The sequence below is a fragment of the Lolium perenne genome, chromosome 2 (genome assembly GCF_019359855.2).
Source record: "Lolium perenne isolate Kyuss_39 chromosome 2, Kyuss_2.0, whole genome shotgun sequence".
Classification (NCBI taxonomy): Eukaryota; Viridiplantae; Streptophyta; class Magnoliopsida; order Poales; family Poaceae; genus Lolium; species Lolium perenne.
The window spans coordinates 81,706,442-81,850,620 of record NC_067245.2 but is presented as its reverse complement, the minus strand read 5'-3'; positions in this window follow the sequence as shown (position 1 = coordinate 81,850,620).

Below are 144,179 nucleotides of genomic sequence, written 5' to 3'. Positions count from 1 at the left end.
TCCGGGCGCGAAGGCGGCGAATTGTAGCGTCCTTCTTGGCACGCTGCTGGCGAAGGCTCTTGCGGTCGTTGTTGAGTAGCTTGATCGCCTCACCCTGCTCGGTGATGTGAGCATGGGTCTGGTTCGCGTAAGCGCGAGAGGCGTCGAGGTCCCTCTGAGTCTGGTAGAGCATGAAGTCCAGGTGCTCAGCATGGTGCCTCAACTCCGGGTGCAGCTGCAGCTCCATGGGCACTCCCGCGGCATCACGCCTCACAAGGTGGGCGTAGTGAGAGGCGAGGATGCTCACCACGTTCTGTCCACAGAGGCGTGCAAGTGCCTCCTGTAGGCCACGTGCGAGTCCGTCGAGCCAGTTGCTCTCGCGGAAAGAGAAGAGGATCCTCTCCGAGGTGGGAGGCTCCATCTTGCCCCTCAAGTCGGCAGTGATCACCCACTGCAACTCTCCTCCGGGCGTGTGAACCCCGTGAAACTCGGGGTGTGGGCGCCCAAGGAAGTCAGAGAGGGCGTTGAGGTCGTGCTCGAAGATCAAGCTTCCTCCGTTCCCAAGCTGGTAAAACTTGGTGTTGATGGCTTCATTCAGCGCCATCTGAAAGAGAATTGGATGAGTAAGTTAGAGAGTGCAAAGTGTGGCAAAATTTTAAGTTGATTCAAATAAGATAGACCTGATTCATCATATTTTGGCAAAGTCTCAAAGACAAGAGCGTAGTAAATTTTCACAAATAGTTTCTTTCATTTGATTTCAAGTTAAGATTTTCAGAACGCCCATTCTAACTAAGGTCTTCTAAGGTCAAACAATGGCTCTGATACCAACTTGTCAACACCCGGATTTTTAAGTCCGAATGCCTATTATGTCATACATCGCAATCCCAGGAATATTGTTGTTGCGAGGCATAATAGTTAAGTATCACAATCATCATTCATTACAAACCATAAGTCTTACAATTTTGGAATCACATGATCCATATTACACGAATAGTTGATCTATTGATCAACGAACAAACACAAGTTCATAGTTCAACATAGCGGAAGCGTAAGATACAAGGACTCTCTAGTCCACAGGCCAACGCTTGACGTCGAAAGGCGCTTAGTTGTCGTAGGCGTCCTGCTGGTCATCTCCTTGGTCATCTTCATACTCTGGCCATTTGAATAGCCAGGGACAAAGCCGTGAGTACATTGAGTACTCGCAAACTAATACTAATGTAAGTGCTAGACATTCTAGTATGGTTTGCTAAGCTCTAGTTTATTTGCATAAAGCTAGTTTTAGTTCACAAAGTTTTGAGAAAAGCTTATTCAAGTGCTAACTAACTCAAGTGGGAACATTAGTGTCATTCCCACTATTCAAGTGGTGATTTCAATTCAATCCACCACAAGTCATTTCACCATCATCCTTTTCAACATCATTTTCAAAGATATGACATCGGAAACTGTATGGCCTTTCCAACCGTCCGTAACCGTGGACGCGGCTATTCGAATAGGTTTACACTCTGCAGAGGTTGCACACTTGTGCCACAACATTTGATTGCATCCGTCGGGATTTCCCCGAATCATCGTAACACAGTACGCGGATCATCAACCATAACCTTTCACTTACGAATCCTAGTATGAGCACCTCTCCCCATGAGCTTGGCCTCCCAGTGAAGACAGACAGTCAGCCTGGGAACTGCACAGGGCTTGGGCCGGACATTCACCTCATTTCGCATCATATCATATCGTTTCTTTTGTTGTAGAGGCAGCTTTCGGCATAACCCCGATGACGCTTGTTTAGAGGGAACCCATACTAAGACGCATAAACTTCCAGTTAAGCCCTACCCATAATCAGGTATTGTGGGGGTACTTAAGAATTGGAAAGGTATCGCATTCAAACCAACATCATTGTTTTATCAAAAATCACCATCTTCTCTTGTTCATATTCACCTTCAAAAATCATTCAATGGAATGCATCTTCATTCCAAGGTTTCAAAAATCCTCAAATTCACATTGTTCCCATCTAGAGTAGTCAAGTTTTAATTCATTAGCAATAGCTCTAATTCATGAGGGGTGCTAACTTGCTTTGCTTGGGGAAGACTAACTCACTACTCTAGTAATCAACTGGTACTTGGACCCAAAGTTAACTATCAAAGTAACTCATTTAGAAAACAAGTAAAAACTTGTAAAGTAAAAACTTGGGATGGGTGCATATAAGAAAAGGTAAGAAACATGGTGCCTTGCCCCAAGGGGCTTTGCACTTTGCAAGAATATTAGCTTGCCTTAGTAGTTCTCAAACTGTTCCTCCTCCTCCTCTTGGTAGCAACCTTCTTCTTCGGCGTACTCTCCGGTGCTACCGTCTAAATTTGAATACGAGTATAATTACTCACTAATTCAATGGCTATTCCACACATCACATAGAACACACAAACTACTCTATGCACACAAGTAAATAAACTAGGGTGCATGGGTTGTGGGGTTTGAATAGAATTCACTTCTTTGTATTCCATATGTAAATGATAGTTTCCATAGGGTTCTTGAGAAATAATTTCCTCTCATTGAAATCTTCTTAAGATTTAATTTCTCCAACAATCATGCATGAACTCATCTTGACCTAAGTCAAATGTTCATCATCATCATTTGGGAAAATGATTTAAATGAGGTGGATCACCTCATACCATTTAAATAACACTACCTTTGATTTAAATCTCAAGTAATTCATATAAGAGAGTTTGGAACCAGGGGTCCAAGCATCCCATGAATCCATGTGAGACAAGTTTAAATGAAGTGTAAGACTTCACACAATTTAACTTTAATAGTTTTGGACAATATCAACTAGTTACACTAGTCAAAATATCCATTCATTAAACCATGGCATGATCATGCAAAGTGACCACACCATTTTATTGCATAAACAATTAGTGTAAGTCAAATGTGAGCTATTAGAGTTGGAATTAACTTAATATCTATTTTGGTTGATTTTTAAGAATTATTTGAATAGGGAAAAGTCCCTGTCTTGTTATTTTTGTCACATTAATCCTACAAGGAATCTGGCCATGGGGCCAGTGGCATGTTGTAGAGAATTTCAGTGGCTTTCTAACAACATAAAATTCACTAAATTTGGTTTAGCCAATTTGAAATGGTTGAATTTCAAAGTTTGGGCAGTATGGAAATTCATTTGAATTAATTAAACTCGGTTTGAATTAAAAAGGCCGGCGGGAAACCAACTGGGCCGAAACTGTTTGAAAAAGGAAGAAACGGCCCAGCAACGCATCCAGTGCGCGCGGGCCTGCTGACAGGGTGGGGGCCACCCGTCAGTCTCTCTTAAAACCCGAAACGGTAAGTTTCAACGTGGGACGTAGGATTAGATCGGGATCGGACGGTGCTGGTGCGTCGTCTTCTCCGGCGAGAGGCAGAGAGGTTGGTGGCGAGGGTAGGGGGTCGGAGAGCTCACCGTGGCTCCAGCTAGGGTTGGCAGTGTGCGCGGTGAAGGTGTGGACGACGGCGAGTCGACTGGTACCGGCGGCAACTCCTGGATCGGCTTCAATCGGCGGCGAGCTTCCGCGGCGTCCGTCGGCAGTGAGGTGGCGATTGGGTGGCTACGGCGGTGAATGTTGATGGTGGAGTGGCTCAGGCGGTCGAGTGAGAAGAGGGGAGTGTGCTGGTGTGCTCAATTCGACGAATGGAGCTCTCCTTTTATAGGCGAGCGAGTGACCGTGAGGGCTGCGGCGAGGTCGACATGCTCGCGGTGATTTCGGCGAGCGGTTGGGCTAGGCGAGGGTGCTGTCGGGTTCTCCTCTTCCAGGCGAAGCTAGGGGTGGTGTTGGCTTGGTCGGGCGACGTCTGGTTTGGTCGCATTTCTTCCACGACGGCCGCGGCGCGTACGGGAACAATTCGTCGTCTCCGGCGCCGGCGGTCATGGGTTGGCTTGGCGAGCGTGTCTGGCGCGGCTGAGGTGTCATGGCGGTGTGCTTGGTGAAGAAAGGGGGTCCAGGGCGTGAGCGAGGTGGCTGCGCGGCGCGTGGCCAGTGCGCGTCCATGGCGCGCATGGTCGCGACACGAGCGGCATCCAGGGCAGGTTTGGGCGCGCGTCGTCCGGGTGTTGTCGAGCTCCTCCTCGACCAGGGCGGTGCTAGGCGGCACTAGGGAGGTGCGGTGGCGATCAATGGCACGGTGGCCAGGGCAGAGAGAGAAGGGAGAGAGGTGGAGGTGGTCGGGCTCGGGACATGGCCGGCATGGCCATGCCCTAGTTGCTCTCCTCCTCTCCTTAGCCTTACTATACACCAATTAGGGTTTAAGGGGACCAGGGAACCAAATGGGGTAGGTTAGGGTAGATGGGGTTGAGTAGATTCACTATTTGCAAATAGTGCAAATAGTGCCATATTTGGAAAATGGCAAATTTGTCCAAATTTGAATTAATTCAAATGGTGAAAGTTTTTGAAAAGTGAGTGTTGGTATTAGTTGTAAATGACCAGAGGTGATTTGAGGTGGTGGCGGAAAAAGTAGAATTCAAGAATTGCAAAAATTGACAAGTGTGAGATTGTTGATGATGTTAAAAAGTTAAGACTTTGGATGAGCATAGCTAATGATCAAAAATGAATTTGGCAGGGTGATCTTCATCAAAGTTGTTCACCTTGATGTTGACTTTGAAATGGTGCAAAGAGTTAGCAAGAATTGGTTTGGGAAAAGTGAATTGCAGGGGCTCAAAGTGGTGATCAGACTATAATTGTCAAAAATGACCATTATCATATGTGAGTGGGAATTGTGTTTGAATTTTATTTGAATTGTGAAACCTTGGTTCCAAAAGTTGTAATAAGTGTTTAATAACATTATTCAACTAATGGTGAAGACCAAATAGGTCTAGGGTCAAAATTTATAAAAATGCCATAGGGCATATGTTAGGGTTTTTAGGGTTTTTCAAATTATGGAATTTCTTCCTCTTTGTTTTATTTGGTTGGTGATCTTTATATGATCACACTAGGGTTTTAGAGTATTGCAAATACAAGTAAAAGCAATCATCATGGCATATCACTCAAATGCACAAGTCCTATGCATGGTACTATATGCAAATAGAAAAGTTTTTGTTGGTTTGAAATTTTGCTTTCTGGAATTCTCTAACTTTCTTTTTATTGAAATTTGGGGTGTTACAGAAGTACAATGCAAAATTAAATAAAAAAATAAAATAGAGCTAAACCCCGGCTTCAGCCACAGCCTCAGCCACGGTCCTGGCGGTGGTGGCGGCACCCCCTCTGTCAAACGACGAGGGGAGGAGAGGGTTTCCGTGACGGCGTTCCATGGGAGGTGATGAAGCGCCGGTGGAGGAAGCCGGGCGGCACGACTGCTTAGTCAGGGCCTGAGGCTCTTCGTCAGTAGCCATGGAGGATTTGGTGGAGCGGTGGCGGCCGACGCCCCCGATGACGGTACGGCGGTGGTACGCATGATCCGCGTCGCTGCCCTCTTCCCTGGTGATCCGGCAGGAGAGACTGACGGCGTGGGGCTGCTGGTCTTGCTTTGTTTTTTGTGGCAATCCTCGGGTTTTTCGCAAGCGAAGATGAAGATCTTCCGGAGGTCAGTTTGCCTTGATCTGATTGGAGAGATGAGTTCCAGAAAGCTCCGCCGGTGAGTGTAACAATGCATATTTTGCCTGGAGTTTGCTGGATCGGATGGTATTCGGTCGCGCGCACCCATGTTTTAATTTCGATCGTTTGGTTCCGGAGGGAGCGGCGTGAAGCTTTATTTTGTGTTTACATAAGGTGACTTTTTGGTCCATGGTGAAGTCAGAAGAAGGAATATCATGAAAGCCGGATTGGTGGACTGGCTAAAGGAGGTTCGAGTCTCCGTGATGCTGAGGGATTTGCTTGGCGTTCCGGACTCCGCAGCAGTGGTATGCATGTGGGGGCGACATCACAGGTGAAGTTTAGAGTCTTACCTCTCAGGGTGAAAACCCAAGTTCTGGCCTTAACTGGTTGTGCCTGGCAATGACCTTGTTGGGGGCAATGTTTTTTAGAGTGGGGACTATCTTCAGGGTAAAAACTTAAGACCTTTGGTCGGGCAACTATGGTGCTAGTGCACCGTTCTCTTCTTGGAGGCGTCACTTTTGGAGAGTCTGTATTTCAGGTGTTGTCACGGTGGTGGTTGTATTGCTGTTGTTTTGTCTGAAATGCTATAGAGAAAAGGGACTTTTATTTCTTAGTTTTCTTTACTATTTTTTGGCAGTGTGCATCCGGTCTGCCACTAGGTCAGGGCGTTGTTGCAGAGGCTAAGTATAATTAGTATCTTTTGATATTAATATTTATTTATTTTTAAAAAATACGAGTAGGAAATAAAAAAATAGCTGTCAACACACATGCATGTTCCGTCATGCTTCCGTCAATGGATATTCACTAATGCCTCTTGGCAGAAGTATATGTTCACGGATTTTGGTATGCCGATGGTCACACTCGGCATGTACATAGTTATGCCTACGGGTATGCCCATTGCAACGATAAATGGACCTCGGCATATAATTTGCCGTCGTCAACTTGCCGATTTCGTGTACTGTGCTCGGTCGGTCGGCAATCCATCGGACAGCTAGCTAGTTCGTGTAGGGTCGTGCGTGCAGCCGTGCACCCTAGTATGGATCACGCCGTACGTGCCGTCGCTTGCGTCTGCTGGGAAGCGAAATGTGGAAGCTAGAATCGCAGGGCTTGCAGCGCCGTGATATAGGAGTCAATGGAAGCCCGCGAGCTAGCTGAGGAGCGGCGCGCGGCCGGATCACGGCACCGAGACCCCGAGATGGTGGGGTGGTGCGATCGCCCCTTTCTGCTACTACCGCTTGCAAGAGCAGGGACAAACACGGGTCACCATCCTATACCCAGCTAGTACATCATGCGTGATCGAGCTCGATCGGCAAATTGCAAATTGCAGTTTCTTTTAAGGGGTTGCAAATTCGTTTGGTCAGCGGCAGCAAGACCATATGCACCACCCCAAACTGGCTTGAATACTAAGCTGGTCCAGTACTAGCTAGCTAGCTTGGTCCATGCACGTAGATGCCTACTCCTTGTGCGCACCGGGGTGGCATCAGCCTTCCCGATCCACATCTTCGTCTGGGGTCGCACTAGTGTGGCCGATCATACCTGGATCCGCTACACATTGATCCATATCTTTGAGTTCAACCATTGTCAACTTCGCGCAGGGACTTGCCCTGCCTTTGTTTGGATCAACATCGCGCCTACTACCTTCTTGGAAGCTCCAAGTTCTGTAGCTGGCACCCATCCTCATCAACCTCTTCGTCCTCGGACTCTGATTCATAACCGCGCTGGTAAGCGAGCCAGTGTTCATTTCGTCATGTTCGCAAGGTGCTATATATGTCACCAACCTCATTCTCATGAGTCATGAAGATTGAAGAGAACACCCTCGAATTCATCACCCTCCATGTCTAGCCATGAACGTCCAAGTCGGGGCATCATACATCTCACTCTAAACCAGGCTCGCTGAAAGCTTAGCGCATTGTGGTGTCATACACATCGACCCTATGAGTGCCAGGTGGTGCATTTCGAATCGGAATCATAGACGTACACTGGTTCAAGTAAATTTGCGACCGGTCACTAACAATCTCAGAGCGGTGTTTACGACACATCATCGTACCTTCCTTCCAGTCGAACTTCATCACTTGTTCTTCGCAACAACCTTATCAGAGCTAGGACTAGGTACAAACACCATGACCGGTGGTGTATGCCAAAACTTTTTAAATATTGGGAAAACACACTTAAGATGTGAATTTCTTGGGTGGAATCACTCAAGAAAACTATACATTGTTATCCGCGAAGACGACTTCAAGCCCGAGAAGGAGGGGTGGTAGAGCCACCTGACAAGGTATTAACTTGTCAATGCCTACGGATTGTAGACTAGGGTTTAGTTGGATGTAGAGGGCAAGTAGATCTCGAAGGTTTCAGTCAAAAAGTACTCGACGAATATAAAACTAGGGTTGTGTTGACAGTAAATTCGATCCTTTCTTTGTCCCTCGACTCCCCCTTATATAGGAGGTGGAGCCGAGGGTTTCATGATACACAAGTTTACAGAGTCCGGGAGGGTTTCTGACCCATCCCGCAAGATTACAAGTATCGTTTCCTAATACAACTCTAGATTTTCTTAATAACATCTTGGGCTTCCGAATCTTCTTATTCTTCGGGTCGTGGGCCTTTAGTAAACCCCGGGTACCATCTTCGGCAGGCCCATTGGGGATGCCTATGTCAGTAGCCCCCGAGATTTTGCTTGAATCGCAGAGTCATGGAAAATCTCCAACTTTAATCATTCAACATATCTGCTGAATTCATCACATATCTTTAGATACACAATTCTATATTATACAGGGATAATGGTAGTTGGGGCTAGTTCATCTGACGGATCAGGTACTAGTTAACTGCTCTAGTGGCAACCCGCAAAAACCTACTTCAAGATCACGTCCCTGGACATGATCTCGGGATACTGGTGTAAACTTCGACAGGCGCCGCTTAAGGTCTTACCATTCTGTCAAGTCCCAGTCATATTTTATCGGGTACCGAACGCGTCCGTTAGGATTTTTCTTCGTATCTGTTGATACGGAAAAAAAGTAGCAAACCGACGTCAGAGACGGCGCTACGCCGCACAGAACGGATCTGGGGTCTTACATTCGCAATGTTTTGCGGCATTCAGAGATTATTCGCTACTTTGGCGCTCTGAGAATATATTATCGAGTGCTTTTTCGGCTGCTGGAATAGCACATTTTATCGAGTCAATGTATGACTTATTTTGCCTTCCCGATGGGAGTATATGTAGAGTTATTTGTATAACTCGAAATATGCTCACTTCTTCTTTTTTCTTCTTTCTTTCTTTCTCTCTTTTTCTTCATAATTTCATCGGGCACGCGAACAGCGTTCCCGATGGGAGTAGCCCCCGAGGCTACAGCCAAGGACTTGTGCTTGGTTGTAAGCTCAACACTTTATTGCCTCATGTCAATATATTTTCATTCTTTCCGAATTTTTATATTTATCGGGTGCGCGACCAGCGCTCCCGATGGGAGTAGCCCCCGAGGCTATGAGCAAATGCTTGCATTTGGTCATAGGCTCTCGACATTTCTATTTTGTCATACTCGAATTTTTCTTTTTTTTTCAAAGTAGCCCCCGAGCATTTGGGCAAAAACTTGTATTTATTCAAAAGCTCTCGAAACAATCTTCTGCTGCCGCCATTCTTACAAACCTTCGTATCCGTGATTTTCTCTTGCCACAGTGACATCATTGCTGACGATAGCCACGATCACTATATCAGGAAAACGCGAGATTTCTCTCTCTGTCTTGTGGGCCCAAATTTCGTACCAGTTTAACACGTCGCGCAAGTGGGGGACACACGTCCTCCGCTTTTCCTAGCGCACGTACTGTAGCTGCTGTACTTTCTTGTCTATATGAAATTACGTTTTACCCCTTGTCCACGTGTACACCATCTGTCCCGCAATCTTTCGATCCAACGGCGCGACGGTTCACCGCACCTCTATATAAAGGTATCGTCTTCCTCCTCTAATCCTTTCGCTCACGCCGCACCTCTGCTTCTCCGCTGCAAGATCCTCCATTGCTCTCCTTGCTTCAAGCGCTCAGCCATACTCACACCCTTCGCCACCAAGCTCATTGATGCCGCCTCGCATCCGTTTGACTAGGCACAGCACTCCGGAGTCGAAGATGGCCGCCGAAGATCTGGAGTGGGAGAGATCCAAGATCTCCAATCAAGATATGAACCTGCTGAAGAAGCTGGGGTTCACCAAGAAGGAGAACACGCTGCGCTTCCCTTCCGAAGAAAGCTACCCATCACCTCCAATGGAGTATCGGGTCAGTTTTGTTGACCATCTCATCCGCGGTCTTTCTCCCCCCATCCACGAGTTTCTTCGTGGTCTTCTTTTTGTTTATGGGCTTCAGCTACATCAGCTGACGCCCAATTCCATTCTCCACGTGTCGATTTTTATCACACTGTCTGAGTGCTTCCTCGGAGTCCATCCTAATTGGGCTTTGTGGAAGCGCATTTTCTGCATCCGCCGTAATGGCGCCCACGGCGTCGCCTATAACATCGGCGGCGTCGTTATCTGTGTTCGTCCTGACGTCGAATACTTAGACGTCAAATTCCCTGATTCTGTCCAAGGGTGGCGCAAGAGATAGCTCTATATACATGAAGAAAGCTCTGATTCAGTGGAGTACAACATTGCTCCCTTTGATGGAAAAACCAAGATTCTTCGCCGCCGATCCTGGGATGCTGAAGCTACCGAAGAAGAGAAATCGGCAACAGAGGCGCTGATGACTCGCATCCGTGAGCTCCAGAACACCCGCGGCAAGGAATTGTCGGGTATCCAGATCACAGCGTACTTCCTTAGGATTAGAGTGCAGCCTCTGGAAGCTCGCAAAAATCCCCTCTGGATGTATGCTGGCGATGAAGATGTCGAGAGAATTTCCAAGGACCTTCCTGTGAAGGACTTGGAGAAACCGATCCGAAGGATGTCAAAGCTTAGGAAGAAGGACAGAATTCCTACTTCTTGCCGCGTTGCGCCATATAGTGGCGCCAATCCCCTTCCCGAGGTAATTTTTCCTTTTGGTTGCTATATTGTCTCCTCGCGTTTTATTATTTGTTGACTACTATCTTGCTGGCTTTTTTGCATAACTTCCCCTTGTTTTTTTATCGACACTCTTTCTTTTTCTCAGAACCATCCCTCTCTCACTTCTCTTCCTCCTCTTCCTGAGGGTGGAGAAGTTGAAGACCGTACCGTTGTCGATGATGACAACCAAGGCACCTCGCGCCCTGACAGTGAAGTCGCGGGTTCTCATAGATCCGCGGCTTCTTCTGAAAAAGATGCTGAGTCTGAAGCCACTGCTTCGACACATTCCCTTCCTCCTGCTTCTCCAAAGAACAAGAGGAAAAGGAATGAAATCAAAGATTCCGGCACCTCCAAAGCCGAAGAAGCTGATCCTTCAGATGGGAAGGCAACTTTCAATCCATACACCGATGTCCTCGTCAGCTCGTAAGTTACTCCCTACTCCTTTTTTTTTGCTCCTTTGACGTTCTTTATCTTTTTTGCTTCTTATACTGTCGCCATTTTTATTGTAGTGGTGATGAGGAAGAAGAACAACCTATTAACGCGGCTGCTCGAACGAGTACGTCGCGTACTTTAGTTGTGTCTGAAGCTCAGCATGATGGGGATGAAACTTCGCCTCCTCAGCAAAACGTCGAGCATTCGACTCCACCTGCAAGCCCCCGTGCCCCTTCACCAAACAGGGCAAGGGTCGAGCCATCCAAGGAACCTATCCCGTTCCCTGGTAGCTCTTCGACACCTTCATTAGATGACGTAAGTGTTTCAGTCTTCTCTTTTTTGTTCATGTTCCGAGCCTATCAGTGCTTTCATCTCTCCTTTGTTTCTTGCGATATGTTATCGAACTTAGACTGGCTATATTGACTTCTCTTTCTTTTGGTCCTCTCTTCAGCCTTTAATGAAGGAATTTATCCGTCTTGGTACCCAATTCGTTGGGTATCGTGATCATACCAAGAATCTGTAAGGTACTTTTGTTATCCTCCTCCTTTGTTGCGTGTACTCCACTACTTTTGTCATAATATTTGACTGTCGCTTATTTTGCCAGGAGATCTTGCGGAAGCCAATAAGCGTGCTGACGCTCTTGCTACCAAGTTAGAGCAGAGCGAAAAGGCCCGTAAGAAAGCTGAAGCCGATGCTGCCGCTGTCGAAGATCTTCGGAAAAGACTTCATGACGCGGAAAACTCTTTGAGCAAGAATATAGAACATCAATCTGCTCGAGAAACAGAAATCCTCACTCGCCTGGAGTCGCAGAGTCGACGTTTTGTGAGTAAGTGCTTTGATCCATGCTGTTTTTCTCGGGTTACTTCATATTTTCCGAGCATGTTATTTACGAGCTACCCTTTGTTTGTCTTCAGGGAGAACTCATCAAGACTATGAAGTGGATGGTCCTGAAGGCGACGAGCTTCTCGACGCGCTGACTCTTCTTGAAATTCATGGGGATGAAGCACGCGAAGGCCTTGCTGACGCTGAGGCAGGTCTGTCGAAGCTTTTCCCCTACTTCTTCCCGAAGAAAGAGGAGCCCAACACTTTCGTTGCTCTTGCCAAAACCTTCAACGTGCCGGAAGATCTTGGGCTCAAACTTCGCCAAGAGGGCCTGAAGATTGGCGTTGAGGGCACCATCGCGCTGATTGCTAATAGCCAGCAAAACGTCGACTGGACCAAGGTTGGCGACATAGGGGAGATGGAAACGAAGAAATGGCAATCTTTAATTAGAACTGCCAAGCCTCCCTCAAAGCCAATCCTTTCCTTCCTTGGTGTTAAACCAACTCCTGCTCCAAGCGCATCCAAGCCGGAGGTCAAGTAGACCACCCTGTCTTCTCTTTTAGTTTTTACTGTCTTTTGACGCTGTCGCCCTAGTAGTTTTGGCGACATGTACTTCAATAGTCCATTAGGGACCCTTCTTTTGTAATAGCAATGTACATACTTTGTAAATCAATGAAAATCTATCTTTGCTTGATGATTGATGTCGAGCCTTTCTTTCAGTTGATTTTTGACAACTATTCTGCAACTCCTCGTCCTTCTGATGTGTTACCTACGTCGTCCCGTTTGAATAAGGCACCTGTTGCTATCGAACGTATTGAAGATTCATCGAGTAAAAATTCGGCAGAAGACTTGGAAGAACTTCGCCAACAGCTCCAGTCTGTGAAGAAACAATCACTGATGATAATGGAACAGTCTCGAAAATCATCCGAGAGAGAGAAAATTGCGCTTCAACAGGCTCAAGATGCCATAGCTGCCAAGGAAGCCGCTGTTTCTGAAGCTGAAAAAGCGACCACTCGAGAAAATTTTATGCTTGATTTGATGAATGAAGCCAGTGAAGATATGTCAGGTATGCGTTTGCAAACCAGGACTCCTTTTGTTTTCCCGCTATTTCTTTTTTGAAACTCTTGTGCTGTCGCCAAATAGGTTCCTTTCTCGACGCTGCTGCGAAGATGAAAGGGTAAACACGAGGACAAATCTCCTTGTTAACCTATCTCTTGACCATGGTTCTCTTTTCTGGGCCACTCCAGAACGTACCCGACAGATTGTCAGGTTTCAAGACCGCGTCTGTCAGGTTCGCGACTTCCTTGATTTCTGTACCAGGACCTTGTCCTTGGTTTACAAGACAATGTTTCCTCGGAACGAGGCACCCGACACTCTTCTTGGTTTGATGGAAAAATTTCGGGATGCTCCTCGTATCCATAACTTTGTGCGAGCTCAATTGTCCGCGGGAGCAAGATTCGCCATGATTATGATACAGATCTCCTACCGAAAATTAGACCTGACGACAATTGTCTCCAAGTGCCTGGCCAAGCAGTCGAAACGAAAAAGGAACATCGACAAGATCAATGATATTGTAACTCCTGTAGCTGAAGAAATGATGGACGAACTTCTTCGGATGGATTCTGAATTCTTTATCAAAGGGAGCTATGCTGATCATACGACAACTGCTGCAAATAACAAAGGGCTATCCATAGATAGTATATTAGGCAGGAATTAATATTTCTTCTTGTAGCTTGTCGATCCTTCTCAGGAATTGCATCTTGTACGTTGTAAACATATTCTATATTGTAAAGCCACCAAATTTGTTTATTTTTCTTCATCAAGCCCCCGAGTGACTCGGTGGTGGATCTCTTTATTGTGTATGCGAGGTTTTAACCAAAGCCACTAAACTATATTGAATATACTGTATTTGCGGGTATGAGCCCCCGAGTGTTTTTTTGCTGATTGCTATTTTGTCTCTTCGTTTATTTCACGAGGTGTTTTCCACCAAGGCGAAATATTTGTCAGTAATATATGTTGTAATTTTTGGACATAAACCTCCGATCCTGTCAAAAAAGGATATATATCTCGACTATCTTTATTATATTGCAGCACCGCGAGCCCGCCTCATTAAAAACCTTTCCCGGCCCCACTCGGTGCCCCGAAAAAGGAAAAGAGTGCGTCTGAAAACTCGCGGGCGTTTTAGTACATTGTATTTTTACAAGGAGGACTATATTTCGATTCTAGGCGTAGAAACGCCTTAGCTGCGCCACGTTCCAGGGGTTTTTCTCGGGATTCCCTGTCTTCTTGTCCTTTATCCTGTATGCTCCTCCTTCGATTACTTTTGTGACAATGTAAGGGCCAAGCCATGGCGACTCGAGTTTTTCAGTACTATTTTGATTGAGTCGCAGAACTAAGTCTCCGACCTGGAAGGATCTTGGTCGCAAACGTCGACTATGGTAATTTTTCATGTCCTGCTGGTACTTAGTGACCCGCGACAGTACTTCGTCTCTAGCTTCGTCCAATGCATCGACATCGTCTTCCAATGCTTTCCTAGAAGCTTCTTCATCATACTCAGTGAATCTTGGAGAATCATGCTCTATCTCTATTGGCAGTACTGCCTCAGCTCCATGGACTAGAAAAAACGGAGTTTCCTATGTCGCCGTGTTCGGTGTTGTTTGGATACTCCACAACACACTTGGCAGCTCCTCTGGCCAAGTATATCGAGCTTTTTCTAGTGGTCCTAGCAAGCGCTTCTTGATACCATTGCAGATTATACCATTGGCTCTCTCGACTTGGCCGTTTGTTTGCGGATGCGCAACTGACGCAAAGTGCAATTTGATGCCCACTTCTGCACAGTACTCCTTGAATTCCTTGGATGTGAAGTTACTTCCATTGTCCGTGACGATGCTATGAGGTACTCCAAATCGAAAAACAATGCTTTTCACGAACTTTATTGCTGATGCTGCGTCTGGTGAATTTATCGGCTTTCTTCTATCCACTTGGTGAATTTGTCGACAGAAACGAGCATATACTTGTATCCTCCTGGCGAGGCCTTGTGTAACTTTCCTACCATATCGAGGCCCCATTGAGCAAAAGGCCAAGATAATGGTATTGGCATCAGCTCCGCTGCCGGAGAATGAGGCTTTGCGGCAAATCTCTGGCACGCGTCACAAGTTCGTACTATCTCCTTTGCATCCTCGATTCCTGTCAACCAGTAAAATACAGCTCGAAAAACCTTGGCCGCTGATGTCTACGGGTGCTTCTATTCTTGTAGACAGTGTTGGGCCTCCAAGAGCAGAGGTTTGTAGAACAGCAGCAAGTTTCCCTTGAGTGGATCACCCAAGGTTTATCGAACTCAGGGAGGAAGAGGTCAAAGATATCCCTCTCATGCAACCCTGCAACCACAAAGCAAGAAGTCTCTTGTGTCCCCAACACACCTAATAGGTGCACTAGTTCGGCGAAGAGATAGTGAAATACAAGTGGTATGAATGAATATGAGCAGTAGTAACGGCGCCAGAAAAGTGCTTGCTGGCGTGCAGTTGATGGTAGTAATATTGCAGGAAGTAAAGATGCAGTAAAACAGTAAACAAGCAGCGATAGCAGTATTTAGGAACAAGGCCTAGGGATCATACTTTCACTAGTGGACACTCTCAACATTGATCACATAACAGAATAAATAGATAGATGCTAGATTCTACACCCTCTTGTTGGATGATGAACACCACTAACTGTGTAGGATTACACGAACCCTCAATGCCGGAGTTAACAAGCTCCACAATATTCAATGTTCATATTTAAATAACCTTAGAGTGCATAACAGATCAACATAACCAAACCAAGTACTAACATAGCATGCACACTGTCACCTTCACACTACGAAAGGAGGAATAGATCACATCAATACTATCATAGCAATAGTTAACTTCATAATCTACAAGAGATCACAATCATAGCCTACGCCAAGTACTACACGATGCACACACTGTCACCATTACACCGTGCAGGAGGAATAAACTACTTTAATAACATCACTAGAGTAGCACACAGATAAATTGTGATACAAAACACATTGCAATCATAAAGAGATATAAATAAGCACTTCACTATGCCATTCATAACAGCGAATAAGTATTCTGTGAAATATAGCCTAAGAGACCCACACGGTGCACACACTGTCACCTTTACACACGTGGGACAAGGAGTCTCCGGAGATCACATAAGTAAAACCCACTTGACTAGCATAATGACATCTAGATTACAAGCATCATCATATGAATCTCAATCATGTAAGGCAGCTCATGAGATTATTGTATTGAAGCACATAGGAGAGAGATTAACCACATAGCTACCGGTACAGCCCCGAGCCTCGATGGAGAACTACTCCCTCCTCATGGGAGACAGCAGCATTGATGAAGATGGCGGTGGTGTCGATGGAGAAGCCTTCCGGGGGCACTTCCCCATCCCGGCGGCGTGCCGGAACAGAGACTCCTGTCCCCCAGATCTTGGCTTCGCGATGGCGGCGGCTCTGGAAGGTTTTCTCTGGTTTCGTCGAACGTGGTAGGGTTTTCGCGATGGAGACCTTAAGTAGGCAGAAGGGCAGCCTCGAAGGGGGCCTGGTGGGCCCACACACTAGGGGGGTGCGGCCCCCCCTCTGGCCGCGCCAGGGTGGCGTGTGGGCCCCCCAGGGTTCCCTCTGACGTCTCTCGGGTGTTCTGGAAGCTTCGTCCAATTATAAGACTCTGGGCGTTGATTTCGTCCAATTCCGAGAATATTTCCTTACTAGGATTTCTGAAACCAAAAACAGCAGAAAACAACAACTGGCCCTTCGGCATCTCGTCAATAGGTTAGTTCCGGAAAACGCATAAATATGACATATAATGTGTATAAAACATGTAGATATCATCAATAATGTGGCATGGAACATAAGAAATTATCGATACGTCGGAGACGTATCAGCCGCGATAGCTCGGCTACTTGCGTGATGACCGCATACTCCTTCGTGCACTTCCTTCAGAATTACCCTTCCTTCTTCGGGTGTAACGCATCTTTGTAACACACCCGAAATACTTCGTTTGTATAACTCTCCTTTGATCACTGTGAAAGCTTTGGAACGCCTAATAACTCGCCTTGCTTCAACTAGATCGTCGGGTATTGTTTTCCTTAGGATGTATGATATGTACGCCTGCATCCATGAAATTTGCACCATCAGTACTAGATCCTGTTCTTCTTCTTCTTCCAGTGTTTCTTGTACAGCCCTCGAGGATTTTTCATCCTTCTCCTTCTTTTTTGATTTCTTCGGCTTTGTGGATCTCTCTATTATCTCCTCCCAGAACACGCCTGGAGGAATCGCGAGACACTGTGACCCGATGTTTGCAAGAACATCGGCTTCATCATTGCTTAGCCTGCTGATGTGGTTCACCTCGCATCCATCAAACAATTTCTCCAGCTCGTTATACATTTCCTTGTACGCCACCATACTATCATTGACTGCATCACATTGGTTCATGACTTGTTGGGCCACCAATTGTGAGTCGCCAAAGATTTTCAGTCGAGTTGCACCGCAAGCCTTCGCCATCTTCATCCCATGTATAAGAGCTTCGTATTCTGCCTCGTTGTTAGATGAGTTTGGGAACGTCATCCGTAAGACATACTTTAATTTGTCGCCTTCAGGTGATATTAGTATCACGCCTGCTCCAGCTCCTTCTAACCTTTTGGATCCATCGAAGTTCATAGTCCAGGTTCTCGATAAATCCGGAGGTCCTGTATTTTGCAGCTCCATCCACTCTGCGATGAAATCTGGCAAGATTTGCGACTTTATTGCTTTTCTTTTTTCGTACGTGATGTCCCGAGGAGAAAGTTCTATTCCCCAAAGGGAGACACGACATGTAGCTTCTGGATTATTTAGTATATTGGAGAGAGGTGCCTCGTTGACCACTATTATCGGATGCGCCGAAAAATAGTGCCGCAATTTTCTTGCGGTTGTAAACACTCCGTATGCTAGCTTCTGGTACTGCGGGTACCACTGTTTTGAAGGCGATAAAACTTCACTGATGAAGTATACCGGTCTCTGCACTCCATGGAGTTTTCCTTCTTCTTCTCTTTCGACAACTAGCACCGTGCTGACCACCTGGGGTGTAGCCGCAATGTATAACAGGAGGGGTTCCTTCTCTTTTGGCGCCACCAAGATTGGTGGTGTCGAAATTGTGCGTTTAAGATCCTCGAAGGCTCTATCTACCTCTTCATTCCACTGGAACTTCTCCCCTTGTTTGATTAAGGCGTAAAACGGTAGCGCCTTTTCTCCCAGCCTGGCGACGAATCTGCTTAAAGCTGCGACTCGCCCAGTTAATTGCTGTATTTCTTTCAACTTTGTTGGCTTCCTCATTGTTACGATAGCTTGGATTTTTTCAGGATTAGCTTCAATCTCTCTTGCTGAAACCAGGAACCCAAGATGTTCTCCCGCAGGGACGCCGAAAGAACACTTCGTCGGATTCAGCTTGAGACAAAATTTGTCAAGGTTGTCGAAGGTTTCCTTCAAATCCTCGATTAACGTTGCCCCCTTCTTTGATGTTATGATGACATCATCGATGTATACTTGTACATTTTTCCCGATCTGTGTTGCTAAGCATTTCTGCATCATCCGCTGATATGTTGCTCCCGCGTTTTTCAGACCAAAAGGCATTGTTCTATAGCAGAATACGCCGTAAGGTGTGACGAACGCTGTTTTGACCTCATCTTCTTCTTTTAATCTGATCTAGTTATAACCAGAGTATGCATCCAAGAAGGAAAGACGTTCACATCCTGCCGTGGAGTCGATAATTTGATCGATCCTTGGGAGGGGAAAGTGATCCTTTGGACAATGTTTGTTGAGACACGTAAAGTCGACACACATGCGAAAGACTTTAGTGTTTTTCTTCGGGACCAGCACTGGATTTGCTACCCATGTGGCCTCTGTATGCAGCTCCTTGATGAAACCAACTTCTCTTAGTCGATCGATTTCTGACAGCATTGCTTTGCGGTTAGGTTCCGAAAAACGCCGCAAAGGTTGTTTGATTGGTCTCGCTATTGGATTCAAGTTTAGGTGGTGCTCGGCAAGTTCCCTGGGTACTCCTGGCATGTCAGCTGGACACCGTGCGAAGATTTTCCAGTGCTCACGGAGGAACTCGACGAGCGCGCTTTCCTATGCGAGGTCCATGTTTGTCGCGATGGACGTCGTTTTCTTCGGATCTGTCGGGTGGATCTGCACCTCCTTGGAATCTTTCGTCGTGTTAAAGGTTGGTTCCTTGTTAAATCTCCCTACATCTGGCAGCACATCATAATCAGTCATGAGCCTTGACGCTGCGTACTCTGCTTGCATCCCGAAAGTTTCTAATAGTCGATGAAAATCTTTGTCACATTTATCGGCTAGCGCGAAGCTTCCTTTGACTGTGATTGGTCCCTTGGGTCCAGGCAACCTCCATAGCAGATACGTGTAATGTGGTACCGCCATAAACCTCGCTTATGTTGGTCACCCCAACAAGGCGTGATATTGCGACGGGAAATCCACAACTTCGAACTCCAACCTTTCTATCATGTAATTTTCTCGGGTCCCAAACTGAACGTCGAGATTAATCCTTCCCAATGGATAACTCGGCTTCTCTGGTGTGATTCCATGGAAACGCGTGTCAGTTGGTTTTAGATTTGCCAGAGATATGTTCATCTTCCTCAATGTATCTGCATACATAAGGTTTAGACTGCTGCCTCCGTCTATGAAGACTCGAGATACGTCGAATCCAGCGATCACTGCTGGTAAGATAAGTGCTGACTGCCCTGGTCGAGGAACTTGCTGCGGGTGATCCGCAATTGTGAAGCCAATGTCTTGTCCCGACCAATTTAAGTATTCTATCGTTGGTGGAGGCATCTTCTCTGCCATGAACACTTGCCGCGAGATTACCTTCTGAGCCCTGTTAGATGGCCTAGCTTTCTGAATCATCGAAACCGCGCTGTTGGAGTTAGGGTCCACATATGGAGGTTGGTGTGGTGCTGCCGCTATTCTGAGCTGGTGTCGATTTTCGTCTGTAACCGCGGGAGGAGGTGGTAAGTGGATCTCACTCCTAGGCCCTTGAGAGTTTCGATTTGCGGCTTGAGCATTGGCTATCCCTGCTACTCACAGCATTGCTTGAAAATTACGGCAGTCCTTTTGTAGATGTCCTGACTGCCTTCTTCCATTGTTGTCGACATAAAAATGCATCTGGCATTGCACGTTCATCATATCTTCGGGAGTTACGAAAGGTCTCTGAAACCTTGACCCGCTATTTTGCCTGTTATTTCGAGAATCATCTCTGTTGTCGCCTCGCTACTCATTACTTCTTTGATATTCGTCTCTATTGTTTCCTCCGTTGTTTCCCTGAAAACCAGCCGATATTTGGCCAGGAGCATCGTAACTCGAGAATTGCCGAGGAAATCGCCTTCTATTTTGAAAGTTTCGGCTACGGTCCTCCTCTGGTGACCTGTGTCGCTTATTATGAACATCATCTTCTCCGTCTGCCCATCTGTTTGCTATCTCCATCAGTGCTGACACTGTCCTTGGGTTAGTTCTCCCCAAGTCTTCGACGAAATCTCCTCGCCGAATTCCTGCCACAAACACATCTATTGCTCTCTCGTCAGATATGTTCTCTGCCGAGTTTTTGATGATGTTCCACCTTTGGATGTACTTCCTCATCGATTCATCATGTTTTTGTCGACACGACCTCAGCTCTTCAAGTGATACTGGTTTTTTGCAGGTTGATCGGAAGTTCTTGACGAACTGATACGTCTCCGACGTATCGATAATTTCTTGTGTTCCATGCCACATTATTGATGATATCTACATGTTTTATGCACACTTTATGTCATATTCGTGCATTTTCTGGAACTAACCTATTAACAAGATGCCGAAGAGCCAGTTGCTGTTTTCTGATGTTTTTGGTTTCAGAAATCCTAGTAACGAAATATTCTCGGAATTGGACGAAATCAACGCCCAGGGTCCTATTTTGCCACGAAGCTTCCAGAAGACCGAAGAGGAGACGAAGTGGGGCCACGAGGTGGCCAAACCACAGGGCGGCGCGGCCCAAGCCCTGGCCGCGCCGACCTGTAGTGTGGGCCCCTCGTGTGGCCCCCTGACCTGCCCTTCCGCCTACTTAAAGCCTCCGTCGTGAAACCCCTAGAACCGAGAGCCACGATACGGAAAACCTTCCAGAGACGCCGCCGCCGCCAATCCCATCTCGGGGGATTCAGGAGATCGCCTCCGGCACCCTACCGGAGAGGGGAATCATCTCCCGGAGGACTCTACGCCGCCATGGTCGCCTCCGGAGTGATGTGTGAGTAGTCTACCCCTGGACTATGGGTCCATAGCAGTAGCTAGATGGTTGTCTTCTCCCCATTGTGCTTAATTGTCGGGTCTTGTGAGCTGCCGAACATGATCAAGATCATCTATCTGTAATTCTATATGTTGCGTTTGTTGGGATCCGATGAATAGAGAATACTTGTTATGTTGATTATCAAATTTATGTCTATGTATTGTTTATGATCTTGCATGCTCTCCGTTACTAGTAGATGCTCTGGCCAAGTAGATGCTTGTAACTCCAAGAGGGAGTATTTATGCTCGATAGTGGGTTCATGTCTCCGTGAATCTGGGGAAGTGACAGAAATCTCTAAGATTATGGATGTGCTGTTGCCACTAGGGATAAAACATTGGTGCTATGTTCGAGGATGTAGTTACTGATTACATTACGCGCAATACTTAATGCAATTGTCTGTTGTTAGCAACTTAATACTGGAGGGGGTTCGGATGATAACCTGAAGGTGGACTTTTTAGGCATAGATGCATGCTGGATAGCGGTCTATGTACTTTGTCGTAATGCCCAATTAAATCTCACAGTACTCATCATAATATGTATGTGCATGGTCATGCCCTCTCTATTTGTCAATTGCCCAACTGTAATTTGTTCACCCAACATGCTGTTTATCTTATGGGAGAGACACCTCTAGTGAACTGTGGACCCCGGTCCTATTCTTTACATCGCATACAATCTACTGCAATACTTGTTTTACTGTTTTCTGCAAACAATCATCTTCCACACAATACAGTTAATCCTTTGTTACAGCAAGCCGGTGAGATTGACAACCTCACTGTTTCGTTGGGGCAAAGTACTTTGGTTGTGTTGTGCAGGTTCCACGTTGGCGCCGGAATCTCTGGTGTTGCGCCGCACTACATCCCGCCGCCATCAACCTTCAACGTGCTTCTTGACTCCTACTGGTTCGATTAAACCTTGGTTTCTTACTGAGGGAAACTTGCCGCTGTGCGCATCACACCTTCCTCTTGGGGTTCCCAACGGACGTGTCAACTACACGCATCACGAACACATCCTCAAAACTGTCCCAGCTGTCGATGGATCCCGGAGGAAGTTTCTTTATCCATGATCTTGCGGCTCCACTCAGGTGTATCTGAATACTCTGCATTGCTGTTGCCCTGGTGCCGCCTATCAATTTCACCGTCTCTAGATAATCGACTAGCCAATCCTCAGGATCTTGCAGGCCATCGAATTTCTTGAAACTATCGGGTAACTTGAATCCTGACGGGACTCTAGTTTTTCGAACTCGTCTCGTAAAGCATGGGAGTCCACACATATCTTCCTCCGCAACCTCTGGTGAATGCGGATGTTCCCTTCTTTCTTGTCGCGCTCTATCCACTCTGGCCTGAGTCATTGTGTCTCTAACTCCACTTGCTCTCGGTGGATCTTGCACTGCTGTAGTAGGTCTCGGACTATTTTGCCTTGCAGTTCCTTCGGGAGGTGTAGCTGCGAACGCTGTGATGACCCACAAGTATAGGGGGTGTATCGTAGTATCTTCGATAAGTAAGAATGTCGATCCCAACGAGGAGCAGAAGGTGTTGACAAGCAGTTTCGATGAAGGATTCACTGTAAATGCTCACAGACAAGTATTCAGGGGGTTTTGATGTAACAGATGAATAAAGTACGAGTAAGTAAAGTGCGAGAGTAATAATTGCAGCGAGTGGCCCAATCCTTTTTAGCACAAAGGACAAGCCGGTTTGTTTACTTATAATGACCAAACGTTCTTGAGGACACACGGGAATTTAGTCTAGTGCTTTCGCTACATACAGCTGATTAATCTTCATTGTTTTGATAAGTGTTGTGTGGGTGAACCTATGCTAATGTACCGCCCTTCCTAGGACTAATACATACTTGTGATTATACCCCTTGCAAGCATCCGCAACTACAAGAAAGTAATTAAGATAAATCTGACCACAGCCTTAAACTCTGAGATCCTGCTATCCCTCCTGCATCGATATACCAACGGGGGCTCAGGTTTCTGTCACTTCGGCAACCCCGCAATTGGCAAACGAGTACAAGATGCATTCCCCTAGGCCCATAAAGGTGAAGTGTCGTGTAGTCGACGTTCACACGACACCACTAGAAGAATAACACCACAACTTAAATATCATAACATTGAATATTACTCAACCATAATTCACTACTAACATTTAGACTTCACCCATGTCCTCAAGAACTGAACGAACTACTCACGAGACATCATATGGAACATGATCAGAGGTGATATGATGATGAATAACAATCTGAACATAAACCTTGGTTCAATGGTTTCACTCAATAGCATCAATAACAAGTAGAAATCAACACCGGGAGAGTTTCCCCTATCAAACAATCAAGATCCAACCCGAATTGTTACAGCGGTGACGAGGTGCATCGGTGGAGATGGCCGTGATGATGATGGAGATGATGACGATGGTGATGGAGATGATGTCCAGCTCGATGACGGTGACGATGGCGTCGATTTCCCCCTCCGGGAGGGAATTTCCCCGACGGATTCCTGCCCGCCGGAGAGCTCTTTTCTCTCTGGTGTTCTCCGCCCGCAGAGGCGGCTGTGGCTCTTCGCGATGTACCCTCTGGAGCTTAGGTTTTCGGGACAAAGACGTACGCGAAGAAAAGGAGGCGAGAGAGGGCTGTGGGCCCCCTCCTCACAGGGCGGCGCGGCCAGGCCTTGGGCCGCGCCGGCCTATGAGGTGGGCCCACCTCGGGTCCCCTCGGCTCCCCCTTCTGGCTCCCTTCGTCATCTGGAAAAATAGGATTTTTCGTATAATTTCCGTCAACTGTTGATCTTCCGAAATATTGCATTCTGACGGTGCTTTTTCCAGTAGAATCCTGTCTCCGGTGCGCGATCCTCCAATAATCATGAAACATGCAAAATAGATGAAATAACATAAGTATTATCTCCAAATATGAAATATATCAATGAATAACAGCAAATTATGATATAAAATAGTGATGCAAAATGGACGTATCAACTCCCCCCAAGCTTAGACTTCGCTTGTCCCCAAGCGAAACTGAACTCGGTAAACAGGACCACATGTTTATGGAGTGAAGAGTCGATAAATCAAATACGGACAAGAAGCATCATATTCATTCACACAAGACATTCTAGTGAACAACTTCCTCATATAACTCAACTTGAAACAAGTATAAGGTAATCACAAATAAAGGTGCATAAGAAATCATAGTTGGTGATGGCAAACTTTGTTCTTGGTCAGAGAACAGTTAACAGATTATACTTATCTATGGAGCAGCGCTTTCATATTAAAGCTTATGGTAAACTTGCATACTCAATCATAGTAATCATTGATAACTTTCAAAGCTATATTAATTCAGATAAAACTTGTACTAAACAAGGAAGAGTAAAAGACATGATGAAGTAAATCACAATATAATGGTTTGATCACAACAACTCAAATGCTTGCTTAAGATGGAGGGGAATAGGTTTACTGACTCAACATAAAGTAAGAGACAGACCCTTCGCAGAGGGAAGCATGGATTACTATTTTTGTGCTAGAGCTTTTCATTTTGAAAACAAGAAACAATTTTGTCAACGGTAGTAATAAAGCATATGTGTTATGTATAAGACATCTTATAAGTTGCAAGCCTCATGCATAGTATACTAATAGTGCTCGCACCTTGTCCTAATTAGCTTGGGTTAACACAGATTATCATTGCATAGCATATGTTTCAACCAAGTATCACAAAGGGGTACCTCTATGCCGCCTGTACAAAGGTCTAAGGAGAAAGCTCGCATTGGATTTCTCACTTTTGATTATTCTCAACTTAGACATCCATACCGGGACAACATAGACAACAGATAATGGACTCCTCTTTAATGCATAAGCATTCAACAACAATTATTATTCTCATAAGAGATTGAGGATTAGCTGTCCATACTGAAACTTCCACCATGAATCATGGCTTTAGTTAGCGGCCCAATGTTCTTCTCTAACAGTATGCATACTCAAACCATTTGATTGTGAAAACCGCCCTTACTTCAGACAAGACGAACATGCATAGCAACTCACATGATATTCAACAAAGGTAAAAGAGTTGATGGCGTCCCCAGAAAACATGGTTACCGCTCAACAAGCAACTTATACTAAGAAATAAGACACATAAGTACATATTCTTCACCACGATAGTTTTTAAGCTATTTGTCCCATGAGCTATATATTGCAGAGGTAAAGGATAGAAATTTTAAAGGTAGCACTCAAGCAATTTACTTTGGAATGGCGGAGAAATACTATGTAGTAGGTAGATATGGTGGACACAAATGGCATAGGTTTGGGTTGAGGTCTGGATGCACGAGAAGCATTCCCTCTCAGTACAGGCCTTTGGCTAGCAAGGTTAGTTAGCAAGCACAAAAGTTGAGGGAAACAAACGAATATACATGTGATAGAAACAATCATGCATCTTTCTTGTAAGCACAAACAATTTTAACTTCAGAATAATAAGCTATGAGCTAACAAGAAAGGAAGACAATGAAACAACTATATATATTTCTCTTTTCTACTTAAACCTCAAGGTGTTGTTGCTATTCACCAATGCTAAGTTTGCCAAAACCAAATAGATTTACTCAATGCTCCCAAAGTGGTACCAATACTAAAATCAAGATCAATCATATAATAGAAATTGCAAACTAAAATAAGGTGTGCAATATGTAAATGATAAGACTTCTCATTAATATTTCATAACGATAACTCACACCAAGGGATACATAGACAACCAACTAAAGGAGAGATACTTCCACACTGCAACCCATCTTATATGATAACTTCCCTACTCATGATATGACACTACTTGATAATAAAAAGTAAAAGGTAGTGATGATGTGATACCGCGGCACTCCCCCAAGCTTGGAACAAACCAAGGGGATGCCAATACCGATGATGAATTACTCCTTTGGCGATGGTGGTGATGAATTCCTCCCGCGCTTCTTACAGATCTCCTTCAGCTTCAGTTTCTCAGCTTGGCAATTCTGCACTAAGACTCGAAGAGATTCATTGTTATCTGAAGTTGGCGGTGGCGACCTTGTGATGGGTATCGAGTAATATTCCAGCATTCTACGGAGTCGGTAATTCTCCTCCTGGAGTATCTCCACTTCTTTTCTTAGAGCCCGATATTGACCACAAAACTCATCGGTAGTCCGTAGAGCATCTTCCAGCACAGGGAAAGAGTCGAGGCCAAGAGCAGGTGGTAAGGGTCCCTGCAAGTTATGAGAGAAAGAACGTCGAGTGTCAATAGATCCCACCAAGATTTGCTTACTCCCAACAGCTTGTTGCTCTTGTTTTGACGACACCCTTTTCACTTCTTCCTTCGAAGGCCCTTTGCCCTTGTTGTCGAAGGCCATGGTGCTCCTAGATTGAAAATAGATCCTGACAGAAACAGCTCGAAACAAAACACGTCGAGAAAACGATATACGGACCTCCAGGGGTCCGGGGGATTATATAGCAGGAATTTTTATGACAAACGGAAAGTACCAGGTCGAACCAGAGTCGGAAAGGGGCGACGAGGCGGCCAGCTCATAGGGCAGCGCGGGCCAAGGCCTGGCCGCGCCGGCCTATGGGGGCACGCCCTCGTGCGTCTCCTCCACTCCGTTTCGATCTCGTAATTTTTCATATTTTCCAAAAACAGCAAAAACATTGTTCGGAAAGCAAATCGCGAACTTTTTATTACATGTACTGTTACCTATTCAAAGTCGAGTTCTGGCGGACTGTCAATTTGACCTTTGATGAAAGCCTCTGGTGTTTCCACTCGAATAACATCAACATCTACATTATAAGAATCACCTGAGATATAATGCTTGAGTCTTTGTCCATTCACCACTTGCGTGGCATTGCCTTGGAGGGAACTGATTTTAATTGCTCCTGAACGATACACCTCCTCAATAACATATGGTCCTTCCCATTTCGAGAGTAATTTCCCTGCAAAGAATCTGAGATGAGACCGATACAATAGGACTTTATCCCCAATATTAAACTCTCTTTTGATAATCCTTCTATCATGCCATTTCTTAACTTTCTCTTTAAAGAGTTTAGCATTTTCATAAGCTTCACTTCTCCATTCATCTAGAGAACTTAATTGCAACAAGCTCTTATCACCAGCTAGTTTAGGATCTTTGTTTAGTTCTCTAACAGCCCAATAAGCTTTGTGCTCTAGTTCTAAAGGTAAATGACAAGCTTTTCCATAAACCATTTTATAAGGTGACATTCCCATGGGGTTTTTATAAGCAGTTCTATAAGCCCATAGTGCTTCCTTCAATTTACTAGCCCAATTCTTTCTAGTTTTATAACAGTCTTTTGCAAGATAGATTTAATTTCTCTATTTGATAGTTCTACTTGCCCACTAGTTTGAGGATGATAAGCGGAAGCAATTCTATGATTAATACCATATTTAGCAAGAGTTTTTCTAAAACCACCATGAATAAAATGAGAACCTCCATCTGTCATAATATATCTAGGAACTCCAAATCTAGGAAAAATAATGTCTAAAAGCATTCTTAAAGAGGTCTCACCATCAGCACTTTTTGTAGGTATGGCTTCCACCCATTTAGTAACATAATCAACAGCAACAAGTATATGAGTGTTACCTTCTGAAGAGGGAAAAGGTCCCATGAAGTCAAATCCCCAACAATCGAATGGCTCAATAACAAGAGTATAATTCATAGGCATTTCATTGCGTCTGGAGATATTACCAACCCTTTGACATTCATCACAAGATAAAATAAATTTCCTTGCATCTTTGAAGAGAGTTGGCCAATAAAAACCTGATTGTAAAACTTTTTGCGCGGTTCTATCTCCGGCGTGATGTCCTCCATAAGCACTCCCATGACATTTACTCAATATCTCTTGTTCCGCATATTCGGGAACACATCTTCGCAGAATACCATCCACTCCTTCTTTATATAAGTGTGGGTCATCCCAAAAATAATGCCTCAAGTCATAAAAGAATTTCCTCCTTTGCTGAGCTGAAAAGGTTGGAGGCAAGTACTTGGAAACAATAAAGTTAGCATAATCAGCATACCAAGGACTGTCTCGCGAACTCACCTTTATTACAGCCAATTGTTCATTTGGAAAACTATCATTAACAGGAACAGGATCATAAGCAATATTTTCCAATCTAGACAAATTATCAGCAACAGGATTATCAGCACCTTTCCTATCTACAATATGCAGATCAAATTCTTGCAAAAGAAGTACCCATCTAATAAGCCTTGGCTTAGCATCTTTCTTTGTCATAAGGTATCTAATTGCAGCATGATCAGTATGAATAGTAACTTTTGAATCAACGATATAAGATCTAAACTTATCACAAGCAAAGACTACAGCTAACAATTCCTTTTCAGTAGTAGCATAATTTCTTTGAGCAGCATCAAGAGTTTTACTAGCATAATGAATAACATTCAGTTTTTTATCTACTCGCTGTCCAAGAACAGCGCCTACAGCAAAATCACTAGCATCACACATAATTTCAAATGGTAAGTTCCAATCAGGAGGTTCAACTATAGGGGCAGTTATTAAGGCTTTCTTTAGAGTTTCGAAAGCTTCCTTACAATCATCATCAAAAACAAAAGGTACGTCTTTTTGAAGAAGATTAGTAAGAGGCTTTGAAATCTTGGAGAAGTCTTTAATAAACCTCCTATAAAACCCAGCATGACCAAGAACACTACGAATACCTTTAACATCCCTAGGATAGGGCATCTTCTCAATGGCTTCAACTTTAGCTCTATCAACTTCAATACCTCTCTCGGAGATTTTATGTCCCAATACAATTCCTTCATTAACCATAAAGTGGCATTTCTCCCAATTAAGAACAAGGTTAGTTTCTTCACACCTCTGCAAAACTTTATCAAGGTTCCGCAAGCAATTATCAAAAGAATTTCCATAGACAGAAAAATCATCCATGAATACCTCTACAATACTCTCACAAAAGCCATGAAAAATAGCAGACATGCATCTTTGAAAAGTAGCAGGAGCATTACATAAACCAAAAGGCATACGCCTATAAGCATAAGTTCCATAGGGACAAGTGAAAGCGATTTTCTCTTGATCTTTAGTTTTAACAGCAATTTGTGAAAACCCAGAATAACCATCAAGAAAGCAAAAATGAGTATTTTTAGATAACCTTTCTAACATTTGATCAATAAAATGCAAAGGGTAATGATCTTTCTTAGTAACCTTATTAACTTTTCGATAATCAATGCACATTCTATACCCTACAACTACTCTTTGAGGTATGAGCTCATCATTATCATTAGGCACAACAGTCATTCCTCCTTTCTTAGGAACACAATGCACAGGACTAACCCATCTACTATCAACAATATGATATATAATACCAGCTTCAAGGAGTCTTAATACCTCATTTCTTACCACATCCTTCATCTTAGGAATTAGACGACGCTGAGGTTCAACAACAGGCTTTGCATCATCTTCCATATTAATGGCGTGTTGGCAAATAGAGGGAGAAATCCCCTTCAAGTCATCAAGAGTGTAGCCAATAGCACCTCGGTGTTTCTTCAGTATTTCCAATAACCTTTCTTCTTCAAACTCTGAAAGCTTAGAACTAATAATAACAGGATATATTTTCTTATCATCAATATGAGCATATTTAAGATTATCAGACAATGGTTTTAAATCAAAGACAGGATCTTCCTTTGGTGGTGGTGTTGTACCCAGATCTTCCACCGGTAAATCATGCTTAAGAATAGGTTGACGAAGGAAAATTTCATCAATCTCATCTCTTTCTTCCCTAAAAACTTCACTCTCACTATTCTCCAAATGTTGCTGCAAAGGATTACTAGGAGCAAGAGCAATAGATGCACACTGTTCAACTTTAAAATCACTATTAGGCGAATCAATTTTATAAGGAGTTTTGGTAAATTTAGAGAAGTTAAACTCATAGGATTCACCAGCAAATTTAGTCAAAATTTTATCTTTCTTGCAATCTATAATAGCTCCACAAGTATTTAGAAAAGGTCTACCAAAAATAATAGGACAATATTTACTAGCAGCAGAACCAAGTAAAAAAAAGTCAGCAGGATATTTAATCTTACCACATAGAACTTCCACATCTCGAACAATACCAATTGGAGAGATAGTTTCTCTATTAGCCAGCCGAATAACCACATCAATATCTTCAAGTTCACAAGAACCAATTTCGTTCATAATCTCCGTGTAAAGCTCATAAGGAATAGCACTAATACTTGCACCAATATCACATAAACCATAATAACAATGATCACCAATTCTAACAGATAGCATAGGAACACTAGCTTTGCTAGACTTATTAGGGTGCGAAACAATATTAGAGGCATCTTCACAGAAAATAATATGACCATCCTCCATATTTTCAGTCACAAGATCTTTAATTATTGCAACAGCAGGTTCAACTTTTATTTGTTCTTCAGGTTCTATAGGTTTCTTTTCACTTTTATGAACCGCACTATTTATAACAGAGTACTCCTTCATTTTAGCAGGGAAAGGAGTTTTTTCAATATAAGCTTCAGGAATAACATGATCAACAGTTTCAACTACAACACATTTATTTATAGATGAATCAATTTTATCTTTATACGGTGCATGATACTTATCAAAGTTCTTCTTTGGCAATTCATAATGAGAGGCAAAAGCTTTATAAAGATTTGCAGCAACTTGAGAATCAAGACCATAAGTAGCACTCATATTACGAAATTTATCAGTATCCATAAAAGCTTCAATGCATTTATAATCATAATTTATACCTGATTCTCTATCCTTGTCGTTCTCCCATCCTTCAGTATTTTCTTGGATCCGATTAAGAAGGTCCCTTTTAAACTCTTCCTTGTTGCGTGTAAATGATCCAGAACAAGAAGTATCTAGCAAGGTCTTGTCTTGAAAAGAAAGTCTTGCATAGAAATTATCAATAATAATATTACCAGGAAGCTCAAGAATGGGGCATTTGAGCATTAAAGACTTCAATCTCCCCCATGCTTGGGCAATACTCTCTCCTTCATGAGGCCAAAAATTATATATGCGATTCCGATCTTTGTGAATCTCACTTGGAGGATAGAACTTAGAATAAAACCGGGGCACAATATCATTCCATTCAAGAGAATCCCCATTATCTAGTAATTTATACCAATGCGCCGCTTTACCAGACAGCGATATAGAGAATAGTTTCTTCCTCACTTCATCCATAGCAATACCTGCACACTTGAATAAACCGCATAATTCATGTAAGAACAGTAAATGATCTCCAGGGTGGACAGTTCCATCCCCTGTATAACGGTTACCCACTACACGTTCAATAATTTTCATAGGTATTTTGTATGGTATTTCTTCCTTACCTGGCGCCTCATCCACTACCTTTGCAGTAGTAGTAGATTTCCCAAATAAACACTCAAGAGAAGATCTCTCCATAATGAATTATAGCAGCAGGTAGAAATAAAATCAGCACAAACAGTAGAAATTTCCCTTACCAATTCCACTTACCAATAGCGCTTCACTCCCCGGCAACGGCGCCAGAAAATAGTCTTGATGACCCACAAGTATAGGGGGTGTATCGTAGTATCTTCGATAAGTAAGAATGTCGATCCCAACGAGGAGCAAAAGGTGTTGACAAGCAGTTTCGATGAAGGATTCACTGTAAATGCTCATAGACAAGTATTCAGGGGGTTTTGATGTAACAGATGAATAAAGTACGAGTAAGTAAAGTGCGAGAGTAATAATTGCAGCGAGTGGCCCAATCCTTTTTAGCACAAAGGACAAGCCGGTTTGTTTACTTATAATGACCAAACGTTCTTGAGGACACACGGGAATTTAGTCTAGTGCTTTCGCTACATACAGCTGATTAATCTTCATTGTTTTGATAAGTGTTGTGTGGGTGAACCTATGCTAATGTACCGCCCTTCCTAGGACTAATACATACTTGTGATTATACCCCTTGCAAGCACCCGCAACTACAAGAAAGTAATTAAGATAAATCTAACCACAGCCTTAAACTCTGAGATCCTCGTTTATCCCTCCCCGCATCGATATACCAACGGGGGCTCAGGTTTCTGTCACTCCGGCAACCCCGCAATTGGCAAACGAGTACAAGATGCATTCCCCTAGGCCCATAAAGGTGAAGTGTCGTGTAGTCGACGTTCACACGACACCACTAGAAGAATAACACCACAACTTAAATATCATAACATTGAATATTACTCAACCATAATTCACTACTAACATTTAGACTTCACCCATGTCCTCAAGAACTAAACGAACTACTCACGAGACATCATATGGAACATGATCAGAGGTGATATGATGATGAATAAAAATCTGAACATAAACCTTGGTTCAATGGTTTCACTCAATAGCATCAATAACAAGTAGAAATCAACACCGGGAGAGTTTCCCCTATCAAACAATCAAGATCCAACCCGAATTGTTACAGCGGTGACGAGGTGCAGCGGTGGAGATGGCCGTGATGATGATGGAGATGATGACGATGGTGATGGAGATGATGTCCAGCTCGATGACGGTGACGATGGCGTCGATTTCCCCCTCCGGGAGGGAATTTCCCCGGCGGATTCCTGCCCGCCGGAGAGCTCTTTTCTCTCTGGTGTTCTCCGCCCCGCAGAGGTGGCTGTGGCTCTTCGTGATGTACCCTCTGGAGCTTAGTTTTTCGGGACGAAGACGTGCGCGAAGAAAAGGAGGCGAGAGAGGGCTGTGGGCCCCCTCCTCACAGGGCGGCGCGGCCAGGCCTTGGGCCGCGCCGGCCTATGAGGTGGGCCCACCTCGGGTCCCCTCGGCTCCCCCTTCTGGCTCCCTTCGTCATCTGGAAAAATAGGATTTTTCGTATAATTTTCGTCAACTGTTGATCTTCCGAAATATTGCATTCTGACGGTGCTTTTCTAGCAGAATCCTGGCTCCGGTGCGCGATCCTCCAATAATCATGAAACATGCAAAATAGATGAAATAACATAAGTATTATCTCCAAATATGAAATATATCAATGAATAACAGCAAATTATGATATAAAATAGTGATGCAAAATGGACGTATCACGCTGCTCCCATGGCTCCGCATCCTGCCATGGCCATATTATACAACGCTTCTCTTGGATCTCCGGGAGGTGGTCTGGACGCTAGGATGATAGCTTGCGTCGCCATATACCCTGCTTCCGGTGTTTTTGGAATAATATTCCCCCTCGTGTCGATTGACATAAAGGACATGTCGAGGTTTTGGATTAGAGTCTCTCTTTCTGCTTCAGGTATGTTTTGCAGCCGAGATCTTGCTCTCCTACGAGCTTCTCTATGACTATCTCCCGAAGTTCCTGAATGTCGACTTAACTCTGCTCTTCGCCTGCTTGATGCAGAAGCTGCCTCCCTTCTTCTGTTCAAAGCGGCTGTCTCTTTTTCCAACTCTCTTCCCGCTCTGGCGAGCCTATACTGGTATGCTTGCAGTTCTTCCACCGTAGCGGTTGTCTCCATTGGTTCAGAACCATCCATAGCTCTCGCTGCTCTATCCCATGCTTCTTGTGGAAGTTGAACTCTGACACGTGGTGTAGGTCCGACATATTTAGTGCCTAAGCCTCGCCTTAGGTCCGAGGGATCGACATATGGACTTCCCAATTCGTCGAAAACCTTTGATGTCTCCTCTTGATCACGACTTGTTTCTCCAATGGCATAAACCTGATGATATTTTGAATTTTGAACTTTTCTGGGTATGGTGACACCATCATATAGATTGGTGAAGACCTTGCCCACAGTAGTGGATCTGTCGATGAAGTTGAAGCTGTCGACGCTATTCGAGTCATCGCTTATATCGGAGTCCGCGGATGACTCGAAGGATATGTCGCTGAAGATTTTGGCGAGCTTTTTGCTTGCCCTGGTGCTAATGAAGCGTGGCGACGAAATTTCTCCGTCGCTTGACTCTGTTGACGATGCTGAATTCGAAATATCGGGATCGACCGCCGATGATCCCGACGAGATCGGAATTTCGAGACGATATGATCCTTCCTTCTCGACGCGGAAGTGGAACTCTCCCAACGTCATCTCGATGGGCTCCTCCAGATACGCATATGCATCCAAACGGGAGGGCGGATGAGGTACAAAATCAACGAGACCAGTTTCGATCTGTTTACCTCTGTCTATGATGTTGCTTGCTACCGATGAAGTCGACGATCTTGAACGTACCATCGAGATCAGCTCTTTGTCGCCTCTAAACCCCACAGACGGTGCCAATTGACAAGGTATTAACTTGTCAATGCCTACGGATTGTAGACTAGGGTTTAGTTGGATGTAGAGGGAAAGTAGATCTCGAAGGTTTTAGCCGAAAAGTACTCGACGAATATAAAACTAGGGTTGTGTTGACAGTAAATTCGATCCTTTCTTTGTCCCTCGACTCCCCCTTATATAGGAGGTGGAGCCGAGGGTTTCGTGATACACAAGTTTACAGAGTCCGGGAAGGTTTCTGACCCATCCTGCAAGATTACAAGTATCGTTTCCTAATACAACTCTAGCTTTCCTTAATAACATCTTGGGCTTCCGAATCTTCTTATTCTTCGGGTCGTGGGCCTTTAGTAAACCCCGGGTACCATCTTCGGCAGGCCCATTGGGGATGCCTATGTCACCACCCTCACCATGACTTTGTCCCTCTGGTCGACAATCTCGGAACCACTACTCAAAATACGGCCTTTTCCACATTATTAACATTTACGGTTTTCGCCAATAGAAAAACAATGGCAAAAACAAAAATCAACCAAAATTATATAACCAAATAACATAAAAAATTAAAATCAATAATGAATAAGTCACCCCGAACCCAAACATGAATACCCACATCCTACCAACCATAACCCTAACTAAATCTCAACAAAACCCGGACCTAGTCTACAAGTAATAACCCTAGTCTACTAACCTTCAAACCAACCATTATTGCACAATCAAAGATGAACAAACTCATGATCGACATAATTAGAACCATCGAGGTCATACAAAATGTCTTCACAACCTTTGCTGAAAAGAGGACATATTGAGTGCCAAGAATTTGCCAGTGAATCAATGTTTTGTCAAAACCAATGTTTTGTCAAAACCAATGTTTTGTCAAAACGGTTGGCAACTCATGCATTAAATTCTCATCAAAATGAGTCGTTTGAGTCGTTGCATCGTCTTTGGGTCGAAAACACAATACAGTTTTATACATAGTTAATTTCTTCATCTCACGCTCATACACAATTTCATATATATGCATGGTCGGCCGCGTCACAACAATCTAGTCACATATTAGAAATCAACGAGAAGATAACCGGCACGTTGATCGAGATAGTGGTGGGGCGGCCTATGCAGTGAACACAGATACTTAATGTATCACTAATGGAGGAGAAAAAGTGAGTGAGGGAATGCGTAATTAAGTAGATCCAGTAGTGAAGTAGAGATGGGTGGGAAGGAAATTTGCTTAGATCTCTCAGGCTAACTTGATTTAATTAGCTAGAATGGGGAAAGGAGATGGAGCGTAGGAGCTAGGGAGGAAATGGGGACTAGCTGAATGAGGAAGGTAGGAAGATAAGGGAGTAGTAGGTGGTAGCTATACATCAGATCAGCGACATACTAGTAGTGTGTGCTACCATCGCACGCTACTGATATATTAATATTGGTGCGATAGTTTGGTACGTCATCAGTAAATAGGGCTCATGTTTGTGTGTTGGTACAAAATAGTGGCAGTGTGCGGTCCTACGATCTATGCTACTGGTAAGCGACTGTTGCTAGCGTGCCTTCGAAATTCTACGTTGCTAACATTTTTTTGGCGCCGTTGCTAGCTGGGCCCACTCTCTAGTGGCGTGTAACATTAGTCGGTACGCTATCGATATGTCTTTACTGGTAGTGTACCAAATATAGACGCGACTAAGGGTTTTCCTCCTAGTGTGTAGCTAGCTACCCATGACTTGTACGTCCGAGTCAAACTAAGCACACAATCGAACCAATATCAGTGCATCTACATTTTCTTTATCTCTGCAACCTTTGTCCCTTCTTTCATCGGTGACTTTGCAATCACGATTTCTCTTGTTGAAATGATAACTAAGCTAAGAGTGATCTAATTGGCTAGTTCAACCGATAGTCATCGAAATCTCTGACGTGGTTGAAACCCCCAAGAGTAGGGGATCATTGTAGCACCTCTCAATGTGGAAGTATGGGTATCAAACCGAAGGAGCAAGAAGAAAAGGCTATTTACTCTCTCCAAGTAGAGTGCCAAAATTCTATTCGTTTATGCACCAAACAAAAAAAGTAACAAAGGATGTCTAACTTGATGCTTGAATGTGAAAACAAAACACAAAATGTAAAAGTGTACCAACACTATAAATGCAAGATGACAAGACGGATGTTTACTTTTATAGGAACAATGGACGTGGGTTCATGGTTTCACTTGATCTCTCTCAAACAATGGTGGCTATCATGTTAATTACAAGATGATAAAAGTACACACAATTGTCATGCTTCAATGGTTAATATTTATAGCACGGTTATATGCCCTAAAACACATAGTTGAAAAGAAGTATCAATATGTGTATTGCATCACTTCAGCGTGTGGTTTCTATCAATCCACTGCACCATACTCCTTCCATTTTTACCCCTAGCAGACGAAGGATGTTGGCGGCAACATTTCTATCACAGGGGAATGCCATTGTTGTCACTTGGCTACGCCCCTTATTTACATATATCATGCCCCCTTATATAAAAAACACACTACAAAACCATGTCAAAGCTTTTGTTTGTTGTGCATGTACCGCATCTTTCTCATCTTCCTACACTCAATGTTCTCGAATACCTCATGATGTGGGTAGACAAGGCATTACCACTAGGACTACCCCGATGCTTCCATGACATATAATAACAAATCGATGCATAGATATCATAACCACACTTCCAAAGTATGACAAGCTATAAAGTCTCAACACAAAGGTTAATGCATAAAATGTATCATATCATACATATTATTCACCAAAGGAATTACACAAAAAGCACCGTAATCATGTAGGAAAGCTCATACGAGCTATAACAATGATCATACATAGACAGACTGGATCAAGTTACTACCGCAAACCCCAAGTCCAAGCGGTGAATTACTCCCATCTCATGGTGGAGAAAGATGAAGCGTTGGTGAAGAAGAAGGGGCCGGAGGTGATTCAAGATTTGCCCCCCTCCAATCTTCCGCCGGCGAGAACTGAAGACTCTTCGTTTCGTGGTTTTCGATCTTCCGCCTCTATCCGTCCTAAAATCTCGATGGGGGCATATATATAGGTCGCTCTAGGTCAAGATGAAGAGGTTGAAGCAAATATGGATGGTAGGGACACTCTAGGTACAAATGAGGCCCCATTGCGTGCAAGGGGAATCTATCGGCGCCATGGGACACCATTTGAAGCCTGTTTTTCTCCGGCTAGCCCACTTTAGCTTGTTGGATGCATCTTGAGTGTGCTCTTTGACCTTGCCCTTTTTCGACTCCCGAAGCTCCCTGAAAGTCCAAGATACTAAAATAAGGTTTTTCTTCCTTTCAAAGTTAAAAAATAAAGGAGGTCTTTTGGAAAATCTCCCAAATCTATGTAAATCAAGTGTAAATCAAGGTAATAACTCATAATATGATGCAAAAATGATGGAATATAACATAATAAAATACAAAAAAACATAGATTACTTTTAGATGCATTAGTCGTCCCTCCTAGGAGACTAGGGCGTCATGTAACAAAGTAGTCGGTTGAATTGTCTTACATATCATTGTTTCAGCCGGCATCATTTTGGCGCATGTTGTGGTGCATCACCCTGGTGCCGAAGGTACACGTGACATGTTTGTGTGCGAACACATGTCATCTGTATGTGACATGGGTATGCCTAACAGGCATGCCGAATAAAGTACCATGGCTCTATAAAAAAGTTGAAGCCCATGGACCCGAAATTTTGGAGGCCCAGATGATCAAGGATCTTCGGGTTAGGAAAGTAGAGTTCTAATAAAAAACTTGTAGCAATATAGGAAAGACCCAACACGGCTCGAAGAGTTTGTAACTTGTACGACACGAAAAGCCTCAGCTTCGCCTCCTATATAAAGGAGAAGCCGAGGGAGGAAGAAGCGATCGGAATCATTGTAACCCTAACCACCATAATCTTGAGTTGAGCACCTTTGTTTGGCTGAACCTTCGAGATCTACTTGCCATCTACTTTTTACGAAACCCCAAGTCTACAATCTGTAGGCATTAACAAGTTAATCCCTCGTCAATTGGCGTTGTCTATGGGAATTGGAGGCTGCAAGATCCTGATCTCGATGGCTTCTTCAACATCATCATCAACAGCAAGCAACGCGATGGACGGAGGTAAACGAGTCCAACCCGATCTCGCCGATTTTGTTCATCACCCTCCAACCCATTTGCATGCATATGCCTATCTGGAGGAGTCGACGGAGATGACGTTCGGGAGCTTCCGCTTCCTCGTCGAGAAAGAAGGATCGCATCGTCTCGCGGCACCAATTTTTTTGAGACCGTTGGCGGTCGAGCCCGATTTCTCGGGATCATCAACATCATATGTCGAGTCAGGCGACAAAGAAGTTTCGCTGCCACGCTTCACCAAGCCCGCCGACGGCGGGGCACTCGCCGATCTGTTCGACGATATGACTTTCGGGTTGTTCACAGAAACTGATCTGGATAGCGACTTGGAAAGCTTCACCAACTTCAGCTTTACCAACTTCGACTTCACCAACACCAACAACTCTACTGCTAGTAGGGTGGTCTTCGCCGATCTATACGATGGTGTCACCGACCCTGAAGCTGATGAAAAATCGACTGCAACATATCATCAGATCTGTGTAATTACAGGAGCGGGTCATCAAGAGGATGAAGAGTCTGAGGCTTTCGACGATTTGGGCAATCCTTACGTCGATCCCGAAAATTTCACGCGAGGAACGGGAAATAAATACATCGGAACTGAGCTGCAAGAAAAAGTACAGCTGCCGCAGGAAGCGTGGGATAGAGCTGCAAGAGCCATGGACGGCACGGAGCCGATGACCACTCAAGCTACACCGCAAGCGCTGCAAGCATATCAGTATAAAATCGCTCGCTCCAGACGAGAGTTAGAAAATTGTAGTGAAAACTCGACGAAAGAAAAGCTGCAGCTGATGCATCAAGCGAGCGTAGGGCCAACCTGAGTCGACACTCGAGGACCTCAGCAGATAGTCACAGGGACACCCGCGCAAGAGCAAGATCTTGGTTGGCAGGTATACCCGAGCAAGAACGGGAGCACCTAATTCAAAACCTCGACATGTCCTTCATGTCAATAGACACGAGAGGACACATCATCCCAAAAACACCAGAGGCAGGATATATGGCGACACATGCATTCCTAATGGCATCTAGGCCACCTCAAGGGGATCCTAGATCATCACTATTCCAGATGGCTATGGAAGGAGTCGGTGTTATGGGTGCAGCGATATCAGGAAGAGAAATCACACCACAACCAGAAAGTGCTCCACGCCGGAACAATCCAAGGAAAAATAGTGCACAATGCACTGTGGTAGCAGCGCGGGATGCTCCAAGAGAGGGCGACACAAGGAACAAAGTTGCTCAAGCTCGAGTCGACAGACCACGTGACGAAAGGAGTCGCGAAAATAGAACACGTGAACATCAGCATACACCAGAAGATAGTGATGAGGACTTGTGCGGACTCCCTTGCTTTACCCGAAGGGCTCGGAAAACTCGAGTACCCACTAGTTTCAAGTTACCCGACAACTATAAAAAGTTTGACGGGCTGCAAGATCCAGAGGATTGGTTAGTCGATTATCTGGAGACAGTAAAGTTGATGTGTGGAACAAGAGCAATAGCTATGCAGAGCATTCAGGTCCACCTTAGTGGGAGCCGCAAGATCTTGGATGAAGAAGCTGCCGGAGGGATCCATAGATAGCTGGGAAACTTTCGAAAATTTATTCGTAAGAAATTTCCGATCCACTTGCAAAAAACCAGCATCGATAGAGCAGCTAAGAACTTGCAAGCAAAAGCCGGATGAATCAATGAGAACATACATTCAGCGGTGGAGTATCATCAAAAACTCGGCTGAGCACGTGTCCGATGAAAGAGCAATCGAAGCGTTTGTTGCAGGAATCCGAAGGAGACACCTAGTCGAAGAGTTGGGGAGCTCCAACCCCAGGACAATAGCAGAACTCATGGAAACAGCGAATCTCCGGGCCGACGGAGAGGATCCTGTCCATAATAAACAGCAAATGTCACCCGAAGAAGATCGCAACAGAAACAATAACCAGAACAGGCGATGTTTCCGCAACTTTGCCGAATATGACGGTCCTAGCCAGATAGCGGCTGGCTTTCGAGGAAACAGTGGATGAAATCATCGTGATGACTATCAAAGGAGCAATGACCAACGAAGTGATCATAGAGATGCACCGAGTTCCAGCAGGAAAAATAATCGGCCGAGGTTCCCAAGGCCATACAATGTGTCACCCGAAGATTTGCTGAACGGGCCGTCCTAGATGCACTTCTACGTCGACAATGATGGAAGGAGACAGTCGCATCACCTCCAGAAGGACTGCCGAACTTTCCAAGCTTTGCGAAGGGCGACAAAGAACACAAACGTGGAAGCAGCAAACAGAGGATATGTGCAAGGACCAAGGAGCGAAGTACATGTACCTCTGCCACCACCACCCGCAATTACTAGTGCAAACCAGCATCAATTGCAAATTGCGGGGCCTTCGGGCGCCAATGATGACTTTGCGAGCACAAGAGGAGCAGTATCAATGATATAGAAAGGTAGACCTTCGAATAGGTCGCAGATGTTAATTTCTCGACAGGTGTATATGGCAGAAAAGACGCCTCCACCAACTACTGAGTACCTCAATTGGTCGGGATAGCCAATAGGATTCACTATAGAGAATCACCCACCACAAGTTCCACGGCCAGGACATTCAGCAATGATACTACCAGCGGTTATCGAGGGATATGATGTCTCCCGCATATTCATAGATGGAGGAAGCAGTCTAAATCTCATATACGTGGATACATTGCGGAAGATGAACATCTCGCTGGCTAACTTGGCACCAACAGACACGCGTTTTCATGGCACCGCACCCGAGAACCCAAATTATCCTTTGGACAAGATCGCACTTGACGTACAATTTGGAACAAGAGAGAATTTCAGAAAGGAGAAGCTGGAGTTTGAAGTCATCGACTGGCCATCGCAATATCACGCCCTCTTGGGACGACCCGCATATGCTAGATTTATGGCTGTGCCATATTACACCTATCTGTTGTGGAGGATCCCCGAACCCAAGGGCCCAATAACAGTCAAAGGAAGTTTTGCCTGTAGGGATTCGTTGCATAGAAAACAAAAAAATTCCTACTGCGAGAACGCAATCCAAGCCAAGATGCAATCTAGAAGACGGGAGCAACGAGGAGATGATCGAGACTCACCATTGAAGATTTCCAAAGCCTACAAGATGAGGCTCTTGTTTCTGCGGTAGACGATCACTTGCCGCTTGCAAAAGTGCGTAGAAGATCTTGATCACGGTGCCACGATCGGGCAGCACCTCCGTACTCGGTCACACGTTCGGTGTTGATGAAGACGACGTCCTTCTCCCTGTTCCAGCGGGCAGCAGAAGTAGTAGCTCCTCCTTAAATCCGGCAGCACGATGGCGTGGTGGCGGTGGCGACGGAGATCTCCGGCGGAGCTTCGCTAAGCGTTGCGGGAGAGGTGGAGGAGAGGGGGGTGGCTAGGGTTTGGGAGAGGGTGAGGTGGCCGGCCACTATGAGGGGTGCGGCCACAATGGCTTTGGTGTGGCCGGCCCCCTCCCCTTGCTCCTCATTATATAGGTGGAACACCCAAGAGTTGGTCTACAAGTCTTCGAATAAGACCCCAAACCAAAACCTTCCATTTGAAATGAAACCTACCCAAGGTGGGATTCCCACTTGAGGTGGGATTCCCACCTTTCCTTGGGAGGGGGTGGCCGGCCACCTTGGTGGAGTCCACCTGGGACTCCACCCCTCTAGGGTTGGCTGGCCATGGGTGGCGGAGTCCCTCCGGGACTCCGCCTTCCAAAGTGATTTCTTCCAGACTTTTCTAGAACCTTCTAGAACCTTCCATAAATGCACCGGATCATTTTCAAACTTATAAAATGACTTCCTATATATGAATCTTATTCTCCGGACCATTCCGGAACACCTCGTGATGTCCGGGATCCCATCCGAGACTTCGAACAATACTTCGAACTCCATTCCATATTCAAGTTCTACTATTACAACATCAAACCTTAAGTGTGTCACCCTACGGTTTGTGAACTATGTAGACATGGTTGAGAACTCTCTCCGACCAATAACCAATAGAGGGATCTGGAGATCCATAATGGCTCCCACATATTCAACGATGACTTAGTGATCGAATGAACCATTCACATACGATACCAATTCCCTTTGTCACACGATATTTTACTTGTCCGAGGTTTGATCATCGGTATCACTCTATACCTTGTTCAACCTCGTCTCCTGACAAGTACTCTTTACTCGTACCGTTGTATGTGGTCTCTTATGAACTTATTCATATGCTTGCAAGACATTAGATGACATTCCACCGAGAGGGCCCAGAGTATATCTATCCGTCATCGGGATGGACAAATCCCACTGTTGATCCATATGCCTCAACTCATACTTTCCGGATACTTAATCCCACCTTTATAACCACCCATTTACGCAGTGGCGTTTGATGTAATCAAAGTACCTTTCCAGTATAAGTGATTTACATGATCTCATGGTCGAAAGGACTAGGTAACTATGTATCGAAAGCTTATAGCAAATAACTTAATGACGTGATCTTATGCTACGCTTAATTGGGTGTGTCCATTACATCATTCATATAATGATATAACCTTGTTATTAATAACATCCAATGTTCATGATTATGAAACTAATCATCTATTAATCAACAAGCTAGTTAAGAGGCTTACTAGGGACTCATTGTTCTTTACATAACACACATGTATCAATGTTTCGGTTAATACAATTATAGCATGGTATATAAACATTTATCATAAACATAAAGATATATAATAACCACTTTTATTATTGCCTCTTGGGCATATCTCCAACAGTCTCCCACTTGCACTAGAGTCAATAATCTAGATTACATTGTAAGATACCTAACACCCATGGCATTCTGGTGTTGGTCATGCTTTGCCCTAGGGAGAGCTTTAGTCAACGGATCTGCTACATTTAGATCAGTGTGTACTTTGCAAATCTTTACTTCTCCATCTTCGATGTACTCGCGAATCGAATGATAACGCAGCTTGATATGCTTCAGCCTCTTGTGTGACCTTGGTTCTTGTGCATTGGCGATGGCACCCATGTTGTCACAGTAGATGACTAGTGGGTCCAATGCACTAGGAACCACACGGAGCTCTACAATGAACCTCTTCATCCATACCGCTTCTGATGAAGCCTCTGAAGCCGCTATGTACTCCGATTCTGTTGAAGACTTCGCCACCGTGCAGTGCTTCGAGCTTGCCCAGCTTACTGCAGCACCATTCAATATAAACACGTACCAGACTGTGACTTAGAGTCATCAGGATCAGTGTTCCAACTTGCATCGGTGTAACTTGTTACAACGAGCTCTTGGTCACCTCCATAACAAAGAAACATATCCTTAGTTCTTTTCAAGTACTTCAGGATATTCTTGACCGTTGTCCAGTGTTCCATTCCTGGATCACTTTGATATCTGCTAGTCAAACTAACAACATGTGCTATATCCGGTCTAGTATATAGCATGGCATACATGATAGAGCCTACTGCCGAGGCATAGGGGATCTGACTCATCCTTTCTCTTTCTTCTGCCGTAGCCGGACCTTGAGTCTTACTCAAGACCTTGCCTGGTAACATAGGTAAGAATCCTTTCTTACTTTCGTCCATTCTAAACTTCTTTAGAATCTTGTCCAGGTATGTACTTTGTGATAGCTGATACGTCCAAAACGTATCTACTTTCCCAAACACTTTTGCTATTGTTTTGCCTCTAATTTGTGTATTTTGGATACAACTAACACGGACTAACGCTGTTTTCAGCAGAACTGCTCTGGTGTCTCGTTTTTGTGCAGAAATCCAACTTTCAGGAAAATCCTCGGAATTTATGCAGAAGGTCCTATTTTCCCAGAATATTGGCGGAGCCAGAAGGGCAAGCCAGGTGGGGGCCCGAGGGCCCCACACGCTAGGCCGGCGCGGCCCCGGGGGGGGGGGCGCGGCCCTAGTGTGTGGCGGCCTCGGCTGGCCCCCGACGCCCTCCTTCGGACTACTTATTGCCTTCGACCTAAAAACGCACGGGAGTTAGTCGAAGTCGCCAGAAACCATCCAGTACGCCGCCACCGTCGCGAAACTCCGTCTCGGGACCAGAAACTCCGTTCTGGCACCTCGCCGGGACGGGGAATTGGAGGAGATCATCGCCATCATCTCCACCGACGCCTCTCCATCGACCAACCATGTTTCCCCCATCCATGTGTGAGTAATTCCCCCGCTGTAGGCTGAAGGGGATGGTAGGGATTGGATGAGATTGGTCATGTAATAGTCATAAGATTGTTAGGGCATGGTGCCTAGTATCCGTAGATGTTACTTTTATGATATTGTTGCAACTTGTTATGCTTAATGCTTGTCACTAGGGCCCGAGTGCCATGATCTCAGATCTGAACATGTTATTGATTCATGAAGATATTCGTTGTTTATGATCTTACCTGCAAGTTGTATACACATGTTGCTGTCCGGAACCCGAGGCCCCATAGTGACAGAAATTGGGACAACCGGAGGGGAAGGCGGTGATGTGAGGATCACATGTGTTCACGGAGTGTTAATGCTTTGCTCCGGTACTCTATTAAAAGGAGTACCTTAATATCCAGTAGATTCCCTAGAGGCCCGGCTGCCACCGGCTGGTAGGACAAAAGATGTTGTGCAAGTTTCTCATTGCGAGCACGTACGACTATATATGGAACACATGCCTATTGATTGATTAGTACTTGGATACCGTTTTATTATTATCTGCAAATGCCCTGCTTTGATTGTTACATGAGTTTCTCTCATCCATGCAACGCTCGTTCATCCATCCCCGTGCCTACAGTATTTTAATCCTCCTATTTACTATAATCACTGCTGCTGTCTTTGTTACTCTGCTGCTGTTATTTCATTACTGCTACTGCTATAAAACTGTTACTACTGATAAACTCTTGCGAGCAAGTTTGTTTCCAGGTGCAGCTGAATTGACAACTCCGCTGTTAAGGCTTTCAAGTATTCTTTGTCTCCCCTTGTGTCGAATCAATAAATTGGGTTTTACTTCCCGCGAAGACTGTTGCGATCCCCTATACTTGTGGGTCATCAAGACTATTTTCTGGCGCTGTTGTCGGGGAGCATAGCTTTATTTGGAAGTTCACTTGGATTGATATTGTTCGCTGCAAATTCTCCATCATGGGTAAACCTCGCGATACTAAGGTCGCCATATTACCATCCACTACAAGAAAAGGTACAACTCTGAGTACCTCTGCTGCTCTTGATTCACCATCTGTGATAAGTAAACTTGTCTCACCACCACAAGCTTCAAATGCTGGTACTTCTGCTGAATCTGAAAACTCCTCTTATAATTTTGATGATGCTTCCGCTGTGCTTGATAATAATGGTTCGTTAGGATCTTTTCTAGATGCTACAATTGCTAGGTCTAGACAAATTGAAAATACTGAAACTCCTAATGAAAATGCTGCTACACCTGTTAATTCACCTGAGTCTGTTGAATACTCTAGTGATGATCTTGATGAAGATTATGTGGAACTTGATGATGATTTTATTGAAAAATGCAATGCTACTACTGATGCAAGAAAAATTAAAAAGTTGCTTGCAGAACATACTGTTAGATATAAACTGTCTCCTGATCCTAAATTTGCCACATCTCCTATAAACATTAAGGATAAAGATTATGATTTTTCTCTTGATCTATCTCATATAGCTATTGTTGAGAAAACACCCTTTTGTGGTACTGAAAAAGAAAGTGTTGTAGAACACATGAGTGAGCTATCTACTATGAGTAGCTTGTTTTCTGATGATGTTAAGAAGCGTACTTACTTTGTTACTAAAAAATTTCCATTCTCATTAAAGGATGACGCTAAAACTTGGTATAATAGTTTGCCACCTGATTCTAGTAATAGTCCAAAAGAATTGCTTGATGTTTTCTTCCGAAGATACTTTCTTGCTAGTGCTCAACATATTGCTTTGCAGAGAATTTATAATTTTGATTAGGAAGATGGAGAGAAATTGCCTGAGGCTTGGCTAGATTTTGCTCTCTTATTAGAGCTTGGCCTGACCATGATTTGGAAAAGCATGATTTACTTGATATATTTTATAGTGGACTAACCATTGAGTCTAGGGCGTACTTGGATAGTTGTGCTGGTTGTGTTTTCAGGAAAAGAACTCCAGACGATGCTGAAGAATTATTGGCTAGAATAGGCCAGAATCACGATGATTGGTCTACACCTGAACCAACCCCGACACCAATATTGAAGAAGAGGGGTATGATTAAATTAAATGATGAAGATATGAGGGAAGCCAAGAAGTCTCTTAAGGAGAAGGGTATTAAACCTGAAGATGTGAAGAATTTACCTCCCATAGAAGATTTATGTAAGATAACTCCCCCTTCATCCATGATTGAGGTACACTCTCTTGAACGCTTTACTAGAGAAGATATTCCGTATTCAAAACCTCCTGCACAATGCTTAGATGAATTTGACAATTATATTGTTAAGCAAGAAAATTTCAATATGAGAATAGAGAATCATTTAATCGAAAATTCTCAAGCTATTAGTGAATTGCATGGTATTGTGGAGAGAACCTCCAATGATGTTAAGATGCTTGTTAAACACTTTCATATGGTTCAAACTCAAATTGATCAACCCACTAAAGTGCAAAATGGCTTGTTGGAAAATAATTCTAAAGAAAAACATGCTTATGAAGTAACAACTAGAGGCAGTGTTTCTACCCAGGATCCTCTATATCCTGAAGGGCATCCCAAAAGAGTTGAACAAGATTCTCAACGAACTAAAACTAGTGCTCCATCTAAGAAAAAGAAAAAGAAACATAAAACTGTTGTAGAATCCTCTGAGCCTGTTAATGATCCTAATAGTATTTCTATTTCTGATGCTGAAACTGAAAGTGGTAATGAACATGATAAAGATAATGATAAGAATGATGCTTCTGATAAAGAAGAGGTTGAAAAAGAACCTGAAAAGCATGCTAAAAATAAAAAGTATACTAAAGAAGATTTTATTGCTAAGAAACACGGTAATGAAAGAGAACCTTGGGTTCAAAAGCAAATGCATTTTCCTGCTAAGAAACTAAAATCAAAGGAAGAAGAACACTATAATAAATTCTGTGATTGGATGAAGCCTTTATTCCTGCAAATACCTTTGACTGATGCTATTAAATTGCCTCCTTATTCAAAGTATATGAAAGATATTGTGTCTAACAAAAGGAAAATTCCTAATGAGGAGATTTCCACTATGCTTGCTAATTACTCTTTTAATGGTAAGGTTCCAAAGAAGCTTGGCGACCCAGGTATACCGACTATTCCTTGTTCTATTAAGAATAATTATGTTAGAACTGCTCTATGTGATTTGGGAGCGGGTGTTAGTGTTATGCCTTTCTCTCTTTATAAGAGACTTTATTTAGATAAGTTAATACCGACTGCTATATCTTTGCAAATGGCTGATTAATCTACTGCTATTCCTGTTGGTATATGTGAGGATGTTCCTGTTCAAGTTACTAATAACTGCTTGATATTAACTGATTTTGTTGTGTTGGAAATGCCTGAAGATGATAATATGTCCATTATTCTTGGGAGACCTTTTCTCAACACCGCAGGGGCTGTTATTGATTGCAATAAAGGAAAAGTTACTTTCAATGTTGATGACAAGGAGCATACCGTTTATTTTCCCAAGAGGATTGAGAAAGCATGTGGAGTTAATACAATTTCTAATGTGAGAACTATCAAAGTGGGAACTATTGATTGTCCTATATATGAGCCTAAAGAAGAATATCAAGCTCTTGTGATTGGATCCATATCAATACAATACAAGGTAACATGATTGATTTGAGGTTTATTTCTTCTTATGCTATGTAAAATTTATTTGGTGGCAAGACTTGATCAACCTTGTTAACAAATTCATTTTATATGCATAGAGGAACTAAACAACATCTCTTTCTTCCTCCACTTGTTCTACTTGCTGTAGCACTTTTGTTTTGCAAAGTTCTTTAGTTAATTAGAGATTTCAAAAAAAAAATTCCTGCCCAGTAATAATAATTTTGACACACAGAAATGTGCATTTTTCAAAGTTTTCAAAAATTCACAAAAATTATACCATTGGTCCTATTTTTCGACGAGGCACCTGGGAACACCTGGGGATGACCAGTGGGGCACCCCAGGGTGGCACCCCACAGGCCGGCGCGGCCAGCAAGGGGGGCGCGCCACCCTGGCGTGTGGGCCCCTCCTTGCCCCACTTCATCATCTCTTCCTCCCACTCTCTTCTCTCTCCCGAAAAAACTCGCACCAGGTTCCTCTCACTCGCGTTTTTGCTCAAGAGCTCCAGATTTCTAGATCTCTTTGCTCAGCCCAGATTTCTGTCTGAAATTTGGCACATTTGCTCTCCGGTATGAGACTCCTCCGATTATCCAAATAGAATTTTGTTTAGTGGAGTATATCTTGAATATTTTGCTGCTGTAGGTAACATGTTTAGTGAGCTTGCATGCTTGTTCTAAGTGGTAGAAACTAGTTTTGATGCATGATTAGTACTCTAGCAAGTTCCTACGATAGTTTCCCTCAATTATATGTCACCAAATCAAATTTTATATTGTTTGTTGAAAAATTTCAGAAAATGGAAAGGAGTAGGCACCAACTCAACCAACAAGAATTGGAGGTGCAACAGGTTATGAGAGTTCACCGCGAAGAAGGAGTATACCCCTCTTACTATCCGTGCGTTGACTTTATGAGAAGTGCAGGAATCTTGCAAGACGTTCAAAGTCTAATCTCTCGTGCAGGATTGAATGATTTTGTTGTTGGTGAACCATGCCAATATGCAAAATTGACCATGTCTGTAGTGCAGGATTTTGCATTCAATTGGTCTCAATCTAACCCCATGGTTCGGTACAAAATTTATAATAAAACTATCAACTTGCCTTTCAATGATTTCTGTGCAGCCATTAGAGTGCCGCAATGGGGATCGTGCGAGAAGATGAGGGGATCGCCGCACGAGCTCTTGAATCTTTACAAAATGATTTGTCATGGAAGAAGCTTCTTAGAGGATGGTGGTAAAATTAGTAGTATTCAATTCCCAGCTATTCGTTACTTTGCTTATTTCATCACCAAGTGTGTTCTTTCTAGAAATAATTCAAGTAAGTTATCTATCCAAGATTTAGCTTTCCTAGCTGCTGCATTACAAGGTGATAAGACTTATAACTTGGGAGCTTTGATAGCCTATAGACTTGCTACTAACCGTGAGAGGGGAGGAATTTGCGGAGGTCTTATCGCCTCTCGTTTATTAGCTATGCATGGTGTAGAACCTCACCATCTTGATATTCAGCTTTCCGTAGAAAAACTTGATATAGTCTCCATGATTAAACATGAATTTGTTTCTGATTCGTCTAACTTGAGTAACCTGTTTTACAAGATAACAATTTATAAGAAAACTTGGAGAACAACTAAGAAAACTGAAAAACTAGTAGGATTGCCTGCACCTGTTCTGTTTAACTTTGATTCCAGGAAGAATTGGTCAGTCACAGAAGGTGAACTGAATGCATACTTGGAGGGAGATGGCTGCCAGGCAAGAGGTGGCACAGAGGAGGCCGAGGAACACCTCGACTCGTCATCCGATGCAGCGAACTCCTTGCATCAACATTACGGTCATACGGAGCCTCCACGCTATTCCTCTGCACAAGGACTTTATTATGATCACGCCATGTACGACTCGCCGGCCTGGAACCCTGACCCTCGCTGGGAATGATCTCCACTTAGGCAAAAGCCTAAGCTTGGGGGGAGGTATACCGGCATCACTCATTCTTTGCATATTATGGTTGCTGGATACTTGTATATACTTGTTTAGTTTCTTTGAGTGGTTTTCTAATGAGAGGAAGATGATATTTGGGGAAGTGCTGCCTGAAAGCAGATTCTGGACTGTTACTAAAAAAATTCGTGCGCACAGCCAGAACGTTATTTTTAGTTGCAAATTTTTGTGCATGTTCCCCAGGTTGTTATCTAACTTTCATTAGTTGAACACTTTTCGAAATGAGCAACGGAAGATTTTTGTAAAAATCGATTTCTGTACTGCTGTCAGGTTTTGGCAGATTTCTGCCATCCTGCTTTTCTGTGTTTCTTCTAGTTTTCATTCTCTTGTTTTTGCTCTGTTTCTTTCCTAAACACAAAAAGACCAAAAATATTTCTGTTGTTTCTCTTCGCCATTTCTTTATCTTGGTTTCTTATTCCCATTTTGCTTTATTTGCTATCGCTGGTTTGCTATAAGAAAATCCAAAAAGATTTTGCTTGGTTTGCTTGTTTCCTTTTGTTCTTGTTTCTAATTCGAAAACACCAAAAATATTTTCTGTTCTTCTTTGGTTTTGTAAAGTTCATTATGATTTCAATGGTCTTCGGTGGCTGGAGCGTGGTTTTCATTCCATATTATTCAAGCTATACAAGTGAAAAAGCAATAATGACGATCTACGACAATCTGATTGTGGTGAGAGGCTGGTATGAACTCTATTTGTTTTCATTTTTGTACATATACTCATCCATGTGAGCATGCTTAGTTGGTTCATGCGAGGTATATGTCATTTAAGAAAGTCTAGTAGTTCATTTTCTCTCATGACTAGTTCCAATTTATTAATATGAGTAGCATGTCATAAATATTTGCTTGCATTGTATTATTCATAGATAGGTATGATATTGTGGTATCCTCCTCTGAATAATTCACTTGAATCAACTTGGCACATGCTCACGCATGCATATGACTGAACAAATGTCAATTAAGCCTCGATGATTTACTTTACCTAAGAGCTCTTGTATCACTTTTATGCCTCCGTTAATTTATTTTTGTCGCAAGCATGATTATGACAGTTACTGCTCACTTGATTGTCGCTTCCCAGTCTATTGCTAGCCTTCACTTGTACTGAGCGGGAATGCTGCTCGTGCATCCAAATCCCTATAAACCAAGTTGTTCCAAAGTGTCCAACATAAATACCTATGCATGGCATTTCAAACCATTCCAAGTAAATTCTCATGTGCTACCTTTAAAACCTTCAAAATGCTTCTCAATTTGTGTTTATGTTTCATAGCTCATGAGGAAGTATGTGGTGTTTATCTTTCAATCTTGTCATTTACTCCGGACGGACTTTCACAATGGACTAGTGGCACATCCGCTTATCCAATAATTTTGCAAAAAGAGCTGGCAACGGGGTTCCCAGCCCCAATTAACTAATTTTCACAAATTTACAAATAGACACTCCTCCATGGTATGTGATTGTTGGTCGGTACCTGAGGATTCGGTTAGCCATGGCTTGAGAAAGCAAAGGTGGGGAGGAGTGTCATCTAAATAAAACTAAAATAAAGAGGCACTCCTTCATGGTATGAGATTGTTGGCAGGCACCCGAGGATTCGGTTAGCCATGGTTTGTGAAAGCAAGGTTGGAAGGAGTGCCACCCAAAAATAAAAATTTCATGGGAGCCGCTCTTGGAAGTCTGGTTGATGAGGTAGTTAGAGTACCCATTACCATTCGTTGACAACAACAAACACCTCTCAAAATAATTTTACTCCTTATTTACAAATGAAAAGCTCTAGCACATGTTAATCCCTTTTATGCTGAGTCACCATCCTTTCTTTGAGCACTTTCTTGAGAGCACAACTGTCATTTTTAGTATAATATGCTTGTCCCAAAATGTGATTAATTGTGGTATAACTTTGATGCTTTTATCTTTGATAATCTTTACTTCCAGTCTTCTCATGAACCTCAAAGGTACCCAAGCATTTATGTTTTGCTGTACAAATACGGGCAAGCGAGATACCACTTTATCATATCCTTTTATGAACATTGCAATCCTGCTGATAGACATGATTCATGATGCTTATTATTAATTTGTTGGTACCTTTTCCATGATTGATATAGCTATTAGATGATTTTATTTGCATGTATCTTATTATGAATTGCTTAAGTACTTGCCATATCATGAGAATATTTACATCATATGAACAAATGTGTTCGTGAAAGTTCTTTTATCGCACTCAGTTGTTAACTGAATTGCTTGAGGACAATCAATAAGCTAAGCTTGGGGGGAGTTGATACGTCCAAAACGTATCTACTTTCCCGAACACTTTTGCTATTGTTTTGCCTCTAATTTAAAACGTATCTACTTTCCCGAACACTTTTGCTATTGTTTTGCCTCTAATTTGTGTATTTTGGATACAACTAACACGGACTAACGCTGTTTTCAGCAGAACTGCTCTGGTGTCTCGTTTTTGTGCAGAAATCCAACTTTCAGGAAAATCCTCGGAATTTATGCAGAAGGTCCTATTTTCCTAGAATATTGGCGGAGCCAGAAGGGCAAGCCAGGTAGGGGCCCGAGGGCCCCACACGCTAGGCCGGCGTGGCCCAGGAGGGGGGCGCGCGGCCCTAGTGTGTGGCGGCCTCGGCTGGCCCCCGACGCCCTCCTTCGGACTACTTATTGCCTTCGACCTAAAAACGCACGGGAGTTAGTCGAAGTCGCCAGAAACCATCCAGTACGCCGCCACCGTCGCGAAACTCCGTCTCGGGACCAGAAACTCCGTTCTGGCACCTCGCCGGGACGGGGAATTGGAGGATATCATCGCCATCATCACCACCGACGCCTCTCCATCGACCAGCCATGTTTCCCCCATCCATGTGTGAGTAATTCCCCTGCTGTAGGCTGAAGGGGATGGTAGGGATTGGATGAGATTGGTCATGTAATAGTCATAAGATTGTTAGGGCATGGTGCCTAGTATCCGTAGATGTTACTTTTATGATATTGTTGCAACTTGTTATGCTTAATTCTTGTCACTAGGGCCCGAGTGCCATGATCTCAGATCTGAACATGTTATTGATTCATGAAGATATTCGTTGTTTATGATCTTACCTGCAAGTTGTATACACATGTTGCTGTCCGGAACCCGAGGCCCCAAAGTGACAGAAATTGGGACAACCGGAGGGGAAGGCGGTGATGTGAGGATCACATGTGTTCACGGAGTGTTAATGCTTTGCTCCGGTACTCTATTAAAAGGAGTACCTTAATATCCAGTAGATTCCCTAGAGGCCCGTCTGCCACCGGCTGGTAGGACAAAAGATGTTGTGCAAGTTTCTCATTGCGAGCACGTACGACTATATATGGAACACATGCCTATTGATTGATTAGTACTTGGATACCGTTTTATTATTATCTGCAAATGCCCTGCTTTGATTGTTACATGAGTTTCTCTCATCCATGCAACGCCCGTTCATCCATCCCTGTGCCTACAGTATTTTAATCCTGCTGTTTACTATAATCACTACTGCTGTCTTTGTTACTCTGCTGCTGTTATTTCATTACTGCTACTGCTATAAAACTGTTACTACTGATAAACTCTTGCGAGCAAGTCTGTTTCCAGGTGAAGCTGAATTGACAACTCCACTGTTAAGGCTTTCAAGTATTCTTTGTCTCCCCTTGTGTCGAATCAATAAATTGGGTTTTACTTCCCGCGAAGACTGTTGTGATCCCCTATACTTGTGGGTCATCAATAGCCCTATTAGACGTCTTGATCTATCTCTATAAAACTTGATGCCTAATATATACGATGCTTCACCAAGGTCTTTCATTGAAAAACTATTATTCAAATAACCTTTTACACTGCTTAATAGTTCTATATCATTCCCAATCAATAATATGTCATCTACATATAATATCAGGAATGCTACAGAGCTACCACTCACTTTCTTGTAAATACAGGCCTCTCCATGATATTGTATAAACCCGAAGTCTTTGATCACCTTATCAAAGCGTCGGTTCCAACTTCTCGATGCTTACTTCAGTCCATAAATTGAACGCTGAAGTTTGCATAATTTGTCAGCATTTTTAGGATCGACAAAACCTTTGGGTTGTACCATATACAACTCTTCCTCAATGTCTCCATTAAGGAACGCCGTTTTGACATCCATCTGCCAAATCTCATAATCGAAAAATGCAGCTATTGCTAACAAAATCCTCACAGATTTTAGCTTCGCTACAGGTGAGAAAGTCTCATCATAGTCAACACCTTGAATTTGTCGGAAACCCTTTGCGACAAGTCGAGCTTTATAGACAGTAATATTACCATCAGCATCTGTTTTTCTTTTGAAGATCCATTTATTCTCGACAGCCTTGCGGCTGTCAGGTAAGTCTACCAAAGTCCACACTTTGTTATCATACATGGATCCCATTTCGGATTTCATGGCTTCTTGCCATTTGTTGGAATCTGGGCTCATCATCGCTTCTTCATACGTCGCAGGGTCTTCATCATTGTTGTCCACAATCATGACTTTTAGACAAGAACCATACCAATCAGGAGTGGCACGTTCCCTTGTCGATCTGCGAGGTTCAGTAGTTATCTCGTTCGAAGTTTCATGATCATTATCATTAGCTTCCTCTGTTGCCGGTGTAGGCGGCATAGGAACAACTTCCGGTACTGTGCTACTCTGATCAACGAGTGAAGATTCATCAATCTCATCGAGTTCTACTTTTCTTCCAGTCACTTCTTTAGTGAGAAAATCTTTCTCAAGAAAGGTTCCGTTCTTAGCAACAAAGATCTTGCCTTCGGATCTGTGATAGAAAGTGTACCCTATAGTTTCCTTAGGGTATCCTATGAAGACGCATTTCTCCACTTTGGGTTCTAGCTTGTCCGGTTGTAACTTTTTTACATAGGCTTCGCAACCCCAAACTTTAAGGAACGACAGCTTAGGTTTCTTATTAAACCATAATTCATACAGTGTCTTGATGGTGCTCTATTTAAAGTGAATGCGGCAGTCTCTAATGCATAACTCCAAAATGATAACGGAAAATCAGTAAGAGACATCATAGAACGAACCATATCTAAGAGTGTTCGATTACGACGTTCGGACACACCGTTTCGTTGAGGTGTTCCCGGCGGTGTCAATTGTGAAAGTATTCCGCATTTCTTTAAATGCATGCCAAACTCATAACTTAGATATTCACCTCCGCGATCAGATCGTAGAAATTTAATCTTCTTGTTACGTTGATTTTCTACTTCACTTTGGAATTCCTTAAACTTCTCGAAAGTTTCGGATTTATGTTTCATGAAATAGATATACGCATATCTACTCAGATCATCTGTGAAGGTTAGAACATAACGATAACCACCGCGTGATGCTACACTCATTGGTCCGCACACATCGGTATGTATGATTTCCAATAAGTCAGTAGCTCGCTCCATAATACCAGAGAATGGAGTCTTAGTCATTTTTCCCATTAGACATGCTTCGCATCTATCAAGTGACTCAAAGTCAAGTGATTCAAGTAATCCATCAGTATGGAGTTTCTTCATGCGTTTCACTCCAATATGACCAAGACGACAGCGCCACATATAAGTAGAATTATCATTCAATTTAATTCACTTAGCATCAATGTTATGAATATGTGTATCACTAATATCGAGATCTAACAGAAATAAACCATTCTTTTCAGGTGCTCGACCATAAAAGATATTATTCATAAAAATAGAACAACCATTATTCTCAGACTTGAATGAATAATTGTCTTGCATTAAACAAGATCCAGATATAATGTTCACGCTCAACGTGGGTACAAAATAATAATTATTGAGGTTTAAAACTAATCCCGAAGGTAGATGTAGAGGAAGTGTGCCGACAGCGATCACATGGACTTTGGATCCATTTCCAACGCGCATCGTCACTTCATCCTTCAATAGTCTTCGTTTATTCTTTAGTTCCTGTTTCGAGTTACAAATATGAGCAACCGAACCAGTATCAAATACCCAGGTACTAGTACGAGAACCAGTAAGATAAACATCTATAACATGTATATCAGATATACCTTCTTTCTTCTTCTTGACAAGGCCGCTCTTCAGATCCGCCAAATACTTGGAGCAATTACGCTTCCAGTGTCCCTTCTCCTTGCAGTAATAACACTCAGCATCAGGCTTAGGGCCAGTCTTAGGTTTCACAGGAGGCGTGGCAGCTTTCTTGCCACCCTTCTTGAATTTTCCCTTAGACTTGCCCTGTTTCTTGAAACTGGTGGTCTTGTTGACCATCAACACTTGGTGCTCTTTCTTGATCTCAATCTCAGCAGATTTCAGCATGGAGAAGAGTTCAGGTAACTCTTTGTTCATGTTCTGCATATTGTAGTTCATCACAAAGTTCTGTAACTAGGTGGCAGTGATTGAAGGACACGATTAATCCCCAGTCGGTTAGGAATCACTATTCCCAAATCACTGAGTTTCTTCGCATGCCCGGTCATGGCGAGCATGTGCTCACTAACGGAGCTGCCTTCTTCCATCATGCAACTGAAGAAGTGTTTCGATGCTTCATAGCATTCCACGGCCGCATGAGTTTCAAAGATAGTTTTCAACTCATTGACCAACTCATGAGGATCGTGGTGCTCAAAACGTTTTTGAAGATCGGCTTCCAGACTGCATAGGATGGCACACTGAACTTGAGAGTACCGAGTTTTCCGAGTCTCGTAAACGTTCTTTACTTCATCGGTTTCAGTTTCTGCAGGAGGGTCACCTAGCGGTGCATCAAGCACATATTGCAAATTTCCTCCATTGAGGAAGATCCTCACATGACGGAACCAGTCGGTGAAGTTGCTACCGTTGCTCTTAAGCTTTTCTTTCTCTAGGAACTGGTTAAAATTGATTGGGGACACCATATCTACAACATATATTTGCAATAGTTTTAGACTAATGTTTATGACAAATTGAGTTCAAATTTTAATTCAACAAAATTAAAAAACTAGGTGAACTCCCACTCAAAACAATATCCCTCGCATTGTCTTAGTGATCACACGAACCAAATCCACCACACCAAGTCCGATCATCACGAGACAAGATGTAACTTCAATGGCGAACACTCAAAGTGTTCATCATATCAATCATATGATTCATGCTCTACCTTTCGGTATCATGTGTTCCGAGACCATGTCTGTACATGCTAGGCTCGTCAAGGCCACCTTAGTATCCGCATGTGCAAAACTGGCTTGCAACCTTTGTATGCACTTGTTGAGTCTATCACACCCGATCGTCACGAGATGCTTCGAAACGACAAGTCTTGGCAACGGTGCTACTAAGGATGAACACTTTATTATCTTGATATTTTAGTGAGAGGGATCATCTTATAATGCTACCGTCGCGATCTAAGCAAAATAAGATGCATAAAGGATTAACATCACATGCAGTTCATATGTGATATGATATGGCCCTTTTGTCTTTGCGCCTTTGATCTTCATCTCCAAAGCACCGACATGATCTCCATCATCAACGGGCATGATCTCCATCATCGCCGGCGTAGCGTCAAGGTCAATGGCGCCGTCTTCATGATTGTTCTCCCATGTAGCAACTATTACAACTTCTTTGAAATACTACTCAACATGAAATTTAAAGACAACCATAAGGCTCCTGCCGGTTGCCACAATACAATAATGATCATCTCATACATATTCATCATCACATTATGGCCATATCACATCACCAAACCCTGCAAAAACAAGTTAGACGTCTCTAATTTGGTTTGCATATTTTACGTGGTTTAGGGTTTTCGAGTAAGATCTAATCTACCTACGAACATGAACCACAACGGTGATACTAGTGTTGTCAATAGAAGAGTAAATTGAATCTTCACTATAGTAGGAGAGACAGACACCCGCAAAGCCACTTATGCAATACAAGTTGCATGTCGAGCGTGGAGCAAATCTCATGAACGCGGTCATGTAAAGTTAGTCCGAGCCGCTTCATCCCACTATGCCACAAAGATGCAAAGTACTCAAACTAAAGACAACATAAGCATCAACGCCCGCAAAGCCATTGTGTTCTACTCGTGCAACCATCTATGCATAGACACGGCTCTGATACCACTGTAGGGATTCGTTGCATAGAAAACAAAAAATTTCCTACCGCGAGAACGCAATCCAAGCCAAGATGCACTCTAGAAGACGGGAGCAACGAGGAGATGATCGAGACTCACCCTTGAAGATTTCCAAAGCCTACAAGATGAGGCTCTTGTTGCTGCGGTAGACGATCACTTGCCGCTTGCAAAAGCGCGTAGAAGATCTTGATCACGGTGCCACGATCGGGCAGCACCTCCGTACTCGGTCACACATTCGGTGTTGATGAAGATGACGTCCTTCTCCCCGTTCCAGCGGGTAGCGGAAGTAGTAGCTCCTCCTTGAATCCGGCAGCACGACGGCGTGGTGGCGGTGGCGATGGAGATCTCCGGCGGAGCTTCGCTAAGCGTTGCGGGAGAGGTGGAGGAGAGGGGGGCGGCTAGGGTTTGGGAGAGGGGGAGGTGGCCGGCCACTATGAGGGGTGTGGTCACAATGGCTTTGGTGTGGCCGGCCCCCTCCCCTTGCTCCTCATTATATAGGTGGAACACCCAAGAGTTGGTCTACAAGTCTTCGAATAAGACCCCAAACCAAAACCTTCCATATGACATGAAACCTACCCAAGGTGGGATTCCCACTTGAGGTGGGATTCCCACCTTTCCTTGGGAGGGGGTGGCCGACCACCTTGGTGGAGTCCACCTGGGACTCCACCCCTCTAGGGTTGGCCGGCCATGGGTGGTGGAGTCCCTCCGGGACTCTGCCTTCCAAAGTGATTTCTTCCGGACTTTTCTAGAACCTTCCATAAATGCACCGGATCATTTTCAAACTTATAAAATGACTTCCTATATATGAATCTTATTCTCTGGACTATTCCGGAACTCCTCGTGATGTCCGGGATCCCATCCGAGATTTCGAACAATACTTCGAACTCCATTCCATATTCAAGTTCTACTATTACAACATCAAACCTTAAGTGTGTCACCCTACGGTTCGTGAACTATGTAGACATGGTTGAGAACTCTCTCCGACCAATAACCAATAGCGGGATCTGGAGATCCATAATGGCTCCCACATATTCAACGATGACTTAGTGATCGAATGAATCATTCACATACGATACCAATTCCCTTTGTCACACGATATTTTACTTGTCCGAGGTTTGATCATCGGTATCACTCTATACCTTGTTTCGCGACGGTGGCGGCGTACTGGATGGTTTCTGGTGACTTCGACTAACTCCCGTGCGTTTTTAGGTCGAAGGCAATAAGTAGTCCGAAGGAGGGCGTCGGGGGCCAGCCGAGGCCGCCACACACTAGGGCCGCGCGCCCCCCTCCTGGGCCACGCCGGCCTAGCGTGTGGGGCCCTCGGGCCCCTACCTGGCTTGCCCTTGTGGCTCCGCCAATATTCTAGGAAAATAGGACCTTCTGCATAAATTCCGAGGATTTTCCTAAAAGTTGGATTTCTGCACAAAAACGAGACACCAGAGCAGTTCTGCTGAAAACAGCGTTAGTCCGTGTTAGTTGTATCCAAAATACACAAATTAGAGGCAAAACAATAGCAAAAGTGTTCGGGAAAGTAGATACGTTTTAAATTAGAGGCAAAACAATAGCAAAAGTGTTCGGGAAAGTAGATACGTTTTGGACGTATCAACTCCCCCCAAGCTTAGCTTATTGCTTGTCCTCAAGCAATTCAGTTAACAACTGAGCGATAAAAGAACTTTCACGAACACATTTGCTCATATGATGTATATATTCTCATGCTATGGCTAATACTTAAGCAGTTCATAATGAGATACATGCAAATAAGATCATCTAACAGCTATGTCAATCATGGAGAGGTACCAACAATTAATAATAAGCATCATGAATCATGTATATAAGCAGGATTGCAATGTTCATAAGAGAGTATGATAAAGTGGTATCTCGCTTGCCTGTATTTGATTGGCAAAACATAAATGCCCGGGCACCTCTGGAGTTCATAGAAAGACTAGAAGTAGTGATTGTCAGAGATAAAAGCATCAAAGTTATACCACAATCAATCATATTTTGAGACAAGCATATTATACTAAGAATGACAGTTGTGCTCTCAAGATAGTACTCAAAGAAATAATGGAGACACAACATAAAAAGTAAAAGATTGACCCTTCGCAGAGGGAAGCAGGGATTAACATGCGCTAGAGCTTTTCATTTTTGAAATCAGGAGTAAAATTATTTTGAGAGGTGTTTGTTGTTGTCAACGAATGGTAATGGGTACACCAACTACCTCGCCAACCGGACTTTCAAGAGCGGCTCCCATGAATTATTTGCATATTTATGTGGCACTCCTTCCAACCTTTCTTTCACAAACCATAGCTAACCGAATCCTCGGGTGCCTGCCAACAATCTCATACCATGAAGGAGTGCCTTTTTATTTTAGTTTTATTATGATGATGACACTCCCCCCCAACCTTTGCTTACACAAGCCATGGCTAACCGAATCCTTCGGGTGCCGTCCAACAATCACAAACCATGGAGGAGTGTCTATTTAAGTTAATTAATTCGGGACTGGGAATCCCATTGCCAGCTCTTTTTGCAAAATTATTGGATAAGCGGATGTGCCACTAGTCCATATGAGAGTCCGTCAAAAGTAAATGACAAGGTTGAAAGCTAAACACCACATACTTCCTCATGAGCTATGAAACATAAACACAAATTGAGAAGCATTTTGAAGGTTTTAAAGGTAGCGCATGAGAATTTACTTGGAATGGTTTGAAATGCCATGCATAGGTATTTATGGTGGACACTCTGGAATAACTTGGTTTTCATGTGTTTGGAAGCACGAGCAGCGTTCCCGCTCAGTACAAGTGAAGGCTAGCAATAGACTAGGGAGCGAAAAATCAAGAGAGCAGTAACTGTCATAATCATGCTTGCGGCAAAATAAATTAACGGAGGCATAAAAGTGATACAAGAACTCTGAAGCAATATAGATCATCGAGGCTTAATTGACTTTTTGTTCAGTCATATGCATGCGTGAGCATGTGCCAAGTCGATATAAATGAATTATTCAGAGGAGGATACCACAATGCCATACTTACTTATGAATAAAACAATGCAAGCAAACATCCATGACATGCTACTCATATTAATAAATTGGAGCTAAACATGAGAGATCATAAACTACTAGACTTTCTCAAATAACATATACCTCACATGAACCAACTAAGCATGCTCACATGGATGAGTATATGTACAAAAATGAAAACAAATAGAGTTCATACCAGCCTCTCACCACAATCAGATTGTCGTAGATCGTCATTATTGCCTTTTCACTTGTGTAGCTTGGATAATATGAGATGAAAACCACGCTCCAGCCACCGAAGACCATTGAACTCATAAGGAACTTTACAAAACCAAAGAAGAACAGCAAATATTTTTGGTGTTTTCTAATTTGAGAACAAGAACAAGAGGAAACAAACAAACAAAGCAAAATCTTTTTGGGTTTTCTTGTAGCAAACTAGCAATAGCAAATAAAGCGAAACAAATGCAAGAAACCAAAGCAAGCAAATAGTGAAGAGAAATAACAGAAATATTTTTGGTCTTTTTGTGTTTTGGGAAAGAAACAAAGCAAAAACAAGAAATAGCAAACTAAAAGAAACACATAAAAGCAGGATGACAGAAATCTGCCAAAACCTGACAGCAGTACAGAAATCGATTTTTACAAAAATCTTACGTTGCTCAGCTCGAAAAGTGTTCAACTAATGAAAGTTAGATAACAACCTGGGGAACCTGCACAAAAATTGGCAGCTCAAAATAACGCTCTGGCTGTGCGCACGAATTTTTCTAGTAACAGTCCAGAATCTGTTTTCAGGCAGCACTTCCCCAAATATCATCTTCCTCTCATTAGAAAACCACTCAAACGAACAAAACAAATATGTACAAGTATCCAGCAACCATAATATGCAAAAAATGAGTGATGCCGGTATACCTCCCCCCAAGCTTAGGCTTTTGGCCTAAGTGGAGTTCAATCCCATCGATCCCATGAGGTAATATCTCCGTAGTATGACGAAGATGGATCGTATTCCGGGTATGTGCTAGAAGAAGCACCCGGATACGTGACGGTGTAGTCGTGGGAGGCCTCGGCGTCCTCGGAGTCATGCTGCTGGTGGAAGTCTTGTATCTTCATATGTTCATCCACCTCCTCCTTGGTGCACGACCATGATTGCCTGTCAATACTGAACAAACCTGGTTGGGGAAGAGGGATTTCCTTCTCATCCCCGTCAGAAAACAACATTCTATAGACCATATTATCTACAGTAGAATCAGCGGTAACAAAATGATGACTCTTCATAGCAGCAATATCAAGTTTCCTAGGGGCCAATGGCACATCATTAGGATCAAGAGGAAGCTTTAGATAAGTTAAAACACGCAGTGCAATAGTTCCTCCAAAAATAGGCCCTCTATTAGACAGGCGGCGAGCAATAAGAGAACCAAGGTGATAAGATGTCCGACCAGTAAGTGCAATATTCAAGAAAGCAAGATGGTAACTAGAAATATTGCTAGTGTTCTCCCTACCAAGAATGCTAGTAGCAATGTAATATGCAAAATACTTAATGGCGGGGAGTTGAATGTTCCTTATCTTGCCACGCTGAATGGTGCGACAATCATCATCGGTAATCCCTCGATAGAGCTCCAACAAGTCCCGGGGGTTGTCATCAATCCTACTTGCTGTACCTACAGGGGCAATATCCAATGCACGACAAAAATCTTCCAATCCCATAGTAACAGGATTACCATAGATCTTGAATGCAACTGTCGGCTCATATTGCTTGTTGTGGAACTTGAAGCTCTCGACGAAGATTTTGGTGAGCATGTAGTATTGCTCCCTTTCATCTCCCACATAGGTGGTTAAGCCCGCCCTGTTGACAAGGGTGAAGAAATCCTCCAATATCCCTGCATTCCTCAGAAAATCATAGCATGGAAAAGACGAAGCATTAGGAGCCCCGTTGTCCTCTTCGGGCGCGAAGCTAGGCGCGATGATATCCTCGTTGTACGATCGCCTAAGCCGGGTGGCGGCCCTAGAAGGCCTCCCGGTGCTGGTTGTTCCTTTCTTGAACAACTCTCCAAAGTTGAACTTCTTCATCTCTCCTCTGAAATTTTCAACAAACAATATAAAAATTTGATTTGGTGACATATAATTGAGGGAAACTACCATAGGAACTTGCTAGAGTGCTAATCATGCATCAAAACTAGTTTCTACCACTTAGAACAAGCATGCAGGCTCACTAAACATGTTACCTACAGCAGCAAAATATTCAAGATATACTCAACCAAACAAAATTCTACTTGGATGGGTGGAGGAGTCACATACCAAGGAGCAAATGTGCCAAATTTCAGCAAGAAATCTGGGCTGAACAAAGAAATCGAGAAATCTGGAGCTCTTGAGCAAAAACGCGAGTGAGAGGAACCTGGTACGAGTTTTTTCGGGAGAGAGAAGGTGCTGGGAGAAAGAGATGGCAAAGTGGGGCAAGGAGGGGCCCACACCACAGGGTGGCGCGCCCCTCCTTGGCCGCGCCGGCTGTGGTGTGGCACCCTACGGTGCCCCACAGGTCATCCTCTGGTGCTCCCAGGTGCCTCGTCGAAAAATAGGACCAACGGTATAATTTTTGTGAATTTTTGAAAACTTTGAAAAATGCACATTTCTGGGTATTTAATTTATTATTACTGGCCAGGAAATTTTTTGAAATCTCCAATTAACTAAGGAACTTTGCAAATTAAAAGTGCTACAGCAACTAGAGCAAGTGGAGGAAGAAAGAGATGTTGTTTACCTCCTCTATGCATATAAAAAGTATTCGTTAACAAGGTTGATCAAGTCTTGCCACCAAATAAATTTTACAAAGCATAAGAAGAAATAAACCTCAAATCAATCATGTTACCTTGAATTGTATTGATATGGATCCAATCACGAGAGTTTGATATTCTTCCTTAGGCTCATATATAGGACAATCAATAGCTCCCACTTTGATAGTTCTCACATTAAAAATAGTATTGACTCCACATACTTTATCAATCTTCTTGGGGAAATAGACGGTATGCTCCCTATCATCAACATTGAAAGTAACCTTTCCTTTATTGCAATCAATAACAGCCCCTGCGATGTTAAGAAAAGGTCTCCCAAGAATAATAGACATATTATCATCTTCAGGCATTTCCAACACAACAAAATCAGTTAATATCAAGCAGTTAGTAGTAACTTGAACAGGAACATCCTCACATATACCAACAGGAATAGCAGTAGATTTATCAGCCATTTGCAAAGATATATCAGTAGGTATCAACTTATCTAAGTAAAGTCTCTTATAAAGAGAAAAAGGCATAACACTAACACCGGCTCCCAAGTCACATAGAGCAGTTTTAACATAATTATTCTTGATAGAACAAGGAATAGTAGGTATACCTGGGTCGCCCAACTTCTTTGGCACTTTGCCATTGAAAGAGTAATTAGCAAGCATAGTGGAAATTTCCTCATTGGGGATTTTCCTTTTGTTAGTAACAATATCTTTCATATACTTTGAATAAGGTGGCAATTTAATAGCATCAGTCAAAGGGATTTGCAAGAATAAAGGTTTCATCCAATCGCAAAATTTATTATAGTGTTCTTCTTCCTTTGATTTTAGTTTCTTAGCAGGAAAAGGCATTTGCTTTTGAACCCAAGGTTCTCTTTCATTACCATGTTTCTCAGCAATAAAATCTTCTTTAGTGTACTTTTTATTTTTAGCATGCTTTTCAGGTTCTTCTTCAACCTCTTCTTTATCAGGAGCATCCTTCTTATCATTATCTTTATCATGTTCATTACCACTTTCAGTTTTAGCATCAGAAATAGAAATACTATTAGGATCATTAGCAGATTCAGAGGATTCTACAACATTTTTATGTTTCTTCTTCTTTTTCTTCTTAGAATGAGCACTAGGTTCAATGTGTTGAGAATCTTGTTCAATTCTTTTGGGATGCCCTTCAGGATATAGAGGATCCTGGGTAGAGACACCACCTCTAGTTGTTACTTCATAAGCATGTTTTTCTTTAGAATTATTCCCTAACAAGTCATTTTGCACTTTAGTGAGTTGATCAATTTGAGTTTGAACCATATGAAAATGTTTAACAAGCATCTTAACATCATTGGAGGTTCTCTCTACAATATCATGCAATTCACTAATAGCTCGAGAATTTTCCATTAAATGATTCTCTACTCTCATATTAAAATTTTCTTGCTTAACAATATAGTTATCAAACTCATCTAAGCATTGTGCAGGAGGTTTCGAATACGGAATATCTTCCCTAGTAAAGCGTTGAAGGGAGTTTACCTCAATCATGGATGAAGGGGGAATTATCTCACATATATCTTCTATGGGAGGAAGATTCTTCACATCTTCAGATTTAATACCTTTCTCCTTGAGAGACTTCTTGGCTTCCCTCATATCTTCATCATTCAATTTAATTAAACCCCTCTTCTTCAATATTGGCGTTGGAGTTGGTTCAGGCGTAGTCCAATCATCATGATTCCGGCCTATTTTAGCCAATAATTCTTCAGTGTCGTCTGGAGTTCTTTTCCTGAAAACACAACCAGCACAACTATCCAGGTATGCCCTAGACTCAATGGTTAGTCCACTATAAAATATATCAAGTAAATCATGCTTTTCCAAATCATGGTCAGGCCGAGCTCTAATAAGAGAGCAAAATCTCGCCCAAGCCTCAGGCAATTTCTCTCCATCCTCCTGGTTTAAATTATAAATTCTCTGCAAAGCAATATGTTGAGCACTAGCAGGAAAGTATTTACGGAAGAAAACATCAAGCAATTCTTTTGGACTTTTAATAGAATTAGGTGGCAAACTATTATACCAAGTTTTAGCTTCATCCTTTAATGAGAATGGAAAGATTTTAGCAACAAAGTAAGTACGCATCTTGACATCATCAGAAAATAAGCTACTTAGAGTAGATAACTCAGTCATGTGTTCAACAGCACTTTCTTTTTCAGTACCACAAAAGGGTGTTTTCTCAACAATAGCTATATGAGATAGATCAAGAGAAAAATCATAATCTTTATCCTTAATGTTTATGGGAGATGTGGCAAACTTAGGATCAGGAGACAGTTTATATCTAACAGCATGTTCTGCAAGCAACTTTTTAATTTTTCTTGCATCAGTAGTAGCATTGCATTTTTCAATAAAATCATCATTAAGCTCCACATAATCTTCATCAGGATCATCACTAAAATAATCAAGTTCAGGTGAATTAACAGGTGTAGTAGCATTAGGAGTTTCAGTATTTTCAATTTGTCTAGACCTAGCAATTGTAGCATCTAGAAAGGATCCCAAAGAACCACTATCATCAAGCACAGTAGAAATATTATCAATATCATGAGAGTTTTCAGATTCAGCAGAAGTACCCGCATGTGAAGCATGCGGCAGTGAAACAAGTTTATCAATCACAGATGGTGAATCAAGTGTAGCGGAGGTATTCAGAATTGTACATTTTCTTGTAGTGGATGGTAATATGGCGATCTTAGTATCGCGAGGTTTACCCATGATGGAGAATTTGCAGCGAACAATATTAATCCAAGTGAACTTCCAAATAAAGCTATGCTCCCCGGCAACGGCGCCAGAAAATAGTCTTGATGACCCACAAGTATAGGGGATCGCAACAGTCTTCGAGGGAAGTAAAACCCAATTTATTGATTCAACACAAGGGGAGACAAAGAACACTTGGAAGCCTTAACAGCGGAGTTGTCAATTCAGCTGCACCTGGAAACAGACTTGCTCGCAAGGGTTTATTAGTAGTAACAGTTTTATAGCAGTAGCAGTAGTGAAATAACAGCAGCAGAATAACAAAGACAGCAGTAGTGATTATAGTAAACAGCAGGATTAAAATACTGTAGGCACGGGGACGGATGACGGGCGTTGCATGGATGAGAGAAACTCATGTAACAATCATAGCAGGGCATTTGCGGATAATAATAAAACGGTGTCCAAGTACAAAGCAATCAATAGGCATGTGTTCCATATATAGTCGTGCGTGCTCGCAATGAGAAACTTGCACAACATCTTTTGTCCTACCAGCCGGTGGCAGCCGGGCCTCAAGGGAAACTACTGGATATTAAGGTACTCCTTTTAATAGAGTACCGGAGCAAAGCATTAACACTCCGTGAACACATGTGATCCTCACATCGCTACCATTCCCTCCGGTTGTCCCGATTTCTGTCACTTCGGGGCCATCGGTTCCGGACAGCGACATGTGTATACAACTTGCAGGTAAGATCAATAAACAATGAATATCATGATGAAACAATAACATGTTCAGATCTGAGATCATGGCACTCGGGCCCTAGTGACAAGCATTAAGCATAACAAGTTGCAACAATATCATCAAAGTACCAATCACGGACACTAGGCACTATGCCCTAACAATCTTATGCTATTACATGACCAATCTCATCCAATCCCTACCATCCCCTTCGGCCTACAGCGGGGGAATTACTCACACATGGATGGGGGAAACATGGCTGGTTGATGTAGAGGCGTCGGCGGTGATGATGGCGATGATCTCCTCCAATTCCCCGTCCCGGCGGAGTGCCAGAACGGAGACTTCTGGCTCCCGCGACGGAGTTTCGCGATGTGGCGGCGTTCTGGAGGGTTTCTGGCGACTTCGACTTCTCCCCGTGCGTTTTTAGGTCGAGGCCGATAAATAGTCCGAAGGAGGGCGTCGGAGGCCGGCCGAGGGGGCCACACCACATGGCCGCGCGGGCCCCCCCTGGGCCGCGCCGCCCTATGGTGTGGGGCCCTCGGGCCTCCACCTGGTTTGTCCTTCTGGCTCCGTCAGTTCTCTGGGAAAATAGGGCCTTCTGCATAAATTCCGAGGATTTTCCCGAAAGTTGGATTTCTGCACAAAAACGAGACACCAGAACAGTTCTGCTGAAAACAGCGTTAGTCCGTGTTAGTTGCATCCAAAATACACAAATTAGAGGCAAAACAATAGCAAAAGTGTTCGGGAAAGTAGATACGTTTTGGACGTATCAGGACTCCACTAGCATGGCCGGCCAACCCTAAGGGGGAGGAGTCCCAGGTGGACTCCACCTAAGGTGGCCGGCCACCCCCCCCCTCAAGGAAAGGTGGGAGTCCCACCTTGAGTAGGACTTCCCCCTTGAGTAGGTTTCCCACCTATGGCAAGTTTTGTTGTTGGGGTCTTATTCGAAGACTTGGACTACAACTCTTGGGGGATTCCACCTATATAATGAGGAGCATAGGGGAGGGGCCGGCCAGACAAACACCATCTAGGCCGCAGCCCCAAGTGGCCGGCGCCCTAGACCTCCCTCTCCCCAAACCCTAGCGCCCCTCCTCCACATATCTCTCCCGCAGCGCATAGGCGAAGCCCTGCCGGAGATCTTCACCACCACCGCCACCACGCCGTCGTGCTAGCGGGATTCCGAGGAGGATCTACTACTTCCGCTGCCCGCTGGAATGGGGAGGAGGACGTCGTCTTCATCAACACCGTACGTGTGACCGAGTATGGAGGTGCTGCCCGATTGTGGCACCGTCAAGATCTTTTGCGCGCTTTTGAAAGCGGCAAGTGATCATCTTCTGTAGCAATGAGATCTAATCTCGTAGGCTTTGGAAATCTTCAAGGGTTAGTCTCGTGGTCCCCTCGTTGCTACCGTCTTCTAGATTAGATCTTGGCATGTGTTTTTGTTCTTGCGGTAGGAAATTTTTTGTTTTCTATGCTACGAATCCCATCACCTTCGACTCCAATCTTTAAGCTTGCTTGGCGACGCGCCAAGGTTGGATCATTCTTTGCAAGAAAGGGCTTGACGAGCTGGTCAAATCTCTCGGGTTGCGTGGTCTTCGGGAAAAAGTAAGGGAAGATACGTTCAAACGCAGTCCGCGCAGACGCCAAGCACTCGCGCGCCAGCTTGTAGTTCAACTCGAGGATAGTGAGAGTATCCAAGAGACGATATTCGTCTAAGCTCTGGTCCCTGGTATAGTGCTCACCAATTTTCTGTAATATCCCAGGTTTAGAGACAATAAAATGAGAGAACACCAAAGGGTGCATTGCATTCATGCATAGAAAATCCGGGGAATTTTCGCGCTTCAAATAAAACTTACCACAGTAACTGAAGTTTCACTTGACTTGATGGAATTGAAGTAGATCATCAAGTCAAGCGCTATAAACTTCACTGTGACCTTTGCTAAAACCTTGTTTTGGGGTAGAGATGATTTGATCTATGGATTAGATCAAATGGAATTATATTTACAACAACACATTCTTTAAGAATCAAACCCTAACTTATTAACACTTAAAAGTTAGCAACTACCTTTGTGTGTAAATTAATTCACTTATAAATAAGTTAAACCACAGGGTCTAAAGTGCATAAAAGCCACACCTTCTTGTTTCAATCATAACTTATTAAATACATGGAATATCATAAAACTAAATCCATTTACATTACGAATTATAGTTCAAACTATTTGAATCAAACTAACTATGAGTATTTTGAAACTCATATGACCATGCCTTGGTGAAATCAAACCCAACTATCCAAGATTGAGGAATAACCTTCAACTTTAACTTTTTACCAATATTATAATGTAAATCCAATCAAATATGATATGATGACTCATCCACAATAATAAAACCATCCACATGATATTTAGTAGCAAATGCCACTTGGCTATCCAAAAATAAATCATAGGAGGGGATAAGGATCATGCCACATGGGATGAAAATATCTACATGACTTGCTTTCCAAGCTTTGCCACCTCATGCTCAAAGGATTGCTATGGATGAGGGCATGACAACCAAGCACCTTACTCATCAAGCCAACACAAGAGTCACCACCTATGTGTCATGATACTAGAGCTTGCCCAAGCCTATAAATAGAGCCACACCCTTCATCCATATGATCACCTTGTAGCATGATACAAGGAAGAAAACACATGTAGCCACTTCATGTGAATTAGCTAGGATCAAGAGGAAGAAGCTAGGAGGTGGAGGCATACCACAAGAAGAAGGTTTATCAGATTTCCTGAAGAACAAGCTACAGAATATTGCAAGGTAGAATCCCTAGGCAAACCATATATTTAGAGGATCATATCATCATCTCTTGAGTAGGACCTTAGGAAACCAATTCCATAATCATCACAGTTTGGTATTAATTAGAAACCTAAGAATCTAAGTAAGTGTGATGAGAGGAATGATAAAGAGTGATTAGTGAGGAATAAGTGGATATTGTCTAATGCATGATTATACCTTGTAGATATAAATAATCAGTTAAACCCATGTTATTAATAGATCTCATCTATCACATAAAATAATAAGTATACCACTGGTAGTTAATCAAACCAATGCTCATGCCTTATGTAGAATAGTTATGATATTAGTTTTAAACCCTGCTTATCCAAACACTAGGGATAAACCTAGCCACTAAAACATGATCAAGCTTATGCTCATACCTAATCTTAGTGGTGTATCACCTTGGTGATCACTACTTAAATCCTAAACCACATTGGCAATTCCAATCCAAGTACTAATTTAGATTACAAATAGAACCCTTCCATGCCTCATGCCTATTTAAACTTCAATTAGTGAAGCATCACCAAAAAACCCTACCCCCTTTCACATAGGATCCAATTCACATAAAATATTGTTTCCTAACTTGTGCATCATGTATCACAAGTATAGCCCAAGCCATATATACCTAAGTTTAAGTGCCATTTAAGTGAGTAGAGTGAACCAATATTAGATTCTATTTTGCCTTCCAAGGAATTTGTTTAGTGTACCAAATAAAGTAGTGTTTAATAAAATAGAATCACCTTAGCAAGAGAGTTAATCATGCTGAGTTTAGGAATCATTTTAAATAGTTCAAACAAGAGTTTGTTAAGCAAGAGTAGTGAATATAGAGTTGATCCAACCATTTTGTTAAAACCTTAGAAACAAATCTCCACATAAAATCATGAACCAATCCCCTTCTCAATATCAGATATTTTAAACTCTAGCCATAATTAAAATAAATAGGAACAATCAATAGTGTTAAGTAATAACAAAACCTAATAATATGTTTACCATGCACTGGTTATAAGTTTCAAATCAATTAAATAGATATGGTTCCTTAGGTGAAAGGAAATTAAATAAATACCTAAACCATTTTTATTTAATTCAAGTATCACAAGATCTCAATTAAATCCTAACCAAAATATTTGTTTAAACAACAAAACTATGCAGTAAGCATTGTTATCAAGTTATATTGACATTCAAATAATTTAGAACCTGCAACACAAAACAGAAACTCATTTGAATTCAAATAGCAAATTCAAAACAGAAAACAAAAACAGAAAATAGAAAAGAGATAAAAAGAAAAGGGGGCTTACCTGGCCGTGCAGCCCAACAGCTGAGCCTGGACCAATCCACCACCACGGTCCATCTTCAGCCCAGCCCAAGAACGAAGTCAGCCCAACACCACGTAACGTTTCAGCGAAGAAGAAAAGGGGCGTCGTCTTCTTCTCCGGCGTCGACAGCACGTCTACGCCAGTCGGCGGCCTCCTCGTCGATGATAAGGACGGGACGGACTCCACAAGCGCGCTCAGAACCTCGCCCAATCCTCCTCGCGTCCGTCTTATCTTTCCACGCCAAGATTCGTGCCCGAAGCATGCTCGTCGTCGTCGCTGCATCTGCAACGTCTCCGCCGGTGTGTCGCCGCTGTAGAGCTTCCCTAGGCCTATAAATATACGAGAAGCTCCGCCACGGAACCCTAAGCCTTCGAAGCCTATCCATTTCATCTCAGCTTCTCTCTATCTCTCGTGTTCTTCCACGCACTGTCGCCGGCGTCGGTGATGAACACGACGGTACATGCCACCCCAGCCTCCGGCGCATGGTCGAGGAGGTGCGCCTTGTCGTGTAGATCATCTGGGAGGAGCCCAGCATCAAGGGGAGGTCGAGGCATCGCGAATTTGAAGATTCCCTTTTGTAGTACCTCGCCGGTAATGGTGAAATCGAGCCCATCTCCGTCAGCAATCATCGTCGCCGACCTCACCATCATATTCAGGGTGAGTTTGCGCGTCTGTAGGACCAACTCTCGCTACCTAGCTTGCATCCTAGCTTCATTTGGCATTTTGGCCGAGCCGCGCCGCCGTAGACGAGTTCACCGGCGATGCTCCGGTGACCTTTGGGTGGTGGCGTTCACGCTCGTGTGTTCAGTATCAAACCCTGGTTCGAACGCGCTAGGTTAGGTAGTCTCTGGGAGTTCCTATCGTCGTTTCCGTAGCTCGCCGGAGCATCACCGGCGACCTCTCCGGCGAGATCGACGTGGCACCGCCACCTCATCTCTGTTGACTGGTCGTTGCCCGCGTGGCAATTGACTCAATCAACAGGCCCACCAGCCAGTGACTGTGGGTACAGCTCGAATCGGTACGTTTAGTATTTCATTCAAATTTCAAATTCCAGAAAATATCTGAAACTTTGAAAAATCATAAAAATTTCATTTCAACTCAGAAAAATATGAATAATATATCAAAATGCTCACAAAAATAAACTCTATTCAAATAAAATATAAAGCAAAAATGTGTGTCAAAATAAAATTTCACTTATTTTTAACCTTATTAATTATATCATTTCATTTATTTAAAATACAATATGAATTCAATAATTAGTAAAGTTTCAAACTTAAATTTTAACTATTCAGTAACTAAGTAAAATGTTAGGGTTAATTTTGTTTACCATATTTGCATTAACTTAATTGTTAGTGATAATTCATAAACCCTAATTTGCAAGTTACCATTTACCATTTTATTTAAATAGTAATAACTCAAGAAAATATTATAAGCCAATATTATTTTGGTAAATCAAGACTTATTTGCTTAAACCCCTTTAGTTAACAAGTTAATTATTTTAAACCCTAATAACAATTATTAAATCCTGATTCTTAATTAAACCTAAATAAGAATTACTCTAATTATTAAATCTTGTAAAAATTAATATAATGTTAAACCATTACTAACTTTGATTCAAAGTAATTAGTTACCACACCTATGTTGCCAAATCATCATTTTAGAAATTGTACCATAATTTAGAAACCCTAGTTTCAATTTAGTAAGACTTGGATCCCATTATTTCATGTGATCAACCTAAATTAGTAGTAACTCTAAAACCCTAGTTATGTGTCATATGAGATCATATGAGATTCACATAAACTTATAGAACCCTAATAGGAAACCAATGAATGCATGCTTATGATCCATTAGCATAAACCAAGTCACATGAGATTATCATTTCATGTTCCTATTCTTAATTAAAACCTATATATCACCTAGGTATAAACCCTAGCTTCCTACCACATATTAGCACCATTGATCACCAATCCTATATACCACACCATTAGGATTAACCTCAACCATCAAACCCTAGTTAAACCATGATGATAAACCCTAGTATCAACCTTGTGTAGTAATGCACATCACATGCTCCTATTCAACTAAACCCTACTTATAAAATAATAAACCACTTAACTTGGCAACCATTAGAGATTACTTAGTTAAGTAATTGTGAAACCATAGTAAACCCTAATAGCTAATTTATAGAACCATCTTGATAATTATCCTTTAATATGATGCTTAGAAGAAACCATAGTAATAACTTACCAATACTTGCTATATAGAAATCCATTCTATTTAAGAACCCAACTAGTGTCTATTAGTACAATTAAATGAACTCATTAGTAAACCCTAGAAAGCCATAGCTCCTATATATGTATAGTTCATATTCTTATTTAACCTGTTCTTCAAAAGTTATTCTTTTGAAGTATAATATAAGTAATCATCAACCATGTCCTGTAGAACTTAAAATTGACAACTGTTCTTCACATATTATTCCACTACTATTCTTATGTGTATGATTGTTATGATGTCTTATAGCACTTGATTATGATGCTAATATAACCAAACCCTAATAAGAACCTTGTTTGAGAACCATTCTAAAAGTGCAACCAACCCTAAAGAAATATTTACCACTTATCAAACCTAAATCATCGAGGTTAGGTTACGCGTGGACGATTGCATCTCATACTATGCATTATAGCATCTTTGCCGATTCTTTAAACATTGTCCTTACCGGACGATGATGGTATTTCAGCATTTGGAGTTATCACGTATCGAAGCTTTTGCCTGCATAATCTTGCAGTCAAGAAAGGCAAGTTCATCACTTGCTCATGTCATTTGATTATTTTTATCAAATTATATGCAAAGTACTATACTTATCACTCATGCATTGAAAAGCAAAGTATTATTTTACAATTATGAATATGACTATGTGGTGGGCAATGGAACCATGGTATGTGTTGATATGGTGGAGGTTCCATTGCATGGGTTTATATCACCCTAGGATTAATTACCAATGCCGTCCGATGATTCTAGCGCCGTACATATCGCGTTGACCATAAGATCTATAATGGCTCTGGGAAGCCATTGTATCTTTTCCCTTCTGCACGCCAACGGATTGGTAGAGCCGGCGGGGTGTTGGAGGCACTGCCGTAGGTTGGGATAGCCTTTTAAATCCCCATCCATTAGTGATGATGGCTCTACGATCTATGAAGGATTGTCCAAAGTACACCATGAGTAAAGCCGTATTATCGGGGGAAAGTCTACTGGAGGTGTACGGGTGGACAAAAGGGTGGGTTTGCAGTCGCGGAGAAGGCGGTGTGGGCTTGGATCTTACACCTGGCCTCACACCAAAGGAAGTGTGGACGGGAAAGCCGACGCCTGGTTGGCAACAAGGATAAGGTCTCTTATGGGAAAAGTAACGCACCTCTGCAGAGTGTATCAAATTGTGGCTGTCACTCCCTGTTCCGGGAAGGGAAGCTATGACGCGCAGGAAAGGAACTCCACGAAGTTCTGGTCAACCTGTGAAGACTGACGGGCATAGTTTTCAGAATAAAATAAACCTTTTGAAGAAATGCTTATGAAAACTTGCATTGGCCTATGACTTTCTGGTCTATGGCTGTAGCTAGTGCATGATACACATATTTCCTAATATGAACTTGCTGAGTACGCTCGTACTCATTCTATCTCGTTTGAACCCCCTTCTTAGAGCAATGCACCGAAGGAGAAACTACCGTGGAACTCGAAGACAAAGGAGTCAACTGCAACAAGATGAAGAATTCAATCAAAGAAGTCAATGGAGTCAACTCCTGCACCAGTTATTATGGAAACCTAGACTAGTAATAAAAGGGAACCTTTCCCTCATCCTAGCACCTAAGTAGCTAGATTTCTATAGCAAGCCAAGTAGCTCTTGAACTTGAGTTAGCAATAAGATAGACTACGAGTCGTTCTTCTGGAGCTTTATTTGAAGTTTTACCTCACTGTAAAGTAGGAGGTTGTGTTGATCTTATGTAAACAGCTCGTGTGTACTTCTATAGACATACCTTGGACTCGCATATGTTTCTGTTGTACCACTCTGAGAGATGTAATATGGGTGGAACGGTGTTTCACTTGTGTTATGTCAACGACTTGTGTACTACACCATGCAGTGGTACGCTGGGTCACCACAGCTGGTATCAGAGCAAATGCTTTGACCCTAGGATTAAAACCCTTTAAAGGAGACCTATAGGTTTGGTAGTGTCTATAGGAAGTTGTCTTAGCCAAACCAACTGTTGTTTGACTTGAGATGGGTATTCACTTGAGAATAATCCTAACACACTTGAGTCAATCTTTCTTATATATTTTCTTAAGTAAAGTTAGTTAGTTATCTTGCTTCATTCCAAATAATTAGAACATCATTGAAGCTTAAGATAAATGGTGGTAGTAAACCACAGTTGGTATACAACACATGGTAGTCCAAAGAGAGGATACAACCATAAGGAAGATATCCTATTGGAAGAAGTATACCAATGCCAGCTATAGTTAAGTAAGAGTCATTAGAAATGTCAAATGGCTGATGTTAAGTAAGGGAGATAAGTTATATAAGGTAGTATATGCCTATGATGAGTCAATCATAGGAAGTAAGGAAGAGTGATAGGAGTTACATGAGTCGACTTTCAATAATAAACTAGGTACTCATATATGATTCACTTGAGAATCATGGTATGATGGAGTAGAACCTCATAAGTACGATAACAAAAGGATGATAAGGAGTAGGATTTAGGGAATAGTTCGAAAGCTTAGGCCTTAAAATCCTAAGAATTGTACCAAGTATGTTAGAACCATAGTCCTTAATTTAATGAAGGCTTATTTATAGCATATCTCCTAGAGAAAACCTAGAGTTATAGGTAGTATATTCTAAACAATCATGTGTTTAGAGTAGACATGTTAGAACTAATTGTATTATAGGAAGTAGTCTTCAATAGCACATATATAGGGTATACTATTTTGTTAGTACTTCCAAAGAAAACTAGGTTAACTTCAACTATCCCAGGCCATTTTGTTTCAAGTTGTCTCATTGCAAATGTGCAATTAAGACAAATGTTGAGACAAATAGTAGAAATTTACGTATTGTGCTAAGTATCACAACCTAAACCTATTTTATGTGGTGTTATATACTACACATCTGATCCTGAGGTTTAGGGATGTTTTACCCAACTACTATATTCAGGCATATAAGGATGTGTATTATAAGCACAAAGCTGGATTTTCTTGGATTTTCTTGAATCTTCATTGATTGACTAGATCCATACATGAAGTTTGACTTTGATATGCAAATGCATGTTGCAATATCAAGCTCTTACTTGATGTTATAGGTCTAGAGGGTAAAGGTATTCGTGTGAGGGAGTGACGAATTCTGAAGATTTGAAGACAGGATGAAGGTTTACTTAAAGAAGGAAGTAAAAATTGTGGGAAGCAACCACAACAATCTGAAGGAAGGACCAATCAAAACTCACTTTTATCCTCAATCAAGGAGTACTTCAACATGGAAGTATCATGAAAGTGAGAAAAATAGTGAATATGGAGTAGTAGAAGTGGAGCCATATTCACTATGGAAGAAGGGAATGCAAGTGAAGTCACTTATAATACTATTTTCATAGTGTCAACAAGTGGTTATCTTGCAAAACAAACCCTAGAAGAAGGAAAATAGACAAGTGAAGTCGCAGCTGGTATAATAAGGCCGCAGCTGATATAGAATAATCATGAAGAGAAAGTATGTGAAGTGAGGTACATCTTAACTAAAACTATGTAAGTAGCCACAACTGGTAAGTAGATATTGACTAGAACCATAACATAGCCACAGCTGGTATCCAATAAGCCACATCTGGTACTGGGTAGTCTGCAGCTGGTACCAGATAGTCCACAGCCTGAACATTTCTTTATCCTAAAAGAAAGGGGATTCCGCAGCTAGTATTTCACAGCCGGTATCTCGTAGTTGGTAAATATTTAGTCGGAGGATTCATAATGGATACCCACAACTGTGTGGATACACCGCAAAGAATTCTTCGTGAGACTTTAGAAAGGTACAAAATGTAAACCAGACTTAAACCAACTACCTACCCTTGGAGTTTAAGGATTAGAAGAAAGGAAGTTTGAAGATTATTAGTAAACTCCAAGGGGGAGAGGAAGGCTGAAGGAGAAGTATTAAGATATTATTTGGAGTATGATAGATGGAGAAAAAGGTTTGAACTGAGAGGAAGTCCAATCTTATTTTTATAAGGTTGTTGGGAGGTACCCATCTAAAAGTACTCTCAGGAGGTTGTCAGACCAGAAGCCGAGGTTCATATCTCGAGGAAGTAAGGGTTAGACCTTAACTTGAGTGGGTAATTGTTATTACTCAAAACCAAGAGAACTTAAGTAAGTATTAGATAATGAAGTTGGATGAAGAAGTTATCGGAGGACATGCAAAGCTTAAGAAGGCTTAAGACCGAAGGAGTTTGACCATACTAAAACACAAGCCTATTAGAAAGATTCCTTTCATGGAACCTAAAGAAACCAAAAGGAAGATAACTAGTATGAACTAGAGGCCATGATTGGATGGACTAAATGAGTCTAATCCATTCGTAGGACTAAACAACCAGGACCATGTCGATTGTAAATACCTTACCAAGTACCATTACTTTCGTTATGGTAGTAAGGGAAAACAATACTTTACTTTAAATAAATCTTATAGAATTAAGGTTTGGGCATCACAGCTGGTACACCATAGTGCCATATTTCATCGCAGCTGGATTATCGCAGCTGGTATAACCAAGTTTTGAGTATCCAAATAAGTAGATGTCACCACAACCATTAGTAAAGCCCATTAACACAATAAGATGTCCTAAACCAAGGATCTTTGAAGAGTAAGACTAGAAGATTAGAGTGTTGGAAGAAATCATAGAATTGAAGAAAGTATCAGTGCCAAACATCAGAAGACTTCCGGAGGGATCTGGACAAGGGATATATTCAACTATATCTAGTGTGATCACCATGGAGTTGAAGGATGGTGATCTGTTCAAGACATTTCAACGTTCCGAAACATGAGAGCGTTCGAACTTCGGGACGAAGTTCAGTTTAAGGGGGAGAGGCTGTAATATCCCAGGTTTAGAGACAATAAAATGAGAGAACACCAAAGGGTGCATTGCATTCATGCATAGAAAATCCGGGGAATTTTCGCGCTTCAAATAAAACTTACCACAGTAACTGAAGTTTCACTTGACTTGATGGAATTGAAGTAGATCATCAAGTCAAGCGCTATAAACTTCACTGTGACCTTTGCTAAAACCTTGTTTTGGGGTAGAGATGATTTGATCTATGGATTAGATCAAATGGAATTATATTTACAACAACACATTCTTTAAGAATCAAACCCTAACTTATTAACACTTAAAAGTTAGCAACTACCTTTGTGTGTAAATTAATTCACTTATAAATAAGTTAAACCACAGGGTCTAAAGTGCATAAAAGCCACACCTTCTTGTTTCAATCATAACTTATTAAATACATGGAATATCATAAAACTAAATCCATTTACATTACGAATTATAGTTCAAACTATTTGAATCAAACTAACTATGAGTATTTTGAAACTCATATGACCATGCCTTGGTGAAATCAAACCCAACTATCCAAGATTGAGGAATAACCTTCAACTTTAACTTTTTACCAATATTATAATGTAAATCCAATCAAATATGATATGATGACTCATCCACAATAATAAAACCATCCACATGATATTTAGTAGCAAATGCCACTTGGCTATCCAAAAATAAATCATAGGAGGGGATAAGGATCATGCCACATGGGATGAAAATATCTACATGACTTGCTTTCCAAGCTTTGCCACCTCATGCTCAAAGGATTGCTATGGATGAGGGCATGACAACCAAGCACCTTACTCATCAAGCCAACACAAGAGTCACCACCTATGTGTCATGATACTAGAGCTTGCCCAAGCCTATAAATAGAGCCACACCCTTCATCCATATGATCACCTTGTAGCATGATACAAGGAAGAAAACACATGTAGCCACTTCATGTGAATTAGCTAGGATCAAGAGGAAGAAGCTAGGAGGTGGAGGCATACCACAAGAAGAAGGTTTATCAGATTAAATGAAGAACAAGCTACAGAATATTGCAAGGTAGAATCCCTAGGCAAACCATATATTTAGAGGATCATATCATCATCTCTTGAGTAGGACCTTAGGAAACCAATTCCATAATCATCACAGTTTGGTATTAATTAGAAACCTAAGAATCTAAGTAAATGTGATGAGAGGAATGATAAAGAGTGATTAGTGAGGAATAAGTGGATATTGTCTAATGCATGATTATACCTTGTAGATATAAATAATCAGTTAAACCCATGTTATTAATAGATCTCATCTATCACATAAAATAATAAGTATACCACTGGTAGTTAATCAAACCAATGCTCATGCCTTATGTAGAATAGTTATGATATTAGTTTTAAACCCTGCTTATCCAAACACTAGGGATAAACCTAGCCACTAAAACATGATCAAGCTTATGCTCATACCTAATCTTAGTGGTGTATCACCTTGGTGATCACTACTTAAATCCTAAACCACATTGGCAATTCCAATCCAAGTACTAATTTAGATTACAAATAGAACCCTTCCATGCCTCATGCCTATTTAAACTTCAATTAGTGAAGCATCACCAAAAAACCCTACCCCCTTTCACATAGGATCCAATTCACATAAAATATTGTTTCCTAACTTGTGCATCATGTATCACAAGTATAGCCCAAGCCATATATACCTAAGTTTAAGTGCCATTTAAGTGAGTAGAGTGAACCAATATTAGATTCTATTTTGCCTTCCAAGGAATTTGTTTAGTGTACCAAATAAAGTAGTGTTTAATAAAATAGAATCACCTTAGCAAGAGAGTTAATCATGCTGAGTTTAGGAATCATTTTAAATAGTTCAAACAAGAGTTTGTTAAGCAAGAGTAGTGAATATAGAGTTGATCCAACCATTTTGTTAAAACCTTAGAAACAAATCTCCACATAAAATCATGAACCAATCCCCTTCTCAATATCAGATATTTTAAACTCTAGCCATAATTAAAATAAATAGGAACAATCAATAGTGTTAAGTAATAACAAAACCTAATAATATGTTTACCATGCACTGGTTATAAGTTTCAAATCAATTAAATAGATATGGTTCCTTAGGTGAAAGGAAATTAAATAAATACCTAAACCATTTTTATTTAATTCAAGTATCACAAGATCTCAATTAAATCCTAACCAAAATATTTGTTTAAACAACAAAACTATGCAGTAAGCATTGTTATCAAGTTATATTGACATTCAAATAATTTAGAACCTGCAACACAAAACAGAAACTCATTTGAATTCAAATAGCAAATTCAAAACAGAAAACAAAAACAGAAAATAGAAAAGAGATAAAAAGAAAAGGGGGCTTACCTGGCCGTGCAGCCCAACAGCTGAGCCTGGACCAATCCACCACCACGGTCCATCTTCAGCCCAGCCCAAGAACGAAGTCAGCCCAACACCACGTAACGTTTCAGCGAAGAAGAAAAGGGGCGTCGTCTTCTTCTCCGGCGTCGACAGCACGTCTACGCCAGTCGGCGGCCTCCTCGTCGACGATAAGGACGGGACGGACTCCACAAGCGCGCTCAGAACCTCGCCCAATCCTCCTCGCGTCCGTCTTATCTTTCCACGCCAAGATTCGTGCCCGAAGCATGCTCGTCGTCGTCGCTGCATCTGCAACGTCTCCGCCGGTGTGTCGCCGCTGTAGAGCTTCCCTAGGCCTATAAATATACGAGAAGCTCCGCCACGGAACCCTAAGCCTTCGAAGCCTATCCATTTCATCTCAGCTTCTCTCTATCTCTCGTGTTCTTCCACGCACTGTCGCCGGCGTCGGTGATGAACACGACGGTACATGCCACCCCAGCCTCCGGCGCATGGTCGAGGAGGTGCGCCTTGTCGTGTAGATCATCTGGGAGGAGCCCAGCATCAAGGGGAGGTCGAGGCATCGCGAATTTGAAGATTCCCTTTTGTAGTACCTCGCCGGTAATGGTGAAATCGAGCCCATCTCCGTCAGCAATCATCGTCGCCGACCTCACCATCATATTCAGGGTGAGTTTGCGCGTCTGTAGGACCAACTCTCGCTACCTAGCTTGCATCCTAGCTTCATTTGGCATTTTGGCCGAGCCGCGCCGCCGTAGACGAGTTCACCGGCGATGCTCCGGTGACCTTTGGGTGGTGGCGTTCACGCTCGTGTGTTCAGTATCAAACCCTGGTTCGAACGCGCTAGGTTAGGTAGTCTCTGGGAGTTCCTATCGTCGTTTCCGTAGCTCGCCGGAGCATCACCGGCGACCTCTCCGGCGAGATCGACGTGGCACCGCCACCTCATCTCTGTTGACTGGTCGTTGCCCGCGTGGCAATTGACTCAATCAACAGGCCCACCAGCCAGTGACTGTGGGTACAGCTCGAATCGGTACGTTTAGTATTTCATTCAAATTTCAAATTCCAGAAAATATCTGAAACTTTGAAAAATCATAAAAATTTCATTTCAACTCAGAAAAATATGAATAATATATCAAAATGCTCACAAAAATAAACTCTATTCAAATAAAATATAAAGCAAAAATGTGTGTCAAAATAAAATTTCACTTATTTTTAACCTTATTAATTATATCATTTCATTTATTTAAAATACAATATGAATTCAATAATTAGTAAAGTTTCAAACTTAAATTTTAACTATTCAGTAACTAAGTAAAATGTTAGGGTTAATTTTGTTTACCATATTTGCATTAACTTAATTGTTAGTGATAATTCATAAACCCTAATTTGCAAGTTACCATTTACCATTTTATTTAAATAGTAATAACTCAAGAAAATATTATAAGCCAATATTATTTTGGTAAATCAAGACTTATTTGCTTAAACCCCTTTAGTTAACAAGTTAATTATTTTAAACCCTAATAACAATTATTAAATCCTGATTCTTAATTAAACCTAAATAAGAATTACTCTAATTATTAAATCTTGTAAAAATTAATATAATGTTAAACCATTACTAACTTTGATTCAAAGTAATTAGTTACCACACCTATGTTGCCAAATCATCATTTTAGAAATTGTACCATAATTTAGAAACCCTAGTTTCAATTTAGTAAGACTTGGATCCCATTATTTCATGTGATCAACCTAAATTAGTAGTAACTCTAAAACCCTAGTTATGTGTCATATGAGATCATATGAGATTCACATAAACTTATAGAACCCTAATAGGAAACCAATGAATGCATGCTTATGATCCATTAGCATAAACCAAGTCACATGAGATTATCATTTCATGTTCCTATTCTTAATTAAAACCTATATATCACCTAGGTATAAACCCTAGCTTCCTACCACATATTAGCACCATTGATCACCAATCCTATATACCACACCATTAGGATTAACCTCAACCATCAAACCCTAGTTAAACCATGATGATAAACCCTAGTATCAACCTTGTGTAGTAATGCACATCACATGCTCCTATTCAACTAAACCCTACTTATAAAATAATAAACCACTTAACTTGGCAACCATTAGAGATTACTTAGTTAAGTAATTGTGAAACCATAGTAAACCCTAATAGCTAATTTATAGAACCATCTTGATAATTATCCTTTAATATGATGCTTAGAAGAAACCATAGTAATAACTTACCAATACTTGCTATATAGAAATCCATTCTATTTAAGAACCCAACTAGTGTCTATTAGTACAATTAAATGAACTCATTAGTAAACCCTAGAAAGCCATAGCTCCTATATATGTATAGTTCATATTCTTATTTAACCTGTTCTTCAAAAGTTATTCTTTTGAAGTATAATATAAGTAATCATCAACCATGTCCTGTAGAACTTAAAATTGACAACTGTTCTTCACATATTATTCCACTACTATTCTTATGTGTATGATTGTTATGATGTCTTATAGCACTTGATTATGATGCTAATATAACCAAACCCTAATAAGAACCTTGTTTGAGAACCATTCTAAAAGTGCAACCAACCCTAAAGAAATATTTACCACTTATCAAACCTAAATCATCGAGGTTAGGTTACGCGTGGGACGATTGCATCTCATACTATGCATTATAGCATCTTTGCCAGTTCTTTAAACATTGTCCTTACCGGACGATGATGGTATTTCAGCATTTGGAGTTATCACGTATCGAAGCTTTTGCCTGCATAATCTTGCAGTCAAGAAAGGCAAGTTCATCACTTGCTCATGTCATTTGATTATTTTTATCAAATTATATGCAAAGTACTATACTTATCACTCATGCATTGAAAAGCAAAGTATTATTTTACAATTATGAATATGACTATGTGGTGGGCAATGGAACCATGGTATGTGTTGATATGGTGGAGGTTCCATTGCATGGGTTTATATCACCCTAGGATTAATTACCAATGCCGTCCAGTGATTCTAGCGCCGTACATATCGCGTTGACCATAAGATCTATAATGGCTCTGGGGAAGCCAGCTGTATCTTTTCCCTTCTGCACGCCAACGGATTGGTAGAGCCGGCGGGGTGTTGGAGGCACTGCCGTAGGTTGGGATAGCCTTTTAAATCCCCATCCATTAGTGATGATGGCTCTACGATCTATGAAGGATTGTCCAAAGTACACCATGAGTAAAGCCGTATTATCGGGGGAAAGTCTACTGGAGGTGTACGGGTGGACAAAAGGGTGGGTTTGCAGTCGCGGAGAAGGCGGTGTGGGCTTGGATCTTACACCTGGCCTCACACCAAAGGAAGTGTGGACGGGAAAGCCGACGCCTGGTTGGCAACAAGGATAAGGTCTCTTATGGGAAAAGTAACGCACCTCTGCAGAGTGTATCAAATTGTGGCTGTCACTCCCTGTTCCGGGAAGGGAACTGCGAACGCGGCAGGAAAGGAACTCCACGAAGTTCTGGTCAACCTGTGAAGACTGACGGGCATAGTTTTCAGAATAAAATAAACCTTTTGAAGAAATGCTTATGAAAACTTGCATTGGCCTATGACTTTCTGGTCTATGGCTGTAGCTAGTGCATGATACACATATTTCCTAATATGAACTTGCTGAGTACGCTCGTACTCATTCTATCTCGTTTGAACCCCCTTCTTAGAGCAATGCACCGAAGGAGAAACTACCGTGGAACTCGAAGACAAAGGAGTCAACTGCAACAAGATGAAGAATTCAATCAAAGAAGTCAATGGAGTCAACTCCTGCACCAGTTATTATGGAAACCTAGACTAGTAATAAAAGGGAACCTTTCCCTCATCCTAGCACCTAAGTAGCTAGATTTCTATAGCAAGCCAAGTAGCTCTTGAACTTGAGTTAGCAATAAGATAGACTACGAGTCGTTCTTCTGGAGCTTTATTTGAAGTTTTACCTCACTGTAAAGTAGGAGGTTGTGTTGATCTTATGTAAACAGCTCGTGTGTACTTCTATAGACATACCTTGGACTCGCATATGTTTCTGTTGTACCACTCTGAGAGATGTAATATGGGTGGAACGGTGTTTCACTTGTGTTATGTCAACGACTTGTGTACTACACCATGCAGTGGTACGCTGGGTCACCACATTTTCTCTGCTGGAGAAAGGAAAGATTTTATCAATATAGATACAACGTCAGCACGAAAAATTCAAGTAAAAATACAGAGGAAGAGATGGGATTACTCGAAAATCGGGAGGATTGCGTCTCGAAACACGCAATTATGTCGTTCTCGCATTGGACGAGGTTGGCCTCTTTGTCGTTCAAGGCATCTTCAGCGGCTTGAAGTCTTTGATGAAGATCTTCGACATCAGCAGCTTCTTTTTCAGCCTTTTTGCGATCTTTCTCTCTAGCTTTAAGGTTTTTCTCTAGATCATTGGCGCGCTCTTCAGCACGACGCAACGCCTCTGAAAGAAAGAACGAATGAAGGAACGAAACAGGAAAGGAACGTCAAAAGCATGGGGTGCAGTAAAACTTTACCTCTCAGAGATTCAGCCTCGTTGTGAAACCCGATAAAACGGGAGCCTATGTCAACCATCTCCTTCATTAAGGGCTGCAAAAAAGTCGACTGATAGAAATGTAGTACCAAGAAGTCGAAAACTGTTCGAGTAAACAAATAATGCAACAAACAAGAGAAGATATCTTACATCATCAAGGAGAGGAGCTAACAAACTCCCGGTGGCAATCTCCTGCTTACCAGCAGCACCCGTCTTAGCCTTCTTCTTCGCCGGTGCTCGGGGGCTGGGCGCTGGAGTCGACGCTTCTGGAGCAACGTGTGCTGGAGGCGAAGTTTCTGGCATGACATGACGATCCTCAGAAAGGACCAGCGTGTGGGATGCGCTCGTGTTGGCTAGCCCATGAGCTTCGGGTACCAACTCCTCTTCGTCGTCCGTGTCACTATAGTAGCAATTTGAATACACGGAAACCAAAAAACAAGATAGTTGGAAAGTAAAGAAGGAACAACTTACGAGCTGACGTTGCTAGTAGCACTGAAGGGGTTGAAGATTTCTTGCGCCTCAGGAGAAGATTCTTCGGCGGCTGGTTCAGAAAGTTTAGACGTGCCGGAATCCTCTTCGTCAGGTTTTCTCTTCCTCTTGCGCTTATCCGCAAAAGCGGCAGGAGGAGGAGAGATCGAGTGGGCGGAGTCAGAAGCTTGTACTGACTCCGAGACTTTGTGAGAGGATGATGTAGCTCCGCCTAAGGACGACACTACACCAAGACCAATTAGTCCCCCAAGTGGACAAATGACTCGAGCTCGGGTGAAAGCCCTACATGAAAAGGTGAACTCAATCCTCTCTACGCTCGATCTTGGAACTACTTTGGATGGAATGCTACCTCATGCCGATACACTTTGTGTTATCAGATACGAGCCTCGAGAGAAGGACGTCGCAGGAGACCCGACGCTGGACAAGGAAGAAGGAGAAGAAGCGCTTTAGCCGGAGGCTTTCACCCAGGATCGGCACTGCCGGCCTCAAGACCCTGGAGCTGCCGGCCTCGACACACTGGCACTGCCGGCCTACTCACCCCGGCACTATCGGCCCTAGGCCGCCGGCACTGCCGGCCTTGTCACCCCGGCACTGCCGGCCTCCAGCAGCTGGTACTGCCGGCCCCACCTTCTGATGATGCGACAAGACCCAGGCCGGCACTGCCGCTGGAACCAGGCCGGCACTGCCGGCCCCATCCAAGTTGACTTCATCCAGACCATTGCCTTTGGTCAGATTTGTGATTTTGTTGAGTTTTGAGTGCTTTTGGTCCATGGATTTTGTGCCCCTCCGGTTGATCTACGTTTCCCCCACTTTCTAGACGTCAATTCCATCGATTTTGCTCGTTTTGGTCGATTTTGGTCCGCTTTTCGCGAAGAACAGTTCGAGCTGTTCATCAGGGACCGGCACTGCCGCCCCTGCCAGGCCGACACTGCCACCCAGGCCAGCACTGCCGCCACCTCAAGGCCGGCACTGCCGGCACATCTAGGCCGGCACTGCCGCCAAGAGCAAGCCAAGCTCGCCAGCTCCATTTCGACCAAGACTTTTCCCCTTGTGTTTGTTTGTTCTGGTTTGAGTGCCTTTGGTGTGACACTAACCCGCAGCTAAGAAGCAAGCGACGACACTCTCGGCACCCCGAACTTGCAAACGTACTCTTGATCCTGCCACCATATTGCAAGTGCGTGTTCATCACCGCCTACACCACATCTAGGTATAACTTGCAAGTCCTTTTTCCTTTTGCGATCCAAACCTCCCGAGCATTGCTTGTCAAGTGTTGCGAGACATTGCACGTGGCCCCGATTGTGAGGTTGTGTGTGTAGTGTGGAGTCAAGCTTATAAGCAAAACTCGTGTGGCAAAGTAGCAAAAGCGAGGCTAACGCTAACATAGTGCGAGAAAAAGCCCGACAAAACACAAAAAGAGTCCACGTGCTAACATATCAAAAGAGTGCAAGTGCCACCAAATACAAAAGAGTAAAAGCTTTTAAGCAAAAGAGAGAGACGAGAAGAGAGGCCGCGTGTAAATCTTGGTGTCTCTCCGTTTGCAACCAAAGCTTTGCCTCTCCTTGTGTTAGTGTGACACCGGGCACCACCTTGTTGGTGGGTTCTTGTGTTATTCCGCCCATTCCTTGGTCGCACTAACCCCACTTTTCTCGTGTGTGTGTTCCACACCTTTCGTGTTTTCGTGATCACCATTTGGACATTTGATTTTTGGAGCTTACCCACTTTTAACAACACACTTGATCTCAGATTTCATCATTTGGTTTTCCACCACCCTCACCCACCACCACATTTGCTAGCTTTTGCGTGTGTTTTTGTGTGAGTACCCCAACACAAATCAATTTGCTCTTGGTATCGTTAATTGACCCAATTCCATCACTTCAAGGTAAGGCCCGAAGGTAGTTTCTCCACTAACCACCACCATATAGCTATTGCCTTGATCTCATGGATAGGAGCGGAGAAAAGCCAAAGGACGACGGAGTCCTCCACAACACCGAGAGGTTGGTTACACAACACAACCTATGGACTCAACGCCAAGAGTTCAAGGAGCAACTCACTTTGTTTGAGACACGCATCGACGAGCAATATGAAGAAGTGACGCACAACTTCACCGTTGTGAACCAAGACATGTCTCTACTTCGTGAAGCCACGGACAACTTGAATCATCAAGTGGCGGCAAATGATGCGAACATGGAGCGGCGCATGGATGTCGTCAAGCGCGCCATCAACAACTTGGGTCACCATCGCCGACACCGCTCTACTTCCTCATCATCAAGCTCGTCACAAGATTACTACTCTCATGATCGTCATACGTCCTCAAGCTCCAACTCAAGGCATGGAGACCATCATCGACCTCGTCGACCACATGATCACCATGAAGACTCACGCTCCAACTCGAGGCGAGGAGAGTTTCATCGCCATGCTCGTCCTCATGAACGTCCTTCGCAAGAAGAAGTACTACAACAAGACCGCATCAACATGATCGCCATGCCCAACATGGGCGTGACGACCAACCCCACGACAACGTCCTCCACAACATGGAACCGGCACCTCATCGTGAGCCACATGTTGATGCTCAAGACCAAGGTCATCAAGCTCAACCGAGACGTGATCTCCGCAATCATCCACACCAACAACAACATGGAAGAGGAGACCCAGACATGGCTCAAGAGGAGGCCGCCGACAATGGACGTTGTCAACAACCTCGTCAAGATCTTCGACAACACCTTCATCATGAACCAAGTGAAGCTAGTGTTCAAATGCAACACCAACCCAATGCTATGGTTGGTCGTGGAAGACCCCCGCACCCACCTCAAGCCGCAAGAGATGAAGACATCCGCCCTCGCCGACGGAACTTGGAAGATGAAGAGAACATGTATGGCAAGCTCAAGTTCAACATGCCCAAGTTCAAAGGTGACGACGACGCCGAGGCTTACCTCTCATGGGCACTCAAGGTCGATAAGATATTCTGCATCCACAACTACTCCGGTGCCAAGAAAGTGGCCATGGCATCTCTTGAGTTTGAAGATTATGCGAACACATGGTGGGAGCAAGTAGTCACTCTAAGGGAAGAAAAGGGTGAAGACCCAATTGACACTTGGGAAGAGATGAAGGAAGAGATGCAAGCTCGCTTTGTGCCCGCCCACTACAAGACCGATCTCTTCAACAATTTACAACCATTGAAGCAAGGCACCAAGACCGTCGAGGAGTTCTTCAAGGAGATGGATTTAACTATGATGCGAGCCAACATCCAAGAATCCGAGAACCAAACTATTGCTAGGTTCTTCAATGGCCTCAATTACCCAATCAAGAGGATAGTTGAATTCCAACCATACTCCAACATGGTTGAGTTGGTACACCAAGCTTCCAAGGCCGAGCATCAAGTTAAGGAGGACATCAAGTACTCCAAGTCCAAGTCATACTTTGCATCCAAGCTAGCAACAACCGATCCTCCAACAAGTGCCAAGCCATCCGTTTCCTCTACAACATCCTGATACGTCTCAAACGTATCTATAATTTCTTATGTTCCATGCTAGTTATATGATGATACTCACATGTTTTATATACACTTTATATCATTTTGATGCATTTTCCGGGACTAACCTATTAACAAGATGCCGAAGCGCCAGTTCCTGTTTTCTGCTGTTTTTGGTTTCAGAAATCCTACACAGGAAATATTCTCGGAATTGGACAAAACAAAAGCCCAGGGTCTTATTTTGCACGGAGCCTTCCAGAAGTCCGAAGAGGAGACGAAGAGGGGCGACGAGGCGGCCACACCCTAGGGGGCGCGGCCCCACCCTTGGGCGCGCCGCCCTATGGGGTGGGCCCCTCGGGCGCCTCCCGACTCTGCCCCTTCGCCTATAAATTCTCTCAGTCGCGAAAACCCTATCACCGAGAGCCACGATACGAGAAAAGTTACTGTGACGCCACCGCCAATCCCATCTCGGGGGATTCAGGAGATCGCCTCCGGCACCCTGCCGGAGAGGGGAATCATCACCGGAGGGCTCTACATCACCATGCCCGCCTCCGGACTGATGCGTGAGTAGTTCATCCTTGGACTATGGGTCCATAGCAGTAGCTAGATGGTTGTCTTCTCCTCTTGTGCTATCATGTTTAGATCTTGTGAGCTGCCTATCATGATCAAGATCATCTATTTGTAATGCTACATGTTGTGTTTGTTGGGATCCTATGAATATTGAATACTATGTCAAGTTGATTATCAATCTATCATATATGTGTTGTTTATGTTCTTGCATGCTCTCCGTTGCTAGTAGAGGCTCTGGCCAAGTTGATACTTGTAACTCCAAGAGGGAGTATTTATGCTCGATAGTGGGTTCATGCCTCCATTGAATCTGGGACAGTGACAGAAAGTTCTAAGGTTGTGGATGTGCTGTTGCCACTCACTACAAGAAAAGTTGCCATGGCCGACGAAGTTGAAGTCGCGCCGTGGTTGCTGGTGACCATGGCCGACGATTTTTGGTCTCTCCGTTGTGCATGTCAAAACGTTTTTTTTCTCGTTTTTGAGGCCACCTAGCCCGACGAAAACGGCCAAAACGTGGCGTATGGTGGCCCGGGACGTGGTGCATCTCGAAATCTCGGGTTCGTCGGCCGAGTCAACGCAAATCCGCACCGCCGAGGGATGTAGGGCCCAGATGGCAGCCTCTCTGGCATTGTTTTTTTTCTCGATCGCGCCATCTCGTTCAATGCTCTCCGATTGAGCCGTTTACGATGCAGGATCATGGGTCCCGCATGTCATCCTCTATGAACCAAAATTCTTTCTATTCTTGGATTTTTTTGACCCCCTGATTTCTGGCTACTTCCTTTTTCTTTTGATCCCTTGTCGCCTTGGAAACGTTGAGACCGCTGCTGCTAAATGGGACCCGCATGTCATCCTCTATGTGCAATCAACTTTCTTTTCTTGGAGTTTTTTTTGGCACCTCATATTTGGTCACTTGCCTTTTTCTTTCGATCCCCTGCCGCCTCTCAAACGGTGATACCGCTGCTGCTAAATGGGACCCGCATGTCATCCTCTATGTACTGTAAAACTTTCTTTTCTTGAATTATTTTTGGCACCTCATATTTGGTCACTTGCCTTTTTCTTTCGATCCCGTCCCGCCTCTCAAACGGTGATACCGCTGCTGCTAAATGGGACCCGCATGTCATCCTCTATGTACTATAAAACTTTCTTTTCTTGAATTATTTTTGGCTCCTCATATTTGGTCACTTGCCTTTTCCTTTCGATCCCGTGCAGCCTCTCAAATGGTGATACCGCTGCTGCTAAATGGGACCCGCATGTCATCCTCTATGTACTATAAAACTTTCTTTTCTTGAATTATTTTTGGCTCCTCATATTTGGTCACTTGCCTTTTCCTTTTGATCTCATGCCATGTTTGAAACGTTGAGGAACCTGCTGGCTCATGGGACCCGCATGTCATCCTCTATGTACTATAAAGTTCATTTTCTTGGTTTTTTTCACCCTCTGATTTTTGGCTATTTCCTTTTTCTTTTGATCCCCTGCCGCCTTTGAAACATTGAGGACTCTGCTGGCTCATAGGTCCCACATGTCAGCCTCTATGTACAATCAAGTTTCTTTTCTTGAATTATTTTTGGATCCTGATATTTGGTCACTTGCCCTTTTCTTTCGATCTCATGCCACGTTTGAAACGCTGCTGGCTCATGGGACCCGCATGTCATCCTCTATGTACAATCAACTTTCTTTTTCTTTTGATCTCAAGCCGCATTTGAAACGTTGAGACCGCTGCTGCTAAATGGGACCCGCATGTCATCCTCTATGTACAATAAAGTTTCTTTTCTTGGATTATCTTTGGCTCCTGATATTTTGTCACTTGCCTTTTTCTTTCGATCTCATGCCGCCTTTGAAACGTTGAGTAAGCTGCTGGCTCATGGGTCCCGCATGTCATCCTCTACGAACAATAGAAGTTTTCTTTCTTGGAGTTTTTTGACCCTAATTTACGGCTATTTGACTTTTTCTTTTGATCTCATGACCCCTCTTAAACGATGAGGACGCTGTTGGCAGGTCGGTCCCACATGTCATCCTCTATGAACAATAAAAGTTTCCTTTGATGGATTTATTTTGAACCCCTAATTAATTTCTGGATATTTCCCCTGCCGCCTTGGAATCATTGAGGATGCTGCTGCCTCATGGGTCCCGCATGTCATCCTCTCAGAACGGTAAATGTTTATTTTCTTGGATTTTGTTGACCAAACGATTTTTGGCTTATTTTTTCTTTCGATCACCTGCAGCCTTTAAAACGTTGAGGACGCTGCTGGCTCACGGGTCCCACATGTCAACCTCTATGAACAATAAACGCTGAGGATGTTGCTGCCTCATGGGTCCCGCATGTCATCCTCTCAGAACGAAAATGTTTCTTTTCTTGGATTTTTTACCAACAGATTTTTGGTTTATTTTTTCTTTCCATCCCCTGCCGCCTTTAAAACGTTGACGACGCTGCTGGCTCATAGGTCCCCGATGTCAGCCTCTTCGTACAAGAAACATGTGATATCTTGATTATTTTGCAGACAATAAATAGTGTATTTCGCTCTGAGCTATTGCAAACGGATAAATTAAATCTTTATTTTTACATAAACAAACTTATATGTTGAATCTCCTTGTTTTGTGTTTTTGCGAAGCATAGGACTTTCCTGTTTTTTTAGAAAAATCCGAACTTTCCTGTTTTGGAGTGGGCTGAAATTGTACGAGTCAAAAGGCCCAGCAGGATAGTTCGAAGGCCCAGATGTCCAGATGCAGCCCAATTGAAATCTTTCTTTTCTTGGATTTTTTTCACCCCTGATTTCTGGCTACTTCATTTTTCTTTTGGTCTTGTGCCACCTTGAAAACGTTGAGATCGCTGCTGCAAAATGGGACCCGCATGTCATCCTCTATGTACAATAAAATTTCTTTTCTTGGATTATTTTTGGCTCCTGATATTTGGTCACTTTCCTTTTTCTTTCAATCTCATGCCGACTTTGAAACGTTGAGGAAGCTGCTGGCTCATGGGTCCCGCATGTCATCCTCTGTGAACAATAAAAGTTTCCTTTGTTGGATTTATTTTTTACCCCTAATTTCTGGCTATTTGCCTTTTTCTTTTGATCCCCTGCCCCCTTTGAAACGATGACGGCGCAGCTGGCAGGTCGGTCCCACATGTCATCCTCTATGAACAATAAAGGTTTCCTTTGATAGATTTATTTTTGACCCTAATTAATTTCTGGCTATTTCCTTTTTTTATTTTGATCCCCTGCCGCCTTGGAATAGTTGAGGATGCTGCTGCCTCATGGGTCCCGCATGTCATCCTCTCAGAAAGGTAAATGTTTCATTTCTTGGATTTTGTTTACCAACTGATTTTTGGCTTATTTTTTTGTTTCGATCTCCTGCCGCCTTTAAAACGTTGACAACGCTGCTGCCTCATGGGTCCCCAATGTCAGCCTCCCCATACTGCAAATCCTCTTTCTGCAAAGGTTGTATTTCTAGCTAGATAGCTAAGGTGGATTCGAATCTGCCGTGGTTCAGAAGCTTCGGGTAAGCCTTCTTGCAATCGATTAATGGAACTAGTGTATAGCAAGGTCAAGACATGTGGCTCGGTGTAATGAATCTATTTGAATCATGTTGTGGATTCAATCTGATAGTTCTCTAACAGGTCAGCCAAAATAGAAATTAAGTTTTTTTCTAAAACGGAAATGCAAATTAAGATGAACACAAACATTAGTTATCATAATAGCTGATCATACATACATACTTGCTAAGAGCAAAAGCTTGCCAGAGTTTTACCACCCATACAATTAATTAGCAGTTCAGATAAGATAACCTTATATAAGTATAACTACAAATGCATTTGCTAAGGGCTCATGGGACAACAGAACTAGACAACCGCAAACTTTATGACCAGCATGTCACAGCGGCATCGAAAGATCTTGACCTTCAACTTTGATCCAATGCGAAGTTTGGCACCGTCAATGAACTTTTTCCACCTGGAAGTAACAGCCAAGCGGCCATCTGTGGGACTGACGGAGTACCGTCCCTCCACGGTGAGACCTTCACTCTCCATGACGAGGGAAATCTTGCCCCTTCGGCCAGCATTGAGATCCTTGGAGATACTTTTAGGCAATTTCTGATTCAAAGCAAGAGATACCACCAAAAATTAGTCAATGGCACCAATGCACTGAAGACTGAACCATGTGAGACTTTGAGTAGAGAAGACATCAAGATAAGAGCAGTTATGATGTCATATACTCACGAACATAGCCTTCAGATGCGTCCTGGTCACCACACGGGTGGCCACAGCAATGAGCTGACGGTGATCTGGCTGGGGTAGGTGCAGGAGCCTGGGCTGGTACACGAGCTGGTGCTGATGCAGGAGACTGCTGGGCAGGTGCAATAAACGGTGCCTCTAGAGGAACCGATGCTGATGCAGGAGACTGTTGGGGCAGGTGCAGTAAACGGTGCAGCTAGAGGAACCAGTGCTGATGCAGGAGCCTGCTGGGTAGATGCAGTAAACGGAGCTGGTACAGGAACCGGTGCTGATGCAGGAGAGTGGGAAGCCGGTGCCGGTGCTGGTGTGGGTGCCCTTTGTGACATCCGCTCCTGTTCCATCAGGGGATCTGTAACTTTGATCATGTTAAACCCAACAAGCTAGAACAGAGGGAATGGTTTAGAACAACTGCTCAGAATGCAGTAATCAAAGGATATGAGTACAAAAAAGTTAGATAATATATATTTTGAAGTGTCTCCAACTCTGTAAGCAGTTACGTATATCTGCCCGTTTGAGTTTCTGATCCTCAGCTCGTCGCCCTTCTTCAGACCGTAGTCAAAAGCAAACTTTCTCCAATCATGTCCATACAAATATGTGATGGCCTGCGTCTTGTAGACATACACCTCATAGACCGTGTAGGTGTTCATCAATTTGCCATTGCCATTCATAGTGAAAGACCCTTCATGCGGACACATCTAGTTAATCATTGGACGAACTTCACAAGGTACAGTCTGCAGGTGAAAATTGATACTAATGTAAGAAGCAGGAAGACTAAAAACAAGACTTTACTATATGCCAATTCATGCTAAACCACTGAGAATTCATACCTGTAACTCTGTGAAGGAGTTATTAGAAAGGTAGATAGAGCCATAGGAGGTGTTATATGCGGGGTATGTACATGGGCCCGCCATATTCCCGCAAGCTCGGCATCGGGATGGTGAAGGAAACATGGGAGGTACTACTGGTGCGTAGCGCTGAATGTAAGTGGAAGAATTAGGTTGTGTAAAGTGCATAGTTCAGAGCAATGCAAATGTTGACAAGCGAGTGCATAACACTATGTTACAAACTGAACAGTCAAAATTTAGTGTATGATGAATATAAGCATGCTAATTTGGCGTTTCCGAATTCCAAAAAGCATTAGACAGAGCCGGTGATAATATCAGACATAAATCATGGCATGTAAATGTGGCTTAAGAAAATATACCCGAACCCTTGGATGGTTACGGCCCGGCTGGTCCTTGGACTTGAGCTGATATAAGCATCCAGAAGGTGGGGCTGACAGTAACTTGGTGGCAGCCTCTGCAGATGCCTCATCGGCAGCAGTTGCAATCCTTTTGACCAATGAAGGCTTAGCAGTTTCAGTCTGCATATGAAAATTGAAGAGCAACAGACATCAGCAGTGATATATAAAATGAATCTATGAGACACTGATGCATATAGTGCTGGATGTAAGTGGAAGAATAGGGTTGTGTGTGTTTCTGAACTATTGGTAAGCATTAGACAAAGCCGGCAATAAACAGACAAATCAAATCATGTATGAGGATTAAGAAAATATACCTGCTTACTGAAAAGGATACCACCCAGCTGGCCCGTGGCCTTGTGCTTGAGGAGGTTTTCAGAAGATGGTAGCGGCACCATCGTCTTCACAGCAGCCTCATCAGGATCATTTTTTTCCATTTGAGTAGAGGCACAGAAGCTTCATCCTGCATATGAATAGCAACAGAACTCATCATTGATATTTAACAAATCTATGAGATAGACTGATGCAAATAGTGCGGGGTGTAAGTGGAAGAATAGGGTTGTGCATAGACAACAGTTGACAACAATGCAAATGATTACAAAAGAAGCCAACGGAACTCAACAGTTTATATACTGGATGAGACAGACTGAAAAGTGAAAAATTAGTGCATGATGATTGTAAGCAAACGCAGTGTTTCTGAACTTTTGGTAAACATTAGGCAAAGCCAACAGTAATTAAACAGATAATAATAAAATCATGTATGTGGATTAAGAAAATATACCAGGTTCATTAAAAGGTCACCACCCAGCTGGCCCATGGCCTCGTGCTTGTAGAGGTTTTCGGATGATGGTGCCGGCACCATCGTCCTCACAGCAGCCTCATTTTGCATCCACTTGAGTAAAGGCGCAGCAATTTCAGCCTGCATAAGAATGGGAACAGATCTCAGCAGTGATATTGAATGACTCTGAGACAGACTGATGCATATAGTGCTGGATGTAAGTGGAAGGGTATGGCTGTTTATGGACAACTGTTCACAACAATTCAAGGGTGTGTTCGGTTCTGAAACAGCATGGAATGGAATGGAATGGTTCCATTTCAGAGGAATGGAATGGTTACATTTTTGTTCGGTTGGAAAAAAATGGAGAGCAGAACAGGTCGAGGTTAAACTAATCATTTGTCTCAAAATTGTAATTAGCAATTGTAAATGACATTTTAATCTCAAAGTCATAATTAACAGCGCCTAATGGTGCTCTTTTAATCTAAAAATCGTAATTAACATCGTTTTTTGTTGGGTTAGGGGAATTGGAGAGTAGATGAACATTACTGTATGATGATTGTAAGCAAACGAATTTGGTGTTTCTAAACTTTTGGCTTCGAGATCTTATGGGCTTCAACTCTAGCCTACCCCAACTTGTTTGGGACTGAAAGGCTTGGTTGTTGTTGTTGTAAACTTTTGGCAAGCATTAGAAAAAAACGACAATAAACAGACAAAAATCAAGGCATGTTTTGTGGATTAAGAAAATATACCATATTCATTAAAAGATCACCACCCAGCTGACGCGTGGCCTTGTGCTTGTAGAGGCATTTAGAAGATGGGGGCGGCATCAACATACTGGTAGCCTGATCAGCCGTAGTTTTGATCTTCCTTTTGAGTAAAGGCCCTAAAGTTTCAGTCTGCATATGAATAGCAAAACAAAAGGCAGACCTCAGCAGTGATATTGAATTACTGTATGAGATAGACTGATGCATATAGTGGATGCTCTTAGCCTTTTGCACCATGAACACTAGCTATATGGACAGACAAAAAAAACTAGTTGACTCAGCTTTGTCTAGATACCTCCATCCCAAAGCTTAAGGCTTATTTATTTTTGAGAAATCAAAACAAGTAAAGTTTGACCAAAATTTTAGAACATTCTATCAACAAATATAATATTGTGTAGATACCGTAGGAAAATATATTTCACAACCTATTTAATGATATTAATTTTGTATTTTGCATGTTAATGACTTTTGGTAAAAGCTTAGTCAAACATGGTATAGTTTGACTTTCTAAAAATAATATAAGTCCTAAGCTTTGGGATGGAGGTAGTTGTATCTAGAGCTAAAACACATCTAGATACATCCGTATCTACAGATAGTTGAGTCAATTAATTTGGATCTGAGGGAGTATCAGATTCAGACTACATGGTAAGTTGGTTAAAAAAATTTACCCCTGGGCGGTCCCTGCCCAGCTCGGCAGTGGCATTTCGCTTCTTGTCTTTGCCAGATCTGGCCATGCTCTGCAGCAGGTGGGCGCTATCGTTCCCCATAGCCTCAGTATGGAACCTGGAGGTACCAACCTGATACAGAGAATATAGAGCATGGTGTCACAGAGGCTTTACGCACAAACAGCTGAAGACATGTGCTACTTTAAGCATTTACCAGAACAGGAACAGATTGAGGATGCAGACAAACAGAGTGGATAAGCAAATGGAGTACCTGCTTTGCGGGGCTGGGGACGCAGCTCAAGCTCAGCCAACTGCCCACATGCGTGGTGGCCTTACGCTCCATTGCCCCCCCCCCCACCACCACCACCACCGATCGAGGTCTTCCCTTTCCTGTACAAGCTGACAAAAGATACATTGAGGATCAGCAGAGACTACAAGGGTTGCAAATGTCGACAAATAAAGGAAGAACACCCCAATCCAAGCAAAGGTAGACCCCACCCCCACCCCCATCCCCATCAATCACTCCCAGCGCGAGGGTGACCAGAAAGACACCCCTTCGCCCAGAATAGGAAATAGATGCGCAAGATATCGAGGTGAGGAAAAAGGAACCGATATCGAGAAAGGATAGAACATTACTAGTAGAGTACTACCTAATCCGCTTGGTCTAGATGCAGCTTGCCCCTCCAAGCTGGATGCCTGGACGGTGGAGGCGAAAGGAGGGGATCGAGCTAGCGGCTTGCATCCGTCGGCTGTCGGCACTCGATCGGGAGAGACAAGGGGGGCTACATAAAGGGGAGGGGTAACATATTTTATTACACAGTGAACTTACTGATGTGACTAGTCATTACATGTCTCACTGAAACTGGGGCCCATAGTGTGGCACCCCAAATTCACTTGAACCTCCCCGGCGGGACACATTGGCGCGTCAACAAACCCCCCGAATTGTAGCGGGGAAATGAAACATTTCACGAAAATTCGAAATTCAAGCACACTGGCACGTGCCAAGCACGCGGGCTGTTCCTTCCTCTTCCTCGGTTCCTCCTCCCCTATCCGAAAAAACCCCAAATCCCAAGCTCAAACAACAACAAAAAAAAACCAAATCCCCTGGCCGCCATGCATGTCCTCGTTAACCCGCTGGAGATCGTTCCGGGACGAGGCGGAACCCCGCCCTGAGATCCCGAGTTCGTCCGTTCCGTCCACCTCGAGGCACTGCGTGCTGTCTCGCAGCGGCGGCTTGAGGGCGCTGCAGAGGAAGTTCCGCCGGAAAGTGCTCATGGCAACCGTGCAAGCTCACTGGTGTGCCGTATCCCAAGAGGAACTGGTCAAAGCTTTGCTATTCGCAAAAAAAAAAAAAAAAGGGGCCAAGATCTGGTCAAAGCTTCGTCGATGGCTTGCCGCGAGAGGCTTGGAGTCCAGAGTCAATAAACTAGCTGCTCAAGGACTTGGGCGGTTTACACCGATTCATATTAACTGACTCAAGTTTGTTAGTCTAGTTAACAAATGCATCTAGATACATCCATATCTAGACAAAATTGAGTCAATTAATATGAATCAGAGGGGAGTGCCGGAAAGTGTTTCATGCTACCAATTAATGCGGCGCGGGACTGGCTGTAGAAGTAATTGTGCTACTACTCATACGATGAACTGATTGTGTGGGTGTCAAATTTTGCAATGCGATCATCCACTGAATGCTTAATTATAGTTCTAGCGCCAAAGGCGTACAAATCATAACAAAGATAGTACATACTACAGCACCAGAACATAAGAGTACGAATCATAAAGTAGCTCAACATTTTGCATCAGGGCTGGGTGGTCCTGAGACTACCGGGACGCCCCTGATGATCTCCGGGCGTGCATCCACTTCAACGCAAAACTGTGTACTCGGTCCACGGCCTCCTTCTGTAGGCTGGATAATCTCAGGTGCAGGACCTTCGTCTATGAAAGGCTCGTCATCAGTACCATCCACAGGTGCATCAGGGCTGGGTGGTCTTGAGACTACCCGGACGCCCCTGATGATCTCTGGGCGTGCATCCACTTCAACGCAAAGCTGTGTACTCGGTCCACGGCCTCCTTCTGTAGGCTGGATAATCTCAGGTGCAGGACCTTCGTCTATGAAAGGCTTGTCATGAGTACCATCCACAGGTGCATCAAACTGAGATTCATCTTCAAATCTCCCATCAAACTGAGAGACCTCTTCAACTCTATGCTTCTGCAATTAGTACATCAACAGATTAGACAAACATCTAAGGGATGCAACCTGAACAAATGTCGTTTTACATATTTACCTTCTCATCTGGCACAGCACATGTCCCAGAGCTGAAACCCGTTTCCTGAAGCAAGTGCTTTTTCTCTCCTTCCCGTCCATCCATCTGCAACAAGTTAAATTTGAGTACAGAACCTTGCACAGCAATGCAAACTATTGATCGAAACAGCGGCAGCATCAATATAAATAATTAACTACATATGCCAGCACACGTACAGTGTGAGCAAGATCTGCTTCTCCCGCTGAAGGATCATTATATGGTTCACCATGATAAACCCACCTAACATATGTGCGGTCCATCCCAAAAATGTGTAAACGATCTTCCAGTACATGGTGAGGCCTCTTCTCACCATTCATACATGTGCAGCGCGGGCATACACGTCCAGGTGGTGACCTTCATGAGCTCTAATAAACCCCATAAAGGGTTGAACACCATTTATATATGAAGGGGAACATAAGTGTCCATGCAGTATCCAAGTTCTGTCCATCTGTTTAATTATGAGATACAATGGTTGGTGATTAATTTTTAAGGCGAAGTAGGAAATGTATATCCATCGAGTACAAAACTATACTACATGATTATGCATTTCAGCAATCATGTCGAGTACAAAACAAAAAATGACCATCGACATTTTAGCAAACAGATCGTGTACAAAACTCTGCCATGGCATTTCAGCAAATTAACGGATCGAGTGCCCTCAAGCCGCCAAATGAACAAATGAAGAAATTGATCGAGGACAAATCGAGCGGAAAACTATAAAGTGCCAATTAGTTCGAGCATACAAACGATTTTTTTAGCAGCATCAAGAAAATATAAATCGTTAGGCCGTCTTGCCCGATGCATGATTGAGCTAGAGATAGTAGCCCTACCGTGGATCAACTTGACCGCCGGTGCATCTCGAGAAGAACGATGGGGAGGGGAAGCTTCTTCTTCGCACGGATGGGACGGGGAGGGGAAGCTCTTCGCACGGACGGGGATAAGTTGTGTAGGGGTGGGTGGGGGGTCATGCGGCCGGGCCGCCCGGTAGGTGGTGTTTAATGGAGTTGCGTGTGTAATTTGCCGTGCACAAGGTTGAGGAATAGGCGGTTCCCTTTGCCGCGCGCACAATTCAACCTATCCCGCCCATGTAGTTTAAATTCGCCCTATTTTCGTTAAATCGACATAAAGTCATGTGAGTGGGTGGAAATTAGCAAAGTTGCTTGAAAAATAGTAAAACTCTGGAATTGTCCTTTAAATATGCTCTACTTCGTGTGAAAATTGGGGTGTGGAGGCATGTTGAGCTGTTTTATTTGTACTTTCTTCATTGAAACTCCCATTTTATGCACTTTGGATGGAAAGAAATCATTTGTACATAAATTTTGACAACGCCATTTGCAAACATTAATTGTTTTACATGCCAAGATGCACCCATCCACCAAATATGGGGCAACAGTTTATCACAATCTAGATATATATGTATAATTAGTGAGGGACCCCTTTTGATTTTGTGCAATTTCCACTAATTAGCTAGAGAGAAGGGGTCAATTAATTAGGCCATGCATGTTAGGGGCTATGTGTTTTAGATTAGGGTTGTGTGGATTCAAATACAACTTCTTTATTTGTGTGCTATGATTAATCAAAACTAGATCGATCGAATGCGCACACATTATTAGAGGCACATGCCTTTGCGCGCACAACGTGCAGGTTAGGGTTTAGGGTTTAGTGTTTAGGGTTTAGGGTGTAGTGTTTAGGGTTTAGGGTCTAGGGTTTAGGGTTTAGTGTTTAGGGTGTTTAGGGTGTACGTTTAGGGTATAATTCGGGATTAGGGATATTAGGGTTTTAGGGTTTAAGGTTTAGGGATCATCGATCGAGTGCACACACACATTATTAGACGCACCCGCGCCTTTGCGCATAAAGTGTATGCGTATATAAAAGTGTGTGTTTTGGCCACCAACGATATATAGATCGAGAGAGAGATTAAAAAAATATATATCCCCAAGAATATGTTCAGATATATATTGAAATATATGCACGAATGATATGTGCAAGGTATGACATGCGCGCATGCACACACTAATTGTATATATATATATATTATGAGGCAACTTAATCAAATGTGTTTTCATATATTCGAGAGAACTTGTCAAAATTCAAGTTAATTAATTTATCAGCACTAATTAGTTGGTCGCCTGCTTGATGCGCAATGAAGTGTCGTTGGCCTATATATAATGTAGGGTTTATTAGGGTTTAGGGTTTTGGTTATCTAGCTAGGGTTTTAGGGTTAGGGTTAGAGTTAATTAGGGTTTAGGGTTTAGGGTTGAGGGTTTGGGGTTTAGTTTTAGGGTTTAGGGTTTAGGGTTTAGGGTTTAGGGTGTAGTGTTTAGGGTTTAGGTCTAGGGTTTAGGGTTTAGTGTTTAGGGTGTTTAGGGTGTACGTTTAGGGTATAATTAGGGATTGGGGATTAGGGTTTTAGGGTTTAAGGTTTAGGGATCATCGATCGAGTGCACACACACATTATTAGAGGCACCCGCGCCTTTGCGCATAAATTAAGTGCATGCGTATATATATAAGTGTGTTTTTTGGCCACCAACGATATATAGATCGAGAGAGAGATTGAAATATATATATATCCCCAAGAATATGTTCAGATATATATTGAAATATATGCACGAATGATATGTGCAAGGTATGACATGCGCGCATGCACACTAATTGTATATATATTATGAGGCAACTTAATCAAATGTGTTTTCATTCGAGAGAACTTGTCAAAAATCAAGTTAATTAATTTATCAGCGATAATTAGTTGGTCGCCTGCTTGATGCGCAATGAAGTGTCGGTTGGCCTATATATATGTAGGGTTTAATTAGGGTTTAGGGTTTAGGGTTATCTAGCTAGGGTTTTAGGGTTAGGGTTAGGGTTAATTAGGGTTTAGGGTCTAGGGTTTAGGGTTTGGGGTTTAGGGTTTAGGGATTAGGGTCTAGGGTTAGGGTTTAGGGTTTAGTGTTTAGTGTTTAGGGTTTAGGGTGTAGTGTTTAGGGTTTAGGGTCTAGGGTTTAGGGTTTAGTGTTTAGGGTGTTTAGTGTGTATGTTTAGGGTATAATTAGGGATTAGGGATTAGGGTGTTAGGGTTTAAGGTTTAGGGATCATCGATCGAGTCCACACACACATTATTAGAGGCACCCGCGCCTTTGCGCATAAAGTGCATGCGTATATAAGTGTGTGTTTAATTTTGGCCACCAATGATATATAGATCGAGAGAGAGATTGAAATGTATATATATCCCCAAGAATATGTTCAGATATATATTGAAATATATGCACGAATGATATGTGCAAGGTATGACATGCGCGCATGCATGCACACTAATTGTATATATATATTATGAGGCAACTAATTAATCAAATGTGTTTTCATTCGAGAGAACTTGTCAAAATTCAAGTTAATTAATTTATCAGCGCTAATTAATTAGTTGGTCGCCTGCTTGATGCGCAATGAAGTGTCGTTGGCCTATATATATATAGGGTTTAATTAGGGTTTAGGGTTATCTAGCTAGGGTTTTAGGGTGTACGTTAGGGTTAGGGTTAATTAGGGTTTAGGGTCTAGGGTTTAGGGTTTGGGGTTTAGGGTTTAGGGTTTAAGGTCTAGGGTTAGGGTTTTGGGTTTAGTGTTTAGTGTTTAGGGTTTAGGGTTTATGGTGTAGTGTTTAGGGTTTAGGGTCTAGGGTTTAGGGTTTAGTGTGTTTAGTGTGTTTAGGGTGTACGTTTAGGGTATAATTAGGTCTTAAGGATTAGGGTTTTAGGGTTTAAGGTTTAGGGATCATCGATCGAGTGCACACACACATTATTAGAGGCACCAGCGCCAATTCGCGCATAAATTAGTGCACGCGTATATAAGTGTGTTTTTTGGCCACCAACGATACATAGATCGAGAGAGATTGAAATGTATATATATCCCCAAGAATATGTTTAGGTATATATTGAAATATATGCACGAATGATATGTGCAAGGTATGACATGCTCGCATGCACACTAATTGTATATATATATATATTATATGAGGCAACTAATTAATCAAATGTGTTTTCATTCGAGAGAACTTGTCAAAATTCAAGTTAATTAATTAATCAGCGCTAATTAGTTGGTCGCCTACTTGATGCGCAATGAAGTGTCGTTGGCCTATATATATGTAGGGTATAATTAGGGTTTAGGGTTTAGGGTTATCTCTAGCTAGAGTTTTAGGGTTAGGGTTAATTAGGGTTTAGGGTTTAGGGTTTAGTTTTGGGTTTAGGGTCTAGGGTTTAGGGTTTAGGGTGTATAGTGTTTAGGGTTTAGGGTTTAGGGTGTAGTGTTTAGGGTGTAGGGTCTAGGGTTTAGTGTTTAGGGTGTTTAGGGTGTACGTTTAGGGTGTACGTTTAGGGTATAATTAGGGCTTAGGGATTAGGGTTTTAGGGTTGAAGGTTTAGGGATCAACGATCGATCGAGTGCACACACACATTATTAGAGGCACCCGCGCCTTTGCGCATAAAGTGCATGCGTATATAAGTGTGTTTTTTGGCCACCAACGATATATAGATCGAGAGAGAGATTGAAATGTATATATATCCCCAAGAATATGTTCAGATATATATATTGAAATATATGCACGAATGATATGTGCAAGGTATGACATGCGCGCATGCACACTAATTGTATATATATTATGAGGCAACTTAATCAAATGTGTTTTCATTCGAGAGAACTTGTTAAAACTCAAGTTAATTAATTTATCCGCGCTAATTAGTTGGTCGCCTGCTTGATGCGTAATGAAGTGTCGTTGGGCTATATATATGTTGGGTTTAATTAGGGTTTTGGGTTTAGGGTTATCTAGCTAGGGTTTTAGGGTTAGGGTTAATTAAGGTTTAGGGTTTAGGGTTTAGGGTTTGGGGTTTAGTTTTAGGGTTTAGGGTCTAGGGTTTAGGGTTTAGGGTTTAGGGTGTTTAGTGTTTAGGGTTTAGGGTGTAGTGTTTAGGGTGTAGGGTCTAGGGTTTAGGGTTTAGTGTTTAGGGTGTTTCGGGTGTACGTTTAGGGTATAATTAGGGATTAGGGACTAGGGTTTTAGGGTTTAAAGGTTTAGGGATCATCGATCGAGTGCACACACATATTATTAGAGGCACCCGCGCCTTTGCGCATAAAGTGCATGCGTATATAAGTGTGCTTTTTGGCCACCAACGATATATAGATCGAGAGAGAGATTGAAATGTGTATATATATATATCCCCAAGAATATGTTCAGATATATATTGAAATATATGCACGAATGATATGTGCAAGGTATGACATGCGCGCATGCACACTAATTGTATATATATTATGAGGCAACTTAATCAAATGTGTTTTCATTCGAGAGAACTTGTCAAAATTCAAGTTAATTAATTTATCAGCGCTAATTAGTTGGTCGCCTGCTTGATGCGCAATGAAGTGTCGTTGGCCTATATATATGTTGGTTTTAATTAGGGTTTAGGGTTATCTAGCTAGGGTGTTTTAGGGTTAGGGTTAGGGTTAATTAGGGTTATTTAGGGTTTAGGGTTTGGGGTTTAGTTTTAGGGTTTAGGGTCTAGGGTTTAGGTTTTAGGGTTTAGGGTGTATAGTGTTTAGGGTTTAGGGTTTAGGGTGTAGTGTTTAGGGTGTAGGGTCTAGGGTTTAGGGTTTAGTGTTTAGGGTGTTTCAGGTGTACGTTTAGGGTATAATTAGGGATTAGGGACTAGGGTTTTAGGGTTTAAAGGTTTAGGGATCATCGATCGAGTGCACACACACATTATTAGAGGCACCCGCGCCTTTGCGCATAAAGTGCATGCGTATATAAGTGTGTTTTTTTGGCCACCAATGATATATAGATCGAGAGAGAGATTGAAATGTGTATATATATATATCCCCAAGAATATGTTCAGATATATATTGAAATATATGCACGAATGATATGTGCAAGGTATGACATGCGCGCATGCACACTAATTGTATATATATTATGAGGCAACTTAATCAAATGTGTTTTCATTCGAGAGAACTTGTCAAAATTCAAGTTAATTAATTTATCAGCGCTAATTAGTTGGTCGCCTGCTTGATGCGCAATGAAGTGTCGTTGGCCTATATATATGTTGGGTTTAATTAGGGTTTAGGGTTTAGGGTTATCTAGCTAGGGTGTTTTAGGGTTAGGGTTAGGGTTAATTAGGGTTTAGGGTTTAGGTTTGGGGTTTAGTTTTAGGGTTTAGGGTCTAGGGTTTAGGGTTTAGGGTTTAGGGTGTTTAGTGTTTAGGGTTTAGGGTGTAGTGTTTAGGGTGTAGGGTCTAGGGTTTAGGGTTTAGTGTTTAGGGTGTTTCGGGTGTACGTTTAGGGTATAATTAGGGATTAGGGACTAGGGTTTTAGGGTTTAAAGGTTTAGGGATCATCGATCGAGTGCACACACATATTATTAGAAGCACCCGTGCCTTTGCGCATAAAGTGCATGCGTATATAAGTGTGCTTTTTGGCCACCAACGATATATAGATCGAGAGAGAGATTGAAATGTGTATATATATATATCCCCAAGAATATGTTCAGATATATATTGAAATATATGCACGAATGATATGTGCAAGGTATGACATGCGCGCATGCACACTAATTGTATATATATTATGAGGCAACTTAATCAAATGTATTTTCATTCGAGAGAACTTGTCAAAATTCAAGTTAATTAATTTATCAGCGCTAATTAGTTGGTCGCCTGCTTGATGCGCAATGAAGTGTCGTTGGCCTATATTTATATGTAGGGTTTAATTAGGGTTTAGGGTTTAGGGTGTAGTACGTGGTTTAGGGTTTAGGGTGTACTGTTTAGGGTTTAGGGTCTAGGGTTTAGGGTTTAGTGTTTAGGGTGTTTAGGGTGTACGTTTAGGGTATAATTAGGGATTAGGGATTAGGGTTTTAGGGTTGAAGGTTTAGGGATCAACGATCGATCGAGTGCACACACACATTATTAGAGGCACCCGCGCCTTTGCGCATAAAGTGCATGCGTATATAAGTGTGTTTTTTGGCCACCAACGATATATAGATCGAGAGAGAGATTGAAATGTATATATATCCCCAAGAATATGTTCAGATATATATTGAAATATATGCACGAATGATATGTGCAAGGTATGACATGCGCGCATGCACACTAATTGTATATATATTATGAGGCAACTTAATCAAATGTGTTTTCATTCGAGAGAACTTGTCAAAATTCAAGTTAATTAATTTATCAGCGCTAATTAGTTGGTCGCTTGCTTGATGCGCAATGAAGTGTCATTGGCCTATATAGATGTTGGGTTTAATTAGGGTTTAGGGTTTAGGGTTATCTAGCTAGGGTTTTAGGGTTAGGGTTAATTAGGGTTTAGGGTTTAGGTTTGGGGTTTAGTTTTAGGGTTTAGGGTCTAGGGTTTAGGGTTTAGGGTTTTGGGTTTAGGGTGTTTAGTGTTTAGGGTTTAGGGTGTAGTGTTTAGGGTGTAGGGTCTAGAGTTTAGGGTTTAGTGTTTAGGGTGTTTCGGGTGTACGTTTAGGGTATAATTAGGGATTAGGAACTAGGGTTTTAGGGTTTAAAGGTTTAGGGATCATCGATCGAGTGCACACACATATTATTAGAGGCACCCGTGCCTTTGCGCATAAAGTGCATGCGTATATAAGTGTGCTTTTTGGCCACCAACGATATATAGATCGAGAGAGAGATTGAAATGTGTATATATATATATATATCCCCAAGAATATGTTCAGATATATATTGAAATATATGCACGAATGATATGTGCAACGTATGACATGCGCGCATGCACACTAATTGTATATATATTATGAGGCAACTTAATCAAATGTATTTTCATTCGAGAGAACTTGTCAAAATTCAAGTTAATTAATTTATCAGCGCTAATTAGTTGGTCGCCTGCTTGATGCGCAATGAAGTGTCGTTGGCCTATATTTATATGTAGGGTTTAATTAGGGTTTAGGGTTTAGGGTGTAGTGGTTTAGGGTTTAGGGTGTAGTGTTTAGGGTTTAGGGTCTAGGGTTTAGGGTTTAGTGTTTAGGGTGTTTAGGGTGTACGTTTAGGGTATAATTAGGGATTATGGATTAGGGTTTTAGGGTTGAAGGTTTAGGGATCAACGATCGATCGAGTGCACACACACATTATTAGAGGCACCCGCGCCTTTGCGCATAAAGTGCATGCGTATATAAGTGTGTTTTTTGGCCACCAACGATATATAGATCGAGAGAGAGAGATTGAAATGTATATATATCCCCAAGAATATGTTCAGATATATATTGAAATATATGCACGAATGATATGTGCAAGGTATGACATGCGCGCATGCACACTAATTGTATATATATTATGAGGCAACTTAATCAAATGTGTTTTCATTCGAGAGAACTTGTCAAAATTCAAGTTAATTAATTTATCAGCGCTAATTAGTTGGTCGCCTGCTTGATGCGCAATGAAGTGTCGTTGGCCTATATATATGTTGGGTTTAATTAGGGTTTTGGGTTTAGGGTTATCTAGCTAGGGTTTTAGGGTTAGGGTTAATTAGGGTTTAGGGCTTAGGGTCTAGGGTTTAGGGTTTAGGGTTTGAGGTTTGGGGTTTAGGGTTTAGGGTTTAGGGTCTAGGGTTAGGGTTTAGGGTTTAGGGTTTAGTGTTTAGTGTTTAGGGTTTAGGGTTTAGGGTTTAGGGTGTAGTGTTTAGGGTTTAGGGTCTAGGGTTTATGGTTTAGTGTTTAGGGTGTACGTTTAGGGTATAATTAGGGATTAGGGATTAGGGTTTTAGGGTTTAAGGTTTAGGGATCATCGATCGAGTGCACACATATTAGTGGCACCCGCGCCTTTGCGCATAAAGTGCATGCGTATATAAGTGTGTTTTTTGGCCACCAACGATATATAGATCGAGAGAGAGATTGAAATATATATATATATCCCCAAGAATATATTCAGATATATACTGAAATATATGCACGAATGATATGTGCAAGGTATGACATGCGCGCATGCACACTAATTGTATATATATTACGAGGCAACTTAATCAAATGTGTTTTCATTCGAGAGAACTTGTCAAAATTAAAGTTAATTAATTTATCAGCGCTAATTAGTTGGTCGCCTGCTTGATGCGCAATGAAGTGTCGTTGGCCTATATATATGTAGGGTTTAATTAGGGTTTAGGGTTTAGGGTTATCTAGCTAGGGTTTTAGGGTTAGGGTTAGGGTTAATTATGGTTTAGGGTCTAGTGTTTAGGATTTGGGGTTTGGGGTTTAGTGTTTAGGGTCTAGGGTTAGGGTTTAGGGTTTAGGGTTTAGGGTTTAGGGTGTAGTGTTTAGGGTTTAGGGTCTAGGGTTTAGGGTTTAGTGTTTAGGGTGTTTAGGGTGTATGTTTAGGGTATAATTAGGGATTAGGGTTTTAGGGTTTAAGGTTTAGGGATCATCGATCGAGTGCACACACACATTATTAGAGGCACCCGCGCCTTTGCGCATAAAGTGCGTGCGTATATATATAAGTGTGTTTCTTGGCCACCAGGGATATATAGATCGAGAGATAGAGATTGAAATCCCCAAGAATATGTTCAACTATACGCACACACATGAATTACTAGAGGCACCCGCGCCTTTGCGCATAAAGTGCATGCATATGTGTGTTGTTCTGGCCACCAACGATAGATCGAGAGAGAGAGAGAGAGAGAGAGAGAGAGAGAGAGAGAGAGAGAGTGAAATCCCCAAGAATTAGACGACCCCCTTGCACAAGTGTTGGCCATCTATATATATTATGAATCCCAATAATGTTCATACATGATAGGGCATATGTGTGAAGCAATTTTTTTCTGAGAACTTGTAAAGATTCAAATTTATCAGTGCAAATGGAAACTAGTGCACATTAGAGGACCCCCTTGCACACGTGTTGGCCATCTATGTATAGTTTGAATCCCAATAATGTTCATACATGATAGGCTATATGTGAATCAATTTTTTCTTCCAACACTTGTCAAGATTCAAATTTATCGGTGCTAATGGAAACTAGTGCGCACTAGACGATCCCCTTGCGCAAGTGCTGGCCATTACATATAGTAGTTTAAATCTTAAGAATGTTCATACATGATAGGCCATATGTGCAAAGAATTTTTTTTCCCATGAACTTGTCAAAATTCAAGTTTATCGTTGCAAAGGGAAACTAGTCCAAAAAATTACATAGAGGTCCAAAAGAACTAGACAATAACTAATAGGACCTGCAAATTTACAAAAAGGACCCCAAAACATATAGAAGAAAATCAATCGAGTCCTTCTGGACCGCACATCAGATCTCTGCTCCGCATCCTTTCCAGCAACTACATCGCCGGGGACGCACCACTTGGGACGGTGTCGCCGGTAGTCGCCAGGACGAAGGAGAAGAATGGCCTCAGCAACGGCATATTGGCTCTGAGAAGGGCCGCTGAAAGGCCAAGATGTTCACGGGCAAGACGGATGACGCCGTCGTATGCCCCGAGATTGTGAACGTTAGCAGCTTGACTTCCCCGTTGGCCAGATCTGAAGCACTGACCAAAGCAAGCCTCAGCGTTAGCGCCATCACCTTGATGGCACCAGATCGGGGTTTGGCCGGCAAGATCCGCCAGATCTGATCCGCCAGATTCTCCATAGGCCAGATCTGAAGCTGATGACGAGATCCCCGACTCCATTGCGCCATTCTGCTCATGGGAAACACTGGATCTAAGCTTACAACAACACTAACTCCCTCGGATCCAAATTAGCTGACTCAACTTTGCTTATCTAAATATGTATGTATCCACACATGTTTTTACTCTAGATACATACACGTCTAAGGAAAGTTGAATCAATTAATTTAGTTCGGAGGGTGTACGATATACAGAGAGAAGTCGGCCTCGTCTCCGGCCGGCGAGGCCGCCGGAGAGAAGGGGGAGAGGAGCCGGGGGAGTGAGAGAGACTCGAGAGAGAAAGAGAAGAGGAGAGCTCCCTGGGGAAGAACATTATTTTTGTCGTTCTGCTCGTAGCTTGAAACTGAAAATTTCGGCCCCGCGCCAAATCATCCCGCCGAATCCATTCGAAAATCCCGTGACCAGTTTTACCCTTTTAACCCTGGTCCGGAAGTTACAACCCACCGACCATGGAGGGCTCATTCGGTAACAATGAAATATCTTGCCTAGATCCCGAACCCTCCCCACAGGCCCACACCCACCCACCAACCATTCGCCCCCATTAGCTCAAAAATACTCTCACACGCCAAAGCTCTGACTCTCTACAGTACTAGATCTGCTTCGCCGCCGGCATACTCCTCCACAGCGTAGCCTTATCGTGTTGGCTGTCCACCCACCTGATCCGCTCCCCCGCCACCCTCGCCACCGATGGATCTGCTTCACCGCCGACCTCGCCACCGACGGATCTGCTTCAACGCCGACCTCGCCACCGACGGATCTGCTTCACCGCCGACCTCATCCACAGCATAGCAATCAACGCCTTTTCCTGTCGACGCACCGGATCCTCTCCAACGGAACCGGGTCTACTTCACCGCGGCCCCCCTCCACAGAAGCCGATCTATTCCACCGACTAGCTCGGCGCACCGGCTGTATCAACTTCACCGAATCCCTTGCCAGCCAACCAGATCTGCTTCACTAACGCCCGCTTCTACTGAAACAGGGTCGACTCATCGTCTCCCGCGTTCGCCGCCGCTGGAATGCAAGTTGCCGCCCCCGTCCACCCCGCTGCAGCTTGGTTAGTACGCTGGCCCGTTAGATCGCGGTGTTTCTTTAGCCATGTTTTGTGTTGTTATTTGCGGATCTCATATGCCATTAACTTTCTTTATTTGTTACTTCGCATGAAGTTCGTTTAAATATTGTACACTACAAAAGCATTATCCGGTCGCTACCATCCTGTTCATTCTACTGACACCTGTGTGCATCCACATACTTATAGCCTTATACCCATTCATTTGCTGCCAACTATTTTTGTACTGCATGCTATTCCTTTTATAGTCATGCTATGGGCATTTCCAATCTGGTTGTTCTTATACCACGTCATTAGCTCACCGCTAGCCGCTAGCTGTTTTCTCGTGCCTGCTATTCTCACACTGCTTTTATAATCATGCTATGTGCATTTCCAATCTGCTTGCTCTTATACCTCGTCTTTAGCTTATAGCTATTTTTTTCCATGAATGCTCCTGTCGCACAGCTTGTATAGTTATTGCTGCGTGCATGTCTGGTCTTTGTATTATCGTAGACTAACCTGTCAATGTTATTTTTCCTAGGGATTGATCATGCGAACCACTTATTAGAATATCCAACATTAACAATGGGGACGCTAGGAAGGTTGGAATCTGAGTTCTTGGTTGGTAATTTTGGCAGTTTACTTCCGTCATTATCTATAACCTATATGCATTGTTCCTTATGCAAGAGATTAACACTTGGAACCCTGCCATAGCAATGCCATTCATGCTTTACTATGTTTCTGCCTATTTGATATGCTTGTCTTGGAGCAACTGCGAAGGTGATTTGAACCTGACATTTGGTCATTCTTAATGCCAGTTTACTTTATGTGGAAAACCTTGGCATTACCCTACTCTAAATCGGAATGTCTGAAATTCGTATCTCATGAAAAGCAACATATAGTTGGTTTTAATCTGATATCTGGTAAATATTGGCTTATTCATTTGGCAGCTCAAGTTTTTTGTTATTTGAAACCAGCTGACTTGGTCTTAAATGTGATATCTAAACACAGATTAAGGACAATGGAGCAGGAGGATTAGCATTTCACTTGATGGCTGAACCTAAAATGACAGGCATGTCGACCACGACTAGTGCACGCAAGAGAAGGACCTGCAGCGAGCCAGTATGTGCTTAGTACATGCATCTTATCTTATCTTGTGCTTATTTCTGCTACATCTTTGTTATCTGATCTCTACATTGCGTAATACATGTTTGAATAGTTAATTGTTGTAACTATGTTTGCAATATTACAGAATGCGCTTTTAATGAAGCGAGTCATCATTAGAAGATAGTCGCCAAAGCGACCACGTGCAACATTATGATGTAAGTACGTGCTTAGTACAAGTTCCATACATTGTCTTATTTATGCAACTTGTTATTATATTATATCTACATTGCATAATAAATGTTTGAATAGTTCTTGTTGTAACTATGTTGCAATATTACTAGAATGCAGTGTAATGAAGAAGTCCTTAGTAGAAGATAGAGCGCAAAAAGGTTAGGGGTGAGCCTATGCAACGATATAATGTAAGTCTGTGCTTAGTACTTGTGACTATCTCATATCGACAATGCTTAATACATGTTTGCATAGTTCATCGTTTAACTCTTTTTGCATTATTATCAGAATGCAGTTGTGATGAAGCAATCTTCATCGAGAAGAGAGGCCCACAAAAAGTTACGATCTTTCTTCGATGCATCCTCTCATAGCCGTCAACCTAGACCATTCCTTTCATCAAACAATAAATATCTCAAGGTGTACTTTATAAAAGACATGGTATTCTTTGCTTTAAGATCTGTAGCTGATATGTTGACCAAGAGTACACAAGATTCAATCAAGGCGATTGCCAAATGTCAACGTGTTATTGATGATGCTAATAGAAGTCCTCAATGATTCTATGTGATTTTTTATTTGGGCACATTAATTGCCTTGTAATTTTCCTAGTTATTTTATTTGTGTATGTAATTGTGTGTATCATTGATACCAGATTTTAGGCTCATGAAATTTAATGCAAGTTGACTAGTCAAACAACCAGGGCCCTACAACTGATTGGGCCGGCCCACTTACAGTAGTGTGGGACCCACTTTCATTTTGGGTCGGCCCACCTACTTATTGGGTCGGCCCGTTAACATGGAAGTGGGCCCCACCAGCTTATTGGGCCGGCCCACTATCTTGTTGGACCAGCCCACTTGCTATATTGTGGACCCCACATACTAAATGGGCCGGCCCTTCAACAGGAAAGTGGGACCCACCTGTGTTTTTGGCCGGGCCCACTATCTTGCTGGGCCGGCCCACTTGCTATATGGTGGACCCCACATACTAAATGGGCCGGCCCTTTAACAGGAAAGTGGGACCCACCTGTGTTTTTGGCCCGGCCCACTATCTTGTTGGGCCAGCCCAATTGCTATATGGTGGACCCCACATACTAAATGGGCCGGCCCTTTAACTGGAAATTGGGACCCACCTGTGTTTTTGGCCCGGCCCACTATCTTGCTGGGCCGGCCCACTTGCTATATGGTGGACCCCACATACTAAATGGGCCGGCCCTTTAATAGGAAAGTGGGACCCACCTGTGTTTTTGGCCCGGCCCACTTTCTTGTTGGGCCAGCCCATTTGATCTATTGTGGACCCCACGTACTAAATGGGCCGGCCCGATAGCAGGAAAGTGGGACCCATATGCTCATTGGGCCGACCCATATGCCCAGTTGTTTTAAGGTGGACCCCACTAGGTAAATGGGCCGGCCCGATAACAGGAAAGTGGGTCCCACGTGTCTTGTGGGCCGGCCCTTTTGCCTGTTGACCGGTCAAACGAGTGCATTTGGCCCGGCCCACATGCTTAGTGGGCCGGCCCATTAAAGTTTTGACCAGGACCAGCCCAGCTATATAGTTGACCGGTCAAACTAAGTCAGCTGGCCCGGCCCGCAAACTTAATGGGCCGGCCCGCTTAAGACGTGGCAGGCCACGTGTGGGCCTACCATCTACCACGGGGTTTCAGCCGGTTAACGCCGTTAACTGCCAATTAATCTGACGTACGCCACGTGGCGCTTGCATGACGTCCCGGCGATCAACGGGCTCCCGGAAACACTTGCGCAACGGTCCGATTTTCCGTGGCGGAAGGGCGCCCAAGCGCGACGGACCGAAAAAATCGTCGTAGGACTTTGCCTGACGCAGTTTCCACAACAGAACCCATATCGTCGGGTTAGGCCCATAGGCGACGAAAAATACCCCTTAGCGGATGATTTTGAGACGTTGTCTATCAGAACTTTTCTTGTAGTGACTAGGGATAAAACATCGATGCTTTGTCTAAGGATATTTGTGTTGATTACATTACGCACAGTACTTAATGCAATTGTCTGTTGTTTGCAACTTAATACTAGAAGGGGTGCGCATGCTAACCCGAAGGTGGACTTTTTAGGCATACATGCATGCTGGATAGCGGTCTATGTTCTTTGTCGTAATGCCCTAATTAAATCTCATAGTAGTCATCATGATATATGTATGTGCATCTCTATTTGTCAATTGCCCAACTGTAATTTGTTCACCCAACATGCTATTTATCTTATTGGAAAGACACCACTAGTGAACTGTGGACCCCGGTCCATTCTTTTACATCTGAAATACAATCTACTGCAATCTCTGTTCTCTGTTGTTCATCGCAAACAAACATCATTCTCCACACCATACGTTTAATCATTTGTTTTCAGCAAGCCGTTGAGATTGACAACCTCACTGTTAAGTTGGGGCAAAGTATTGTGATTGTGTTGTGCAGGTTCCATGTTGGCGCCGGAATCCCTGGTGTTGCGCCGCACTACACTCCTTCACCAACAACCTTCATGTGGCCTTCATCTCCTACTGGTTCAATAACCTTGGTTTCTTACTGAGGGAAACTTGCTGTTGTACGCATCACACCTTCCTCTTGGGGTTCCCAACGGACGTGTGCTTCACGCGCCATCAAGCATTTTTCTGGCGCCGTTGCCGGGGAGATCAAGACACGCTGCAAGGGGAGTCTCTCACATCCAATCTCTTTACTTTGTTTATTGTCTTGCTTTACTTTACTTTATTTTCTGTCTTGTTTGCTTCTTATATCAAAAATACAAAAGAAAACTAGTTACTTGCTTTACTTTACTTTACTTTATTTAGTTTGCTTTACTTGTTTTTATTATTGTTAAAATGAATACTCCTGAGAACACTAAGTTGTGTGACTTCACTAGCACCAATAATAATGATTTTATATGCACTCCTATTGCTCCACCTGCTACTACAGCAGAATTTTATGAAATTAAACCTGCTTTACTAAATCTTGTTATGAGAGAGCAATTTTCTGGTGTTAGTACTGATGATGCTGCTGCCCATCTTAATAATTTTGTTGAACTTTGTGAAATGCAAAAGTATAAGGATGTAGATGGGGATATTATAAAACTTAAATTGTTTCCTTTCTCCTTAAGAGGAAGAGCTAAAGATTGATTGCTATCTTTGCCTAAGAATAGTATTGATTCATGGACTAAATGCAAAGATGCTTTCATTGGTAGATATTATCCTCCTGCTAAAATTATATCTTTGAGAAGTAGCATTATGAATTTTAAGCAATTGGATAATGAACATGTTGCCTAAGCATGGGAAAGAATGAAATCTTTGGTAAAGAATTGCCCAACCCATGGACTAACTACTTGGATGATCATCCAAACCTTCTATGCAGGATTAAATTTTTCTTCAAGGAACCTATTGGATTCAGCTGCTGGAGGTACTTTTATGTCCATCACTTTGGGTGCTGCAACAAAACTTCTTGATGATATGATGATCAACTACTCCGAATGGCACACCGAAAGGACTTCGCAAGGTAAGAAGGTAAATTCTGTTGAAGAAACCTCCTCTTTGAGTGATAAGATTGATGTTATTATGTCTATGCTTGTTAATGGTAGATCTAATGTTGATCCTAATAATGTTCCTTTCGCTTCATTGGTTGCTCAAGAAGAGCATGTTGATGTGAACTTCATTAAAACTAATAATTTCAACAACAATGCTTATAGGAATAATTTTGGTAACAACAACTATATGCCATATCCTTCTAATAGTGGTAATTCTTATGGTAGATCTATTTTGCCTAGTGAGGAAAAGATGCTAGAAATTGAAAGAGCTACTAAGAGCTTTATGCAATCACAATATGAGCAAAATCAATTGTTTACTAATACTATGAATGAACAATCTGCCTTGTTGAAAAATATAGGGAATCAACTTGAAAATTTGAATATGGAAATTTCTGGTTTGCAAACTAAGCTTTCAAATGCTGAAAACCGAATCTCATACATGTCTGAGTCACAAGCTTCTTTAATTAATAAAATGGCTGCTAAACCTGAGGATAATGATAAAAAAATTCTTACTACAGCAAACGCCATACAAGTTTGAATTAATGACAATATTAGATTGATGGCTGAATTGCATGCTAGGTGGGAAAGAGAAGAAAAAGAAAAACTTGCTAAAGAGAATAATGTAGCTAAAGTTTGGACTATTACCACCACTAGTAATGTTGATGCTTGACATGTTGCTAAACCTCCTACTATCAATGGTAAAATAATTGGTGTTGGCAGTGTTTCTACTCCTAGTACAAAGCGTGCAAAATTGCCTGAAACTGCTGAAACTGTTTGTGATAAAAGTGCTGAAATTTTTCAGAATGTTGTAGATCATAATGGTTTAGATTTTGATATTTGTCATATCTCTGAGGTTATTAAGTTCTTGCAAAAACTTGCTAGAATTCCTAATGCTAGTGCTATAAATTTGGCCTTTACAAAACATATTACAAATGCTCTCATTAAAGCTAGAGAAGATAAATTAAAACTTGAAGCTTCTATTCCTAGGAAGTTGGAAGATGGTTGGGAGCCCATCATTAAAATGAAGGTCAATGATTTTGATTGTAATGCTTTATGTGATCTTGGTGCAAGTATTTCTCTCATGCGTAAGAAACTCTATGATATGCTTGACTTGCCACCATTGAAAAATTGTTATTTGGATGTTAATCTTGCTGATAATTCTATAAAGAAACCTTTGGGGAGGATTGATAATGTTCACATTACGGTTAACAATAACCTTGTCCCCGTTGATTTTGTTGTCTTGGATATCGAATGCAATGCATCTTGTCCTATTATTTTGGGAAGACCCTTTCTTCGAACTGTTGGTGCTATTATTGATATGAAGGAAGGAAATATTAAGTATCAATTCCCTCTCAAGAAAGGTATGGAACACTTCCCTAGAAAGAAAATTAAGTTGCCTTTTGATTCTATTATTAGAACAAATTATGATGTTGATGCTTCTTCTCTTGATAATACTTGATTTGCACTTTCTGCGCCGAGCTGAAAGGCGTTAAAGAAAAGCACTTCTTGGGAGATAACCCATGTTGTTTTTATTTATTTTGCTACTGTTTTTTTGTATCTTGGAAGTTTTTACTACTGTAGCAACCTCTCCTTATCATATTGTTGTGGCAAGTAAAGTCTCTGATAGTAAAGTTGATACTAGATTTGGATTTCTGCGCAGAAACAGATTTTTACCTGTCACGAATTTGAGTATATCTCTCTGTAGACGAATCAAAAAAATCTGCGAAAATTCATGCGTTATCCTCAGATATGTACGCAACTTTCATTAGTTTTGAGATTTTTCATCTGAGCCAGTTAAGTGCCTCTAAAAAATTCGTCTTTACGGACTGTTCTGTTTTTACAGATTCTGCCTTTTATTTCGCATTGCCTCTTTTACTGTGTTGAATGGATTTCTTTGTTCCATTAACTTTCAATACCTTTGGGTAATGTCCAGAAGTGTTTAGAATGATTGTGTCCCCTCTGAACATGTGAATTTTTGATTATGCACTGACCCTCTAATGAGTTTGTTTTGAGTTTGGTGTGGAGGAAGTTTTCAGGGTCAAGAGAGGAGGATGATATACTATGATCAAGAAGAGTGAAAAGTCTACGCTTGGGGATGCCCCCGTGGTTCATCCCTGCATATTTCAAGAAGACTCAAGCATCTAAGCTTGGGGATGCCCAAGGCATCCCCTTCTTCATCGACAACTTATCAGGTCACCTCTAGTGAAACTATATTTTTATTCCGTCACATCTTATGTGATTTACTTGGAGCGTCTGTTTGTTTTTGTTTTTGTTTTTATTTGAATAAAATCGGATCCTAGCATTCCTTATGTGGGAGAAAGACACGCTCCATTTTTTCATATGAACACTGGTGTTCTTAGTTCTACTTTTAATGTTCATGGCGGAGTTGAAAACCGCTTCGTTGATTGCTATTTGGTTGGAAACAGAAAATGCTTCATGTGGTAAATGGTATATTGTCTTGAATAATTTGATACTTGGCAATTGTTTTGAGCTCTCATAGATCATGTTTAAGCTCTTGCATCATGTAGTTTAAACCTATTAGTGGAGAACTACTGTAGAGCTTGTTGAAATTTGGATTGCATGATTGATCTCTCTAAGGTCTAGATATTTTCTGGTAAAAGTGTTTGAGCAACAAGGAGACAGTGTAGAGTCTTATAATGCTTGCAATATGTTCTTATGTAAGTTTTGCTGTACCGGTTCATACTTGTGTTTGCTTCAAACAACCTTGCTAGCCAAAGCCTTGTGCTGAGAGGAAATGCTTCTCGTGCATCCAAAAACCTTGAGCCAAAACCCATGCCATTTGTGTCCACCATAACTACCTACTATGTGGTATTTCTCTGCCATTCCAAAGTAAATTGCTTGTGTGCTACCTTTAAAATTTCATTCCTTGTCTTTAAAATACATAGCTCATGGGAAAATAGCTTAAAAACTATTGTGGTACTGAATATGTCGCTTATGTATCTTATTTCTTATAAGTTGCTTGTTGAGCGGTAACCATGTTTCTGGGGACGCCATCAACTTTTTACACCATTGTTGAATATCATGTGAGTTGCTATGCATGTTCGTCTTGTCTGAAGTAAGGGTGATTTATGATACGTCTCCAACGTATCTATAATTTCTTATGTTCCATGCTAGTTTTATGACAATACCTACATGTTTTATTCATACTTTATATCGTTTTGATGCATTTTCCGGAACTAACCTATTAACAAGATGCCAAAGCGCCAATTCCTGTTTTTTGCTGTTTTTGGTTTCAGAAATCTTACACAGGAAATATTCTCGGAATTGGACGAAATTAATGCCCACGATCTTATATTTCACGGAAGGTTCCAGAGCACCAAAGAGGGGCCAGAGGGGAGCCAAGAGGGCCCCACCCCACAAGGCGGCGCGGCCAAGGGGGGTGCGTACCCCTATGGTGTGGGTCCCCTAGGACCCCTCCGAGGCTGCCCTTCCGCCTATAAAGTCTCCCCGACGCGAAAACCCTAAGAAGATAAGCCACAAGACGAGAAAAGTTACGCAGCCGCCGCCATCGCGAAGCCAAGTTCGGGGGACAGAAGTCTCTGTTCCGGCACGCCGCCGGGACGGGGAATTGCCCCCGGGAGTCATCTCCATCGACACCACCGCCATCTTCATCGCCGCTGTTGTCCCCCATGATGAGGTGGGAGTAGTTCTCCCCCGAGGCTAAGGGCTCTACCGGTAGCTATGTGGTTAATCTCTCTCTCCCATGTACTTCAATACAATGATCTCATGAGCTACCTTACATGATTGAGATCCATATGATGAGCTTTGTAATCTAGATGTCGTTATGCTATTCAAGTGGATTTTACTTATGTGATCTCCGGATACTCCTTGTCCCACGTGTGTAAAGGTGACAGTGTGTGCACCGTGTGGGTCTCTTAGGCTATATTTCACAGAATACTTGTTCACTGGGTTATGATTTGAGTTGGATGTCTCTATGAAATTGTGGTGTGTTAGTACCTCCTTTGAATGCTCACAGTGACAGCGTGGGGTGTTTATTAGTACTTGGGAATACATCTTTAAGGTTTGCTTTTGAAGCCCTACACGGTGAATTAGTGTTCGTTATCCCGCCAGAGAGTAATTCAGAATAGCATGATGAAGTGCTTATTTATATTCAATTATGATTACAATGTTGAGAGTGTCCACTAGTGAAAGTATGATCCCTATGCCTTGTTTCTAAGCATTGAAACACCGTTTCCAACAAGTTCTGCTACATGTTTACTTGCTGCCATATTTATTTCAGATTGCAATTACTACTTATAATCATCCATATTACTTGTATTTCACTATCTCTTCGCCGAACTAGTACACCTATACATCTGACAAGTGTATTAGCTGTGTTGGGGACACAAGAGACTTCTTGTATCTTAATTGCAGGGTTGCTTGAGAGGGATATCTCTGACCTCTACCTCCCTGAGTTCGATAAACCTTGGGTGATTACTTATGGGAAACTTGCTGTTGTTCTACAAACCTCTGCTCTTGGAGGCGCAACACTGTCTACAAGAATAGAAGCACACGTAGACATCAATTTATCATGATTAAATGGTTTGAGTATGCATATTGTTAGAGAAGAACATTGGGCCACCAACCAAAGCCATGTATCATGGTGGAAGTTTCAGTTTGGACATTAAACCTCAATCTCTTATGAGAATATTATCTGTTGTTGAATGCTTAAGCATTAAAGAGGAGTCCATTATCTGTTTTCTATGTTGTCCCGGTATGGATGTCCTCAAGTTGAGATCTATCAAAACTGAGAAATCAAATGTGATCTATCTCCTTGGACCTTTGTACAGGCGGCATAGAGGTACCCCTTTGTGACACTTGGTTGAAACATATGTAATACAATGATAATCCATGGAAATCCAAACTAATTAGGACAAGGTGCGAGCACTATTGGTATTCGATGCATGAGGCTTGCAACTTATAAGAGGTCTTATGCATAACACATATGAATTATTACTATACCATTGACAAAATTGTTTCCATGTTTTCAAAATAAAAAGCTCTAGCACATGAGTAATCGATGCTTCCCTCTGTGAAGGGCCTTTCTTTTAATTTATGTTGAGTGAGTTTACCTACTTCTTTCTATCTTAGAAGCAAACACTTGTGTCAACTGTGTGCATTGATTCTTACATGTTTACCTATTGCACTTGTTATATTGCTTTATGTTGACAACTATCCATGAGATATACATGTTACAAGTTGAAAGCAATTGCTGAAACTTAATCATCCTTTGTGTTGCTTCAAAACCTTCTATTAAGAATCTATTGCTTGATGAGTTAACTCTTATGCAAGACTTATTGATACTTGTCTTGAAAGTACTATTCATGAAAGTCTTTGCTATATGATTCAGTTGATTAGTCATTATCTTTACCATTGCTTTGAATCACTTCATTCATCTCATATGCTTTACAATAGTATTGATCAAGATTATGATAGTAGCATGTCACTTCAGAAATTATCCTTGTTATCGTTTACCTACTCGAGGGCGAGTAGGAACTAAGCTTGGGATGTTTGATACGTCTCAAACGTATCTATAATTTCTTATGTTCCATGCTAGTTATATGACAATACTCACATGTTTTATATACACTTTATATCATTTTGATGCATTTTCCGGCACTAACCTATTAACAAGATGCCGAAGCGCCAGTTCCTGTTTTCTGCTGTTTTTGGTTTCAGAAATCCTACACGGGAAATATTCTCGGAATTGGACGAAACAAAAGCCCACGGTCTTATTTTGCACGGAGCCTTCCAGAAGTCCGAAGAGGAGACGAAGAGGGGCGACGAGGCAGCCAAACCCTAGGGGGCGCGCCGCCCTATGGGGTGGGCCCCTCGGGCGCCTCCCGACTCTGTCCCTTCGCCTATAAATTCTCTCTGTCGCGAAAACCCTATCATCGAGAGCCACGATACGAGAAAAGTTACTATGACGCCGCCGCCGCCAATCCCATCTCGGGGGATTCAGGAGATCGCCTCCGGCACACTGCCGGAGAGGGGAATCATCACCGGAGGGCTCTACATCACCATGCCCGCCTCCGAACTGATGCGTGAGTAGTTCATCCTTGGACTATGGGTCCATAGCAGTAGCTAGATGGTTGTCTTCTCCTCTTGTGATATCATGTTTAGATCTTGTGAGCTGCCTATGATGATCAAGATCATCTATTTGTAATGCTACATGTTGTGTTTGTTGGGATCCGATGAATATTGAATACTATGTCAAGTTGATTATCAATCTATCATATATGTGTTGTTTATGTTCTTGCATGCTCTCCGTTGCTAGTAGAGGCTCTGGCCAAGTTGATACTTGTAACTCCAAGAGGGAGTATTTATGCTCGATAGTGGGTTCATGCCTCCATTGAATATGGGACAGTGACAGAAAGTTCTAAGGTTTTGGATGTGCTGTTGCCACTAGGGATAAAACATCGATGCTTTGTCTAAGGATATTTGTGTTGATTACATTACGCGCAGTACTTAATGCAATTGTCTGTTGTTTGCAACTTAATACTGGAAGGGGTGCGGATGCTAACCCGAAGGTGGACTTTTTAGGCATACATGCATGCTGGATAGCGGTCTATGTTCTTTGTCGTAATGCCCTAATTAAATCTCATAGTAGTCATCATGATATATGTATGTGCATCTCTATTTGTCAATTGCCCAACTGTAATTTGTTCACCCAACATGCTATTTATCTTATTGGAAAGACACCACTAGTGAACTGTGGACCCCGGTCCATTCTTTTACATCTGAAATACAATCTACTGCAATCTCTATTCTCTATTGTTCATCGCAAACAAACATCATTCTCCACACCATACGTTTAATCATTTGTTTTCAGCAAGCCGGTGAGATTGACAACCTCACTGTTAAGTTGGGGCAAAGTATTGTGATTGTGTTGTGCAGGTTCCACGTTGGCGCCGGAATCCCTGGTGTTGCGCCGCACTACACTCCTTCACCAACAACCTTCACGTGGCCTTCATCTCCTACTGGTTCGATAACCTTGGTTTCTTACTGATGGAAACTTGCTGCTGTACGCATCACACCTTCCTCTTGGGGTTCCCAACGGACGTGTGCTTCACGCGCCATCAAGCATTTTTCTGGCGCCGTTGCCGGGGAGATCAAGACACGCTGCAAGGGGAGTCGCTCACATCCAATCTCTTTACTTTGTTTATTGTCTTGCTTTACTTTACTTTATTTTCTGTCTTGTTTGCTTCTTATATCAAAAACACAAAAAAAATTAGTTACTTGCTTTACTTTACTTTATTTAGTTTGCTTTACTTGTTTTTATTATTGTTAAAATGAATACTCCTGAGAACACTAAGTTGTGTGACTTCACTTGTTTTTATTATCGTTGAACCATATTACTTATGTGATACCGATGCTATATTTATTTTAGGTTTATTATTATTTCCTTGCTTTAATTCTTGTGAATATGTATGCATGTGAACCCTCTAACTCTTTCCATTGCGTTATATACTAATATGCCTTGTGTCCATAGAGATGACGTACTACGTCGTGTTCGAGGGGCGGGTTCCAGGAGTGTACGAGGAGTGGGAGGAGTGCAAGAAACAGGTGCACAAGTTCAGCGGCAACTGCTACAAAGGGTACCCGACTAGACACGAGGCGGTTGCCAAGTGGAGGGCGCACCAAGCGAACAAGAGCAAGATGAAGACCTTCCTTGTGCTCTCGCTCTTGCTCACCATCGTCGCGGCGGTACTCTATTTCATACTAGTGTAGGCGGCGGCCGGTGTCACTTCGTTTGTATCTAGAGATGATGAGAACTTTCTTAATTTGCATGGATTATGAGTTGTATGGAGCTATATGTATAACTCGATCGGGCTCTAAGTAATGTGATGATGATGTGATGATTATATATGTCCATATTATATCTGTCTATATTATATCAGTATATAACTTGTATACGGTGTATAAAACCAGTATAAAACCTGTATAATACACCAGGGAGCACAAAATCGAGTATACCTGTAGATTGTTCTGTGGCGCACCAAAACATAATTCTGGGGCGCACCTATTTCTGTGGCGCAGCGACACCACATGCGCCACAGAACTACTTATTTCTGTGGCGCACCAGACACAGTGCGCCACAGAAACCTTAATTCTATGGCGCACTGCCAGATGCGCCACATAAACCTTATTTTTGTGGCGACATTTCTGTGGCGCACCTCCCGTGCGCCACATAAGCCTATTTTCGTGCGCCACTGATGAGGCTTTTCCTACTAGTGTGTGCTTCATGCTCCATCACATCCAAGCAAACGACTATCCAAAGTCGCATGAAGGAACCGGTGACTTCCACCGCCTCCTCCAAGGCCTCTACGGGAACCTCCAATGTCACTTGCTTCAAGTGTGGCACACAAGGCCACAAGTCCTTCGAGTGCAAGAATACCAATGTTATGATCACTATGGAAAATGGCGACATAGAGACACTAAGTGAAGGCGAATATGAAGCCCTTGTGCAAGCGGCCGTAGCTAATGAGGGAGATTATGATGAAGATTGTGGAGAAGACCCTCTCCTATGTGTCCATGACACAAGTGCCTCACTTGTGATCACAAGGGTGCTCACGACTCAACCACAAGCTATAGAAGACCAACGGTGCAACATTTTCCAAACCCGTGCCGGAATTGGAGGGAAGTCCATCAAGGTCATCATAGATGGAGGAAGTTGTCACAACTTGGCAAGCACCAAGATGTGTGAGAAGCTCAACCTCACACTCCACAAGCACCCACACCCATACCATGTCCAATGGTTAAGTGACAAGGGCAACGTCAAGATACAACACACCATCACCGTCAACTTCAAGATAGGACCCTATGAAGACACCGTTGAGTGTAACGTGGTGCCCATGACGGTGTGCCACATGTTGCTTGGCCGCCCTTGGCAATATGACAACAAGGTGATTCATGACGGACACTCAAATGTCTACACCTTCAAGGTCAAGGACAAGAAGTTCGAGCTTCGCCAAATGACTTCTAGTCAAATCATCACGGATAATATGAAGGTTCTAGCGAGGGCACAACAACACATCCACCATAGTGACTTGAGAGGAGAGGGAGCGACCCACCAAAAAGAAAGTGAGCGCAAGTGGAGTGAGATAAAGAGTGTCCTCTTAGCCACAAAAAGCGAGTGGAGAGAAGTGCAAGAAAACCCATCCACCACTTTGCACTATGTGCTCATTTGCAAGGGGCCATCGTCGGTGACTAACGACTTAACCAACACTCCTTCGTCTTTGTTGTCTCTTTTGAAGGAGTTTCAAGACGTCTTCCCCGACGAGCTACCTCATGGACTACCACCACTTCGAGTCATCGAGCATCGCATCGACCTCATACCCGGCGCTCCCCTTCCAAACCGCGCCGCCTACCGCACCAACCCCGAAGATACAAAGGAGATTCAACGCCAAATACAAGATCTCCTCGCTAAAGGGTACGTTCGAGAAAGCCTTAGCCCTTGTGCCGTTCCGGTAATCCTTGTTCCTAAACCGGATGAGACGCAACGAATGTGTATGGATTGTCGCCCCATCAATGTCATTACCGTTCGATACCGCCATCCCATTCCGCGTTAGATGACATGCTTGATGAGTTGAGTGGTGCCACGATTTTCTCTAAGGTAGATTTGCGTAGTGGCTATCACCAAAGCCGCATGGCAATTGGTGATGAATGGAAGACGGCATTCAAGACCAAACTTGGTCTCTATGAATGGCTTGTCATGCCATTTGGTCTCTCCTATGCTCCATCAACTTTTATGCGGCTTATGGACCATATCTTGAGACCACTCATTGGCAAGAGCGTGGTTGTTTACTTTGATGATATTCTCATTTATAGCAAAAATCTCGAGGACCATGTTCAACATGTGAGAGAAGTCTTATGCATCTTACGCCACGAGAAACTTTATGCCAATCTTCCCAAATGCACATTTGCACAAAACAAATTGGTTTTCCTTGGATTTGTGGTTTCTGCCAATGGCATTGAAGTGGACTCTTCGAAGGTTGATGCCATCCATAATTGGCCCACGCCTACCACCGTTGGTCAAGTTCGAAGTTTCCATGGACTTTCCAGGTTCTACCGCCGCTTTGTGAAAGATTTTAGCACCATTGCTTGCCCTTTGAATGATCTTACCAAAAAGAATGTTCCCTTTGTGTGGGGGCAAGGCCCAACAAAATGCTTTTGATGAATTGAAGAAACGCCTTACCGAAGCACCACTTCTCGTCCTTCCAAACTTTGCAAAAACTTTTGAGATTGAGTGTGATGCGAGTGGACTCGGTATTGGTGGAGTCCTTATGCAAGATGGATAACCCGTGGCATATTATAGTGAGAAGTTGGATGGCGCACGCCTCAACTATCCTATTTATGACAAGGAACTTTATGCTTTGGTTCGCGTTCTTGAAATTTGGCAACACTATCTTTGGCCAAAAGAGTTTGTTATTCATTCCGATCATGAGTCTTTGAAGTACTTGAAAAGTCAAACAAGTTTGAACAAGCGACATGCTAAGTGGGTTGAGTTTATTGAATCCTTCCCTTATGTGATCAAATACAAAAAGGGAAAGGATAATGTGGTCGTGGATGCTCTTTCCCGCAAGAACAACCTTTTGCTCACTCGCTTGGATTTTCACGTTTTGGGTCTTGAGGAGATCAAAGAACTCTACACTTCCGATTCTTTCTTTGGACCTATCTTTGAGAAGTGTTCCGTTGTACAAGGATTTGATGATTTCTACTTGCATGATGGCTACTTGTTTAAAGCTAACAAAATTTGCATACCCGAGTCTTCTCTTCGAAAGGTGCTTTTGCAAGAGTCACATGGAGGTGGCCTCATGGGACACTTTGGATGTGACTAGACACTCTCGATGCTATCCACTCATTACTATTGGCCGAAGATGAAGAGAGATGTGGAGCGTCTATGCAACCATTGCACTACATGCCTTCAAGCTAAGTCCACCACCAACCCTTATGGTCTCTACATGCCTTTACCGATTCCATATTCTCCTTGGTCGAATATAAGCATGGATTTTGTACTAGGCTTACCACGAACAAAACATGGGCATGATTCGATCTTTGTGGTAGTGGATAGGTTCTCTAAAATGGCTCATTTCATACCATGCCATAAGACCGATGATGCTTCACACATTGCTTCATTGTTTTTCAGGGAAGTGGTTCGCCTACACGGAATACCGGCAAGCATTGTGTCGGATCGAGACGTCAAGTTTATGAGTTATCTATGGAAGTCGCTCTTGGAAAAGTTTGGAGTGAAGCTCTTGTTCTCATCGTCCTCGCACCCGCAAACGGACGGACAAACGGAACTGGTCAATCGAAGCCTCTCAACTCTTCTACGCACACTCGTGAAGAAAAATTTGAAGTCATGGGAAGAGTGCCTACCCCACGCGGAGTTCGCCTACTATAGAGCCAAGCACTCCACAACGTCACGGAGTCCGTTCATGATCGTCTACGGCTTTGAACCTCCCACGGCACTCGACCTCCTCCCACTACCTCTTCGTGAGAGGACGAACATGGACTTCGACAAGCGCACCACCGCCATGAAGAAACTACTTGAAGACACAAGAGCAACCATACAAGAGCATGTGCTTCGCCAAGCGGCCCGCCTCAATGCCAACAAGAAGGAACGGGTATTTGAAGAAGGAGACCTTGTTTGGATTCACCTTCAGAAAGAAAGGTTCCCTCATGAACGCAACTCCAAGCTAAAGCCAAGAGGAGATGGGCCCTTCAAGGTCCTCAAGCGCATCAACAACAATGCCTACGTCATCGACATACCAACCTCCAAGTACTTGGTGAGCAACACTTTCAACATATCGGATCTCTCACCCTATCATGGAGATGAGGAGGAACAAGAGTCGAGGACGACTCTCTCCCAGGGGGGGAGATGATGTAGCCCCGCCTAAGGATGACACTACACCAAGACCAACTAGTCCCCCAAGTGGACCAATGACTCGAGCTCGGGTGAAAGCCCTACATGAAAAGGTGAACTCAATCCTCTATACGCTCGATCTTGGAACTACTTTGGATGGAATGCTACCTCATGCTGATATACTTTGTGATATCAGATACGAGCCTCGAGAGAAGGACGTCGCAGGAGACCCGACGCTGGACAAGGAAGAAGGAGAAGAAGCGCTTCAGCTGGAGGCTTTCACCCAGGACCGGCACTGCCGGCCTCAGGACCCCGGAGCTGCCGGCCTCGACACACCGGCACTGCCGGCCTCAGGACGCCGGCACTTCCGGCCTGCTCACCTCGGCACTTCCGGCCCCAGGCCGTCGGCACTGCCGGCCTGCTCACCCCGGCACTGCCGGCCTCCAGCAGCCGGCACTGCCGGCCCCACCTTCTGATGACGCGACAAGACCCAGGCCGGCACTGCCGCTGGAACCAGGCCGGCACTGGCGGCCCCACACAAGTTGACTTCATCCAGACCGTTGATTTGTCATCTATGAATCAGGATACTTTCTGTAATGCCTTATTTACCCCTGTATGAATCTGGACCTATAAGTACCTCTTCCCCCACCTCAATTAGGGTTTAGACAAGATTTGGCTTAAACTACTTTGAGCTTTGTCTCCCTAGAACTATGTTCTTTGTATCAAGGCACTCTTGAGGGATTTCTGCTCTTCATGGATGATTCAAGGCTTCTACCTCTTTCATCCAAGTTCTAGTTGGATCTCCATCACCAATCTCTCACTTCTTAGATTCTACCCAAGGGTCTCTCTAAAAAGTGGTTCTATTTGCTTGGTCTAACCTACCACGGGAGTAAATTTGGTTTGTGTTGGTTGTGTGTGTTTTGATTTGAGATTTGTGTGTGTTCTTCCCCTTTCCCATCTCTCCCATCCACTCACTTGGTCAAATTCGTGGGATCTGGGCACATCCTAGCCCTTAGGCCTCATCAGAGGAACCCGCATTTTTATCAGATTATGCGGGTTCACTCTCGCGAACGGAAGTTTCTTGTGAGTCATCCGTAACGACGGCTCGCTCGGATACATACCCACCTTCAGGTAGTGGAGGAAGGGAAGAAAGAGTTTGGTTATCCCGCGGGAAAAAAGAGTGAGTGATCACGACAGAATAATAAGACTCGAAGAAAAAATAGTTACAGTTAAAAGCAGGGGTAAAACTCGATGAAAAAACACTTACAGCTGGAAGCGCATGGACACCACTGAATGGTTCCACGCGACAGGAAGAAGGAACTTCACTCTTTTGGCTCAAATTGGTGAAGCAACGCACCAGTTTTTCCGAATCCTTCAAGGGAAGATCTTCGGAAACCCTGTCAGAATCTTCATCGCAAGAATACAACCAAAGGGGATTCTTGCGAGCCTGAAGAGGTTGCACTCGAATCCACAGAAAGTGTGCAATGATCTGCACACCCGATAGTTCTTCCCCTTCAGTGTTCTGGAGCTCATGGATGCGAGCAATTAGCGACTCAATGGATGTTTTTTCTTCGACTGTGGCCTTTGCGTCCCAGGATCTGCACCTCTGAATATCTTCCGAAGAATCAAAGGGAGCAAGGCCATATTATATTCTTGGGCATCCAAAGATTCGTCCTTAACATAGAGACACTTCTTGCGCCAGCCTTGGACGGAGTCAGCAAACTTAAGATCAAAATATCCGACTTCTGGCCGGACGCAAATACAAACACCACCTACATTGTAGATGGTGTTCTTCGAGTTGTTGCGGCGGAGGTAAAAGATGTGTTTCAACAGGCCCCGGTGAGGGTGGATGCCCATGAAGCACTCGCATAAGGTGAAAAAGATAGAGATATGGAGGAGAGAGTTAGGGGTCAGCTGATGAAGCTGAATCCCATAGATAAAAAGGAGACCGCGGAGAAACTCATGAACAGTAACAGATAACCCGCGAATGAGGAAGTCAACAAAGGTTACCCGGAAACCTGAAGGAGGACGATGGATACTTTCATCCCGTGGCATCTGCATCGCTTCCTTGTTGAACATGCCCAATTTCATGAGCGTCCGTTTGTCCTGCGATGAGATCTTGGATCTCTCCCATATCTAGAGATCTTTTTCGTCTCGGTTTGCGAAGGCATGGTGACGAAGTGGCAGAGCAGAGAGAGGAAGAGGAAGAGGAAGATGAGCACATGAGGAGCTCGAGGAGGAAGAAGGACAGAGGCAGGAGCGAATTAATGTGCGGCGCAGTGAAGGGGAAAAATGAGGCATAGGGTAGGAACTTATAGATGGAAGGCGATGAAGCTTAACCATTGGATGAAAATGGGAGGATCCTGGACCATACGCGTGCTTGTGCGGTAAATAGTTTTTACATTTTATTTTTTACGGGGGGAAGTTAGTGAGCGCGTGCCGGGAATATCAGAGGACATGCAAGGCCCACTTGCGCGACGTGGGGGACGAGCAGAAACTTTGGACTCACAAAACAGTGGTCTACCAACAGTGGTCTACCAGCAGTCGTGTCTTCCCAAGGTGGCCACACATGGCCCTCGTCAGCAACGACGTCATGGTGCTGAAAAATCTTTGAGTATTGGAGCAATACATAGTTGGAAGTAAACTTCGGGAGCTTTTGTCTAGATGCAAGCACCTGTTCATATGCTCGGGGGCTACTCTTATCAGAAGTATTGCATATACTTCTGATAAGATGATGCGGTGATGATAAAAATACAGAGTTGATTAAATAACAGAAGTTGAGCCTACAACCAAGTGAAAACACTCGGCTGTAGCCTCGGGGGCTACTCGCATCGGGAGCGCTGGTCCCGCACCCGATGAAATGAAGAGAGAAAAAAGGAGAAGCAAAATAACAAGTAAATATAGAGCTGAAGTCGAAGAACTTTTAAGTACATCTTCGAGTTACATATAACTCGTCATGTACTCCCATCGGGAGGTCAAAATATTGATCAACATGACAACTCGAAAAAAATGTAGAATTCTAGCAGCCGCACAAAGGCACTCGATAATATATTCTCAGAGCACTCCGCCGCGGTAGAAACTCTGAATCCGTGACTCAAAAAAGAGTACGCGAAGGTAAGACCCCAGGATCCATCCCATGTGGCATGGCATCCCACATGAATGCGCTCTCCCACTTTATCCGCATCAACAGATGTGAAGAAAATTCCTGACAGACGCGTTGGGTACTCGATAAAATAAAGCTGGAATTCGATTCACGATAAGTCCTGAAGCGGCACGTGTCGAATTATGCTAGTATCCCAGGTTCGAGTCCGGGAACTTGAGCTTGAAGTAGGTTTATGCGGGTTTGCCACGAGAGCAATTATCCGTCAGATGAACCTGTCTCATTTACCATCATCCCTGTACAAAATAGACATTAAGTAAAAAAATTCATTACGTTTCGAAAGATAGACATATGGTGAAGATTTTACTCGACTCTACGATTCAAGCAAAATCTCGAGGGCTACTGACATGGGTATGCTTAACAGGCATGCCGAATAAAGTACCATGGCTCTATAAGAAAGTATGAAGCCCATGGACCCAAAGTTTTGGAGGCCCAGAAGGTCAAGGATCTTCGGGTTAGGAAAGTAGAGTTGTAATACGAAACTTATAGCAATATAAGAAAGGCCCAACACGTCTCGAAGAGTTTGTAACTTATACGACATGAAAAGCCTCGGCTGAGGCGAAGCCGAGGAAGGAAGAAGGGATCAAAATCATTGTAACCCTAACCACCATAATCTTGAGGTGAGTACCTTTGATCGGCTGAACTTTCGAGATCTACTTTCCCTCTTCTTCTTACGAAACCCCAAGTCTACAATCTGTAGGCATTGACGAGTTAATCCCTCGTCAATATGTTCATTATTGTGTACCTATATCGTGAAACTAGAGTTGTGTCTCATGGATGTTGTTGCATTGAGGACGAGTGCACCATAAGGGGTACCTCAAGACAGTGTGTGTGTGTGAGAGAGAGAGTAGGGCGTAAGGCGGGGAGCCATCGGGACGGGAGACATGATTTATCAAGGTTCAGATCTCACAACGGTGGCAAGATCCTACTTCCAGCTATAAATTACTATATGGGCAACAAGTACACGATTCCATTGATAGGGATTGTGTGTTTTCCCTGTGCCCTAAGGGATCCCTTAGGCCGGCTTATAAAGGCAGTCGGACCAAGGGTTATAGGGGAGAGTCCAAGCCAGATCTAACACAAAGTCCTAGACTAATACGATGACACATTATCTTGTTCTTCATGTTTCCGCCTTGCCTAGCTAAAGCGCTTTGGCAACTGCCTTGCGTAGTCCAGGTCAGACCTCCACCTTGATCCACTACCAGTTGGGTCGCCCGGTCGTGCTATGGGCTCAACCAACATCTATGGGCCACCCGGGCTTGCCGGTCTGAGACTATGTCTTGGGTATGACTATTTCACATATCCCCAATAATAGCCCCCAGAATTTTTTGAGATCCTCATGTCCATCCACCTAGCTCATGTCGCAATCTTCATCTCCATATATATTCTTCAAAATCCTGTTCATTAAGGATCTGGAAGAACACCAAACACATATTTCGCCCGCTTTAGCTCCAAAGTGAAATTATAACTTGTTTATATGGATTCAATCTCAATGGTCATATCAACTAAATGTAACCTCCAACGGATCTATTGTGGAAATTACATATCATCAAACGAAAGGCACTCGTGTGAAGTTATCAAAGATCTAAAACATAATCATCATTCCACCTTATATGCTTTCAGATTAAGAAATTCAAATTGTAAATTGTTGCACAGAGAAATTATCGCGCAAGGACAAGGTCATGTGGCAGAAATCCGATGATTACCACTATAGCATTCCAAGCACACATACAAATTCACCTCTTTAAATAGTGGGAGGGGTGCAGTGAAATCCTGATTCGTCACCGCGCCCCTCTACTTTATCTTCAACCTGCATTGCAGCCCGAGAGCTCAAGCTCCTTCCGGCTACCACTGGGAACAATTATCCATTAACAGCAAACCAGCGTACCAGAGCTTAGTCATCACCAACATTCATGTCAACATTTTTCCACCACCAAGCATCATCAGCAACATGTACATCATGCCATCTCCATCTTCCCCATGATAGATCAAATCTTTGTTGCTCTGCTTGCCACCCTAGATCCGCCAAGCAAGGTAGAACATCAAAGAAATCTCGACGCCACGAGCGGATCCAGCGGCCAAGTCGATCCTGAGATCGAGGATAGGAAGCTCCCGGAGAGGAGAACGAAGGAGAAAGTCATGCGACAAAAGATCTTGAGGTGGAAGAAGGAGGTCTTCCCGCCAAGAAGAAGAGAGGGAACAAACCCTAGAAGGGAAAGTGTTGGCATGGCAACTTCTCCGAGGTGGATCTCTCCAATGTCGAGAAGGAAGCTATTTTATGCCCTAAGGTGGAAACTGCTTGAGGGTAATTCCGAGCGAGCTTCACCCCACAGAGAGAGGGTGGTCACCAAGTCCCTCATGGACGCGGGTTTTCATTTCCGCTCTCATATTTCTTTCCGGAGTTATTGAGCCATTATGTCCTCCAACCCCACAACCTTCCGCCTAACAACATCATGATGTTGTTGGTTATGTTGCTCATTGCGAGGGGTATCTTAGCAAACTTGAAGTTTTACATTGGTATCAATAGATAGTGTGTCTGGACGAGGGGGCCGCTAGCAAACTGTTTTAATGTTTCCTTCAAGATCCGAGATGATAAAAAATAACCAGTACTTCTGCACCATGATTTCGTTAGGCTTTGGTCCAACGGCTTTTTCTACTGCAAGGATCATGTGGTCCCAAGGAAAACCTATGGATTACCCCCTTCCAAGATAGAGTAGCGACAGAAAGAGAATCTTGGACTCCATTGACAATCTCCACACCCCACCTTAGCACTAGTCATTCATTTGGCGGATCTAAAAATTAATGGGTCAAGATTTTGTTGGCCAACATCTTGTCTTGAGTTGGTTCACAAGGCATATCAAACTAATTTAGTACTGAAGGATATTGATGCACTACTACGCTGGCAAGACGGATTCACTATGTGTAACCAAGATGATCTCATGTTTCATGCCCTCGACAAGAGGATTCGGAAGCTGCTAAAAGTTGCCAGGGACGTTCATACTTATAAGTTTGGATGCAACACGTAAACAAAACACTTGCCCAGATGTAAGTTTTTATGACTGGTTTGTCTTCATTTTATATTTGTTTCTCCCTTAGGCTTGTCTTTATTAATGTAAGCATTTTTGCTCATCAAATCCTTGCAGGGTTCATAGTACGCCACCCCAGTCCGTGCTGCTGTCAACACCCGGATTTTTAAGTCCAGATACCTATTATGCCATACATCGCAATCCCAGGAATATTGTCTTTGCGAGACATAATAGATTGATATCACAACACATCATTCATTACAAACCATAATCATCTTACAAATAGAGGATCACATGATCCAGTATTACAACCTAGTGGATCTAGAGATCCAAATACAAAACACATAGCGGAAGCGAAGTAGCGGTCGTGGTCCATCTGTTCCACAGGCAACTTTTAACGTCAGGAGTAGTCCTAGTTATCGTAGACGTCTTGCTATCCATCTTCATGGTACTGGTTCTCCTCTTCATAGTCTGGCCATTTGAATAGCCAGGGACAAAGCCATGAGTACTTTAAAGTATTCGCAAACTAATACTAATGTAAGTACTATCAACTATGGTAAGGGGGTGCTAAGCTCTAGTTTCATTTGCATAAAGCCAGTTTTATTTCATAAGGACTTTAGTAATAAAAGACTCTTCATTTGCCTAACTTACTCAAGTGGGAACATTAGTGTCATTCCCACAACTCCGTTGTGATCAATTCAAATTCATCTTTCAAGTTCAAGTCACAAGTCACCCTTCACATGTCACATTTTTGAAATTGGTCTGATGACGAAACAGTATGGCCTTTCCAACCGTTCATAACCGTGGACACGGCTATTCGAATAGGTTTACACTCTGCAGAGGTTGTACACTTGTGCCACAACTTTTGATTACATCCGTCAGGGATAGCCCTGAATAATCATACTCAGTATGCGGATCATCAACCATAACCTTTCACTTACATACCCTAGTATAGGCACCTCTCCCCATGAGCTTGGCCTCCCAGTAAAGACAAACCGTCAGCCTAGGAACTGCACAGGGCTTGGGTCGGACATTCACCTTATTTCTCGTCATTTCACTTTCAACGGAGGCAGCCTCAGCATAACCCCTATGACGCTTGTTTAGAGGGAACCCATACTAAGACACATAAACTTCCAGTTAAGCCCTACCCATAATCAGGTATTGTGGGGGTACTTATAAAATTGTAATGGTATCACATCCGAACCCAACCATCAGTTTTTATCAAATCCATCATGTCATTCAAGTCACATTCACCTTCAAAATCTTTCAATAGAATGACTCATCATTCCAAGGTTTTTCAAAGTCATTTCATTTCACATGTTCCCATCTAGAGTAGTCACTTTTAGTTTTTAGCACTAGCAACTAGTCATGAGGGGTGCTAATCAGCTTGTATTACTCTAGGCTAAATTTGATACTCTTGTACTACTCCATATCTAGACCAAGTGAATCATGAATTAAAAGTAAACTTTGATAAACCAATGTCAAAAGCTTGTAAGGTAAAAATTTAGATTGGGATCATTAAGCATAAAGTATTATGTAAGAGTGCCTTGCTCTAGGAGAGCTTTGCACTAAGGTAACTTGCAAGAATATTAGCTTGCCTTGAGTGGTGTATTGATCAAAGTGTTCTTCTTCTTCCTCGTAGAAGACCTCCTCTTCTTGGTAGTCTCCGGTACTAGCGTCTATAAACGAATACGAGGATAACAATCACCAATCAATACTTAAGGGGACTACTTAGCCTTAATGGCTCACTCAAGATGATCTATCATAATCACAATCATTACTTAACAATAACTAGGTTTTTCCATTCAGTGGTAGGAAATAATTTCCTCTCATTGAAATATTTATTAGGGTTTCTATTTATTATCCTTGAGAAATAATTTCCTCTCATTGAATCTTGTTAAGATTTAATCTCCTCAAATAATAATGTATGAGTATATGTTGACCAAGGTCAACACTTCATATTTATCATTTGGGAATAATGATTTAAATGAGGTATTATACCTCATGCAATTTAAATACTACTATGGAACTATTTAATATCACTAAGTAATTAAATATGAGGTGCTATAAATCAAGGTCATTACCTCATATTGGATTACTTAGTACAATGATTTAAATGAGAGAGTACCTCTCATAAGAATTAAATATTATTTTTGAAATAATTCAAATGAGCTAGAAATGGTCATAGTGCCACTATTTGAATCTAGCCCATGATCATAGGAAGCAACCATGTTATATTTTTACATAATCAATTAGACCATATTAAATGTGATTTATGAGAGTTGGAATCAACTCAAAATCACTTATGGTTGATTTTTAATAATTGTTTGAATTTGAAAAAGGCGCTGCCTTGTTATTTTTGCTACTTTAATTCTACAACACATCTAGGGTTGAAACAAATGAAGTTGTTTAGATAATTTCATAAGATTTCCAAAGATATAAAATTCATCAAATTTGGCTTAGTAGATTTGAAGTTATTTAAATTTTAATTTGACACCAGTATGCAATTTGACTGAAAAGAAATATATTGAATTCAAACTTTGGGCCTAGGCGGGAAACGAAGTTGGGCCGGAGAGGGAGAAAAGAGTTGGGCCGGCCCAGCTGTGCGTCTGGCACACGCGGGCCGCCTGATAGTGGGCTCCACTATCAGCCTCACTTAACTTGTCGAAACGGTATATGCAATGGGGGCCGCACGATTAGAGATGGATCGGACGGTGCTGGTGCATCGTTGTCTCCGGCGAGAGGGGTTACGGGCCACGGCGAGGGTCGGGGGTTGGAGGGCTCACCGGAGCTCCGGCAACGATCGGCGAGGTGCAGGAGGAGGTTGCGGACGATGAGGAAGCTCCTGGTACAAGCGGCTGGTCCTGGGGCGGCGGCAATCGACGGCGAGCTTGCGGGGTACTGGTGGGCTACTCCGGTGAAGTTCTGGTGACTAAGGGCTCAATCAAGGAGGGGAAGTGGCCGTGGCGAGCTAGAAGAAGGAGGGGAGTGAGCTGGTGTGGAGATTGGTGGCGGGGGTGCTCTCCTTTTATAGCTGCGAGTGATGGCCGAGGCGGAGCGGGCAGGTTGTGGTGGCGATGGTGCTACGGGCGGCGAAGGGGCAAGGGAGTGGGCGTGGACGGTGCAGCAGGGCTCAGTGATCATCACGCACGTGATGGCGAGGACGGGGGTGGACGGGAGCAGGCAGGCGACGTCGTCGTCTCCGCAGTACCGTGGCGGAAGGACGTGACGATGGCGATGGTGACAGGTCGAGTGCGGGCCAGTGATCATGTCCAAGCGCTAGCTGGTGGTGAGGTGAAGCTGCAGGCGAGAGGAGAAAGCGAGGGGAGCGTTGACGCGATCGGGCGAAGCGGCGCTCTGTCATGTCTAGAGTATGCCAGTGCACGCTCTGGCATGGCCTGGGCGTCGTGGGCGCGTCTGGGCACGTCGAATCCTGGCCAATGCCGTGCGTGTCTCTGGCCATGGAGGGTACATGCAGGCGTAGGGGGGTGAGGGAGCTAGTTTGGCAAAGTGAGTGTGACCAGAAGGGTTGGAGATGGATTTGGCATGGGGAGTGCCATGATAGCTCGGCATGGCATGGTTGGATCATTGCCATGCTTTAATCAGTGTCTCCAAAGCCTGGCATTGTGTACTGGGGGTAAGAGAAGGTCAATGATGATCAGAAGTGTGATGGTTTAGTCTAATATATGCTGGGTATTAGAGTGTGTGTAAAATCCAGAAAGTTGCACCTAAGGTGTTTGATGTAATGGCCGAAAGAAAAGAATTTTTGAATTTTGCAAATATTTTTGGTGGAGTTGATTCAAATAATGTTTGGAACACAAAGGTTGTGGTGGTGTGCAAAATTGGGTTGGTTTGTGAAATTTCAAAATGTGTATGATCTAGTTTTTGTTTCAATGTTACCACTTGGCCTTATTATATTAAGCAATTGAGACAGAGTCAACTATGGTGGTCAACACAAAAAGTGTTCATCTTTATGTGCTCTTGGATGAGGTGCAAAGACTTGAGAATGTTTAGTTTGGAAATCTCTTAATACAAGGGCTCAAAGTGGGTAAGATGTTAAAAGTGCCACATATGACCATTATCATATGTGACTTGGATTTTGATTTTATCTTTATTTAATTTGCATTTCCTTGGTTCAAAAGTGATTCTTATTAGTTTAGGAACATTTCCAAACCATTGAAACAAAGTAAAATGCCCTAGGTTAAAGATTTATAAAAATGGCCATAGCCTCATATGAGGTGATATTCTTATTTTCTTCTTCTTCTTCCATTTTGTTTCTCTTGCTTTATTTGGGCATGGTTTAGGGTCCATTTTAGGGTTATATTAGGTTTAGTGATGGTTTCAAATCATTTGGGCAAAGTATAATGGCATAGGTCAAGATTTGTCATTATGGCTATGTGTCACATATGCCTCTATGTATAATTCTTTTTTGTTTCACATTGGATTTAGTTGGTAAGCACTAGGTTAGGTTTGTGGAGGTCTTTCAAACCATCTAAACAAGGTAGACATGGCATAGTTTATTATTTGCAATAATAGCTAGTTGCTCCCATAGGCCTTTCTTTTTAATTTAATTTCTTTTTATTTTGTTTTAATCTTGGATGATGAAAAGGAGCAAGGTTTAGGGTTTAGGAAACATTTCAAAGTACTTCTCATAAACATCATGGCAAGGATCACACCTACATGCTTAAATACTATGCCTATTACTTTGTTTAATAAAAGTTTTTGTTGGTTCCAAAATTTGAAAAATGGAAATTTATTTTTCTTCTTTGTTTGAAAATTTGGGATGTTACAAACCCTTCCCCCTTAAACAAATTTCGTCCCGAGATTTTAAGAAAAGTTAGGTTCCTAAGAGAGATTGGGCAGAGGGGTTAACAGGAGACATACTTGGCATGGCCTGAGGTGCTTCCTGTGCTTCTGTTGCATTCATGTGGTAGAGACGGCTGTTGCGGTTGTTCGTGTTCCTTCTAGCTGCAAAGCGGCGCTGTTGCTGGGCAGGTGCAGCGGTATTGGGGGCAGTCTTTGCTAACCTTTTGGGGCACTCATTGGATTAGTGACCCACAATTCCACATTCGTAACAAGTTATTGTTGACTTGTCCTTGGGGGTGACGGGAACAGCGTTGCTTCCAGTCCTTGGGGCAGTATTGGGGTGTTATTGTTATCATTGGGGTGGTTGTTGTTGTTGTTGTGGTTGATGTTGTTGTTGCTGTGGTTGTTGGTGTTGTTGTTGCCTCCGGGCTTCGGGTGGCCTCCATAATTGTGGGTGTAATTTGGGCGGTAAGTCTGAGCAGGTGGCTTGTTGTTCCTTGGGGCAAATCCTCCCGTTGAATTGTTGCGGTACTTCTGTGTATGGTGGGGTCCATTCTGGTTCATCATTCTTCTGTTGCGGTTCTCGTTGGCTTGGTGCAGCTTCCCTTCCATCTGTATGGCTGAGTCCACAAGGGCTTCCAAGTCAGCGAACGGAATGTTCACTAACACAGTTTGCATTTCATCATGCAGTCCATTCAGAAATCTTTCCTTCCTCTTCTCGTTGGTGTCGGTCTCATCCGGGGCGTACCTTGACAGAGTGAGGAATCTGTAGCGGTATTCCACCACGGACATCCTTCCTTGTTTGAGTTCCCGAAACTCGTCTCTCATCTTCTTGATCAGTCCTTGGGGTACATGGTATTTGCTGAACTTGATTTTGAACTCTTCCCAAGTCATCATTTATCCCGCATTCATTGCACGGGCACTTGTTCACCAGGCTCTGGCAGGTCCTGACAGGTAGTGGGTGGCGAACAGTACTTTTTCTGCGGCTTCTACTCCCGCAACTTCCAAGTTGTTTTCCATCGTTTGGAGCCAATCATCTGCGTCTAACGGCTCTTCGGTCTTGCTAAACATGGGAGGGTTAGTGTTCTGAAAGTTCTTCAACTTCGATCCAGGGTGATCGTGGTTTCCATGGCCTTGATTGTTCTGAGCTATCTGCTGCGGTGCGGCAATATTGGCTTGTCGCTCAGCTCTCTCGGCTTCTCGGTCTGCCATCATCATCTGCAGCATCTGCATCATTGCATGTTGGTTGGTGCTGCGGGTTGGTGGGGCCATCTGAACATTTGAGGTAGATGATAAGATACGAGGGAAATTTCTATGGTTTGTTTGGGTTAAGTTTAAAAAGTTCAAAACTTGAAAACTTGAGTAGTGTTGAGGGGGTAAAAACCAACAAAACTTTTTCATTCATACCAAACATCACACATTACAAATCTAACACACCGTTGGTTTGAAGAACCATTCATTCGCTCTACGATACAAGGGGACAGATACAAACTCACACCTACGAAATTGCTCTAGTGATACTACTCTTCATCCGAAAGGGTAGATTCTTTGCCTTCATGGGTAATATTGCTTGGCGGGCGTTGTCCAACTCCTTGCGGGTCTTGTGCAGCAGGAAGTCCAGGCATGCGACATAGTAGTTCATCTCCGGGTGCGGTGGCATGGTTATTGGTCTTCCCATGGGGTCATTTCTTGGGTAGTAGAAGAAGTGAGTGTTCTTGATCTTGTTCTCATTTTGTCCACACAGACGGGCAATTGCTTCCTGCATGGCTGTGGCTATTCCATCCTTCCAGGTGTTTCCCGTTACAGAGAACCATATGGTTTCCCATATTGGGGCTCCAAGCTTTCCTCTCAGATCTGCAGTAACTTCCCACCGAGGTTGTCCTCCCGACTGATTATTGAGTGGTATTCCGAAGAACTCGGGATACGGGCGTCCTAAATATTCAATTAGTTGCTTCAAATCCTTCTCGAACATTAGGTCTCCTCCGTGGCCAAGCTGATAGGACTCACATTTGTACTCCATCTATGAACAATGAGGATGATTAAGTTAGAGAAGTGGCCAAGTGTGCCAAATTTTATGTAGAATTTCAAAGAAAAGTAGAGCATGGATTTCTCATTTTGAAAAGATCTCAAGGATAAGAGTGAGAATAAGTTTTCATAAATATTTACTTCATTTGTTTTGAAGCTAAGTTTTTCAGACGTCCATTCTAACTAGGGTCTCCTAAGGTCAAACAATAGCTCTGATACCAACTTGTCAACACCCGGATTTTTAAGTCCAGATGCCTATTATGCCATACATCGCAATCCCAGGAATATTGTTTTTGCGAGACATAATAGATTGATATCACAACACATCATTCATTACAAACCATAATCGTCTTACAAATAGAGGATCACATGATCCAGTCTTACAACCTAGTGGATCTAGAGATCCAAATACAAAACACATAGCGGAAGAGAAGTAGCGGTCGTGGTCCATCTGTTCCACAGGCAACTTTTGACGTCAGGGGTAGTCCTAGTTATCGTAGACGTCTTGCTGTCCATCTTCATGGTACTGGTTCTCCTCTTCATAGTCTGGCCATTTGAATAGCAAGGGACAAAGCCATGAGTACTTTAAAGTACTCGCAAACTAATACTAATGTAAGTACTATCAACTATGGTAAGGGGTGATGACCCACAAGTATAGGGGATCGCAACAGTCTTCGAGGGAAGTAAAACCCAATTTGTTGATTCGACACAAGGGGAGCCAAAGAATATTTGTAAGCCTTAACAGCGGAGTTGTCAATTTAGCTGCACCTGAAAACAGACTTGCTCGCAAGAGTTTATCAGTAGCAACAGTTTTATAGCAGTAGCAGTAGTGAAATATAAGAAGCAGTGTAACAAAGACAACAGTAGTGATTATAGTAAACAGCAGGATTAAAATAATGTAGGCACAGGGATGGATGAACGGGCTCTGCATGGATAAGAGAACTCATGTAACAATCAAGGCAGGGTATTTTGCAGATAGTAATAAAACAGTATCCAAGTACTAAACAACCATAGGCATGTGTGATACGTCTCCGACGTATCGATAATTTCTTATGTTCCATGCCACATTATTGATGATATCTACATGTTTTATGCACACTTTATGTCATTATTATGCGTTTTCTGGAACTAACCTATTGATGAGATGCCGAAAGGCCAGTTGTTGTTTTCTGCTATTTTTGGTTCCAGAAAGGCTGTTCGGGCAATATTCTCGGAATTGGATGAAATCAACGCCAAACCTCCTATTTTTCCCGGAAGGCTCCAGAACACCGAAGAAGAGTCGGAGAGGGGGCACAGGCCCACCAAACCATAGGCCGGCGCGGCCAAGGGGGGGCCACGCCCCCTATAGTGTGGCCACCCTGTCAGCCCTCCTGCGCCGCCTCTTCGCCTATAAAATTTCTTTCAACCTAAAAACGCAGCACCAATTGACGAAACTCCAGAAAGACTCCAGGGGCGCCGCCACCGTCGCGAAACTCCAATTCGGGGAACAGAACTCTCTGTTCCGGCACCCTGCCGGGACGGGGAATTGCCCCCGGAGCCATCTCCACCGCCGTCTTCACCGCCATCTTCACCGCCATCGCTGCCTCCATGATGAGGAGGGAGTAATCCACCCCCGAGGCTGAGGGCTCCGCTGTAGCTATGTGGTTCATCTCTCTCCCATGTACCTCAATACAATAATCTCATGAGCTGCTTTACATGATTGAGATTCATATGAGTTTTGTATCACTACTGTTCTATGTGCTACTCTAGTGATGTTATTAAAGTAGTTTTATTCCTCCTGCACGGTGTAATGGTGACAGTGTGTGCATCCGTGTTAGTACTTGGCGTAGGCTATGATTATGATCTCTTGTAGATTATGAAGTTAACTATTGCTATGATGGTATTGATGTGATCTATTCCTCCTACATAGTGTGAAGGTGACAGTGTGCATGCTATGTTAGTACTTGGTTTAGTCGTGTTGATCTTTCATGCACTCTAAGGTTATTTAAATATGAACATTGAATTGTGGAGCTTGTTAACTCCGGCATTGAGGGTTCGTGTAATCCTACGCAAAGGTGTTCATCATCCAACAAGAGTGTAGAGTATGCATTTATCTATTCTGTTATGTGATCAAAGTTGAGAGTGTCCACTAGTGAAAGTCTAATCCCTAGGCCTTGTTCCTAAATACTGCTATCGCTGCTTGTTCTTGTTTTTACTGCGTTACTACTGCTGCGTTACTACTGCTTGTTTACTGTCCTGGGCAAAGCACTTTTCTGGTGCCGTTGCTACTACTTATTTATACCACCTGTATTTCACTATCTCTTCGCCGAACTAGTGCACCTATTAGGTGTGTTGGGGACACAAGAGACTTCTTGCTTTGTGGTTGCAGGGTTGCATGAGAGGGATATCTTTGACCTCTTCCTCCCTGAGTTCGATAAACCTTGGGTGATCCACTTAAGGGAAAACTTGTTGCTGTTCTACAAACCTCTGCTCTTGGAGGCCCAACACTGTCTACAGGAAAAGGAGGGGGGCGTAGACATCAATG